The 122360-nt window shown below is 42.0% G+C and overlaps 10 protein-coding genes across 28 annotated transcripts; 5 read left to right on the plus strand and 5 right to left on the minus strand.

Annotated features, from left to right (window-relative positions):
• Positions 1-4347: 4347 nt before the first annotated feature.
• tacc2 (transforming, acidic coiled-coil containing protein 2) lies at positions 4348-52873 on the minus strand. Of its 13 annotated transcripts, none has more exons than XM_041050530.1 (25): positions 51915-52873; positions 49922-50029; positions 49046-49114; positions 44800-45044; positions 43966-44067; positions 35656-42105; positions 34166-34765; positions 29587-29877; positions 17904-18022; positions 15976-17395; positions 14440-14497; positions 14126-14333; positions 13666-13715; positions 13388-13497; positions 12927-13080; positions 12395-12541; positions 11970-12062; positions 11038-11097; positions 8907-9047; positions 8737-8813; positions 7603-7646; positions 6060-6220; positions 5829-5935; positions 5391-5515; positions 4348-5286 (listed from the first exon to the last, which is right to left on the minus strand). In XM_041050530.1, the coding sequence occupies exons 2-25, from the start codon at positions 49952-49954 to the stop codon at positions 5252-5254; spliced, it is 10899 nt and encodes a 3632-aa protein (XP_040906464.1). In that variant the 5' UTR covers positions 49955-50029; positions 51915-52873; the 3' UTR covers positions 4348-5251. The 13 variants fall into 13 exon arrangements, with proteins under 13 accessions (XP_040906464.1, XP_040906463.1, XP_040906462.1 ...); XM_041050529.1 differs by having other exon boundaries at positions 5388-5515; XM_041050528.1 differs by having other exon boundaries at positions 5395-5515; positions 15976-17392; positions 17916-18022; positions 51915-52871.
• A 968-nt stretch (positions 52874-53841) lies between these two features.
• nsmce4a (NSE4 homolog A, SMC5-SMC6 complex component) lies at positions 53842-58394 on the minus strand. 3 transcript variants are annotated; one of them, XM_041049918.1, is made up of 11 exons: positions 58311-58394; positions 57247-57473; positions 57069-57149; positions 56568-56698; positions 55737-55882; positions 55354-55453; positions 55125-55215; positions 54944-55038; positions 54805-54853; positions 54622-54707; positions 53842-54498 (listed from the first exon to the last, which is right to left on the minus strand). In XM_041049918.1, exons 2-11 carry the CDS (start codon positions 57455-57457, stop codon positions 54433-54435), a joined length of 1056 nt encoding a protein of 351 aa, XP_040905852.1. In that variant the 5' UTR covers positions 57458-57473; positions 58311-58394; the 3' UTR covers positions 53842-54432. The 3 variants fall into 3 exon arrangements, with proteins under 3 accessions (XP_040905852.1, XP_040905853.1, XP_040905850.1); XM_041049919.1 differs by lacking the exon at positions 58311-58394 and adding an exon at positions 58037-58216; XM_041049916.1 differs by lacking the exon at positions 58311-58394 and adding an exon at positions 57836-58030.
• A 1626-nt stretch (positions 58395-60020) lies between these two features.
• LOC121189958 (coiled-coil domain-containing protein 177) lies at positions 60021-61733 on the plus strand. The gene has a single exon (XM_041050447.1). It carries the CDS (start codon positions 60021-60023, stop codon positions 61731-61733), a length of 1713 nt encoding a protein of 570 aa, XP_040906381.1.
• Positions 61734-63215: 1482 nt separating this feature from the next.
• Positions 63216-66499, minus strand: LOC121189585 (zinc transporter ZIP9). Its single transcript, XM_041049877.1, has 7 exons — positions 66196-66499; positions 65746-65851; positions 65298-65462; positions 65118-65186; positions 64655-64740; positions 64426-64560; positions 63216-64334 (listed from the first exon to the last, which is right to left on the minus strand). Exons 1-7 carry the CDS (start codon positions 66289-66291, stop codon positions 64071-64073), a joined length of 921 nt encoding a protein of 306 aa, XP_040905811.1. The 5' UTR covers positions 66292-66499; the 3' UTR covers positions 63216-64070.
• A 439-nt stretch (positions 66500-66938) lies between these two features.
• On the minus strand, positions 66939-85460 carry tmem63ba (transmembrane protein 63Ba). Of its 2 annotated transcripts, XM_041050136.1 has the most exons (24): positions 85161-85460; positions 79702-79920; positions 79357-79436; positions 77817-77858; positions 76561-76651; positions 76412-76449; positions 76146-76288; positions 75973-76024; positions 75723-75831; positions 75560-75630; positions 74854-74934; positions 74580-74703; positions 73413-73546; positions 73147-73284; positions 72799-72952; positions 72478-72584; positions 72253-72339; positions 72059-72124; positions 71758-71920; positions 71307-71412; positions 70945-71112; positions 70698-70813; positions 70505-70576; positions 66939-69987 (listed from the first exon to the last, which is right to left on the minus strand). In XM_041050136.1, the coding sequence occupies exons 2-24, from the start codon at positions 79894-79896 to the stop codon at positions 69808-69810; spliced, it is 2517 nt and encodes an 838-aa protein (XP_040906070.1). In that variant the 5' UTR covers positions 79897-79920; positions 85161-85460; the 3' UTR covers positions 66939-69807. The 2 variants fall into 2 exon arrangements, with proteins under 2 accessions (XP_040906070.1, XP_040906071.1); XM_041050137.1 differs by lacking the exon at positions 77817-77858.
• A 173-nt stretch (positions 85461-85633) lies between these two features.
• On the plus strand, positions 85634-87047 carry mrpl14 (mitochondrial ribosomal protein L14). 2 transcript variants are annotated; one of them, XM_041050141.1, is made up of 3 exons: positions 85634-85769; positions 86110-86212; positions 86548-87047. In XM_041050141.1, exons 2-3 carry the CDS (start codon positions 86133-86135, stop codon positions 86912-86914), a joined length of 447 nt encoding a protein of 148 aa, XP_040906075.1. In that variant the 5' UTR covers positions 85634-85769; positions 86110-86132; the 3' UTR covers positions 86915-87047. The 2 variants fall into 2 exon arrangements, with proteins under 2 accessions (XP_040906075.1, XP_040906076.1); XM_041050142.1 differs by having other exon boundaries at positions 85755-85893.
• A 205-nt stretch (positions 87048-87252) lies between these two features.
• On the minus strand, positions 87253-98152 carry capn1a (calpain 1, (mu/I) large subunit a). 3 transcript variants are annotated; one of them, XM_041050140.1, is made up of 23 exons: positions 98031-98150; positions 96749-96766; positions 95614-95860; positions 94963-95032; positions 94727-94845; positions 94499-94632; positions 94203-94371; positions 93978-94061; positions 93799-93884; positions 93586-93660; positions 92855-93015; positions 92512-92681; positions 92388-92399; positions 91937-92148; positions 91809-91848; positions 89643-89708; positions 89354-89411; positions 89095-89159; positions 88892-88960; positions 88716-88794; positions 88514-88627; positions 88329-88387; positions 87253-88247 (listed from the first exon to the last, which is right to left on the minus strand). In XM_041050140.1, exons 3-23 carry the CDS (start codon positions 95857-95859, stop codon positions 88221-88223), a joined length of 2115 nt encoding a protein of 704 aa, XP_040906074.1. In that variant the 5' UTR covers position 95860; positions 96749-96766; positions 98031-98150; the 3' UTR covers positions 87253-88220. The 3 variants fall into 3 exon arrangements, with proteins under 3 accessions (XP_040906074.1, XP_040906072.1, XP_040906073.1); XM_041050138.1 differs by having other exon boundaries at positions 93978-94371; XM_041050139.1 differs by lacking the exon at positions 96749-96766 and having other exon boundaries at positions 93978-94371; positions 98031-98152.
• Positions 98153-100978: 2826 nt separating this feature from the next.
• Positions 100979-107510, plus strand: LOC121189258 (calpain-2 catalytic subunit-like). The gene is made up of 21 exons (XM_041049201.1): positions 100979-101319; positions 102028-102097; positions 102302-102420; positions 102810-102943; positions 103050-103218; positions 103328-103411; positions 103495-103580; positions 103679-103753; positions 103931-104091; positions 104189-104358; positions 104465-104476; positions 104645-104856; positions 105072-105108; positions 105340-105405; positions 105496-105553; positions 105645-105709; positions 105873-105941; positions 106040-106118; positions 106764-106880; positions 106994-107052; positions 107138-107510. The coding sequence occupies exons 1-21, from the start codon at positions 101083-101085 to the stop codon at positions 107159-107161; spliced, it is 2103 nt and encodes a 700-aa protein (XP_040905135.1). The 5' UTR covers positions 100979-101082; the 3' UTR covers positions 107162-107510.
• A 403-nt stretch (positions 107511-107913) lies between these two features.
• On the plus strand, positions 107914-114684 carry LOC121189259 (calpain-2 catalytic subunit-like). Its single transcript, XM_041049202.1, has 21 exons — positions 107914-108198; positions 108882-108951; positions 109489-109607; positions 109714-109847; positions 109927-110095; positions 110196-110279; positions 110501-110586; positions 111437-111511; positions 111907-112067; positions 112172-112341; positions 112438-112449; positions 112654-112865; positions 112973-113009; positions 113103-113168; positions 113250-113307; positions 113413-113477; positions 113686-113754; positions 113840-113918; positions 114091-114207; positions 114297-114355; positions 114445-114684. The coding sequence occupies exons 1-21, from the start codon at positions 107962-107964 to the stop codon at positions 114466-114468; spliced, it is 2103 nt and encodes a 700-aa protein (XP_040905136.1). The 5' UTR covers positions 107914-107961; the 3' UTR covers positions 114469-114684.
• Positions 114685-118220: 3536 nt separating this feature from the next.
• On the plus strand, positions 118221-121103 carry cfl1l (cofilin 1 (non-muscle), like). Its single transcript, XM_041050601.1, is given in 5 exon segments — positions 118221-118251; positions 118254-118321; positions 119527-119822; positions 120011-120087; positions 120307-121103. Coding segments are annotated over 5 exon segments (591 nt in total). The 3' UTR covers positions 120426-121103.
• The last annotated feature ends 1257 nt before the right edge of the window (positions 121104-122360 follow it).

Below are 122360 nucleotides of genomic sequence, written 5' to 3' on the forward strand. Positions count from 1 at the left end.
TCATCACCTTCCAAACAATCTCACACAGCTCGTCAGATGCGTGATCGACAGGCCGACAGCTGATGATGCAATCACACACCAGCTGATTGAACTCTTGGTGCCATATTTAGCCACAGTAACATCTCCTGCAACACGTGCTGTGCTGAAACACTTTGGCATCCAGGTGTGTAGGCAAAGAAGACAATAGATTCAGTAAAATGTAACTTGAAAGGTCGATTGAAAGGTAGCAAAAACTCAGAGTGATGCGTCTTGATCCTATTGGTCTGTAATTGCACACTGTTTGCTGAGTATCAAACTAAACTGAACTCAAACAGCATCTCTTCTTCCTCTTTAATGTTGAAAGCACATGATAAATTGTCTCTGCCTGTTATTTCAGCACTTCCCTCAGGATCCTCTACTTATTGGCTTAGTGAAATCCACTGAAAGTCGCATCTACTTGAGTACTGCTTAATGGATTCAATCCAACATGGTGCATATAATCCATACAGTCACACCTAGCACCTCAAGCTCTTCTGTGTACAGTAACTCCTTGATGTTTGATAAACAAGGTGAAGCGGAATGGTAGAAACTAGGACAGCGTGTAGTGTTAAATTAGGCAGAGGGTTTTTTTTGGCATTTGAGTTGCGGGTGAATACTTATTGGCCATGATGAATTCGAGCCATACATCTACTTGAAAAAGCAGTGCAACAACAGAGGCAGAAACAGCAGCAGATAGTTGAGTCCTGGCAGTTTGGAGGCAAAGCTTGTCACATTGCAGTCATCACTGTAGCAGCAGTGAACTCTGACACCTGGTGCTCTGTAGCCCTGGCTGTTGGCCTGACTGCAGAAAGACTTGTAGGAGCAGGACTTCATCACCCCACCTGACAAACAGAAAAATAGAATCAGTTACAGCAGCTGTCTCACACAGTGCAGCCAATATAGACTTAATTAAACTTGTTCCAATAATAAAACTGCCCGGGCTGACTGATTCAGTCAGGCTGCAGAGCTTTTGTCTTGTTTTAATTTTTTGCCTTTGTCGCTTTGCCTGGATTTAATCTGGGGAAACTGCTGCATCTACAATGAGTCGTTTGCAGACAGGACGACAGTTTCTCCTGTTGTCTCACTTTTTGATTAAGGTATATTATGTGTAAAACTCCTTCCTTGTGCGGGTTTAAATGAAGAAAATGAATTAACTTAATTTGGTGTGGAGGAATTGTCTTGGTGCCATGAACACATGGTGCCCTAATTAAGGATATTGATCGAGTAGGAGTAGCAAAGCTCTTCATTCCCTTAAAAGCCTCAGACCCCCTGCTGACGAAGATGTGTCTCCAGACAGCAGCCTGTGCTCCATTAAACACACACGAACACACCCACACACGCTGATACAGATAGAGCCTTATATATTTTTATTTGGTAGAAAAAAAGAAAGTAAGACAGTAAAAAAAAAAAAAAAAAAGGCTACTACACTGTCACTGTTGGACTCACTGTCATGGCCCACAACCACAGCGCAGGCATCAGAGTAGCTGGGACAGGATTTGGAGCCTTGCCGGTTGCAGTCGTCATTATTGGAGCCCATGCAGGTATAACATCGCAGAGCCTCACCTGATGGAAACAGAAAAGAAGTGCTGCTACAATGCACGCTATACACTGACAAAAGAAGCACAATCTAACGTCATGGCATGTTGAAAGAAAACAGTTTCATGATCTCTAAAGCACAGTTTTATCTTGGTGGAATAGAGCTATGTGCCGTTAAAGATGAAAGGTTTTTTTTTTATCTCAAACATTCTATTAAAAAAATACAGGCATGATGAAATTCTTAAATATCAGGGGTATATAAACAGCTTTTTGAATGAATGAACGTGATGTGAAACCATACAAATTCTTATGCTGCTCTTATACTGAACTAATGTTATTGCTTCAGTTGATGGGAACTGAAGCAATAACCTATATTCCTACATTAGGATGCTAATGTAGGAATATTACATTTTTCACCAAATATCTCGGTGACATTAAGAAAAAATGTCCTGTGTCAAGTGTCCTGAGTTCGTCTTTCAGCTAATTCTGTTAAAATCACTGCGGCTATGTTTGTCCTTTAAAAACTCACATTTAGCCTCTGGTACAAGAGATTCTTGAGACAGCCAGCTGCAGCTGCTCGGGCAAGGTAAAGACTGCGTTACTGTTGTGGCATACTCAAGCTAATTCACTCCCATTTATCATAAATTCAGGGCCACAACCCTGGTTATTTTTGTCTTTTGTTAACACAGGATCTGTGGGTTTGATGAGTATGTGCACACAGGTATGGTTAATTCACACCTGGCTGGCTCTGATGTGTGACGTTGCTCCACAAGAATAATGAGAGTAAAGTGAAGAGAGAACGATAATTATTCGCTTTCTTCATACAAATCTCTCCAAGTAAAGCAAAGAATTAAAGGGGTCCCCTTACATATAAAAAGCACATGTTTCTAACCTTCAGCTAAAATTGGAGGAGTCCACTTCAGCACATAAAACACTTAAATGTCTTTCTAAAGCTCTCCAGAGGAAGGAGTGGTTATTTGAAAACCATCTGACCTTTGAAATATCACTTTAACGCTTCCTTTTGAAAATCTCTATCCGGTTCCTAAATTCTAAAATGGCCCTTCAGAAACTGCCTTTAATGTTGCTTCCTGAGAGGATCAAACATTCTTTACAGCAGCACATCTCTTGTTTTGGCCATCAAAATAACCTCCTTTGACCCTGAATGTGTCTTTTATCATTCAGGTATGATGGCAGGAGGACCAAGAAGTTGCACAGACACACAAAGTGTTGTTTCCATACAGTTATAGACCAGAGAGTTGACATTTTCAAATCTAACCAGCAAATCAAGAAAGAAATTTGCTGAAATGTCAGATTTTCAGCCCTATTACTGATAAACTCACAACTTTGACAGTAAAACGATGACAACAACAGCAAACCATAATTTCTTGTATGAGTAATTTCTTGTAATTTGAGTAGTCGGTCTGTTTTCTTTGCTGCTTGTGTGCTCTTCTGTGTGTTGACATGGCATGTTAGTGTCCCCTGCTCTTTGTAGTTGACCCCAATCTATCCCTACAGCACAGCCGCTCTACACACATGCTTTAAGTATTAGCCTCCAGGCCTATTAAGAGATTAACTGCTGGGATTGCATGCTAGTTTCAGAACAGGATGACAGTCAGAAAGGAGGCAAAACGCAGGAGAATTACCAGAGAAATTAAAAGCAATTAGTAAACTTGACATAAATAAAGAGTCATCATAAGGTCATTGGAGTTATAAAATGTGCAGGCCATTCTCTGAGAAATAAAGAACTATAGAATTGTTATGCCAAACATTTCCTGTCCTGGTGTCTGAGAGCAGAAGCCATTTTGGACAGTTACTGACTAAAGAAGTTCAGGCCTCTCAAGCAAAGGCTAAAATACAGAAAAGCAATAAGTGCTAACCGTACTGGGAAATTCAAGAGTAGCAAGGGAGAAGTACACCTGAAGGGAGACACCAGCCAAGTTCAAAAGGAGGAAAGGATAAAGAGAAGATGAAAAAAGAAGGGGCACATAAAAATAACATGTCCTTACTGTTGGTTGGTAGCAGGACCAGGGAAAGCAGGAGCAGCGGACAGTACTGGACAGCTCTCATGGCGCCGTTGGTCCTTGGTCGTCCTGATCACACAACTAAAAGCACGTTGTTTGCTCCTAAAGCCCCCTGAGCTTAATCTGAGCTATCAAATGAGCTAATATTCCCTCCTGCACTGACCAGGAGATTACCAGCCCCTCCACTGGGGCCCACAGCTCTGCGTTGAGTATCAGTGGTTGCTTCTTCAGCCTGCATGGGCATAAGGCACGTACTAGGACTCATCCCGCACCTTTCACCTTACCACTGTGTTCTAGCCACACCCATTCTGAGTCTGGCTCATCCTTTTCTTGTGCCTGTCCCCCACCCGGTCCAGCCCTGGTAAATCACCCTGCTGCACCAGGACTGACCACTACGAAACTCATCTCTGAACTTACTAACTGGCATTGTGGCCCTAGAGGTTTTCATTTAGTTTCTTCAGGGACAGGGTAATTTGCCACAGGATGATTGTCCTGTGATGTACATTTGCCCATGTGAGATCAATATGAACTGTATTCAGCAACATTTTGTTGCTGCTTATGTCGATATGGCATTATTCCAAATGGATGTACTTGACATAGTTGGAAGTTTAGAAAGATTTCTATAGCTACAAATCAAAGATTGTGGAATACAGCTCCAAGAATTGTAGTGAATTATTTCAGGTTGTCTATCATCTGTCCAAAATACAGAAATGCCATCAAAAATTACTGGGAAAATATGTTATGTAGGAAAAGAAGCAGAGTAAGCCCAGTATGCTGTATTGCCATCTTTTATTGCACTTTGTAAGCAGATGCTGTACAGTAGCTGTGCAGAGAAGTTATTCCTCAGTGTGACACAACGACCATAGCAGGACTAGGACATATCCATCCAAAATTAAATTACTCCTGGTCACCACTGAATACAGTCACGATTAGTTTGCTTTATATCAAAATAAAATCCAAAAAATAAAGTCCCACGATTTCATCGAGAAAGCTATGACAAGTATGACAAATATCTACAAGGTTACATGAGGGAAGCGGACAAGAGGATGACAGGAAAAAAAAAATCAAAAATGCAGATACTTAGAACTTCCTACAGTATATACAAACTTTAACATTACAAGTTTTTCTTTCTGTCTCACATGCAGTAAGCCATTGTGATAGTTTGTGTTCTCTTAGTGGTGTATTAACATTTTGTGAATGAATCTAACTCTCTGGTACTCTTTTCTACCTTTCTCTTATACAAAGAGGAGACAACAACAGGAGTGGGTAAACAGTCTTCTCCCTCAATGGCTGTCATGGCAACATCTTAATAGATAATTTAACCCACAAACAATACTCTCACTTTCTCATTATCATACGCACGCCCACACACACAGACACACTCATTAGTGATATGGTAAATTTTCTAAAACTTTAAACCAGACCCCTGATACAGTACGATACACTGACACATCAAAAATGTACAGAGTGACTAAGAGGAAACCATTCCTGTGGATCCTGTATACACAAAGTCAGTAGGAAATAAAATCCAGAGACCATTTTGGCCTTAGATGTCCATCAGTCCTTGGAAGAGTGATAAATATGACTGATCTGCCTCATTTTCCAAGTAGGTACTTTGTGATTTGGCCTGGGTGTGGCGTGGCCGCTAACTCTTCCCCATCTTGGCAATCAGCTCATCACAGATCTTTGTCAGCTCTTCGATCTCCTTGTTCTGAAAAATAACAGTTAAAATGACAATTCCTATATTTGTTTGCATTGATTTTTTTTCTGATTTAATTTTTTATGTATATATCTATATATATACCAACACACCACTGACTTTTTGTTCCAAGGTACGCTCCAAAGAGTCCACTTTCATCTGCTCCTTCCTCAGACTGGCCTGGTAGGCAGCCTGCTCCTGCTTGGCCTTGGTTCTCACCTGAGCTATCTCCGCATTGGCTCTGGAAACACACAAGTAATACAATGAGAATCAAGTCACCCCTCCATAACCCCCATGAGCCTGGGAGCTCTTATGAAATCACAGCCTCACATTTGCAAAGCCCATACAGGATTAATCTTTAGAAAATTTAAATAGATGGAATATATTATATATAATCTATAGAAACCGCTAATTACATTGGCTTATGTCCAAACATTTCAACATAACATTGAGCTATTGTGTAGTTAGTGTATTGTGGTGATTTCCCTTCAGGGAAAAACTGCACACTCATAGTAGAAAAAAACATGAGATAATAAGAATATGCATAGACTCACTTGTCTAGTTTCTCCTCTGCATGAATTTTCAGGGCTTGATAGCGTTGTTCCTCCTTACGGACTCTAGACAGATACTCCTGAGCGCACTTCTTCAGAACCTCTTCATTCTGAATGTAATGAGAAATAATTTAATCGCTTGCCGTGAGGCTCTCAAGCAACATTTTAGATGACTTACAAGGCCGGTCATGGTGAAAACACTCATTAGTTGTGAATAATTTGTGTGTTAGTCACCTTGCGGAAGCCCTCCAGCACATCTTTCATCTTCTCATAGCGTCGGAAGAGATCGGCTAGAGATTTTTCCACGGAGTTGAGGTCGGCCAAGGCCTGGTCCTTCTCCATTATCAGCTGCTGGATGGTGTGGTGGGAGAGAGACTTCTCTTTTTGGTCATCCTCTGGTGGACACACACACAAACACACTGTAGATCAGCATATCAATCCATGTACTGAAGAAGCTGCTGTAGTGGGCATACATACGGTTTAAGGACACATACCAACACACATACACACAAGCAAACACTTTTTTTTTTTTGACGATATATCAAAATGGATTTGTGAATTGGTATGACTTAAGCGCATTTTATACTACACTATATGAGTATTTCTGGTAAACCGATGTCGCATGCAAACAAAAACACTGAACAATGGGAAAATTAAAGAGACCTGCAAACCATAGAGACAGAGCTGGCAGCTGGTTTGCTTTGAGCGTCTTCTAGAACCTTTCAGCATTACATATATAAGCTGCCACAGTATTTCAGCCCCCTCCAGGCTTTCCCTTTCCTTTCCTATCACAAGCTTAGATGACCAGCCTGCTTAACACACTAATTCTACATGAATGACGCAAACCTCTTTACTACAGAAACAAAGTGCAGATGTGCGCTTCCAGTAGGAATATGTTCATCTGAGGTTTTGATTAAATTTTTATAATGTTGTACTGAGCTATCACATAAAGGGCAGCTGAACAGAAAATGCCAAAACATTTTGTCCTTTTTACCCATTGAAAAATACAACATACAGGATGAAACGCAACAGAATGGACAAACAAATGTCACTGGATGAGATGAAGAAAGTGAGCACATCTGCTCCCTTCTTTGACGGATGGATGGAGAGATGTGAGCTGACACAAAGAAAGGGAAGGACAAGTCCTCGTTACTCACCTGGCATGCCTGTCAGGGTTATCAAATAGTAAGGGGCAAAGATGGGAGCAGAACAGAAAAGAAGGGACTGTGTTAAGTCAAGCTGGGAGGGCAAGACACGTGAGAGAGCCGAGTGTTAGACACAAGCAGAGACAGATTGTTCCTTTTTGTGACAGTGCTGAGAGTAGGAAATGAAATTAGAGAGCAGCAAAAATCAAATCTTCAAGAATGTCCAGAGGTGGAGAAAGAAGATGTAGGTGAGAGCAGGAATAATGCAGAGAGCCAGCCTGTGGTGGAATTTAATGAGTCCAGAGAAGCTGGACGCGTGTGGGCAAAGGTGAACACTTCCCCCTCCGGTGACATCAGGATTCAGCTCACATCAATCGAACATGAAAGCAGGCAAAGCTAGCTTGTGTCAGAAGATTAAAAAAAAACAACTTTGTTCTCTGAGATCAGTGGCAACACATCAGGACACACAAAGAGTTCATATATTTTGCTCTGTTTGCAAATAAACAAGTGCAGCAAAAAGTAGTGGCTGAGGTTAGGGACCAAAAGTAATTGATTTGAAACAAAATTCATGTGCGTTGAAAAGACTTGGGTCTTGAAAGCAACTGAAAACATGGATTTGAAACTGAACTCACCTATCATCTGTGCAATTGTCTTCTCATACTCAGCAACAATTCTCCTATGGATGAGAAATTGTAGATGATCAGTATATGGATGGGTTCACATTAGAGTAAACATATACATAAAATAATCTTATTTTATCCACCAATCAATACAGAGATTTATTTGTGTACCTGTCTGTTCATTAGCAAGATGTCTAAGTAAAAATAGGCTGTAATTGGGTGGATATTAGCAGTGGATGTGGCACCACAGCCAGACAATTTGTGCTTTTGGTCACAATTTTGATGTTGTGCTCAAGCTGCTGGCAACGTCTGACATTACAAAGTCCAAGTTAAGTGAAAAAGTGCCTTAAACTATCCTAAAAAGTTTTTTTTAATCTGCATTGTGCATCCAGTTTCCATCTTGCTGTTGGAAGTTCCCCTACCCTCCAAGCCAAGGACCAGTATGGCTCAATGGGAGGCCTTGTTTTGGGAAAAGCAGGTTGCCAGAGGTAAGAGGATTGATTAGCAATGCCTCCCCCTTAGCCTCTTAGCCCCTCCTTATCCTGAGCCCAATCAGTCAAATGAAGTAAGCTCTGCCTTATCCACACAAACTGAGCTGTGGCCAGCTGGACCTGCACCCACCACCTGCTGACAGAGAACATGGTTTCAGTACTGCATTTCTCTATCTCCTTGAACCCCCATTAACAGCCAATTGTCAGACACAGACTGATCATCTGTAGATGTAAATGTGAGTCTAGTCGATCCCTATTTTGAGCTGTTGTCAGGCAGTTGGTGGTGTATTGACCAAATGACAGCAACTTAAAGCCCCCTAGTACATTTTCTCATGAATATCTAAATTTTTGGCTCTAAAACTTATGAGGATATCAGCTGCATCTCTTTCTCTGTTCCCCATCACTAATGCTAATGCTTCTAATAAGATGGGTTTCTTTGACTGGCTCTCCACTCTGTAGTTAACAATTGGTGAGTGTCAGTTTAAGCATGATAAACCAATTGACAGGTTAAATGGTGACAATGGATAAAGACACTGACCATCATGACACAGTACCGTTCAACGGAAACACAGGGAGGAGTTAAATCCATGCTGTTGTGTGCAGGTGGGACGTCGCTGTGAGGTAAGTGATGACAACCCAATGTGTTACTCCTTACCTCATCTCCACCACTTCCTGTCGGCTGTCTTCATACTTCCTCTGCCACTCCAGCACTTCTTTCTCCTTCGACACAATCTGAGGAAGATGACAAAACTGTCATTATCAACATGTCCAGCTGAAGTATAGACAGTATTTATGACACGGAATAAAAAGAAATTTTAGGGGCACCTCTTCTCGTGCAATTCCTAGAGAATGGTCAAGATCCCTGGGCAGGTGGGGACTCTCCCCTTCGATGTAGCTGGTGGTGGTCCTCGAGTACAGGGAGTTCTTGGACACAGCACTCTCTACTGGAGATGACACGTCTCTGTGCTGCTTCCAGGTACCAAAGGAGAGGAGGGAGAGGAAGGGCAACATAACCAGTTACAAGCGAGACTGAAGCTACAGATGGGACACCCTCACCCTCGGGCCCCCACGCACATTCTCAACAGGATTCCTAAAACCAAATCGCAAGGCAGCATCAAACTATATCAAAATGTACCACGCAGCAAAATCAATATGTAAATGAGGCAGGGTAGTGATGTTCCTGAAGACTTGGTCAGCCGCCACATGATTGGATGAAACAGTCTTCATAGCCACAGTATTAGCCAAGTGATTGGCTGATGATGCCCCCAGCTGAGCACTCATGATCACCTGTTCATCGCAGTAGCTTGAATGTGATTGGGTCCAGGCAAGGCAGAGGGGAAGGAGGGCAGCAGCTGATACAGCAAGGACTGCATCATATACAGAGGGAGGATAGGGTGGCAAACTGGGCAGCATGGGAAACAGATGTTAGTCTCATGTTAAAGCACACAGTCCCATACTAGACCGGTCTTACCTGTTGCTGCTAGAACCACTGCCCTATTCTTTTACAAATACAAACACTATGGTGTGAGGTGAACCAGAAAATTTACAGGATATATCATTAGAAAGAGTTTGACTTTGGATATAGCGTTGAAATATACTGAGAGACACTAAAAACCTCTATCAACGGCAACTCCTCACATAGAACTATCATGCCAAAATGTAAAAACAATCCTCATTCTAGTGCCATTTCTGGTCCCCTAAAACTCTGCTCTGAAAGGGATTTAGTCATCCTTGGGAGAGCCGGATTACAGGAGGATTTGATGAAATGGTGGGGGCTCACAGGGGACAAGGAGACTGAGATCTTCTAATATGCGGAAAAGAGAGTGAAGTATTTGGTTTGGCTTGAGCAGTAATTCCATTATACCACTGAAGATAAAGACTGGTCAAGTTCAGGTAACCATGGACCTCTTTTGCTTTTAGTCAGGCACTGACTGGGCTTACCCTCCCAGTTTCTGTGAGGTTTAAACAGAAGCTTTAAGCAAATAGCAATTTATTTAAAGCTCTGTCTTGCAGAAACACTCCCAAAGAAGTATCTAGAGGCAAAAATTTTGTTTAATTGCACTTTGGTGGTGCATATTACCAAACAGATTTGTGATAAACAAAATTACCACAAAATAACCTGAGGGTCTCTGGCCCCTGGGGCAGTTGTCTGCTCAGCCGAGACTGGTGATTCAGCCTTCTACAAAAAGCACCCTTTCCATATCATTTTCCAGATCACGACTAGAAAACTGCAAACACTTTAGCATCTCTTTCAGGAGTACTATAGACAAAAGTCAGGCAGGAATGAGGAATTGCCACTTAATATGTACAAAGCATGTGCGAATTAAAGAAGTTTGCAAAGTTGAAACAACAATACAAACGCTACATCAAACACAAAAACAACTCAGTAGCGGATGTATAAAGACTACAATCAGTATATTAAGTATAACTTAAAAACACAACCCATACAAATTTGCTCACAGGGACAGGGTTAGGGTACAGCTATGGTTGGCAGCAAATGTAGGGAGACCCTTAAAAAAAGATCTCAGACTCTCTGTATCTTGGACTTAAGGGGTCTAAAGGAGCTACAATCTGCAGTGAAGTCTGTAGGTATTTGGACATGGTTCTTTTGACTCTGTACTCCAGGACTAGAAGGGTGAAGTGCTGAATTTCAGCTTTAATTTTAGGACATCTGTGTAAAATTGGGTCAACAGTGTAGGAATTGTAGCTTTATCATCTGCTACACTGTAGTATGTATTATTACCATGCTGTGATTCCTGCACTCTTAACCAATATAGATGTGAACTACTTCAATCGCCTTTAAAGCTGAAAGTCAGCACTTTAACCGCATAGTTATTTCAAATCCAGCACACTTGTGCATTGAACCATAAACAATGAAAAAGGTGTTTATGACCAAATACTTGGACTGCGCTGTAGTCAGATCAAAATGTGGACAGGGGTATAATGTTACTCTTACTTTGAATAAGGGTGAACCGTTGATATTCCACCGCCGAGTACTGGGTTTCTTGAGTCGAGACTGCAAAATGTGTGGGGAACAACAGCATAAGACATAGAGGGAAAGAGGACTGGGAAGTGCCTGTGTTGCTCCAACTCTTATGAGGGTTTTTGCTCTGACCATAAACTGACCATTACGCCATCATTACGCGAAAACTATTCCTACATCTAGGCATGTGCTGTTTCAACACAAACCTTCCAACCAGCATGGTTCTATCTCAAACTCCAGCTAAACTGAACACAGACATCTACCTGATGTAGTTATTTGTTAGTGAGTTAGTCAGGGAAAAGGGACCAAATCACAAAACAGGAATGTGACTGGGATTTGGAGTGATGATAGCAAAGCATCAACAAATACATCTGGGTGAGTTATATCCGTATAACTCCTCAGCTGCTGATATTAAATCTAGTGCAAGACATTCCCAGTCACATTCATGCTCATGTAAGCCTGAACAGACAACATGGATGTTGCCCAACATGCACAGTAAAGGCATGGGACTAACAAGGCACAGCACTCTGTTCCTGATGAGTCAACCTGGAAGAGCTCACTGCTAGTCGGGGATGGGGGCTGGACACATTAAGCCATGTTAGAGATTTCACATGTGGGGACTGAAGACGTGGCAGGATTGCGGATGTAGTGGTGCAGCCACCATGTTGACAAGGCCATGGGTTCACAGTCACACTCAGTATGGTGTGCTTAGGGAGAGGGATAGGCAGGCTGAGACACACTCATGCACACACACTACAGTCACACACATTCGCCTTTACACACACCTGCAATTATGTAATCACTCATTCAAGATGCATCTTTGCTCTTGCACAGACACGCTCACACATCCACACAAACTCGCACACACACACATACAGCAGGTGCAGGCTGATTCAGCGCAGTACCTGGGGGGTTACAGTAGAGAGGGAGGGGCACTGAGAGATGTTTTTGGCTACCTGCAGAGCCTCTATCCTCAGGGCAGCAAGTACCAGCTCCTCCTGGGCCGCACACATGGGGTCGGGGTGGGGGAGGTGATGGATTTCGGGGGTAAGGGGGTGGGGGGAAGGTTGCGGCCCAAGGGTGAGAGAGCAAAGGGAAAACATATAGAAAGTTGAGCACACACACTTGCTGCTGTCTATTTCACACAGTAAGCTTTAAAACTTGGAGGAGGAAAACAAATGGGAAAATGAATAAGCGGGATGTAATTAAGATGACACAACGGGAATAATGTTCACATAAAAACACACACCATCACACATCACAAATGGGCCACCAAAGGCATGACCTACATGTTTTATCAAGAGAGGTTGTGTGTGGTCTGTCAACACACCTGTAGTTTTTGGGCGAATGCGGTGGGGTTGGTCTCAGCCAGGTCAGGCTCCAGGTACTGCAGGGGATCGTCACACTCAGACAGCCTGTCTAACATGGGCATGGCCAGGGCAGGAGCGGGGGCCTCCATGGGGCCCTGGCTAGGGGACTACAAGGGCACCAGGAGGAGTAGGCAGAGGGCAGGGAGGAGGGCAGGGGTCAGCATGGCAAAGCAAGCGCTGAGTGTTCGTTTGAGTGGCAGCACTGGGAGCTGAATCACTGAGTTCAGGTTGGAAAGTTAGTGTGGCGAACTGACTATTTGTCAATGGTGACATGGCTTTAATGAGACTCATCATGACTGATGGTGTGCATGTTGAAGGGCCAAGTCATGGCCTATAAAAGCATGTGTAGTGTGGAACTTTGTCTCCCCCTTGTGACTAAACAATGACATGGTGTAAATGTTATAAAATCAAAATGGACAGACTCCCTTCACATGATGGTGACAAGACGCAGAAATGACAATATGTGAATCAATATAAAGGCATTTGGCTCACCTGCTCGTCCCTCTCCATGCTCTGTGTTCGGCTGAGTGACTCGCTTTCTCTCTTTCTGCCCTTGTCCCCAGCAGAGCCTTCAGGACCAGGCCGAGAGCTCAGCACTGGCGTCTTCATCCCTGCTGTTATCTGGGCCTCCATCTCCTCAAAACTCCTGCACAGAATGAGAGAAAAAAAGGGGAGGGAGAGGAGGAGAAAGAGACACATAGCATGTAGTGTACTGTGTTTGATGGATGAGAACGTTAATGAAAAACTTTGCTGAGCTACTGAGCTGCATGCGTTACATAATCAAAATTATTGTGGTTTACACTTAGCAAACTAGATATACTACTAAAGTACTGAAAATTTCATATGTTGTGTGGTCACTGTATAGTGACCGTATATGAAATACTCCAGAGTAACTACAGATATTTACAAAAAAAAAAAAACATAGTGTAGAGTAGTAGTAGAGTGTGTTGTACCCTGTGCAGGGGGAGCTGGGCTCAGATCCATGTGCACACGTATTATTGGTTAAGTTGTCAGATACTGAATCCAGCTTCAGGTACAAAGATGGCTTCTTCACTGACGGTGGCTGTGAAACACACCCAAGAGTAAAACATGAATGAATTCTAATTTCACTTTATCTTAAATGGCTGAAATCACATATAAAACATACTGCCATAAATGAAAAATAAAATCAAAGCAATACAAATTAGACAACCAAACTAAATCTCTGAATTATATCAAACAGGCTACTCACTGGTGAAGAGGAGCCAATCTTCTCCATGTACTCAATTTCATAGTCTTGTACTGGCACAGAGAGACAAAACAAAAGTTTTAGATGCAGAGTAATAAATGAAGAGACATTCCAGCCAGTGTTGAGCTCTGGACTGACGGGACCAGATCCTGGGGCAGGGCTGTTTCATCTCTGACCCAGATGGGTTGAGCCAGACAGCCTCTGGGAAGAGGTGGCTCTTCTGGAGGTCAGAGGGCAGTAGAGAACTGGGCCAGCAGGGTTTTTTTCACTGCTACAAGAAAATCAATATCGTTGCCAGATGAATAAAGAGTGAAGTGGCTGATTGCTGTACATGAGAGTTTATCCAAACATAAGCTTTGAATTTCCTTTCAGCACTGCCTGTCTGTGGTATGCTTTGATCTCTGTTAGCATTTGCTTGAAGGGACAAAGAGGGATCCAAGACAGCCAGACAGCAATGCCTCACCTAGAGTCTCAGGAGGAAGATTGTTCTCGTTGACAAAGGACGTGAGATCACATGGCTGAGGGAAGTCTTGTTGGTCAGAGTTCAAATCTGCGTCCACGTCATGCAGGGCTGCCCACTTATGACTGGTGGAGGAGGCCAGCTTCTCCTCGTCTGTGGCATGATCGTCTTGCGAGTGGAGAGAAGCAGGTTCATCTGCAGGCGTAAGATCCTGTAACAAAAAAAGAGGCGGCAGTGACAAAGTCAGAGGGAAGGAGAAACACAGGCAGAAAAAAACTTATAGAGTCAAGTGAGAAAGTACAAATGTGCATACACACCTGGGATGGGTCAGACAACGGTGATTTCTTTGGCGACCTCTTCACTCTGAAAGTATTACTGAGAAAAAGAGACAAATCATCAGTCATTAAGATCCAGAGTCACTGTATCTTCAGAGCACAACATTCACTGTCTAACTCCAGGTATATTGTATTTGCAGCATATGACAAACCTGTCAGTAATGCTAAAATGTGATACTGGTTGGGTGCATCTATAAATAACATTAATGCCTTTGCATAAAATGGCTTATTAATTTGCTTAGAGCACAATACCATACAGTATATGTAACAGTACTACTTACTGTAGTCTATATATGGCTGAAATGACAGAACAGTGAAATGATTGTGAAGAGAGTTTAATCTGTTTAGAAACTGAACAGTAAAAAGTGGTGATAAATGAATATTATGTCGTGAATAGTTAACTTTTCACACATACTGACAAATAACTCAGCTCCCAGACAGGAATGCGTTTAGAACTGTTAGTGGCAGGTATTTATTTTGTTACCTCAGTTTTCAGTTCATAGTTTCCATAACTTAAGGATTCTCGATAACTGTTTAGGTTGAGAAGACCATGGATAGCAATTCACAACAACTTTAGGGATGAATCACCCTTTAATTATGCTGTGAATTTGATTTAAGACACATTGGATGTATCTGAGCTTGTGCTTACTTTGGTCTGTAAATTTTTGAACCTTGTCACAAATAAACATTTCAAGCAGTGTTTCATGGTTGTAATATTGAATTCAAGTCAAGTTTTTGTTCTGTCAACAATAAACAACAATGGACACACGAGGAAGTACAAGCACCTCCTTTGTTACACACTGGCATGTCAGTAAAACACTTATCACAAATGAACATTGATAGGAAACTGTCAGAATCTGTTTAATATGTTTTAGAGACCAAAGACTAAAGGCAAAAAGTAGAATTTCCAACCCATTTTAAAATCATGTTTAAATGCTCTTTGTACATTTTACACTTATTTTAGAGATAAGGCACCTGGCTATTATATATCTATTACAATGATAATGATTTGCAGGTGACATATTCATAGTTGGGACTGTATCATACACCATACAGAATTTAAAACAAAACTGAAAACATTTGCCCTCCAGTTAAAATGGGAAAAATTAAATAAAGTTTAAATGGGATTGTTTGATAGTGGGTACAGGAGATTGCGATGTTTCTGTTAATAGAAAGAGGGACAACAGGGCAACATGCTGACTGGAAAGGAGCCACATGGAATTAAGGGTCAAAAAGGGTGGATGGTCGTGTTGCCCCTGTACTTACAACAGACAACATAGAGAGGACACACCCCTGGACTTCCTGTGACATATGAGAATACACAGACACAGGTGACAGAGAGACAGACAGAGGACACTGGCATAGTAGACAAGTGGACCTCAAACACACAGACTAACCTAAAAAAAAAATCACACTGACATAGATTCAGACATTCCTAAACACAAATACAATGTCCTGTGAGTGAGTGTGGCCTCTACCATAAATTTATGGCGCTGTGGTAATACTATGCAAACTTACGATTTGATAGGAGTTTTCTTCTTCTTGGCAGGTTTGTTCTGATTCTGGTCCTCCAGTTCCCCGATGTTGTCGTTGTCATTTTCATTGTCATAGTCATTGGATGACAGTTCAAAGGAGGCAGAGGCCTTTGGAGGTGAGTTGGCCATCTTATTGGAGGATTTGAAAGGGTCTATGGAGTCATCAAAGTTATTGGGATCAAAGCTATAAGATGGCCTGGACAGTTTAGGGGAGTTGGCAACTGATTTCTTAGATTTAAATGGATTGAAATTTGGATCATCCCACTTGTCAGCTTCAAAGTTGTAGGATACTTGAGGAACAGGGATTTCATTTTCGTTGCCATTGTGTGTTGCTGGAGGTTCGTTGTCCAGCTGCTCTGTCTGCGGTGGGGGGGCCTTCTTCAGCCCCAGCTTTGGTTTCCTCAGAGGCATCTTGGCACCGGGTTTCTTGCCCACTTTCTTGGGTGGGGTAGAGGCCTGGTGTGATGCCTCACTGCTCTCCTCAGAATAGTCAAACTCCAGCCTTACTGACTGACGCTTGGGGATGATGGGTTGCTCCTCAGGGTTGGTGACTGGCTCATCAAGAGGAGCTGGGGGACTGGGTTGACGTGGTTCCACAGCAGGGACAGGAGGACTCTCTGTGGGGGTGACAACAGAGGCGCACACAGGACCTTTACGATTCAGAACAGGGGAGTTGGCAATTTTACTACCTCCAGTCTTGAAAGGGTCGATATTCTCAAAATTATCTGGATCCCATTTGTAGGAGGCACTCTGGGGAATGGGGGATTCGTCTTTGCCCTGTGGACTGCCAGGGAGAGGTGTCTCCTCGTGGCACAAGGGTAAGGCAGGGATGACAAGGCTCTCCTCTTGGCTGGTATGACTGGTCTCCTCCGGGAGGGGAGGTGGAGTTTCGACACGGTTCTTCCTGGTCTTTCGGAGGGTTCCTCCAGGGCTCGGGGTTGCAGATCCTCCTGCTTCCTCCTGAGCCTGGAGAGGGCTGGCAGTTCGAGGCTTTGCCCGCTTCTTGGTCTCTGGGGTGCTGCTGGATGAGGCTGGCCTTGGACTCTCTGGATTGGAGTTCTGTCTGAGAAGAGGCTTCTTCTTCACAGACCCAGAACGAACCTTTCTGGGTCTGTGGAGTGTGCCTGGGGCACTCTCAGTGCCTACACTGAAGGATTCAGAATGTGATCGGAAACCTCCTGTTGTGGATCCATCCAACAGACCAGAATTGTCTAGTTCTCCTCCCTGGAGACTGAGGGAACGAGTCAGTGTGTGACTGGTTGAATCTGCAGCAAAAATGTCAATGTTATATGTGCCGCTGGCTGCAATGGGCTTGTTTTCATCAAAAGCAATGAACGGAGAACTGCAGGCTGGATCAGTTGAAGAGAAGTCAGAGGCAGGACCACTGACTGAGATGTCTGCTACTGCAAAAGACGGAGAGACATGTAACATGTAAAGAGGTTTTATCCAGCTTTTAAAAAGCCAAAATCAAAGCAAAATATATTACCTGAAATGAAATCAAATGAAAAGAATGAAGAAAATTAAATTAAATTAAATTAAATTAAATTAGCTGCTGTATTGGTGGGTTTGGGTGTGAACAAGAAAGCCTGCATGGAGATAAAAGCTGCAGCTGGCTTTGGACAGATCCAATTATAGAGATGAATATGCTATAAATAATTCAGTGAATCTCTCAGTAGGATAGAAAGACATGAAAAATAACCACATGAGAGAGCGAGACTGAACTGATTGGTCAGCCTTTCCTAGATATCCCAAAAGCCCCTGTTTTGTCTCAGCAAACAAAGCCAGATGTGAAATACTGTTTCATTCCACTAGATGGTGCAACAAGACTTTGTTTTACCTGCCTTACTGCTCAGATTACAATAGTGTAATAGGGAATTATACTGAGCTAAGCACACATCACAGAATACCTACTTCTTACTGTACCTTTGTCATCAGACGTCAGTTGCTTGGCCTGGGGATCTGCAGGAGAAACAGCCTTCACTGGAGTTGTGGATTCAGGGGTCTCAAAGGCTCCATCAGAGTCTGAGCTCCTGTAACAAAAGATAAGGACACACTAAGTCAAGGCTGCTGTGAGTCACACTGACATCACTTGAGCTGTAATGACTCTAGCCACCAAATCGGGATCATTGACACTAAGCTAAACTTTTCTCCACATCATATCACAAATGTTTCCTCAGGAAGCAGGTCAGACATCATTCACTGGGGCAATTTATTATGTTGTTATCATACAGATTCATTGTATGATAACATACAATGAATCTGTATGATAACATATTAACATACAGATTCATTGTTGTGTTGGGCATATACAATAAATCAAGTAGGAATCGCGGAAAAATCTATTTCTTGTAGTGTGTGTGCGTTTCTGTTTTCATTTCTAGTGGACTTTAATGGCTCCGCAGTGAGGTGACAGATAACAGTACGTCTGAGACACAGAATCCCCACCCCCTGCCACCTCCACTCACTCATCCAATACCCATACACACACAGGACCACCTTCAGATCCAAAGATGTCACAGCTATGAAATAGACAGGGGTCAACTGAGGAAAATATTAAGCCACAAATGGAGAAACGACTGATTTTTGCATGACAACAGGCTGCAAATAAAAATCACAATGTTATCATCCTAAGCAAGACAGTATTGATTAGTCTTCCTCAGCACCATACACACACACACATATATATACACATACATGCATGGTAACAAAGCTCAACACACACCCTGACTACCAAGCTCCATGCTCCATTGATTGGTATATTATCTGATGGTATTGGCCCCAGCCTCCCGTCCTGTCTCACCTCTGTCTGACTGGCTCTCCAGCAGCCTTGATCATGCTTTCATGACGTGAGCCCCAGGAGAGACGCCGGAGGAGCCCCAAAGCCGGATCCGAGCCTGGGCTGTCCCCATCTCCTGCCCCTCCCAGCAGTGTGTCCCAGCCCCAGCGAGCCCACTGCAGTGGAGACAGAGCCTGCCACGCACTCACTGCCATGGCTGCCGGAGGGCTATATCTATCTGTACCAGAATGTTACTGCCTGACACACAGGTAGACGCCCAGCCCCTCTCCCTCTGATGATGACTATGACCACCAGATCCAACCTCTCCTCTGCCTTTCTCTATAGTCTAATAACCAGCTCTCTTTGTTTCCAATCTACAGTCCTTTCCCGTTGTTCTATGTCATCTGTATCCATATCAGCACGTCTCCACTCCTCCCCGGTTGGAAACGATGTCTCCCACTCTAAATGAGACTGGCTGCAGAAGCCCACCGCCTGCATGCTGTATATTCTGGCACTCTCTCTGCCTCACTCTCTCTCTCTCTCTCTCTCTCTCTCTCTCTCTCTCTCTCAGCCTTACTCTCTCTACTTTACTCCCTCCCTGTATCTCTGCCTTGCTTGCTTGAACCACTGTATCTTACTTATTGCCCACCAACCAAACCTGTTCTGATAAAGCTTGCTCATTAAATTTACCACCGCTGCATCTGATAAACATTTCCTGTCTCTTCATCTCCATCATTGTGTCCTTTTTTATGCATAAATTACTCAAGAAAATTGATGCACTTCTTGGTCGACGCAAAAACACAGATTTTGCTCCACAACTCCGGGTCTTTTTCACAGACACACTGAAACCCAAAGAACATGTCTGCTATTACCTGAAAAGATATTATTGTGTGCAGGTTCAGGAGATTTCTTCTCCAACACATCCATGGACATTAACATGAAATTAGTCTTTTACAATGAACATTAAAAAGATTAATGAAAAACGCAATGCCTTGAGGAAACACTGCCATTACTGTGGACCACCACAGTTCAATGACAACTCCATGGCTATACACTATATTGATCTAGTTAATCTATAGGGGCCATAGAGGATCTTGTGGGGCTCCTTTGTCACAGACACACACAAAATATGGTTCAAATAAACACATGTGCTATAAGAGACATGGGGACCTAAAACAGTATCTAGCCATTAATACAGCCAATATGTCCAATGCAACAAAAATATCTGAGCTAAGACGTTAGTGTTCATAGAGAAGGATGGTTCTAAATATTTCTTTGCTATCATGGTCAATATGTCCACTCTCCCTGGGGTCATATCTCAGCAGAGATGGAGGTTCTTCTAAGCCAACAACATGGTAGGAGTAACAGGGTCTACTTTCATGGCAATGTGCTCTACTCATAAATCTAAACACCCACTTATGACGTTTTTATATAAGTCTGATACTTCCTCAGATCAAAAGCCTTAAAAGAATTCTTATTACTTTCAGGGTGCTGTGATGCAAGATGAGACAGCACATGGCTAAGAAGACAGCCAGAGCTGTAATCTCTCTGAGGGCCCAGTGTGTCCCAGCAGGATAAGACTGGTCTGCCTGGAGATCCATCTGGATCAGTCACTGGGAACCAGGATCAAATTGTCAGATGGTAAGACAGGCAGTGACACAGACTACTCCAAGGACAGCCCCGACATGCAAAGTGTAATAAGCAAAGACCATAAACATCCACCACACCAAATTAAGTATAAAGAAAGAAAAGTATTTAACAAATTCATGTATGAAAAAAGATTTAGCTGTCTGTAAATAATTATGCTGTCATAGGCTGTCATAAGGCAATTAAGGCTCATTTCAGTGCTCCATTTATGTCCTTGCAGAGGAAATTTTTCATGCAACTGCAAACACTGTGTTGCTAGGGTAACCGTCGGCTGTCCCCACCATATGTTCCACTACGATGCATGAAAAAAAAGGGGAAAAAAAAGAAAAACAGTCTGGCTGGATGATGCACACAGTCCAATAAACACACACACAACTGAGGATTGCCTCACCACAAGGATCTGTGAAGTGTATGATTTAATATAGAAGACAAATAAAGGCGCACTGCAAATTTATGAAGCAAGGAGCTGCTGCGTCAGCATCCTTCTGTCATTCTGCTAACATCTCCAGAACTGGTTTAAATAAGATTTTTTTGTTTATCCCACACTTCTTATCCTCCATAATCAATCAGCTTTATTCAGTTATGCCACATGCCAGTCATTTAGAAAAGCAGCTTTCAAAAGGTTAACAGACATGAAATCACACACTAAATGGATTATTGTAATTGAAAGAAGACATGGAACAAATGAATAAGTTGAACAAAAATCAGTCTGCCTTGTGTGTTAATACAGTTGCATCTTCAGAAGCTCTTCTGTTACCCAGTAGCAGACAAAACATAGAGAGAGGAAAAAGCAGCGTGTGGGTGAGCAGTCAGGGTATGGGGGCGAACAGAAACAAAGAGAGCAGGAGTTAATAGCAGGCTGAGATGACTGCCTGGAGACAGAAACTCTGTCTGACGTGTCTCTGCTTCCAAAGCCAAACCCAACTCAGCCTGTCTAAACAGCTTTCACAGTGCTGGAGGGAGAGCCATCATGGCCAGCCCCAGGGAAAGGAGGAAACTGGGCTACACTGAAACGTAAACCCAACACCACCTAAGATGTTGGCAAGATCTGTTCTTTACAAAATAAAAATGCTAAATGTGATGTCACCACCACAGACTGATAAGGAGGCATCTGTGATTAGATGAGAGCTGACGGATAAAAAGATGAAGAAGGGATGGATAAATGGCGCCTTGGCAGCTGGTCTCCAAGCAGCTGTGTGATTAGCCTCAATGGATTAGCTGCCGCACTCTCCCTCCATCGTCTCTTGGCTGTCGAAACCCCTTTAAACACCCTTCTCTGTCTGGACACAGATTGTCATCCATCGCTTTCCAGTCCACTCCTCCTTTACCTTTAAATCCCTCACTGTCCCTCACCTCCTGTTCTACCTCTACAATTCATCTTCAATTTTTTCATCTTCTCCTCGTGCAGTAATCCCTTCGCTGTCAGCTGCTTTGGAGCTTTCAATATCAGGTTCATTTGTGATCTGCTGTTAGCAATTTTGGGCATTAAAGAATCTCCTGCCTGTCAGACAAAAAGGGAAAGAGCAGCTTGGTCTGGGATAGGCTTTCATCAGCATAGAGTGGGCTGTGTAACATGCTTTGCATTCATTAATGTCTGCTCACGAGGGTAAATGTCTGTTTTGTTCAGTATTGTGGAAAGAAAGGAGAGACTTATACTGTTTATCATTTCTTCATTACACTGTAGACAGTCGATGGTTTCCTAGAAGGCAGAGATGAAGAGACCAATAGAGGGAGCTATTGTGCTTTTGTATACATACCACTGATGAATGAGTGTCTGGATATAAAGTATTACACCATAGCCACTCTACACCCTGTGCAGCACCACAACAACCTATTTTCATTTTACAAGGGTTGCTCAAGTTTCTACAGAGATGTAATGCAGTGAGCAGGGAGCAGCTCGTAGAGGTTCTGTAATGGGACAAGCGCACAAAGCAGCTCTGTCCTCTGCAAATGATTCTTCAGTCTCAGGAAATGAAATCATATGGAGAATCACTCTGCACTTTCTGCAGGTCACGAAAAAAAAGTTGTTGTTTTTTTCATCTCCATCTTGAACTGATGTCACCTCCAATCAGCAAGAAACCTCCCCTCTGGGGTCTGGTATCCCTTTGTCCGAGAAATCCACTCAGTCCAGCTCCAAAACAAAGAAGCCACTGACACAGACAAAAGAGTGTCAGACTAAGATAATCTCTACGTGTAATTCCTTATCTAGCCTAATCTGAGACTTTGACTGCAAGCAGATGGCACGTTAAACAACAAACAACAGGCCAGGTCTGTGACTCGAAGCACCAGCAGAGTTAAGACATCTCCCCATTTTGATGATGAGATCAGATTCTATAGGAAAGACATAGGAGTCTACAGACCCACTGTGATTACAGACAACAAAACAAACTGGCCACATTTTAGGTTTCATAATAAAAGGAGAATAGAAAGAATAAAAAATGTCTCTTGAGCGTAAACAGAATTTTGGTCCATTATCCCACACGGAGATCAACAGCGCTTTGATGTGTGAATGCTTTATACACTGTAAGTGCTTTTGACAGTATTACACAACTGAATGTGTGTGGACTAACTAAAAGCCTTATTAGTAATGGTTGAGATGGTGGGCACGTTGCCTCTGTTCTGCACACCTGTAGGAAAACAGCTACAAACTCAGCCTCCCTGCAATGAGAGCTTGTGCTTTGCTGGCATTTTCACAGGCATTCAGTCCTCTGAGGTTTGAATTTAGTAAAGCTTTGAGATGAAAAATGACTGTATTATGCTATCAATCATTTATTTCTGCATTACACACGGCACATACACACGCTGTCATTCCATTTCCCTTTTCACTGCTTCTCCCCAGGTCCCTCTTCCCCCTGTGCAGTAGTGAGTGAGATATAAATAAAACGTGAAGCAAAAAAGTGGAGCATTCTCGCTCCATCTCTTTCCCTCTCAGACTCTAACTCTCCCTCCCTGTTATCTGCTGATATTCCAAAGTTATCGCCTTCCACCCCCCACACAGCGTGTTCTATTTCAGCACCGTCACCAGCTCCCAGCGCGCCAGTCGCGTCCTCCTTCACACAGAGCAAAACATCACCCCACCAGTCTCCCAGCGGCACCTACTGTACTCATTGCCTAATTCTGGTTCACACAAGCTGCCCCTGAAAGCACTATTATGTTTCATCCATACGCATAGTACTGTGGTCGCACATGTGCCTGTGCACGTGCTCCAGTTCCCTCATCCATATTTACATCACAAAAGCAAACAACAATGATGACGCGCTCATTTGGTCGCGTTGGATTTTGTGGACGGAAGGATGGAAGAAGAGAAAGCACAAAGGCATCGAAAACTGAGGGAGGTAACACAACACAGTGTCTCACAGAGATGTTGGTAAGGCTTAATTTGGCAACAGTAACTGACATACCCATAATATCCCTCACAGGTGACTACATTTTGCATAATAAATCACCCTGATCTGATAAGAAACATTTATGTTGCATGGGAGGCCAATTTAGAGCCATGAATAAATAAAACACAACATACAACAGCAAAGCAGAAGCAAACTGGAGCTGCTCTCCAGACCTTCAGCTTGATTTGCTTGATCAGACCTCTGAACATTTCCAGACGGACCACTGAGCAGGAATGCAGGTTAAGTCAAACTCACATGTGTTCTTGAGAGGGACAGGGGGTCTGTCCTTGCTCCATGGACTCGTTGGCTCCCATCCTCAGCTAGCTCTGCCCCTCCTGCCCCCCCTGCCTGCTCCTGCTCTCCAGCCACCCTGCACATCCACCTGCTCCCCCCCCACACAAAAGCTCCTTCTCGTTCTGATCCTTGCAGAGGAGGCAGCCTGTGTCAGAGGAGGTGAGCACCGGCTGAGCTCGCTGTGCTGCAGTGCAGAGGATGAGCGAGCCCTGCTTGCATCAGGAGCAAAGCAGTGTATGATTAAGGGCTCCTCACTTTCTGCACAGCATCCCCGATCCTCTGGTCCTCTACAGACTGTGAATATTCCTGCATCTGGGGGTAAAATGAAGCAACAGCACGGGGAATAAAATCTCCAAGAGCAAAATGTCAAGAAGAATGGGGTGAAGTAATAATCCTGCTTTCTGGTTGTCTTGCATGAGTGTCTGAGGTGCCTCCTCTCTGTTTGGTTGCTGATATCGCTGAGCTGTGTTGCTGCTTTCACTGCCTCCTCCCCCCTCTCTCCTCCACTCTCTCCCCTGACATCAGCCTCCTGTGCCTTTAAAAAGACAAGCAGCTTTTCCTCATCTTCTACCGCGACTATGCAGGGGAGCCAAACAATAGCAGACCCCCCAAACCAAAACTGATTAACAGGCGTTTTCCCTCAGCTCCTTCTTCCTCCCGTCCACAGTAAGCGTACCTCTCGGCTTTGCCTTTGTCCTGCCAGGATCCCCCTCTCTTACTCTGTATATTGCACAGTGAAAATGTCATTTCTATGCCTCCTTTCCCCACAATGGAAGCTTCCAGCACTCAGTGTGGCCAACCAGAGTGTTGCCTGAGGTAAACAATAGACTCTGAAGAAACTAGTGTGTATGTATATGATTCAGCTCTGACCCTATTATATTCACTTTCATTCAAGCCATTCAAACCGTAACTCTGTACCAGTCCACACTAACAAAACAGTCGTTACTACAAAAAAAAAAAATTGTAAATACTATATTATATGCTGTAAGATTTTTTTTTCCAGCAACAAGGTAAAAAAACAACCCATTATCAGACTCAGAGATGGGAACACATTCTTCTTACAGGCACTCTCACCAAAACATGAATTGCATCAAAGACCGGAAGAGCAATAATGATATTCTGTCATGCTGTGTCTTCCAATCCCTGTATCACCCCCTCCCCCATTTTTTTTTTTTTTTTTTTTTGTAAATCTGCCATTGACATATGCAGAGAATGTGTCCTGCGGGATGGAAATAAGAGCAGGAACGGGTTTTACAAATTTCCCATTGATTGTCAAGGAGCAATGGGAAAGAGACTCACAAGAAATATGAGAAGAATAAATATATTGTACACTCATGGGAAAGTGAGGAAATGAGGGCTCACTACAATAGACACTCCAGCCTGCAGCAATTGTAGTCGCCCAAAGTTGGTGTGTGGAGGGTTCAGGTGTCGCACCTCTCACTAAAAGGACTAAAAAGACAGAATGAAATGTAGTTCCACTGCACAGCGTAAAACACAAAAGCCAGTGTTCAAGTGCAACCCAACACCACATTTCGAAAGGGGGAGTGTTTGCATGTACACATGAAGTCCATTAACTGATGTTCACAAAGAATATCGATGTGATTTTAGTCTCGGATGGGCCTAGTGGTCGATGTTTCTCTGCCTGAGGGGACAAGTAAAAATATTGCCCACTCAAACTCCCAACACAGACCCCTGCTAAAGCAGACTGTATTGATTGCTATTGCCATCCAGACCCCCACACCAGTTCAAAGATGTATCTAGGGCAGCAAAGCATGTTCAGTATGTGTGAAGCACAAGTTCCTATTCTACTGAATGACCAACATAAACATCCTCTCTTTGTTGCTGCTTTAAGAGTCTGGCCTTGCTCTGCTGTTTCAACTCTAGACTGAAGAAAATGAAGAAATAAAAAATTCAGTGAACTCAAGCACTGGAAGATGTGGCCTTGACAGTTTTTTCTGAAAGATTCATAACAGCACTCAAGAGGAATCAGGGTCGCTACGACGCACATACATGTAGCCTGCAAGACTCTAATTATTTAAGAACACAGCAGTAGAAAACATATAACTTTATTGTGCCTGTGAAATGGGTTTTAGTTGTGCTAAACAAACCTAAAATGTACAGATAAGTCAGAGTTAAATATGACTTCACTCGTGCGGTTAGTCACAGATTTCTCAAAGCTGTTTTAGCTTTACTTTCAAAAGCAAAATATGGGTTTAAATGTGCACCTTGATCACACGTACAGTCTCAAATATGGCCACAGGCTCAAAGAAGTTAAAAACAAGGAAAACAAACATACAAACAAACCTCAGGAAGGACCACAACAAAAGAGACCCCCACCCCCCTCCTTCAGCAAATTATAGTTGCTGATTTAGTGGGTGATAACCAAATAGCTATCATAATGATTCATGACAAATACAGTATAAAGATAGAGATTTCCTGATAAGCACAACAGCTGATAACAGCAACAAATTGCTATAAATAGAAAAAGATTTTTCTGTAAAACATGAAATTGCTGTTATCACATCACTGATTAATATACAACAAAGTGGGCCACCAAGTCTAAATTTGTAAGACATATCGTTGTTGCTGTGTGTAAAAAGGCTCAAATACACGACAGGGAGGAAATACCCAATAAGCAGAATAAAGAACACACAACAAAGCAGCTCTACAAGTGACAAGCAGTTCAAAGACATGTTTTGGAGAACCCTGGGTTTAGATATAGCTGATCTGTCCCTATGATCGTCCTGCTGAACAGCTGCTGATCAGGCAGGGTAAGAGCCTGGAGCTTTGTTTTCCATTTGCCAAGAAAAAGCTGCATTGCTCCTATAAACAATCACTCATGGGACTAATTTCCTGGGGCAGTGTCTGCAAAACATCTACTCTCAGACTTACTCTGAGTTTATGATATATCTTCTTTTATAACATATTTTGAGATTCAGGGGCATTGCTTCCCTTTGTATCATCAAAGAAAATGATAAAAGAAATAAGAGCAAAAATCAGGGTGCTTCACTGGAAAACATCAAATATAAAGATCCAGTGAAACACAAGCTTAGATAGGCATCAATCCATTATCTCAGCTGCAGACGTGTGTTGTGGTCACATAAGATAATGCGGAGAACACATTTGGCACAAATACAGGTAAATGAGGAGGCTCAGCTGTTAAAATATCGTACCTTGTAGTGCTTTATATCTGGCTCCCCCTACAGTCTCAAATAGAAGAAAGAGAGAGCTCTGAGCATAATTACAAATTAAGGAGACATGGGAGGAGCTGATATGGTTTGAGGGTTTTCACTCTTCACTGTTTAGCTGTCAGGGAGTGTCTTAAAGACAGAAATCATGTGTAAAAAAAATGTGTGGGAGACACTGATGGATTCATTTTAAATGATTTATTTAAAAATAGCAGCTTTGTTTTTTTCTGTCATGGAAGGATTTAATTATTACTCACGCAACTCTCAATGAATCATTCAGGAAAAAGCACATAAAACATGTTTGTTAATGGTTGACTAACTGGGGGCCAGTTTTCAGGTGGATGAGCTAGTGATGTCAAGCATTTGCCCACCTGGAGTGCCTTTGAGCAAGATAATGAATATCTAACAGCTTCAAGGCAGTTGCTTAATCCGAGCAGGGACTGATTTATCATCACTTTATTATCAGTAAAGATTAGTATTTTCTGCAATGCATATGACCTTCATGCTCAAACTAATGTACTGTATTTAAAAAACGTAGTTTTTACCCACACGTATTTTGGTATAGTTGTGTCTGTCTCTCCAGGCAAACAAGACAATCTGTGACATCCAATCAGAATATTCAGTCCACGTTACTATGTTGGTCCTCCTCTCCTCTCCACTGCTGTCTAACAGTCCTCTCAGATATCATAAATAATATAACAACACTGTGCTGGCCAAGCCCTCTCAAAATTCTGGGCTTCCCTGAGTAAAGGAGGCAAAAAAGCAAAATAGAATCTTAAATAAATATGTATAATTTTACATAAAAAACAATACAGTACAACACATAGTATTTTCCAATTCAACACTGATGTATAGTGAGTTACATTAGAGCTGGTGTATAGTGAGTTACATTAGAGCTGGTGTTCATTCATGGATGCACCAGGTGACTGCAGCATTCAGACAGCAGAGTGCAGACACAGGCTGGCAGTAAAACACCAACACTGGACCCTGCAAAGGGAAAACACCCTCTGCTGGTTGCACATAACACTGCACTGTGAAAGTGGCTGAGTCATTCCCTCCTATATAACAAAGTCTGTGAAATAAATTGCAAAGCCAAAAAGCACTGCAGAGGAATGTTTAGTATCATAAGTGGGTTGACTGCGCTGATAGCAAAATAATGAGGAGCATTTAAATGTAATCAGCATCACTGTTCTGAATGATAATCATTGTGTTTGGGATTGAAACAGTAGCTGTGTGCCACCACTGGAGTGCTTTAATGTGTCAGGTGGTTATGATAGAGCAGACTGAAACTCTTGAAAAAGCGTGGTGTGTAAGTGCTCTACTCACTCCCGTAAAAGATCCACATAAACATTTGACCCCTATGCTTTTGCTATATCCACCATTAACAAGCCACAATTACACAGTTTGCATTCGAGTTTCCATGACCACTAAGTTCATGCATTAGCAAATCCTGTTTCCTTTGACTTCATGTGGTAGACATACATAGCAATGCTAATCTGTAATTTTGTGAGTGGGCTAACAGGAAGGGTTGCTGAGGCGGTTGCTCTGGATTTCACTGTGGCAATAATTCTGCATGTGATATACTGTGAGAATTATATTTCACAATCCCTTATTAGGAATAATTTGAGATTCAAAGAAAGATTTTTATTCATCTTCTTGTGGAGAGTGCACCCTCCATATTTCATGTCAAATATGAAGGGTGCAGGGTGAAGAGAAGCAGGTATACAGATTTTATTACCTTTAGACAGAGCCATTCTTGCTGATTCCCCCTATTTCCAGTGTTTATGCTAAGCTAAACTAACCACCTGTCTGACCCAGCTACATATTTACCATCTACACAAGAGTGGTATCAATCTTCTCATGTAATTCTAAACAGGAAACAGAATGAGCACATCTGCCAAAATGTCAAACTACTCTTTGAAAAGTTAGAACAAGGAAACAGCGCAGATGTCTACATAGGTTCTCCGTCTGTTCAGGAGCTCTGGGAATCAACGTGTACAAGGTAATTCAGTGTGCCAGATGTCCATTTAATTCTGTAATTTGACTTGAACTGGGGTTGAAAGGATAAGAACATGGCTACTTTTCATCAAGGAGGCTAAAAGGACTAATGTCAGCCCTGGACAAATCTACTGTAAGGTTTTACAAATGAAGCAGAGCAGAGGCATGCAAGAAAACACACGCACACACACTCGCACCACATTTTTTTTTAACATAAAAATGGTGAAAACTTCATTCTGCAATGGGAAATGAACTAACAAACAGGTTCAGGAACAGCGACAGTCAGGCAGAGTTTATGTTCATACCTTAAGAGGGGGTGGCAGGGAGCAGAAGTCAGGCAGGGGTCCTCACACTGGTAAGCAGAAGGTGCAGGAGGGGAGGCAGGGGCTGGAGGAGGAGGAAGGTGGGGGGATGGAGGTGGGGTTGGTAGAACTTCAGGTGTGTGCCTCTCTGGGGGTGTGGGAGGAGGAGTGGGGAACTCTGTACTGTCGTGGAGGTCAGGAGGGGGGCCAGGCAGGAAGTGATGTACGGTAGCAGGAGGCAAGGGAGAGGCAGGGGGACGGTCACCTCTCTCTGCTTGCTCAGCAAGGGAGGGCCTGCAAGGGAGGGAATGCAAAACATCAACATACAGACCGAAACAGGGCAGCCAAGTATGGCGATTTGGAAAGCCCTCTGAGGACACACTCCATTTCCCTCAATACAAATGAACCGTGAAGGAAACTTACCTCAAATCAGAGAAAGATGGAGCTCTCTGCTCTGCGCCTAAACCTAGTAGTGACTTGAAAAATAAAATGCTCACTTCAACCATCCTAAGAACGCTTTGCCGTTTAAATTACATGAAACTGAAAATGTAACTCCACTCATCAATGCCCTTACATGACAGTCCATGTTTCCCTTGCGTGCTCTATTTGCCCTCTGCAGTGAAGTAGACTGTCTAAGGGTGTCTGGCACTGTCATCATTGGCCACCTGGTGGAGTGGATTTGGCCCCAATCCAGGCCAGTCTTATCAGGAGCCGTAGGCTCTCTAATCTGACAGGCAATGCGATGGACGCCCATGCAGCTGTTCCCCACTTGGGGCATGCCTCCTGTTTAGCTCTAAAAATACCCCAGCAGCCTCTTCTGCAGAATGGAGCTTCAACAATACCTCCATCAACTAAAGCACATTCACAGTACTCAAGAATCAAGTCAACTGTCTGCTGAGCTGCACTTTCCAAACGACTCTTCCAGCTCATTTCAGACTGAAACTGAGCTCTGTTATTCTCCACTTCTCTCTCCAGAAACGTCAGAACTTAATAACATTTAATGAGGGCGTGTGCTTGTCTTGAGGGCGTTACAAGTTACAGTTTACATCTAACACAGGTCTGGTTCCTATCATTCCATTATAAAAACACAGAATTTATAATTGATGCAGGATGGTTGCATGAAGAGGAAACATTGTACAATACCATATGTGAATTTTTATTTGGTCCCATTCCTCTCATTACAAATCCTCAATGAGGGAGTTAAACCAGCAGGCCAAAGCTATACATATGTCAGCATCTGTGGCCAACTTGGCACATGCAGCCTGGAAATAGAAACAACCAAGTCACAGCACAGTCTGAGCAAACTGTCATACGACTCACTGCTGCCTCCAAAGATGGACAAAAACATTAAGAGAGAGAAGAGACAATTGGTAGAAAATAAGATTACACTGGACACTGAGGAAGTGTAGAGTATTAACTGGTTCAGTGGCTTTTAAGTGGAGATAACGTCAGCTGACCCACTCAGGTTAAAAGCTGGAGCTTTCAAACTTGCTTCCAGATATGATGTGTATGAACCAGCAGGGATTTTATTATTACCATAACAGGATGTATGCAACAAGCCAGAGTGAGCACATGTGCTCTTTTTCAGCAACACACCTCTTCACATAGTTTTACTGTTGGAATTAACACCTGGAGGCTGTCCAGTGCCATTTTTTTTTACTGTTGGTAATTCAGCAGTGTGCAGGGCATTACTGGAGGGCACCTCACGAACAAGGAGCAAAGCCAGATTTTAAGACCAGTCCAGAGATACACAATATAAACTCTTCAAGATAACAAACCTGATTCCCAAACCTCCACTTTCATGACTGAGGATTAAACAAACAAAAGTGACTTCGCCTGAACTCTATACAGGCCATACACATGTCCACTTAGTGTAATCTCCAGGAAACAGCTGGACGCAAAAGACAGAAAGTTCAGGCACAGTGTTAGATGTTCAGCAGAGTTGTAAATAAAACCAACTGAAGGTAAGTGATGTGACAGAAAAGTTTTTTTTTTTTATAAATGCTGTAATGATGGGAGGACCATTTCTGTCTTGCAGCCAGCCACTCGCTCATACTGTCCTGACACACTCGCCCTCACACACACACACACACACACACACACACACACACACACACACACACACACACACACACACACACACACACACACACACACACACACACTGTAAATGTGCCACACATTCAGGAACACACTGTATATATTACAAACACAGACATCATAAATAATCCCTTTAATTTGTTTCTGCCACTACTGAGATCAAATTATTATTTAAAGGCAGTCTTGTGTGGTTGAATAAATGACAGACATGAGATTATCCACTTTACACGTGCCAGTAAACGGCACATGAAACTACAATTACTATGGCAACCAGTCTATTTACAGTACAATGTGGGCTATAGCACGACCTACTTCATTTTTACTCTGAAAACATGGATGTGAGATATCCTACATACCAAGCTGAAGAGCCACAGTCAGTCCCATACGGCTTTATAAGTAAAAATGGCAAATGTTTTTTTTTTTTTTTATTAAAACTAGCTGTATAACATTTTCAAAGAAATATTTTTCATGGCACATTTATGCCATATGTCACACAGCAAGTTAGTAAGTGGTACTTTACAATTCCTGCTAGGCCCAAAAACATTTATTAATTTACATCTTCATTTTAAAAGTCAACTATGCCAACAAGCTTTAGGAAAAACTCAAGGACAGAAGTTAAACATTAGTTTTACAGCTACTGAGGAAAGTTCTCGTTAACTGTCAATCAGACTGGGGCAGGGAGAACAACATGCTCTAACCTGTGACATTGTTGGGTTTTTTTTTACAGTACACTGTTAATTTCGCAACTTTGCTCCTTCTTTTCCGCCTTCTGTCCCCTCGTCTTTCCATTCGTCCCTCCCCTCCTCCCATCTGGTGAGGTCAGCGCAGGCAGAGTGTAATTAGCACTAGTTACCTACAGACCATCTGCTGCATCCACCTGGAGGGACTTAGATGCAAACACCTACTGTAGACACACACAGGAAAAAATAGGGCAGCTAGTTTTTGCCAACTCACCCAGATTTCAGCCACAGAGGAATCCATCTCACAACTTCAGAGGTAACTACAATCAGTGATGGAAATGACTTCTGCTACACTCCAGAACACCAGACTGTGCGTCCCAGTCCTTCTCTCCTCTGTCTGTGACTCTGACTGACTCTGTCAAACACACACTCACGCCGCAGCACATGCTCAAGTCTTTCTCTGAACCCTGGCTTTTGTTCCACTCTGTCTGGTCTGTGCAAATGACTTCAGTGGGGCTGAGTGCCTGCCCAAATTCCTCCCACTACAGGCTTCAGTTCACAAAGCCGCACAGACTGAGCAGGACTGACAGCTAGGACAGCCTCAGGGGGCGGGGGGAAATCCACATGTACACACACACACACACACTAACACACACACATCATTGACCATGCAGTCACATTTCTGTCTCTGCCACACATATGCAAGTGTAACTTTATCTATTGATGAAACCTATAGTCCAAATAGCACTGTCACTCCTCCTCTCTCCTACTCTGAACAAACCTTTATGTCCACAACAGCAGTGATGGGTCAAGTGTTGTGACTGACAGGCAGCAAGTGCTACTGTGGCATGTGAGATGGCTCCTGGGCACGCAGCAAACGGCAGCAGAGAGTCAGGAGAGACTTACAGTACAACACATCCTTAGATGCACAATAAAAACTCTAGTGACACATGAAGGTGTATTCAGTAAAAGAATGACATTCATGGAAAGCTAGTCTTGCTAGAGCTGTTAAAATGCTTAAATAAATACCGAGTGCCCACATGGGGGTCGAACTGAATGACACACTGGTTTGCTATGTGTATTTAACTTTGTCAGGAGTTTTCACAACACAAAGGGTTCACTGCCATTACATCGACGGTTACAAATCTGTGAGACTCCCTCTCATTTGTCCAATCAGGCACCGTTAAGCCACTGCAGACAGCAACAACCTACCAGACGCCCTCGAGGTGTCTGAAAGTCAAACAAAGCCACTAAGGGGACTCCCTAAGCGCACGGAAATCCATTTGAAACATGCGTCAGGCGGTGCAGTGCTGGGCTGTAAAGCACATGCCCCCCCCCCAAGATACCCCCTTTTACAAATAAGTTAGCTGCAATAAAAAACCTCTGATGGATCACTGTAATGGAAATGTTATGATAGGTTTAAGGAAACTATCAGGTCTCAAAGGTCATATACAAATCATTCTGATGTCTGGTTTCCTGTTGGAAAACCGGTCTACCACAAAATTACCAGTTTCCCTGTAAACCTGTTGTTCTTAATGGTAAAAGGGTATAATCCTTGTACTTTAGTTGATTGAGGATTAAAAGGGCACGATATTTTTTTAATCCGGACCCTGACTGAGCTCTGAGGGACAACAGACCCTTGACAGTTGACTTGAAGTTGGTGTTGTTTGCTGTTGTGATTATTTCCCAGATCATAATCATGGAAAAGGAAAAATTTGGATGTAAAGATCAACCAATTTTACTGTCAAAACACTCATTGTGACTGATTATGTATAAATCTTATGTTAAACAAAGACACTCACCTGCTGTCCTGTAGGTCCTCAGCAGAATCCTGAACTGTTTCAGTCACTGCAGTTTCTTCAGCTGGCTCTTTAAATGGCTCCTCAGGTGGGATCTCTACAGGTTTTTCCACCAGGTCCTCTGGCACCTCACTGATCAGCTTCTTCTCTGGCTCTGGGGGCTCTGTTGTCACCTTTGTAGGTTCTTCATTTTTCGTTGGCTCTGGGAGCTCTTCTGTGCTTTTTTCTGGTTCTAGGAACTCAGCTGGCTCCTGTACGGTTTCTGGAGAAGTTACTGGCTCCCCTTTGGGTTCTGGAAGTTCTTCTGGAGGCTCCTCTTCTTTCTTGGTTGGTTCTGACAGCTCTGTTTTTGTGCTCTGTGTTGGATCAGAAAGCTCTATTGTCTGCTGTGTTGGTTCTGAGAGCTCTTCTGACTTCTTTAAAGGTTCAGGAAGATCCACTGGCCTTGTGCCAAGATTTGGAGGTGGGGTCTCTGTTGTCTTCTCTGCTGTCTTCTCTGCTGCCTGCTGCGGTGGTGGGATCTCCTCCTGTCTCAGAGAAGCAGCTAACTCCTCAGTCGGAGTAAGAAACTCTAGCTGAGGAGACTCCAGAGATGGGAGGACTCTGGAAAAACAATACAAGAGAAGAGGGGGTTGTTGTTGCTTTTACAGCATATGCACAAGGAATGACTGACAAAAGACAAATGTGTGAGTTTGTGTGGCTGTGGGATCTTGTGTTCCTACAAAAATGTGTGTGTGTGTGTGTTTAAGTACTGTAGGTATGCGTGTGTGTTTGTATTGCTGTTGTTGCACTGTGTTGAGCAGTGTGTTTTGTGTGAGAAAAGGCTCATTCTTGCCCTGGAGAGCAGGGACGATGTCACAGCTGATGTCATCCTTTGAATATAAAGGGCTGCATTACTTCCATTAGACTTCAACAGGCACAGTCATCTGACCCGAGCTCCAGTCAATACAAAGTGCAGCTCTGTGTTTACATCCTCATTTATATTCATTGTCTCGCTGCTTTCTGTAATATCACTCCAAACAAGTCGTGAACATGGTGTTACTGGAATGCTAAGTTGAAAAAAAGAAAAAAAAAAACCCTGCAGAAAACCACGAATACTAAATGACTCTAAATAGTCTGAACATCACAGATTTACAACCCATGGAAAAATATAAATGAAAATTAAAATATTCATCTACCAAATTCAATTTTTCCTTAGTTGTGTTTCTGACTGTTGTGGTTGGTGACACAAACCCGACACAGGCTACACAAGTGCCTTCATCTGTGTGATGTACTTGAGCAGATGACATGTGAAAGCACTAACATGCTACTTTGTGAAACACTCTAAGGAGAGGGGGAGGGAGCCCATGATGGCCTCCACTGACATACTTCCAACACATAGATGCAAGGCATTTATCTGCCATTAACATAGTTTTACCACAGAGAAGTCACATGTGTTACTATTAAAGTATTTTGCTAATATAAGAACTTTAAACACATGCTCTTGTGTTTACCTTGAGGTCTCCACTGTGTTCACTTGTTCGCTCTGAGAAAGGGACGCAGCTTCTTTTAGAGCTTTTATCCAGTTTGTGTCTGGTTCTTGTTCTGTCTGGTTCTTGTTCTCTGACACATCAGCAGTCTCTATGTTCACAGAGAGTTGTTCAGCACGAGAGACGCCGGCAGGAGCTTCATCAAGTGGTTTCCCTTCACACTGAGAAGCAGCAACAATGGGGTTTACCGCAATAACATCTAGGGGCTTTGACAACAACACCTCATCATGTGGCTGTTCTAGCTGGGTAGGGGTTGTGAGATAGAGCGATGCAAAATCTTCCGGGCACTTTGACAAAACCGCTGATGGGACTGTGATAACATCAGGAGCTGTTTTATCTGGTGTATCACTGTCATTTTCTGTTGCCTTAAAGAGAACAATGCTTTCCTCAGATTGACAAACAGTAGTCTCGGTGCTGCTGTGTGACGCCCAACTTTCACAGAGGTCTGAAGCATTAACTGACCCTGAGCCGTTGTCTTTATAACTCAGAGTTTGATTTACGACCCCCTGTCTTTCAGTTGCCTCACTGTGTGTCACCTTTATCTCACTTTGTCCCTTCCCCTGGCTGCTTGCCTTCTCTTCGTCCAAAGCTGCTTTTGCTTCCCTTGTGATCGCTTCTACATCAGGGCCTTTTATGGGCGTTTGTACTACTGGGCTGCTTTGTGTGGCTGAGGTTTTATTGGAGCTCTGTAGCTGAAGAGGCTTGCACACTGTATCCTGAATTTCACACTCCTCAGTCTCGCTGCTGTTGCTTTTCGCAGCCATGGCAGCACTAAAATCCTTTTCCACAGTTTCTGGTTGCCCAACAGGATCTGGCAGGGCACTGGATATTTTTGTATGAATTTCTTCAGCCTGGTTTGCGCTTGGAATAACTTCTGTATGAATGTCTTGGCTATCTGTGCTGACCTTTGATTTAGAAATTTGGAAAGGTGAAGTCTCATGTTCCTGTGATGGAGACTCAACAGAGATCGCAGTGTTTGTTGAGGTCTCAGGTTTTACAGGTTGGTCTTGGCATGCAGCCGATAGATTTACTTTTTGTTGACCTTTACCCCCCGTATCACTCACACGGCCAGAGCCTGGCATTAAATCTGCATCTACCCCTAACCCAGGGCTTTTATTCTCATCCATCGCCTGTCTTGTCTCACCTACATGTGAGCAAGTTGTAACTACCACTGTGTCAGCTGAGGCATTTCGCTCAGCAGCCTTTCCACTCTCATTTAAATCACTGCCAAAGTGAGATGACACACAAACCCTGTCAACCCCTTTTACAGCCTGTGCTCCCTCTCCTTCTCCTTTCTCTAGATCTATCACTCGTTCATTGCCACTGCTGTCATCGCGTGTCAACTCATCCCTGCTTCCTGACTGACACAAACCCCCAACAGAGCCGTCTCCTTCTTCTTCTACCCCTTTTACCCCTGGACCCGGTGCTTGGGCCTGCGTGACTTGACTGTTAGTCTTTTCTACCCCCTCTAGACAGCCACCTGACAATTCCTCTGTGGGACGTCTGGATCCCAGACCGTGCTGCTGTTGCTGAGCAAAACAGTTTGGATCTGATGCGGACAGTGATGGGCCAAGAGCTGCACTAGAATCTGGTGCCGCGTCCCTGTCAGAGCTGCGTTCCAGTGTTGCTGTCGGAGTTTGGCGCAAACTCTGATCATAAACAGTCTGAGGTTCACTACCAGACTCTACCTCAGTGCTCAGCATGTCCTCAGAAGACCCTGCAGCTCTGTCAGGGGAAAAGGGAGAAGTCTCCGTCTCACTTTTAGATGCAGTCCCACTCTTCCTTTCTCCTTCCTCCTTTATATCCCTTATTGGTGATTCACTCTTTTGTACTTCACATTTATGTTGTGGCTGCATGTCTCCAATTTCCCCTACAGCCTCTTTATCTGGCTCATTACTCTGTTGTGGTATTGGGCTTATCTTTCCTGTCTGCAGCTCGCTGCTGATTGCTGTTTCCTTTTGATTATCCACTATTGCTTCTTCAACTTGTTTCTTGTCCTCTTCAAACATCATGGAGGTCTGGGCTCCCATTTTGTTTTTCTCTTTCATATTGTCTTCTTTAATTTCATCATGAGCCTCGTTGGTAGGCAGGTCAGAGCTGAGTGGGCAGCTAACATTTACGAGGCCATCCCTAATGGATGCTTCACAAATAACAGGTTTAACGGCAATAGAGTCTGGCTCAATTTGAGACAGAGAAATTACATTATCAGATTCATCCTTTGCCAGTGCACCGACTGCACCAGGAGGCTGAACTGGAGGAGACAGATTTTCCTCTTGTGAAAACATTATATTATTAATCGCAGAATCCTCAAGCTCAACGTCAGACTCCGTAGCATAATTTCTATCCTCCAGTTCTGGATGAATCTCATTTGCTTTGACAGCGTCGGCAACGTGCTCTAGATCATGTGCTAAGGACTTTTGTGTCATTTCCCTGCTCTTGTTGCCTTCCACCTCTCCGGAGACATTGGTACTGTCACCATCAGCACTGCGCTTATCTGTATGCTCAGGAAGAGAAATATCACAGTCAGTAATGAACTCCAGATGACTCAACATTGGGCCAGGAGGCCGTAGTACAAAAGTAGGATTACTGGCATGTTGCTCGATAACAGGAATTGACTGGTCAGAGGCTGTCACTGATTCATCCTTTGTCAGATCAGCAGAGTGAATTGTGGACTCGGGCCCTTCACCAGTTTTCATGGAATCCATGATAACTGATCCACAAGGAGGTGTTTGATCTAATTGGGTGGAAAGCTGATCACTGGGCTCAATAGGCTTTGTCTGAAGAGAGGTTGTCAAGGTAACAGCTTCAGGTTTTGGACTGGGGTCAAGGTCAGTAGAGAGCTGCCCAACAGGAAACTCAGAAGAGACATCACTTGAAGGCTTGCAGGTAATGTCATCAGTCGGAAGCACAGAAGGTGAAGAGGGAGGATCTTGTTTCTCTTCTTTATCTTCAAGAATGACAGTAACATCACTTATTAAAGGTGACTCCTGTGGTTGGTCAGTCTTGACTGAGCCTGTAGACTCAGCATGCAACTTATTTACCTCTTTCTTCTCTGACAAACACAGATTTACAGGAGCCTTCATTGTTTCTTCCTCTTCTTGCTTTATCACCTTTGCTGACGTCTGTTCAACTGTCACATGATCAGCCTTAGAGGTGGCACTTCTGGATATTTGTAAAAGGTCAAAACATTCCTCATTACCAGTCTGATTCTTCTCTGTAGGACATGGAAGCTGTTTTGTGGAGGCCTCAGTCACCGATTGTAAATCTGCAGTTTTTGGAACCAAGTTGTTGTTACCTGACTGATCTATGACAATGTTCTTGGTATCTTTAGTCTCCAAATCTCCTTTATCCAACTGGACATCCTCCTGTGGCTTTGGAAAGTCAGCTGAGCTCTGTCTTGCTGGTTCATCCTTGGTAGGAGCTGCATTTGTGAAGATTTCTGGCTTCTTCAAGCTGAGGAAGTCTGGGAAGATGTAGCTGGCCTCAACAACAGGATGATGCAAACTCTCATGTATGGTCAGCGGAGGCAAAGAGGCGCAGTCCAACGCCGGCACCGACATGTTCCTGAGATCCACTGAGGAACCGTCCTCTTGTTTCACAGTGTCTGCAAAGTGAACTCTATTGTTGCCTCCACTGCTGCCACATACATACACACCCACTCCAGCCATAGCAGGGCTACCACTATTGCTCTGGACCTGGGTTTGGACTTGGGACTCAGCTGCACTTTCGGTTGTCTTGGCTTCTGTTGTGCTACTTTCAGGTTGGACCTGTTGATTGTTGCTCTCTTGTCGCTCGACTGGGATTTGTTGTGAAGTAGCCACAGGCTGAGGTTTGATTAACGGCAGCAAGACTTGGCTGTAGTTTCTCTCTGACTCTGTGACGGATGGCTCCTCACAAGTGTGTCCCAGAGACAGGGCTTCCTCTGAAATCAAATTCTGTTTGAGATCAGCCCTTACCCCTCCATCTGTATTGCTTGAGCTCTGCTCAGGGTGAGTGGGGAGAGTAGAAATTGCTGCGCCATGCTGCTCCTGGCAGGGGTGAGAGAGACGGTCCCGTTCAGTGCAGATGCTCTCAGTGGTGGTAGCAATCGCTTCACTCCGGCTCTGTGACTTCAGCTGTGACTCGGCAACATCGGTGGGCGGACACGTCTCGGTCTCAGCTGATGACACCCCACTAGCAGTGCCTTCTGGCTGGCTGAATGAACTGTGCTCTCTAGCCAGCCTGCCTTTCTCTCCCACCTCCTCTCCTCCTCCTCCTCCTCCTCCTCCTCCTTCTCCTGCTCCCTCCAATCCCACAGCACTGTGAGCCTGACAATCAGGACCAGAGAGTAGCCCAAGGGGAGAAGTATTGATATAAGCTTCTAACCGGAGTGGCTCCTTTTCTCTGTCTCCCTCCTCAGCTGGTGAGATCTCTGCGTCTGCACTGTGAACGGTTGTCTCTCTCGGTCCCTTCATTTCAGCCTCAGCCGAGTTGTGTGGCATTTTGCTGCTGCAGCTTTTCTCAGATGCAGCCTGTCCCTCTTTGGCTGAGAATGCAAGTGAGCATTTTTCCTGTGAACAGATTAATGAGAGCTGAGGAAGGCTGTCCAGGAGTCCCTCTCTCTCTCCGTCTGCAGAGCTGAGGCACTTTTCTATCCCTCCCAAATCCTTTTCTCCCACTGCTTCCTCACTCTCTGCAATTGCTACAGTAGCTACTCTCTCCAGTGAATCACGCCTCACGCTTTCTCCCTCTCCGTTGCTTTCTATCACTTCTGGCATCGTGGGTGTTGTCAGTGGCAACGCAGCAACTACCACTAAAGCCTCTTCAAGGGCACTCTCCACGCAACTCTCTCCCACACAAGTTTGGCTGTTGGTGAGTGGGCTCCGATTCTCCTGTGTGAGTATCGCTGCTGCTGTGGTAACTATAGCCTCCTGTGTTTGTGCATCTGATCTCTTATCAGCAGAAGCAAATGGATTGATAACTGCAGTTTGGACACATGTCAAGGGTGTATTCTGGTCGTCCATGACGCCTCCGGTTGCATGTTGCTTCTGCTGCGGGCTCTTGTCTGAGCTCTGATTCATGCCACATGGGGCATCCATATGGTTGTGGTTATCTGACTGATGAGGCCTCTGTGTGGGACCCTGGTTGGTTGCAGGTGAACAGGCAGAGTCAGTAAGATGATCCTGTCTGCCATGAGAGGATGATAGTGGGGGGCTGGAGCTGGCCTTTCCCGCGGGACACAGCTGTTGTTTGTAATCAAACCCATTATCAGGCTGTTCCCCACAAATCACAGTCTGAGTGTCTGCCTGTGACACTGATTGCACATTTGCCTCTGAATCTGCGTGAATGCCTGCATCTACGAGTGACTCAGCCTGTAAATCATTTTCAGATTGTACTACTGTTCTCGCTTTCTGTTCAGTCTTCTCTGCCTTTTTCTTTTTCCTTTGTTTCTTTTTTTCTTTCTTCTTTGTCTCTTTGTCCTGCTCAGTCTGTCTGTCACTAGCTGAATTGGTCTGTTTGTCTGTTTTTGACTCCTCGCTGTGCTTGCCAGTTCCTGTCTGTGCTTCTGACTGCGGCTCTGATAATGCAGCTTTATCCTTTAAATGAAGGTTACTGCACCCCGATATTTCATTAACTGAATCATCTTTCTTTTCTGTTTCAGCTGTACAAACATTAATACTGCACCCATCACAATAATTTTCTTTCTTTATGTCTGCAGTCTCTGTTATTGCCTCTGTGTTTTCATCCCTAATCACTGTATTACAATCTCGACTGCCATTTTCCTCACTGGCTGCATTAGAATCAACATGGTTGTCTCTTTGATTGTCTTTCTGCTCCATAAACACAACATCTTTTGGGGTTTCTTTAAATGAATCTGTTTTCGCTGCCGTTTGTAATTGTGTATGTGGCGGTGTTTCCTTCTGCTCATCTATCTCTGTTTCTTTTCCCGGCTTAATCTCGGGACATTTCTCTGGGCTCTGCGTTGTTTTCATTTCACTCTCTGTCTCTGCTGCTCCTGCACTGTTCTCTGTACCCAGTATGTAATTCCTGAAACTAAACACAAGTGTCTCCTTCTGACTGTTTGCTGCCTCACTGTTTCCGTGTGTACTCTTGTTTCCATGGCCCCCGTTGCTATGTCCTGGCTGGACTGCGATTGGAGGTAGTGATGATGACTCACTGGACTTATTAACCATCACGTTTCCAGTTTTCTTCCCTACATCATGAACCATTTCATCTGTGGTGCTGAGATTCTCTGTGGGAGTAAGTATGCCCAGTGAGGCCATTTGCTCTTCACATTCCTGGAAGGCCTCTTGGAGCTCCAAGTCTAGGAGCACAGATGGGGAAGGGGTCGGGAGGGGGACACCCGGGTAAGGTGTGGCAGTGGGCCGAGGTGAAGCCTGGGCATCTGTGAGAACTGGGTCGATGTCATGAAGCCTGAGACGAGGGCAGGGTGACAGAATTAGGGAGTTAAGGACTGGCAGGCAGACAGCTGGTCATTCCACGATGCCACCGAGCACTGCTATTGCCAGAGCACAGGCCCATGCTCGTACACTGCACTCTATGATATGCACACACAATTGTTCTGATGATGCCTATTCTGAGATGTGCATTCCCCTACAGGAAATAACACCAGCCTTGTCTAAGCTTATGGTTGTTAATGAACATGCAGTTCTATTCAAACACACCCAAACGCATTAGGCATTACACTAAGTCGAACATATACAGCTTTTCAGTGCATTGCAACACGCTTTCAAATATAATTTCCCTATTTTGATGTGAATGCCTGAATTTCTAATTGTACCAAAAGTTCAACAATAAAAAGTAGTTTGTTTGATCAATAATGTGTTGGAACTATGCCTTGTATTTTTAAAGCTGACGTTTAACGTATGAACATATTGCTACCTCCATAAAGAGTCTTTATTCCTGTCAGTAGTGTCAATACTGTCAGCTTCATCCTGATCACAGTAGTGAATACTCATTTGGTTTTTAATTCTAAACTTTGTGTAAGGGATAGTGCTTGTTAGACTGTAAAAGTGAATGAATCCTGTTATGTAAATAATTACACGTTTATTGTTATATCCTTTAGAGAAAAGGGGGGAAACCATTACATATGCTCATATACAAATACAGCCTCATAAATCACATACTGAAGCAGTGACAATGCCCTGCAAAACAGTCCCTTAAGTACAAAGTTAGCATCATGATGTTAGAGTGCTGGGAATAAATGCCTTTAATAGTCAGGCTTGCTTTTTCCCTTTCAGTTGCTGAGTCACAGCTGAGCTATTAGCTTGCAGTACAGGAAAATGGTGTGTCATCTTAAGCCTTAAGTCCCATTATGTATATAGATCCATCATGAGATAAGTTACATTCCTATTAAAGTCAACAGCTGTTATCTGAAAATCTCCCCCGCACATCTCCTTATCTATTTTTCTAATACAGCTATGGCAACAGCCGTTATCAATGTCCAGATGCAAATAAATAAAGTGGAAAAATAACATCACTTTATATATGAGTCACTGCATGTGATTGGTTTATACAAACCTTACGTGATTGCTCCATAAATGCTCTGTCATTTCCTTCTAAGCACAATCTCTGCCTGCAACATCACCTCACTGAACTTCCACTCAGGCCTGTATCTAATTCACCTGGCACTCCTTACTTAAAGGGTGGAGCAACGAAATAGATTAAACTGTGTGCAGCTGACAAGTTTTGCTGTGATACTACCTGTTTCCTGTCAAATCTACCTGAGGTGTAGAAGAACAGGTGCTTCTCACAGTAATGGACTGTGTATGTCCTCTTACTTTGTGGTTTGTGGTTTAAAAATCAGGATTTTTATCTTTTTTCTTTTCTGCAAGTTAAGAATTTTAATCTTTCCAGTGAAAGTTTTCACAATACTTATTTCAAATTCACAGTTTTACAGAACGAGCAATAATAATCATACTTCTGCAAAGACTCAGATCACATTCAAGCCTCAAAAGAATTAGTGCACTTTAATTCAGCACTCAGACAAAAGCAGAATGTCAGGCAACGTTTGATGCCAAACATAGAGTCACCCTGTAGATAATTTAACCAAGCATGAAACAAAACAAATGACTACGCCTCAAGCCAAGCTGCTTAAACAGACAACACCCAAACTGTGATATCCATCACACTCAAGTATAAGTTAGAAACACGCTCATCCTGTCATGTTTTCGTTCCACTCCATGCTTCCTGCTTTCAAACTTTATAAAGCAGTCTACTGCTGACCACACTCCCACAGCAGATGCCGCGCCGTCCCCCATCATCACGTGATACCTTGTATCTAGAATCACCAGTGGTCGACTGACTTCCATGTGATGCTGCAGGCCCGCCAGCAGAGGGTTCACCTGCTCACATTTCCTTTCACCTGAGCTAGTTCTGCACACATTCACACATGGAACAAATCAATGTCAGATAACTTTCACCTTAACTGAGCAATTGGTACAACTCTGTTCCCTTACAGTCATAAATCAAGCAAAATAAACATACAATATATCATTACACAGCAATGCAATAATGCTATGATATTTTTTTCTTTATAACGGACTTTTTTTTCCTTTACTTTGTAGAACATAACTTATTTTTTATTAAGAGATACAACTGTCATCACGTCTTTATCCAAATGTTGCTAAGCTCTGACTGGTGCACAGAAACATGTCATGTCCCCTTTTTCATACTGAACCCCACCCACTGTAAAACAGTCAGAAAACCAAGGACAAAAGCTCAGATATCTTTCATGAGGCTGCGGCAGAAAACTGTTGGACCTTATTGCTCATAATAAGAAGCTGACTGAGAAAATTTCAAGGCCTCCAAAACTCGTTATGATACACAGTGACACCAAATCTATTGTGTATCTAACATAGAGATCCAAGAAAACGCACTGGTTTCACTCTCCCGCTGTATTTCTTTTTTCAGGAAGTAGACAAGGAATGCAAACAACGGTAGTTATTTACATGATTCACAGTTCCTAAGAACTGTAACAGCCACCAAAAGCCAAGAAGAAACTTGTCTTTCTTCTTTCTGTGGTTCAAATTATGGTTTTATGGTGACATTATGAAAGAAATGGTGTATTCATGTGTGTGTGTGTGTGTGTATAACCCCTCAACTTACCCTAGGGAGGACTCCCAGATATTGAGCTCACTGCTGAAGTCTAGACTGGGCAGCAGGTCATGGGGAAACTCAAGCTCCTCCTTGTCCCTCTGGTCTTCAGCTGCACCTCTGCTCTCCTCCACTCCGGTGATGACTGGGACGTCTGGGAGCACTGGTTGGGACAGCAGGTTCTGCTGGCTGGTGGAGGCTTCGGTTAGCAGCGTTCTGTCATCCGTCTGGGTCAAACCCTCAGACTGAGCTTCAGCCTGTGGGACAGTGAAACATAACTGTAGTGAGCTACATGCCGGATTCTCTGCAGTTCTACGCATGATAGAGTGTGTGTTTAAACAAGTGTGAGCATGTTCTGGGCAAACATGGGAACACCGACAGATTTAATGCTCAAAGCCAAACATCATGAACAAATAACTCCACCCACGTGTTAAACTATTAAGGTGTTAAAAGTGTTGTTTGTGTAATAGCCTAATGCATAGGTCACATAGACTGGAGTATGCCTCTTCCATTCAAACACCTTATCTTTGTCTCTCTACTTGTTTTTCCTTTGCTGTTACTGAAATTAAAGGATTATTTCCAGCATTGTGCCAGGCTCACTGCATGGGCCTAATCTCTGCAGCTTTGTTTACACTCTACTCTTGATCATCTGAAAAAAAAAAGAAGCAGGTAATTTATTAGACTGTTTGCTGTTTTCCGCCTTAGAAACACCTCACAAGAAAGTCTGCTATAATATTTCTTCGCCAGGTGTCAAAGCATTTTTACGCAGGGAGTAAAAATAATCATTAAAGACAAACCGGTCCTGTTGGACTGTGACAAGCATGATAAGACATGTGGTGTAATAATTGTCTAAAGTAGATAAGACATTTTGCAGTCTTTAATTCTTTCCATTATGAGTAAATGGTTAAGATGTCCCTTGATTTCACAACATTCAACTGTGGACCCACTGTGTGATGGAATTTCTCCTGCACAGCCTGCCTCAGTTTACAGAGGTGGAAATGTTTTTCCCCTATTTCACCCACTCACATGTAAAGGTGTGAGGTGCACAGGTGACAGATCTGCACTTGCACAGACACATGCAAACGTGCAGATATATCGTGGCCCTTCCAGTATGGAATGTGTGTGTGAGCTGTTTCTTTCTGAGAGAGCCTGTTTTTAGTGAATTAGGGTGTGAGTTCATTTGACAGCTTGAGTCCAGAAGGATATAACATGGCTGTGGTGATGCTGTCCATTGTGGATCGAGCTGAGATTCAGAAATGAATCTGTTCATTCATTATTTATGAACCAGTAGTAGACAGCATGGCTGCACACAGGCAGAGGTGACTATCATGACAAGAGGAAGTTAAGATGAAATTAATTCTTTAAAACACTTTTTTTTTTTTTTTGTTGAGCCAAAAAACAATTAAATGTTGCACTCCTCCTTCAACCTGGACAACAAAATGTCACCTCTTGCTCTAGTTTCACCTCACTGGTGTACTTACTGGATGCTGTTACTGGAGACAGATTAAATAGTAAAGCTGTGTGAGTAGTGGGGAGGCTCTGAGTCACCGGCCTCACCTGTGTCACCACTACAAAGAGCTTTCTTTGTGTGACACATGCAGCTCAGGAGGAGGATCTGTTTGCTCCCTCATAAACACAAATGGTGCTAACACAAACACAAGAATAACAAATAGTTCAAATCTTTACGACTGATTTTACGAAAATGTTGGTCAATTATGTGAAGCCTCTCTCTTCACATCTGTGTATGCAAAGCTCAAATCATATTAGGTTATTTTTACAAGTACTATTTTAGACTACTCCTGCTATGCTTCTTTTCAAAAGAAACCTGGCTCCACATTTTTAGAAAAAAAAAAACATAAAACATTAAAGAATCTCAGAAAGAAAGAAACTGAGGCCAAAAAAAGTGCTTCTGCAGGTAAGAGTGTCACTCTGAACGCCTGTGATCTACCTATTGATGTTATTTTCTCTATTAATGTTACATAATCAGATTTAAAAAAAACAATCCTTCCACACCTTAACAGTCACGCATGCAGAGACAAACGCAGTTTTATCATGAGATAGCTTTATGTTGACGTGTCTTGGGTTTCCTGTTTCCTGCCTGAGCTCTCTCACCTTGTCAGAGTGGAAACTGTAAATGTATGGTGCACACAACAGACTAACCTCCACACTGAAATCAGCTCAAAAAAGTTCAGACAGAACGATGAGGAACAGCAACAGTAAGCGAAGCGTGCCCAAGTTTACAGCCAACAGCCATTCCCTATATAATTGGCCCTTTAAAAGGCCATTAGTAGGGTCATTGTAGAGACATGTGAGGTGGAAAAGCACAGGCCTTGTTTCAGTTAGTCTGACCCCCACACAGAAAGCACTGTCTGTTATTAATTAACCCGCAGGAACAAAACAGAAAGCAAGCTGATGTTGCCTGGAAACTGCTACTTGTCCAACAGTCGGTCAGTAAGTCATACTGCTAATTGAACGGGTCAGTGTCCATGTGCTAACAAAACTTTAATGCTTTACACATGACTGTAGTAAACAGAGAGAAGACAGCAGTGCTAAGCAGGAACAGACCCTCACATGACGAGAAACATTACACAGATTCCGCTTGTCCTGTGTGAAACAATGCATATATCTCCCCTGATTACACACCATTTAAGCTTCATCCCATCATCTCTGTGTTGCACTTACCCAGCAGTGTGCTCCACTGTGCTGAAGGTGACTCTACAGTGCAGTGCAGCTCCTCTGCTACCCTTCTACCTTGCTCAGTGTACAGGCAGCCTCTGTAGGGCTCTGTGTTTTGAAGGGGGCCGACGACGACACAAACATGCTGCAACACATGCTGCTGACGCTCCCTCCCCTCTCCTGTACTGACTCAGCTAACTTCCTCCTCCTCCTCCTTTCCACAGTCTTGTCCTGTCCTCTGCTGCTGCCGCTCCCCTGTTAAATTTCCATGAGCCTCCTCTGTTTTTTGCAGTGTGTGTGTGTAGAGTCTGGAAACACTACACTACCACGCACTGACAAACACAGTGCTTGCTGCTGAGACTGAGACTGACTTGACTGGGCTGGCCACAGGGAAGTGCTGACAATTCTCCTCCCCCTCTCCTGTAAACTCTTTCCACTCAGCTCCCTCTCTATCCCCTCCTCCTCCTCCTATCTCCCTTCCCTCTTTTTGTTATTCAGTCCTTCCCCATCCACCTCTGCTCCTGCCTCCTCCCACCCCCGCCTTCCCCTTGCTGCTGTGTCTTCTGGCTGGCTGCACTGACTGACTGACTGACAGTGCCTCTGCAGGTGAATGCTGGGAATTAGGCCAAGGGTCAGACCTGCAGTGACCCCCGCAGAGAGGATCGGGTTACACTCCATAAAGCTTTGGTTACATGCACACATGGCTACGTGCACACAGAGACACACAACATCCTCCTGCATCATGAAAGCTCCTTTCTCACCCAACTTTGACCTCCCTGTGTTACAAAGGTGTGACATCCTCTTCATCGGTACACATGGACGTGAAAGTTCCCACTCACCATTTAAACAGCCAGTTTGACTCTCAAGAAACATTTAATATTTTCACCTTTATGGTGAAGTGTCTCCTGTGGCTGATTATCCGCAGGATATTAAGCTGTTCAGAATATAAGCACTATCTTCTGTGGATTTATTTTATCTGCTTTCTTATTATTATTTCCTCAAAAAAAAAAAAAATATATATATATATATATACATAGTACAAATATGCAAAATACACAACCAGGTCATAAAACCAGATAAGGGTAGTGAAGAGTGTTGCAGTCACAAGGAATCACAAGCCTCGAGGATGCATTTTCCGATGTCATTCACATTATTAACTATGATGTCAAAGGGAATAAAAATAAACCACATCTAACTGGCTCATTGCAGCACACCTCGCCTGAAGGGATGATCATAAATGAGGAAGGTATGAGAGGTTTAGAAATCTGCTTATTTTCACTGTATAACCCTTTTCCCCCCTGGCTGCACTATGTCTGTGTGAGTTTAAAGACACATTTTCTGATTTTGAGCTTCAAAATAACTAAGAGCAGGCAGGGAGGAAATTTTAACTGCGCTGTTGAGCACCATAACAAAATCAGTTTACTGATTCTTCTCTCTGCTTACTGTGAAAAGATGTATTAAATATGTCACCAACCAGTAAACACAAGCTAATACTCTCTGAAGCACACACACACACACACACACACACACACACACACACACACACACACACACACACACACACAATGCATGTGCAATGTACCTGTGAGGAATCATTTTGATTTTCCTGTGGTGGAAATAGAACAACATTCTCTGGAGCGCCCTCTTCTGGCTGTAATGGGGAATGAAAGAGATCTTTAGGGGTAAAAACCTATTGTACAGTATATAGCCATGGCGGTATGCACTAATGCACAGAAAACAAATCACCATTGTTTTTTGAGACAAGACTAACAGTGTTAAAGTCTACAGTCACATCCAGTGAACTCCACTGTACAAGGTTTGTGGAGTCTATAGCTCATGAGACAAATGTTTATGTTAATCCTATTAGGTTAATCCTGAATTCCACGGCTGAAGTCCTCCAGTCACATGTGGAAATGACTGTTTTTTTTCTATAGCTGTCTTTTTTGTGATTGCTGTTACCAAAACAAAAAAGACAAGTTAACTGCAACAACCTTTCTTGTCCACATGCAAACTGGAGGCATATAATGGATAACAGCTTTCCAACCATCATAGGAGAGATGAATTTTTATAAGCTGAAAGAAAGAAAGCAAGCAGCAAGCCTTGAAGTTTCAGAGTGTGTAGCGGTAAACATAGGTCATGGCACAGCTTGGAAGTCATAGCGTAAACATCTAACGTTGAACTCACAGGTTAATTATAAAACAGAACAAGACGTGTTATCTAAATGCTTATTAGACAAGCCTCAATTAAGCACAGGAATGCATACTAAGTCTACAGCTCCACGGACATCCCATGTGTTCGACTGACAGTTTGTAACAGTTCGTAATCATGCGAGTAAGTGTTAGTTGTGTTAGTTGTCCGTGCATGAAAGAGTTTAAGGTATGTACGGTATAGCCGAAGCACAGGTGGGGGGCAGCAAGTAGCAATCCCAGCCCTCCAGTGCCAGCAAGCTTGGCCTTACCAACGCCTCAGTTGTGCTGCTCTCGTTCCCCATGGCTCAGCCAGCTGCAGGGCCACAACTGCCCAAACCAACGGGCACCCCCCCCTCACATCAGCTGGCTGAAAGACACTAGCAGAAGAAGGACCATCAGAAGTCAGCCATCCCCAGGTTGAGCAAAGAGAGACTGAGAGAGATGGACAGAGTGAATAGGGGAACTGTGGTCCCCTCAGTGGTCACAGACTCATGCTCCACAGGATTAGAGCTCTTTGGTATGAGGTTGAACCAGCAGGGAGAGAGAAGGGTAAGTGCGTGTGTTGTTTTAGAGATTAGGGACCTGTGATGCAAAACCTCCCCCCAGGACCAAAGTGCAGGCTTTACCTCTGCTGATGTGGGCTTAAAAAGCAGGAAAAACAGCATCTTCACATAAGAGCTATCCTGCAATTCTAAAAGTGGACTCTACAGATTATTTGAAGGGTACATTAGACAAATTCAGCTCCTGCTGCAATTAATTACCACAACCAGCAGGTGCCCTCTGGTCCAAATCAGCAATAAGAACATCTACACATGCAGTCGGTCACTTTGTGTTTGTACATGTGATGTGACTGAGTGACTGTAGCATATTGACACAGTGACTGAGGCTGGGTAATCCCCTAAGGTAATCCTCGTGGGGTAAATGACAGATTGTGCCATCTCTTGGCTTTGAGCAGTGTTCAGTCTGTTATTGAACACGAGGTGGGATTGAGACAATTAAAATAATCCAGGAGCTTCTTTAATCCAATTTGCAGTCTCCATATAAACATTACAGTTTAGAAAGACATTGTGAAGACATTTAAATTATCTGAAGAAAAGCGCAGCAGCTTCTAAACAGGGACTGACTTTATATCAAATACGGGTAGAGCCACTTTCATTACCCTCTCTATCTCTGACAGTCGTCTTTCTTTCTCTCATATGAACATTTACTGAACGCATTGTAGCAGAGCAGTAAGCACACAGTGCCATAGAGTGGCTGTTTGTGCATTCCTGATATGACTGTAGGGACTGTGTTTAGTCAGAAAGCACTGACCTGAATATGTAAGACTTTATAAATAGAGATCGACCCTGTCCACTGCTGTTAGACTTTATTCCAGTCTTGTGCACAATTTGTCATTCACACTTCATTTACAATCAAGAGTAGAGGTTGCTTTTTTTCCAGTTATGAACCATTAATTTGTTTTTTGACTCTTGAATTATTATCTTTAGATTGTGAGGATTTTCACTGATAATGCTGTGAGAAAATGATTATCTGCTTTTCTCCTAATATTCTGTAGTGTGGCAGCTCATCTCCTGTGCCTGCCTGCTTGCTATTTGTGTGAATGGGGTGTAATTTCAGCCTGCTCCCTGCAGACGTGTGTGTACTTTAATTGGCAGCAGTGTTTTGGAGCTTTCTGGCAGCACCCAAAGCACTGGGGGACAAATCATACCATTAGACTGTTGCCAGGCCTCTTCTCACCTCATCATCGGCCTGTCCATCACTCAACATGAGCCATCTTTTAAGCTCTTGGGTTTGGATGAACAGTGTGTATCTTTGCTTAGACACCTACAGTATGAGGTTACTGTTTCCTGCCCCGTGTCTGACCCCTCCACCGGCACAAACACCAAGCAGGAACACAACCTCTAAACTAAACCAAATGCTGTATTTCTAATGTAATTTCTTATAGCATAGAATATTGTATGTGTCAGATAAATAATGTAATTAAGCCAGGTAAGAGAGCAAGGAGTGGGCGTACTGTGCAGTAGATGAAGTCGTGGTTTAAACCATGTTCATCCACCTGGCCTGGGCAGTTATAGTAAATAGATTGAAATCATCACAATACATCAAACAAAATGTTAATAGAAGCAAAACACGCTCACACAAATTTCAATACAAGCTCTAACAGTTTAACCTTCTATTTTCATATACTAACTCTCCTCCACCTGACCAACCAAATCAATTACCCCAAACCTGTACCAATGCTGCAACTCATAAACTACTCACCACTGCAAACAAGAGACTGCTCCACACACAGTGTCTGCTTCAAGCTTTTGACAAACACCTCCAATGTGTTTACTGCCGGACTCAAGGCCAGTGTTTGTTTCTGTCCTCTCCTCTGAGGAGCCCCGGCCTCTCTGTTGCTATTTTTTGCATTGCACGTTGAGTGGGAGGAGAGGACGAAGGGTGGACACAGGACGGGAACAGAAGTGGGCAGAGGACCGAGGGGAGGAGACCGAACAGGAGCTGGGGAGGCCATGTCTGCTTTAGGGTGGGTGGACGGGTGGGTGGGGGCTCACCTGCTCTGACAGGCTCAGGAGGCCTGTCAGTCAGTTGGAAGGGAGACACTAGTTCTAGGGCAACACTGTAAACAAACAGGCATGCTGGACAGACAGGAGGATGAGGTGTCAGGTCTCCTGGCCCCATGACTGATCATGTAAAAGGCTGCAGACGCTGCTCTAACGTTCTTGTAACTTTGCTTTGTATCTCTCCAAACCTTTTACATTCATTCATCACCTCATCTTCAGCTTGGGGAACGCCTCCCTTCTCCCTTCAGCTGTGTCTCTCTAAAGTAGACAGTGATTGAAATGTGAGGACAGCCACTGAAATGCACTCACACAGCCACAAGTCTGCTACAACAAAGAGTACAAAAAGCAACCATGCAAACAGGAACAGAATGTACAGATTCATAAAGTGTTTTGGATCCTCTATTATCTGATATCATCACAAGCCATCTTCAGCTGAGCGCTCAGTCAGTGATTGAGAGCAGGCTTATCGTCCCTATAAATAACACTGATTTGCTCAGCTCTGTTTCCAACAGACATCACAGCACACTCTCAGCATAAACATCTCCCATTCTGCTTTGCCTTCTCCTTTCTCAACTGTCACTCAGGCTTTTATCTGAGTGAATCTAATACATTTTCATCATCTGTTTTCTTTAGGATTCGTCAACCTGCCTCCCATCTTCCTCCACTACAACCAGCATCACCCTCTCACCCTTTTATGCTCAGCTCCTCCCTTCCTCACCCTCTGCCCTCCGTCTCCACAGCTCCTTATCCCTGCTGACGTCGCCCCTCCTCCAATACCGGAGTACACCTTCTAACTCTCTGCCGTTGCCTGAAAAAAAGACTCAGCTCTTGACCGGTGAAATCTATTCTGCTTCCTCCTGCACACTGTCCCTGTTCAATCAGACAGGCACTGATGCTACGCCGCACACAGCCTCTGTCCAGCACACTCCCTCTCCACTGTTTACCTGGCTGTTTGAGATTCCAATGCAGCTCCCCATCTTGTATTCCATGTCCTCCTCTGGTGAAGTGACTCTGGCATTACACGGCTGGCAGAGCACCTTTCTGCAGAACTGCATCGTTATCAGTCAGACTCAGCATTGCCAAAGCAGGCAGATCTCTGCTGAAGCTACAGAGAGAGTGTGTGTGCGCACGCCTCTGTGTCTGCACGAGTGTGTGCCTCAGTGACTAATAAATGCTCTGCACTGCATTGCCCGTGGTGCGCCTGTGACATATATTTTCAAGCCATTGTTATATAAAAAAATCTATATTACATAAGGAATCCAACCTTATCAAATGTGAGTGTGAGAAAGGGAGCTACTCTCTCCAGCCTCATATGCAGCTTAGCCTCAGACCACTGCACGGGCGAGCAGACTGAAGCACCGCTTTGGAGGGAAAAAATGCTCCGAGAAGGAGAGAGGAAGAGATGGGAGGCAGCATTAAAGGGTGCCTGTGCCTTTAAAAGACCCAGGAGATGGCAAGGATGGGTGATACATCATCATGATGATGATACCAGTGTGTTCACTCACACCAAAACAACAAAAACAGAAGGAATAATTTCATGTTTTGTGAGAGCTGAAATATCAATCCTTGCAATATCTTATATTGTTATACATACAAAACTACACAATTAAGACTTCAAGAATAAAGGCTTTTTCTTTCTTTCTTTCTTTGAATTTCCAAATTCCCTATTTGTCATCACCATTCAATAGCATAAAAAAAAATCAAAACTGCTTTAAAATTTTCTGCGCAGTAGTATCGCATGACATGTTGCAGTGTTTACAGTAACTAGGGTAAAGATACACAGACACGTTTCAAGAGAAGTTTTGCTCAAGAAGGTCGACACAAATAATCATAACCACACGCGATCATAACCAGGCCTCGGCTATTTTATCGTTTAAAATCAACCTTATGTTTGAAGTTGTGCCTCACTGTTACAGTGGCTCCAAATATTTAAAGCTCAAATGCTAGAAATATATAGAGTATATTATGTTGACAACAGTGTTCAACGCCTGCTATTAACATGCTTAAATTAAACAGTACCAGTTTTATCTTCTTTCTCTTTAATTATTGAAACATCTAAAAACAGTAAAAAAAAAAAAAAAAAAAAAATTAAAACAAAATGTATAATCTACATTGAAATTTGGTCTTTGCAAATTCTGTCAGTATGTAGACATAAAAGAAAAGCAACACACTTAAAAACAATTTATGTTTTAGCTAACACAAAGTGGCAGGGTCCCTCACTCATTCTGCGTGTTTGAAGGCTGAATCATTGTGTCTCTGATGTCGAAGGCATCTATGAGCTCCTGGGAAAGGACAAATGGTTATATAATAAAATCCCGACCAAAGACATAAAAGAAGAATATTTATAGTCAGCCTTGTGTTGATGCACGACTAGGTGTTTTGTGTTGAGGCTAAAACTTGCTAACCTTCCACATCTTTGGGCTGATAGAGATGATGCACTGTTTACGGCTGCATGATCCTCCTGCTTCCACCTCTCCCTCCTCTACAGGAGCTATCAGTGACACAAAAACACACAACAATTTACATAAAGATGCTTTCTTTGTTTTTCCATGGCCAGAATAATACAACTACATGTTACATCGTCTCACCTATACATGGCAGTTTGGCATTATCCAGATACATCCGTGCCAAACCGTCCTGCAACACAGACAATGCTGTCATACCTTCTAACAATCACCAGAGGGCAGACAAACTCAGTTTAAACAAACTTCAGCACAGGCAGCTCACCCTGATTAGAAAAGACGTGTGGAAAATGTTCTCTACTGTCCGGGAAAAGGAGTTGGGGTCAATGACAAACTCGTAATACGATATCGGTGACGTTGCTGAAATAGAAACAGAGACACGTGAGCAAATAATAAATTACACAATGATGAAATGTTAATGTCCACCAGGTCAACTTTAAACTCACGATCATCTTGGTAGTAACTCTTCAGGTATCCTAGGATCCTTTCCACCTCTTTCTCTGTTGCTTCTTGATGGGACTCATCCATTTTCTTCAGCTGACAGACAACAAGAACGTAATGCAGAAAGTAGTAAGGGTATCTTGCGTTAGACATTGCTCATACTCGTAACTATTTGCTAAGTCATAGTGACATGCATGTAGATAACTGGGGCCATGGGAGTTTAAGCTTAGATACCTGAGTGGGCATTATCCTTTTGGCTTCCTTGCTGGGTGCTTTCCTTTGCCTTTCTATCCTTTGCTTTGGAGGAGGCGGCTCTGCATGGAACGAGCCCATCCTGATCAAAAGAATCGCAGGGAAAAAAAGGCTTGAGACAAAAAATACTGCTGTGGGAAAGTAATAAAACGGGAAGTGCAAAAATTAAGCTAAAAAATAATAATTGCAGTAATAATATGCCTGTTACAAATTAATAGTTTTAATCTTTAGGCTCGATGTGCACTTGCTCTTGTGAAGAATTTAATCAAGAACAAAATGCTGATTTTTTTTGGGAGATATCATGACACCGTGACTGCGTCTATCCCCATCATAAGTGGCTGTGTATCACATGCTGAGGCACTCACATGTAATGGAAGGAGGGTGCTGTCTTGAAACAGCACTCTGCCCTCCTGGCCACTCTGTGCCAGGCATCCTGGGGCAGGTAGCCATCAGATGCACCATTCTGTTCGTCCTCCCCGTCCTCTAGCCGGTTGAGACCCATGAAGGACAACTGTGAGAGAAGCAGAGACACCTCTACATGATCACTGCAGCCTACGATGCATTGGTGTTTGCACTGCAAGCAATCAGATTTTATTTACATGGTATAATATTATATTTTCACATTGTCATTATCATGTTTCTACTTTCTTTGTCTTGAACAGCATGAGAAGGAGCTCTGTCATGTCTTGGAGCAGACATTTTAATCTCAACAATTCAAATCTGGATGAATAAACAGCCAATAAAAGGAGACATTACAGAATACAGAATAAAGGAGGTATCTTAAAATGACACAGTGCCAATGTTGTATTTTTGCTTTCTGTGTTTTTAGTTATTTTCACACAGCTGAAATGTTTTTTTGAGTACTTTTTACATTAATGTGGTACATTTATAAAGCAGGTATGACTGCTCTTATTCACGCTGATGAACAGAGAATATCTCTGCCTGTCATACTGTATGTACATTGAAGGTCCTTGGCACTGAACCGACTGGCTTAGATAAAGTACAGGATAAGAGTAGCAACGGAAACAACCGAAGCACTATAATAATATCACTGAGAAGGTATTATGTTGGTTTGGATTTTATACTCATTCCAGTTAAAGGACACTTGCCCCAGGCACGGGTGTGCATGTTTGTCTACAAATGTGAAACATTTCATATACATTAACATAATGTATTTACAAAATAAATATACCCACAAGATGCTCAGCAAAAGCAGTGGGATCGAAAGCAGTGCCCTCAGCAAACAGTTGGCTGGCTTTCTCCTTTCCCAGGTCCGTGGCCACAACAAGGAGCTGGGCATCCAGAGCTGCTTCCCTCGCCTGCCGAACTGCCGAGGCACACAGTGAAATCAAACTAATCAATCTACAGTGCTCGGTGATGATAATGACATGTGATTCACGTAGGAATTATTATTCTGGAACTACAAATACAAAATGACACAACGTATAAATGTGCAATTTAGAGTAGCCAATTAAACTAACTTGCATGTCTTTGGACAGTGGGAGGAAAACCAGGGCACCCAGGGCAAACACAATCAGAATCACAATCAGAATCACAATCAAAGCACAGCACTATGAGACAGCTCATAGTTTCAGTTTACTGATTGCACAACCGTGTTGTTTGTGCATGCCTCTCTACATGCAGAGTCACAGGCCTGCAGCCCAAATACAAGATGTCTGTGGTTGCATCGCACATACCATCTTTAAAAAGCCTGTTGGCCTGTTCTAAGACTTCTGTGAGTCTGTTGTTGGAGGGACTCAGCATATCCTCTCTATTCTCTGAAAAACAAACCCACAAGAAGCACACACATCAGAGAACTGTCAACACATAAAGAACAACAACAACAACCTCGCCCTGCCTGTCTGTCTTACTCACGTTGCACAGAGTTGATGAGGTCTCTGTACTTGCTCCTAATTTCTCTCCTGAGGCCAGGGTCGTTGTCGTCGTCCTGCAGGTCAGTGGGGCCGAAGGTAGAGTCACCTTCATCCCCATCACTTTGCTGCTGGTCTCCTCTCCTGCGTCCACCAGAGCCATTCTGCCGGGGACCCTCCTCATCACCACTGCCTCTGGCTCTCTTCATCTTCATTCAGTGAGTGGATGAGCTGTGTGTTGTGAAACGCAGAGTCCAAATAGATTAAATATAAACAAAGTGTGTTTCTGTTTGTGAATGTTACAGCCGATAAACTATCCACTGACAAGAAATCCCACAAGAAAAGACATAGAGACGGTCTTATTCTGGATGTTATTGTCAGGTTGTTTAACGTTATTCTGGGATATGTAGCATTGACGCTCGATTTTCCTTAAAGTTCCTTAAAGTTCCTTAAAGTCAAAGACGTTAGAAAAGACAAGACAAAAATCCACCACTCGCTCATTTACATCGTAGGTCATGCGCAAAACGTTTGAAGTGTCAGTTTAAGTAAAAGCCTAGTAACACTGTGTGATACATGGAACGCATTAGACTTACCGGCGTCGCGCTGCATACGTGCTAACTTAGAACTAACCACAACTAACGTCGGCTACTGCAAAGCGATGCTACTTAACTAGTATCAACCGATCACCTAGCGTTACATTAAATTTCGACGAAAAATAGCATTGACGTTGCTGCAAACAGACCAATGCGCGGTTTACAAACATTCCAGTGTAAATAAAATATAACAAAACAAACCCTATCGACTACTGGCCAAACAAGAAGCAAACTTCTGCTCGACCGGCGGCTAACACAAAAAAAAAACGGAAGTACGGAACAGTTCACCATCCTGTTTCTGTCGCCTGCATCTTTGGTCCAAGCTAACGTTAGCTGATGTTTGCTACCAAAATCAGTTGTGTTGCGCTAAGGCGCTCATGTCCTAGCAAAGGCCACGCTAAAAGTAATCTCATAGTGTGCTCTGGCTGTTGTTGTACTCGCCTTACCAATTTTTAATCAGATAACTTCAACGTACCTGATCGGCACAGAGATACAGGGCGCGCGAGGAACATGCCGTTGATGTTGAAGACAAAGATCGTTTTGCATGGGCACGTGCTTATGTAAGAGGAAGGAAACTGAAAGTGAAAATTAAACAATAATAATAATAATAATAAGAGTAATAATAATAATAATAATAATAATAATGCACCATTAATAATAAAAAAACAAGTCACTTGTCCCCAATATACAGCAAAGATTTAACTTATATATGACTATATTGTGACTATATATGACTTATATATGACTATATTGTCATATTGCAAGACAATAAGATAAACATTTAGTATTTACTGTATCAGTCAGCAAACTGGGAACCCCACCACTGGATGGAAATGTGTTTACAAACACATTTCCACACATTGTTTTACTTTAAATATGCTTTCATGATAAAATCTGTGATAATGTCATCAAACCCCTAACCACTAAACATATGAACTCACTGTTGATGTTTGCAAATGATATGGATATTAGATATTGATGTAAGGTGTTCTGAACCTCAGGAGTTTCTATCTTCTGACTTATTTCTGGAAAAGAATTCCCAGAATTAATAGAGAATACATGTCAGGTGTCCTCGTCAGTGATTTAAGATAATATATATATATATATGAAAGGTCTGGAACAGATATGCCAAATACAGCAAACCGGTCTTGACTGGCTGGCTGCCATACAAAACTGCCTTACATTCTTAAAATCAAATTTGCAGCATCATTATTCAAAAGTAAATGTTCAGCTCAAAAGTGTAATATTGATTTTTGCACATACAAGATCCAAAATCATCACATGAATTTTAATAGACGTATTTATGTATGGCAAGCTTCAAATCAAAATTCCTCCTTTAGAATTCAGTTACAAACGAGCCTTTAACGAAGGTGGAACTAACTTCAGTGATAGTTGACAGCGTCAGCCTATAGGGGAGCCGTCACCACACGTGACGGTCATCCCAGCGTTACGTACCGGTAGGTGGCGCGCTAACGGCTGCCTGACACCAGAGGAGCCCGCTTTATCTTAATTTCGTTGTTTTGTTGTCATGGTAACCAGAAGCGTCTCCTCTGTCACTTCTGTCCGCTGCGGGCATAGCAGGACTGGTTTTTGTAGTTTGTTTACAACGGCACAAGCTTAAAATGGTTAGTGTTGTTTAGTTTTTGTTTAGTTTTTTTTGTCGTTGTTGTTGTTGTACTGGTTTTTGTTTTTGACATCTTATTATCTTTTTTTTTACTCAAGGAAGTTAAAACGTATTTTCGTAAAAGAATAACAATTCTTTCACATTTGTATTTTTTTAGGGTTTCTTATCCTACGTTTTTATTATTTTACTCATTGTAATACGCTACATGTACAGTTGCTCTAGCAGCAAAGTGAAATTGATAACTTATAACGTTAAATTATATTTCATATTTGGCTATAAGCAAAAAATAAATCAACTAGTTTGCTGAATTCTACTATACCATCCTTTCTTTAAGGCTTTCTCTAAAAACATTTAAAAAAAAAAAAGATTTTAAATATTTAGAGGAAACGTTTCAAGTCTCGAGTCTCTTGTGTGTCGTGTGTTACAGCCGAGGTAGAGACGCAGCTATAATCCCTTCGTGACCTGTCCGTGCAGGAAAGCCGGGGGAACATGGTCACCGGAGAGGGAGAAATTTTGAGCACCTGAACTTTGCACTCAGCTGATTGAACTGGGTGTTTTATCATGGGGGAACGCAGGGCCACCTCTCCTGTGCCTCATTTGGACCTGAACAACTTTGACTCGGCCGAAGCTGAGAGGAGTCGGTATATTTTAACCAGCCCACGTTCACTGGAGTCCTGCGCACGGCTCGGTATCAAACCTGTTGAACTTCTGATCAAATCACTAAACGAGTTGATTGCTGAAAAGAATGACGCGCCCTTTGAGGCGGTGAGAGTTATGCACGAATCATACGAAAAGGAGAGAATGAAGCTTTTACAAATGTGCCGAGAGGAGAGGAAGAGGATTATCCAGGCGGCTGGGGACAGGTGGCCGGGCAGTAACAAAGTCTCAGGCCCGGAGGTGGTGCCTGTCACCAAACTGAAGGATCACTCAGTGCTGAGCCAGAAAGCGACGTCCATCCCGTATGCAGATCTGTGCTGTAAAGGGAAACCTGTTCGCAGGTCCCCCTGTTCTGCTGCTGATAACAGAGACCCAGACAGGAGCACAGTCTGCAGCTTCAGTCTGGGAGACCTCAGACACTCCCCGGCCACTGAGATGAAACTGGACAGGCTCACAGAGGACATCAAACAGAAGATGTGTGTCACAGTGTCAGAGAGAGACCGTAAGATAGCAGCTCTCATGCTGGTGAAGCATCAGGAGGAGCAGGAACGCCTGAAGCTCTATCAGCAGCAGGAAGAGGAGCGAGAGGAGGCCCGTAAGCAGGAGGAGGCCCAGTGGGCTCAGGAGGAGAAAAAGAGGAGGAAGAAACTCAAGCAGAGTATGCAACGCTGGCATGAGGAGCTGGAGGCCCGCAGGAGGCTGAGGGAGCATCAAGAGAAAGAAAAAGCGGTACAACTGGAGCAGGAGGTACTGCTGCAAGAAGACCGCTGGAGGAGGCTGAAAGAGGAGGTGGAGGCACAACGCAGAGAAAAGATAGAGGCTGCACAGAAAGAAGCAGAGGGGCGCAAACGCTACCAGGAGAAGCTGCTGCGAGAGAAACAGGAGGCGGAGAAAAGGGAGCAAGAGAAGGAGAGACAGGTAGCAGTGAAGAGGGAGCAGAAGGCCAGGAGGAGTAAAATGCTGCAGGAGAAGAAGGAAAGGAAGAGGCTCCAGGAGGAAAATCACAAGGAGCTGCTACGACACATACTGCTAAAGCAGCAGGTAGAGCAGCAGTTGGAGGAAGAGGAGGCACAGAAGAGGAGCACCACTGAGAAGAAGCTGCAGCACTCCTGTGAGAAACGTGCCCAGGTTGTAGAGGCACAGCTGAGGGAGCTGCACGAGCGGGCAGCCCGGGAGGAGGAGCAGATTCAGAGAGCACAGCTGAGAGCCAAGCTGCAGAGCGTCCAGGAGCTCACACACAAGCAGATCCTGGTCCAACTGAGCCAGCGTCGCATGGAGAGAGCTGCCCTCCACGCCTCGGCCCAGCGCAGGACCAGGGCTCAGCAGACACATCAACGCAACAAACACAGGCAGCTCTGCCACCAGAGGCTCAGAGAGAGGATGCAGAGAGAGGAGGAGGCAACGAGGATGGTCAAAGAGAGCCACATCTCCATGAAGGAATGGAGGAGGGAGAGGCTGCGGAGACAGCGAGAGCAGATACAGGAGGAGGCGCAGGCGCTGGCTCGGGCCTCCTTTCACTTGAGGGAGAGAGTGAGACAGCAGACACACAGTCGAACCTTTGATCAGATGGCTCGGGAGGCTCAGCTGACTGCCTCCATGAGCCACATGAAACTATGAAAGAAATGATTCACTCCATCCTGACTTCAGAACGACTCTCCACATCTCTCACAGGCTCGAGTACAGTTCAGGCACTAAGTGAAACACTCTTCCAGAGCTGCTTGTTAGAAGGAGCTGCTCTAAAATAAGTGAGTTCAGAGAGTTCTAAAAGCAATGTAGACAAAAACACTGCCCTCATATCAGTAAACTAAAAATGGCAGGACGTGCCATGTGAATGTTTTTGTTATAACGGCTGCCTCCCCCTCCAGCAGCAGAGGGGGGAACTCTGAATAAGTGTTGGGGCTGCACAGGGGAGCCTGCAACATGCCATGGATCATTATCATGTCAGGGCTGTTTTCACAGGGCTCAACATTTCTAGCAGAGTATCAACAGTGATTTTAGGGGTTAAATGACTCACAAAACCCCAGTACAATTTGTTATGAATCCACAGTCTAAGTCCAAAGTCCATGAGACAGTGCCATATATTTCCTCTTTTTTTAAGTTCACAATGATATTTAAATGTATGAAAGTTTAGAATGAAACCACAGTTATGTCTGACCTTGCGGTGACCTCCCGTCAGGATAATAAACACTGTGCAGTGTGGTTTGTACTGAATAAGCCAACATGACAGTATTACGGCCCTGTCTTTCTGGTGAGATAAAGGTAGTCAGGAGCAAATCCTGTGGAAGGTTGAGAAGTGTTGGTGAAATGCAGCAGACCAGAGAGCGAAGGGTTAAATTGTGGTGTGTAGCCATTGGGGCGCTCAAAGTCTGACATCAGTGTTTTGAATTCGACATAAACGGCCATTAGCAGCCAGCGGAGTGCAGATAAGAGAGGAGGGGTTATGGGAGAATTTCAGGAGGTTGAATATGAGCCAAGTTGCAGCGCTCTGGATGAGCTCTGAGGGCGTAAGAGGCCAGACTACTGGTTAATGTTTAGCTCACCATTGTGTTTTTTTTCCCCTGGTCCTCTGATTTGTGTCAGTGTCTGATCATATTACCATGTCTCTCTAGAAGCTTTATTTTTTATTTGTATTAGGCAGGGAAGATTAAGCTAAGCTTTTAATTAAATGACAGGAATAAAACAGAACTGATACTGAGTAGAATGAAACTTAAATGCAGAACATAAACAAGCTGATTTCATACGTATCACTTCTGTTCTGGACCATGAGAAATTAATTTAAACAGTGGTGTGATCATGTGCAGCGTAGATGGTGGTTTTTTTATGTTTCATAATTTCTTATACCTTTATAGTATTTGGATGATGTTTTATTATATCTTAATAAATCATACTTTAAAGTGCAAAATGTCTTAATACTGATATTTTTCCACGCGATTCCACATGGTTCTTCTATGTGAAACTCTCAAGGGTGGTTGATAAAAGGCAGATGCAACGTGACACTTTGACTATTAAATATAAGTTTACCTCTGCATCAAAAAATGTGTCTTGTGGGGGAAAACAGAAAACAGCAAGACACGAGGAAGTCAAACAAAGCCACAATAACACAAGCAGACATGTCTTTATTTCATAAAAACTTCTGCCTTCGTAATCATAAAAAATTCAATAACCCTAGTTCCTGAAGTGACATAGGTATAAATTCAGTGAGACATGGAAGTGCCCACTGCATAACCCGAGTTGTGCAGAGTACCTACTGTCAGCCACCTGTTTCTGCCTGACTCACATATCATCTAACAGATGTAAAGAGCTGCTAGACTTGGCTACATATTCTTACAGATGTTCCACCACATATCCAAGAGGCTTTGTCATTTGTGCTGATAAAAACTATCACCTTCAAAGCTATAAAACAAATTATGCAACCACACAAAAAAAAAAACTTCACATCCTTTGTCTTGGTAAAATTGTACTATTGCACATTAATAAACTGAAAGTCTGGACCTGTTTTCAAGCTTCTGACTATACAAATAAACTGAGAAGTAATAAAAATGCATGACCTATATCTCTTATTGTTTGGGTGTCAGACAGTATCAAATTATTTGGTTGTTCCTGTAAATCTATCCATTCACCACTGATCATGCCATGTCCTCAGAGAGCCTTGGCAACAAATGTTACCCTGTTTGTCTTCTTGGAATGGAAGCCGAGTCCACTGTGGACAATATATTTGCTATCAGATTCTTTGTACCAACGAACAGCTCTTTTGATACACAAACAATAGTTGGACTCAAAGGGGAGTTTCACTGAGATCAGAACACACCAAGGTAAACTCTCTTCCAAGGCAGATTTAGTGTACTCCATTAATGTGCCGTACAGGTAGTTTGAGAAAGGTGCTCACAGTTTTCCTTTGAGGCGTGGTGGCACCGTGTTCTTTGCACTAAACTTAACTTCCCTGACATTCCCTTCTCAGTCGTCACGCAGCCCAAGAGCCAGCACCATCGGGAGTCCGACTCCGAGTATGAGAGTGAGGCTTTCCAGGAGCCCCAGGTAGCGATGCTGGTGGGTCTCAGCTCCCGTGTGCTGCTGCTGGAAGTCAGGGGAGGGTTGGCCTGTTCTGCTGCTGCTTATCTCTGGAAGAACATGCACTGTGGCCACATACAGGAAAGTCCCAGCTGAGAAGAGCATTCCCACACCTGTCGCACTAAGCTGGTTCTGAGATGAACTGCCAGACTGCAGACACAAACACATCGAGTCAAATAATACCAAACTACTGACTGAAACGGTATAATACTGAGATATTATCTTTTGGCTGCTTTCTTACTGCATGTAATATGAAGTAAGAGGTGATGGCAACAATAGGCGATGCAGCTGAAAAGGCCAGTAAATGTCCCTGAATGTACTTCCTTTCAAGTCCGGAGTGCATCAGAAAGGAGACCAAACCAAAAGCTGCAGGCGCCTAGGCGATAAGAAGGATGGTCAGGTCTATTATGTCTTGTTTGTGATCAGTACAACTGTATATTTCAATGAAATGTTCTTTCTGGGAACCTCACCTTGTGTAGAATCACAGCAAAAAACACTATGACCTGCACTGTCACTTGACCTGTGGCCACAGCAGCACCCAGAGCAAATCCATCAGCTATATTCAAACAAAATTCTTGTTAATGGTCTGAACAATCTACTTCCTCACTGGATGTTTGTGCATTTTTTTCTCTACAACATTACATCAAACTGGTGAATGAGTCTGTTTTTGCCTTGCTGTAAGCCAAGTTCGATCTGAACTGAGCTAAAGCCTCCAGGCTCTGCTTCAAACCCAGAGACACAAAGTCATTTGAAAGATAAAAGGCTGAAACAGTGAAGGAATCACATGCTGAGTCACATGAGGACTTTAACAACTCCAGTGCTTTGTTGGGAATTTGCTTTGCTTGCAGCCTGGAATTTCTCAAAACATCTTGTGAACCTTGGGCAAATATAAGCCAATTAAAAACTGAGGTAAATATTCAGCTGTATACGTACCTGCAGCATGAATAACTAGCCCCAAAGTGGCTGTGATGCCGACGTTGTTAGACAAACGAGTCCTTTGGTCTGAAATGAGACATTGCACATTGCATATATTGTGGTGACATATTAAAAAGACACATGTGGAGTTGACATTCTGCACAGTGAAGCTGGTAGTGAAGAGCTCTGCCAACTTGCCATGCATGGAAATGTAATTTCCAATCTGATCCACCACGAACATGAAGGTGAACCCGAAGGTTAAAGCCACGCCGATGAAGAAGCGAGATGGAAGGCCTCCCTCTGTGGAAGTTGGGTTTTTCTCACTGCCGTTCAGACCGGCTGGCACATCAGAGGTGGAGGATGCTGCAGAGAGATGATGGAGGACAAGAAGAGTCTCTGATCACAACCACACAAAAGAATTAAATTTGAATTAATGAGCCACTTTTATCCCTACGTGTTTCATCACTCCTTTCAAAGGGTTACAATCAAACACAGGTGTAAATTTTGTGGGTGAGGGTGGCGTAGATTATGTCTGATCGGTTGGCAAGACAACAAAGAAAATGTTATCCAGATAAATAATAAATGTGACGAGGTCCTCATTTTCATGTTTGTATTTGGGCTGGTGGCTGATAAACACCCCGCTCACCTCTCCATGACTCCTCCAGTAAACCCACTCCCTCTGGGATGGTGATGGCCAGTGCTGTCCCACACAGGAGTCCTGCCCCCAGGATGGAGACAAACTGCAGGCTTTTCTGGGAACAGACACATGATTTCAGCTGATGTGTGTTATGCTGTCCCTCAGTTTATCTTGGCAAAACAAAACAGATGAAGCGATTTCTCAGATTTTTTCCGTGACAAGGGGCTAATAATTCTGCGGTCAGTCTCATTCATAAGAACCCATAAAACAACTTTACCTACGGGTGTGCATCACTGTAAAGCAGCCAAGTGTATGGGGGCACAAATAAAGGTAAAGGCTGCAGATTAAAATAAAGTCGTGATTTACGGTCACTGAGGCATCGTGATTGGATAATGTAAGGACTGTTACTTCAGGGGGGGGGGGTTAAAAAATAATAATAAAATAAAAAGTAAGACTTACCTCTGAAAGTCTGAACAGCAGTGGGATGAATCCAAGTAAAAAACAACCTACAAACATCGCAACCGATATGAAAGTAATAGCCAACCCCTCGTCCATGGCGACGACTTCTTCTTTTCTTTATTTTCCTAACACAAGTGGTGATTCAATTTGACGATGTGCTGCATTTTAGTGTTATGTCCTCCTGAAATCTGACAGTCTGCTCTCATGGCGTCTGTGGATTTCATATGTCCGCTTACAAGACACATTAAGTGCCATTCTGCCTTTCCACGTCGCACCTCGGTCTCCCTGCTCTTATGCACCACAGTGCACTTCCCTCCCAAGCAGCACCCAGTGTCGGACGGTGAGAACTGCACCCCCCGCCCCCACCAACCTCTGGCCCTCCAATCAACCACCTCCATTCCTCTTTAAAAAAAAAAACAAAAAACTGAACAGCTGTGACTGTGGCCACAATCACAGTGTAACAGTAAGTACTAAACATTAAACATCAAACTGATACAACATAGTGTAAGAGAAGCACAAGCAGAGAAGAGCTATAAAGTTAGCAAACTAAATAATGTCCCTTAAACTGCACCATCTATCAAGGATTGCTAACATTAGCCACCATAAGCTAATGATCACAGTAGACCTGCAGCAGGAAAACATCAGAGTGTACTGAATGAGAGGGAAAAACGTGTTGTTTCTACTTTCAAAAGTTTCATTTAGTCACTGTTCAACAGAAAATGCTACTGTTGACAAACTTGATTAAATACAGATTTATTGTTCAAAGAGCTGGGGGAGGGGAGTAGATATATATATAGTATATATCTGTTGTACAGATGGCCCTTTGGAAAGAATGATGAAATGAGACAGTCAAAGGCTGAGATCTGCTATTGTTACTCTTCCTATCTAGAAAAATGTAAAACTAAAAAAGGCAGAGCGCACAAGAACACATTCTACATTGTGCAGTTTCAAAATGCAGCCATTTTACCGCCCATTCATTACACATGGTAGAAACAAGCTGAGAAATCCTATTAGAGAGTGTTTGACTTGATGTTGTTGTTGACAAAGACAACGCATTTATTTCCAGTGAGTCCCTCTGCCTGCACAGATCTTATGAGGATAATTTAAAATAAAATAATTCATCATGATGATCCTAGACTTGGAATTAGCAAAAGACTACAGGAAATAACTGCAACCATCAGACTGACAAATGATCTGTAATCAAAAGAAATGCTGTAACATGGGACTGGGCACCAGTAAGTAACCAGCTGTGGTATAAAACTTGGAAATTTCTGGTTAGCTAGTGAACCATCTTTCTAAAGCTGTTTAAATACAGCGATCACACTAGTACTTGAGCCACTTTCAGCTTACCAAAAGTTGTGGAATTAACCTACATTCAGTGTTTAAAAACTTAAGTTGTTAGACGAGATGAGATTTTTAAGTATCTCCATCAGAGCTGGACAGTAGTTGTTATTTTGACATGACACATTCAGTGATGTCAAGACATCTCAGAGGTATAAAAATGAAGAGGTATAAAAAATAAAATCACCTTATCATGACTAGAAGAGCATCAGACTCAATGGTGTCAAACAATTCTCTTGTTATTACATAATAATAAAAAACCCCATATGTGGTGCTAATATACCCATGGACAAATTATGGAAAACAGTTTAAATTCACCATTTTCGTCGTAACACCTACGTGGGTCGTGCCCTTCTCTGTCAATCATATAAGTGAAAGTAAGATTAGCGCACATTTCCCACAATGGTTCTCTGAGCAGCTAGATAACGAATTTTTTTAATATTATGGTCCAATAGTAATAATTGATCCATAGTTACAGACTGTTGTGGTACTTTGCCTGCAGCACTTTGCCCTGCTTTAACAACAATCTTGTTTATGTTTAATGGGGTAGCTCGTCGTGCACAGAAAAAAAGAGGCTTCTTAAATCCTGAGTAAGGTCAGACCTGCATGGGCATTTCATTTCACATGCACAGTTTGTTACTTGGTGTTTGTTTGTAGTACAATTCTACTGCTCTGCCAGAGGACAAAGCTGGTAACTGGATCTGCAAATGGAATGTACAATTGTGGAGAGATTAATTATTTCATAACACGTTTTTTCATTTTAGTTATCAGAGGGTGGTTGGGTATGATGATAAGTAAAACTAGACCTCATTCACTGGTGTAACTGCTAAACTCTCTTGTGTGGCCTAGCCTAAGATCTGATGAGCTATGACCAAAAACTGAGCCATCTGGGTTATACAATCGAAAACTCAGCACTAAGTACTGGGAAATGGGAAACTGTAACAATGCTCAGAGACAACTGGAACTTACAATGTACTACCTACATGATGAAGTGTCTACAGAAAACACTGAGGAGAACCTGACAGACAGCCGAGTGGTAAGATGTGGATAATCTAATTCGTAAAACCCTCAGTAGCCACCTAATCTGAATGCTAATTTGAAAATCTCTACATACATACGTAAACATATGAGAAAAAAAAACAACATTGAAAACAACAGATAACGAGAACTAGTCACAATGAGTATTATCTGAAACTGACCCAGAAAAACCCCAAAAGGCCTTTCTCTCCATCCTCTGAGATACGCAAAAGGATCAGCAGGCTCTTGGCCTCCAGTCCTCCTGCAGCAGCCGTGTGAGGATTGTCCCCTACTGGGGGCAGCATCAGTAGCAGCAGTCCAACAGAAGTACCAACAAAGGCTCAGGGACTGAACAAAAAAAAAATTATCATCAGTGTAGTGTGCCAAGATATGAATTATCTTCTTCAACAGTTTAGAGATGTATCAAGCTTAACAGCATTTAAAATTCCATGCCTACAAATAAATACCATGTCAAAAAAGGTTATTACACAAATCTAGAGTTTTGTAGCTGTACAGTGTCAAAGCGTCCGGGAGTGTTAGTCGCAATGTTTTTTTTTTTTCTTCTATCTTGTTATTCTGAAAGGCTTTTATGGAATTGGAAGAACCGTTTTGGGACCAACACATCAGCACAAGACCAAGCTATCTGCTGGTGTGGAAAACTCTTCTCTTGCTCTCCACTCTCATAAGCTGCTTATTCAAGGGAAAGCATCTAGTGCGGACAATTAGAGATACTAGCAAAGGATTATGGGAAAATCCCTCCACCCTTTGAAATTGAAGGCATGCTGTACTACAGTACCTCAGTGAAACTTGAGCTTATAGGACAGGTCCTCTCTTTGAAGTGCAATAGTGTTAAGGAAAAACATACAGAATATCACTCCCCTTACAAGACAAGGCAAAAGATTCTTCATTTGTGCATTAGTGTCTTTCTTTCATGGGCCCATGTGCAGTGTTTTAGGGCGTGCCTCAGCTACATGGGGGCAGAAAGATGTTGCTCCCCTTGCACTGTCAGCGTACATTCCCTCTGCAGGAACACAGATGCTGTGGTTTGGTGAGACCCAGTGAAGGAAATGCAAGAATCCTTGAGAGACAGTCCATTTAATCCTTAGTACACAGTGTGCTTATGTTAGTGTGAAGTCCCTCAATGGAGGTTGAGATACTTTGGAGAACTGTTGGTTCAGTTCCTGGTTTAATTCACATGTTCAGTGCACTCCTCAAGTTAACATGGGGGATTTTTTTTTTCTTTTCCAGGCAGCGTCACTGCCGCACTTCATTATCGATGAGGCTGTCCTCACCAGACTGGAAGTCCTCATTCAGGCCATTTTCGACATTGATTATTTCCTCGTCCTGCGAGGACCCCTGGCCGTCGTCCTCGCCACTGCCTGAACCAGCCTCCTCTGAATTTGGGTCTTGAAGTACCTGAGCAATGTACATTTGCTGTAGTGGAGAAAATGAAACAGAATGTTAAAGTCTGAATGCTAGTTCGCATTTCAGAATAAGTTCTCCTTTTCAACAGTCAGAGAAAACAGAATCTGTTTGGTGTTCTTGTGCATTGGGTTGTGCATCATCATTAAAAACATCATTTGTATTTGTTAGAACCATAAAGGTATCAGATATTTTAAACTACACAGCTGTTACTTTGTGCAGAGGTGGTGGTGTCTTGTGAAGGACTCTCAAATCTTCCATATATAATCTGTTAAGCAGCATCTGACTGACTTTGTTGTTCATGCCTTAACAAAACGCAAGTCGGAACTTTGGATAAATTAAGTCATTTCTGCAAATAAACTATAAGAGTGTAACCCTTTTCCCCCTGTTTCTTTTTGACTATGTTCAAAACAGACCCTATGGTCAGCACCTACAGGCTTTGGCAGTATATCATGCGTCTTTCCACTTTTGTTTGAAGCTGAAGTACATATAGATTATATAGGTTAAATAAAAATGACTGAATACAGACCGCTGCCTTGTTGGCTGCAGAAGTGCACACTGGACGTCCATTCTCCAATCCATCAACCTCCTGGGTGTCAATCTGGTACAGAAAACACACATTTAACATAAGCAGCTGAATATAAAACAGGTCTAAAATATGGGCATGGTGAATTAAGACAACATCAGTAACATGCCAAAAAAAAAAGAGACTATTTTTTTACCTTGTAGTTGTGAGCACTGAGATATTTAAAATGTCCAAAGCAGACGTGAGAGAGGCAGATAATGATTGTGATGATCAAAACTATAAATGTGAACATGGATGTTGCAGCTGAAAACCCTGGGGGAAAGAAAGTGGAGGGACACTTGTTTAAAAGGTGCTTGTACTTGTACAAGGTGGCAGATATACTGTAAATACATCTGGCCATGTGTTAGGACATTAGTGGCCTGTAGATGGAGTCCTCCTCTTACCCGAGCGAACAGTTGAGAAGAACAGAAGCCAAAAGAGACAGAGAATAGGAGCAGCCACCACTTGGTTGACAGCTCCAGAATGGATCTTCTTGTCCAGTTTGGATGGCAGGTAGGCGTAGTACATGTTGTACCTGTCTGCTAGGTGTTTTAGCAGCATGTACATCAACCCTGCACAGGGAAGGGAGACAAGGCATTCAGTGGAAGTAATCCAATTAGTCCTGCTGATAAGCTTCTGTATTAAGAACAGAACCACTGTATGCTGCCTGCCCTCTGTATGTTCCTCCTGCAGTAATTTAATCAGCACACTATCATGATGTGAAACAGGAGTAACCCGGCAGAGACACTGAAGGGTTAGCACTCACCAAAAGGGACGATGATTGGGCAGGTGATGCTGTAGGTCATAACCACAGTGAAGACGCACATCATCCAGGCATACGCTGCCCCAAACTGGAACTCATAGGCTTGGTGCTATGGAGACACAATGGCAGGATATTAACGACTAAATTCAAAACCTAAACATCCCAGTTTCAATATCTACATCAAATGAAGCTGATTAACAGAATAAAAAACATTTCCATCCTAATGTTAAAACAGATTCTCATATATTATGGATTATATGACATTAATGGCTCAGCTTTCTGAGTTTTAGTTGCTCTATTGCCTTGTTCATGCACATTACAATGAAAATGACTTCCCCATTTAGTTTCAGCGTAGATTCGTGTTCATGTAAGAGATCACTTACATACAGCTAGCACTAACATTTCACATGGACCCATAAATTATTTCAACTTGTTAACCAGAGCAGAGACTAACCCTTTTAACAGTCCTCCGCTCGGCCGCAGAGCGAGCCAGGCAGAGGCGGATCATGTACATAAGTAGACCGGGGATCCGCAGCAAATCCATGGCATTTCCGATGAACGCAGACGCAATGACATAGTTCACAAAGAAGGCTCCATTGTCAGGAAGGAACACACACCTTAAGAGCAAAGAAAAAGGTCAGTATAACCACAGACTGAAAACAAAAAAAAAAACAGGCTCGTACTGAAGTATGAAAATGCATTGTTGCAAGTGCTACACAGTAGTATTCAGATATCCATAAAAATAGGCTACTTACTCAAATCTCACTTTAGCATCTGCCAAGAACCTTTTGTCAAAAAGCCAACGGAAGAAAACATCCAAACTGGAAAGAAAGAAAGGAAAAGAACCAACTAAAATATTTAAACGGACAAAAAAAAAATACTGAAGTATAACTTCACATTTACTTGTATCGCAGGGATTAAAAAAAAAAACAAAAAAAACATGCTATACCTGCTGAGTCCAAGGGAGGGCAGCAACAGGACCATGAAGATCAAGAAAGTGTAGCATTTATGCATTGTGGTCCTGTTCTCTCCAGAGCTATAAGGCCAAATGAAACATTTACACATATTAAAAACAGAGGACACATTCAAACAACCTAAACCAGATGGGAATGAAAACAATATGAATCTGAATATGCCAAATTATGTAAACCACTGCAGGAGGTGTGAATCCTACCGGGTCCAGTGAGCTTCGAAAAAGGCAGAGTAGTAGACAATGGTAGGAAGTAAGGCGGAGAAGGACCACAGAAGGAGGGTGGGGAAAAACTGGGTGATGATTGGATTCTGGAGAGCAGATCAGAGAGACATGGAAATTTTGTGTCAAGAAACAGAGTGGTGAATTCCTGCGCCTCTGCAACGGCATGCAGACTTGTGATGGCTCTGACTTGAACACTGTTAATGGTTATTTTTTCTTCAACTTCAACATCTCTTGCAATGATTCCTCTGTGTCAGTATGGTAATGAGAAGGACGGTCTTAACTGAACTTGGAAACACTCACATTTAGGTACTCCACTGGTTTGGTGACATTGAACTTGTCCATGGTTGAGATGATGATGGCTGGGGTGGTGAGGAAGAACAGGAGGAGGAAGAGGACACAGTTGATGATCAAGCAGCGGATCCACCAGGAGAATCCTCCCACTGACAGATGCTCCCTGTGGGATAAAGGTCATGTAGCGGTTAGACTGACACTGGGTGATGACCCGCAGTTATGGACACAGCTGGCCAGTAAACTGATACTACAGATACTGGTGTGAGAAAATCTCCTTGAAGTGGACTGAAGTTCGATCATATCTCAGCGTGATGTTAAGGACATAGTAGAGAATATGTGACTTGATTGTGTTCTTACCAGTAGACATTTTGTGGATCAGGGGCGTAGCTGACAGTCCAGTTGTGTGTGTGCAGCTTGGAGCTAAACTGAGAGCTCTTGGGCTCCCGACGACAGTGGCAGCCCTGACACTTGCAAGCATTAAAATCCTTCAAAATTCTGAGAACAAACATCCATGCAAAGAAAGAACAGACATTGCGTGGGTCAAGAGTTATGTTATATGTCAATTTAAAGAACAATCATACAGATACACGTTCACTTATTTTGCCTTGTGTAAATGTACTTACATGGCAGTTATGGACTCATTCTGAAAGGTAATAAAGGCCATTCCTAAAGGTTTCCTGTTGACCTTCTCTCTCTCCTTCCTGTAGTCGTCTTTTAGTTGTCCCTCCAGCTTGGTGTAGTAACTCACTGCCTCTTCCTGTGAAGGACATAAAATGTAGTCAGAGTCTATGATGTTTGTATTTATTGTACTTTAATCCTAATAACCAGTACCTCACATTACAGTATGGGTGAATATCAGCTAATAGACAGGGTTAACTGCATGATTAGCTATAAATATAATGATGTAAATATTAAACTATAACTGACATTTGACACTATACTTACTAAATATGGAAAACAATAACTATCTTCACTATATTTTACATCTGTAATACTAAGCAGCTTCTGAAATTACTTATTACATTTATATGAGTATCAATTTCATCAGTTTGGTACACAATACCAAGCTATCCTGAAAGGAGTTAGGCTCTTAAAAAAAAAAAGCAATACACATGAACAACTGTAACCTCAGAAAATATATATACAGCTACTGTTGTGGGCTACTTCACCAATAAGATGGTTATAAGTCTTCTGTTTATGTAGAAGACAAAGAATTCTTTATTGTCTATGTATGTCTTTTTTGACCTCTGCGCTTGAACCCATCTGTAGGAGCAGTTGGTGTTAGATGTGGATACTGATAGAGGAGAAAGCAGTCCAGGGATTCAAACCGGTGATCTTTTGGTCCCAAACCTGTTTATCTGACCTCTCCACTGTGGCTGCCTCACACAGTCATCATATTTACACTAATCCACTTTCCTCATTCAACCACTTACTGTACCATGTCACATGTCTTACATCTAATCATATACAGCTGGCTGACGTACTTCTAATATGTCAGTGATACAAAAATAAAGCCATATATGTAACAGCCCGCACAAGGAGCATCGTGACTAAAACCAAAGTGCAGACTACAAAATGTAAAATTGTGTTTAGATGTGCTGCTAGATCTGTACCAGCAAGTACCAGCATCTTACACTGCTTATGTTTTTCCTGCTTAGCCATGCTTCTCCACAAATCAAAAATCAGACAGTCTTCCTTCTCTTCCCCTCAAAAATGCTGTTCTTATCAGCCAGTAAACAAGTTTTAGGAGTACGTTACTTAGAGCTAAAGTTACGATACGTTAGTCTGACCTCCTCACAGCCCTTGATGATGCAACAGCAAAGGTGTCCACAGGGCTTTGGGTTGATCATGGTGGTGATATGCTCCTTGGCCTGCAGGTCAAGGAAGAATTTCTTGTTGCGCTCTGCCTTCTTCCTGCATACAAAACATCAGCTGTGTCAGACTAAAGAAAGACTGTTTGAGTGAATCATGCTCAGATCCTGGAGCCAATAAAACATTAACCAAATATGCCCCAAAAAGCTACAAAATGGCAGACACACACACTTGCAGTTAAAACACTGTTACCTTTCAGAGTTAAGATGCATCAGCCTGGCCACATCGTAACAGATTCGAGCTTCCAGTACAGCACAGTTTTCATACGCAAGCCTATGAATGAAGGGCAGGGAGGGAGAAAATGAAAGAGTGGATGTATTTACAGAAGCAGAAATGTACACACAGTGCATGACTTACACATTCTTGACAACAACAGCAATGTACTGACAGCAGATGACATCTCTCTATCATATTACTGGCAAGTCAAAAAAGGCAAGAATGCAACGTCCACAAATTGTAAAATGCTTGCACCATTTTTCTTTTTCATTGGAAGTTTTGGGGGTGGGTCGGGTTGTAGTTAACTGTGGAGGGCTTTTTGCAGCGCACGAGCAAAGATAAGATTTTGTTTAATACTATTTGGCTGAGTAGGAGTTGAGCCAAGCACCCCCTCCTCAGTCTTGACACATGACTTGCATAATCCTGCTCATCTGGCTTCTATTATGGACAATTACACACATAGGCCCATCATTGTCTGATCCAGCCATAAGGACAAGGACAAAACAGCTGCTAACAGAAAAAGGCATGGCTCTCATACAGCTTAATACAGTTAGTGCACAGCTTAAACCCATGACGGAAGTGTGGTGTAAACTTTTTAAAAGCAGACAGATTTAAGCATTGAGAGATATTACTGAGAGATGGAGTCTGGACACAGCTGAGAAAGATCTTAACGAGTGCTTACTCAAAGTGGTGCTTTATCTCATTCTCCTCTGCATATTTGGAGATTCCATTGACAAATAAAGTGCGTTTTACCTGCATGGAAAAATAAAGACAACGGTATAATTACCAACAACATTCAGACCCATGTGTCCAAAAGGAGGATTTCCCGAAAGAATGCCACTCACCAGATCATCCTCCTTGTAGTGCATCTTGGAGGTGTGCCGTCTCATGCTGTACACCGTCAGTAACAGGTAGAGAAATGCAAAGATAGTGTGCAGCCACAGTAGTGCATTACTGGAGAAATAAAGGGTAAAAAAAGATTTAGTAACAGACTTAGAAAGTATAACAGTGCAACTGAGCACTTTAATAGTGCAACATACAGCTTCAAAGTAGAGTATGTGCTAAATTAAGGTGATGTTATAAAGAACTACTCACTCAGCATCCAAATTTGCTATAGTGGTTCGCCCAAAACTATAGGCGTTGTTTTCTGTAGAAAAAATATCATTTATATTACTGCATTATATTGTATTGCACTGCAAGTAGTACAGCAAAAAAAATATTCTCAAAATTTACAAGGATCCTCTGGTGGTAAACTCCAATCAACTCACCAAGTAGGTTTCCAGAGAAGTTAACAGGCAAGATGATGCCCACTGAGAGCACGCCCACCACCACCAGCAGGCCAATGATGTGGCGCTGAAAGGACAAGTAATGCACTGCATCCTCACCACACTTCTCCCTTATCTCTTCATCCCTACAGAGAGAACCCACCAACAAAGTCAACTACTTCAGAGCAATTCAAAGCAGACAAAACTTTTATATTCACTGTAATCAGCGTTACACCAATTTCCAACATGCTGTAAGTATCCTGACTCACTTGATGCGGAAAATAGCAGTTAGCCAGGAGCAGAAACCCTAAGAAAGAAGACAACAGAGAACTGTGAGGGTGTTGTACCATCACTCACATTCCACATCCTACATGAAAGAACATCATGTACTATTTCATACGAACAATAGCATACTTACTGTGTCTCTTTGATCAATGTCCACAGAGCTAGAAACTGAGGTGAGGCGTTCATAGCGCTCAGGTGTCTCTGATGTCATGGCAGAGGCCACACTGTTTGCAGAAGACACAACACACATTTGCATGATGTTATACAACTACCAAACATCAGCATGTACCGCAAGGGTATGTTAGTTCTTTGCACCTCGGGACAGTGGGACTACCATCAGTATGACAACACAAAACAAACACACACACAAACACATGCCTGAAATGGACTGAAGAGATTCACCCCTGTTTGCCCTGTGTGGGCTGCACATGGAATTTGGGTTGGTAAACCAGCCAACCACAGGAACAATCTCTGCAGCCACATTTCATGCAGCGTTAAGAGTAAAGAGCCTACTTTACCCAGGTTGAGTAAACCATCAGTGTCAGAGGAATGGTTGTGCTAAAAAAAGATAGAAGGCAAAGCTCTACACAAAAGAGTATTCACCGAGGAAACAACGCGAACCCAGTGATCATCAAGAGGGCAGATTTATGGAGTTTGTCCAGCAGAGCCACAGGTATGTTACTGTACTTACTGTATACAAATTTGATTGCACTCCTCAGGGAGGTCATGCCAGTTCTGTATAAACAACTAAAAAATATGAAGAGGAAACAGGCCCTGCTGGAGTTCCAACACTGGTTCAGTGCTGAATGCTACATGGAAGAATAACGTCACCCAGGGCTCTAAGAGATCTCTAATGGAACGAGGAGAGAGCCTGCGGCTCTAATTCACCGTCAGTCCTCCTCTCCCACATTCCTGTAAGAAGTAGGAAGGGCTCGTCTCAGCTCTAGCAGACAGGATATACTGTGGGTGCACCATGTTAGGGCCTGTACACGAACAACCACAGATCAGGGAAGCATTACCTCTCCCTGTAAGCATCCTGTCTGTGCGGCTCATGCAGTGCGCTCACATAGAAGAAGTCCAGGCTTCTTAAAGAGGTCAATACACAGATTAGCACACACAGATCTGATTAGGATGGTGAAAGAGGACAGGGACACCCAACAGCAGAAGTACAAGAGTGACAAGGAGAGGGAGTATAATTAGGAGCCTGGCACTGGGAAACGCCTGGAGAAGGAAGAAAAAAAAACTAAACCATCAAGAGTGAAAGAAACAGACTGAAACCCACAGCGGCCTGGGCAGAATGGACAAGAGTTATGAGTTAGGTTAACTACAGAGAGAGGAAAGGGAGAGAATAAAAAGGCAGTGAGCCTACAATATGGAGAAATAACATACTATTCCCGATCATCCAGGCGACTGTACTGCTGATCCATTCGTCTGGTAAAAACAGAAGCAAAACAAATCCATTCAGCCATTTAAGAGGAAATGGCTCTGTCGGCCAGTAAGAGTGCTGGTTCAAAGAAAATCTGGGGGAGCATATTACACCACAGGCATACCAATGACGGTTTCTGTTCATTCTGGTATATATTATCCAGCCGTATAAATGCATTTATGGCCGATTGTTTGATAAAACCCTTACGTTCATTTTAGTTGAGTCACTGCTGATGTTGCTGGAACAACAGACAGATCAAATTGCTAACATGCTTCCTAGAAAGGTAACAATAACATCTCAGAATTTACAAGAATTTAAAAGACAGACAATAGTGTCAAGTAAACACAAGGTCATGAGACAACAAACTACACTTCCTGTCTGTTACAAAAGTGTCCCATGCTGCCACCCCCCTCTCATCCTCCCACCATGCTGCAGCCCCATTCTCTGCTCACATGCAGCTGCAAAAATAGTGTAGCTGCAACATCACACAAACACAGCAGGGGGATGTAGGTGATGGAGCACTGTGTCATGGACTTTCCAGGGTTCACAGTCAAATAGGTCTGTAGAGATGTCTCACATCCCCCTCTCCCAGTTTTGATTGGTCCTTTAGTTTCACCTCACAGTATGGAATTTAAAAGGAGCAGTGTCGGTCCGTGTTGTTAAGTGTCTCTTTGGCTGCTTACGTTACTTTTCTCTTTGTTTGATCAGTGTGTAGACATCAATTTCAAATTATCCTAATATATCTGGCAGCTTATCATCACATAATCGTGGGGAACTACAGTCCATGGGCCTTAGATACAGACAGTGGTTTTAAAGTGGTCTGGGAAATGGATCTAAAGGGGCTTTTAAACTGATAACAGTCACTATTCATCTGTATCTTCCACAATTTCAGGCTTGTTCCAGCTCCCATTTGGCCTTTCTATCTCATAATGAACAAATGATTTAACAGGTGACAAAGCATGAAAATGTCAGTGTCCTTTATTGCCATTTTAAGGGAAAGTGCTGACACTGACTTCCTGTCTGGAGTACTGTCTGTGTGATGTCACGGAAAAACTACGCAACACCACGTTCAGAACCACAACATAGGATTTTTAAGTGTTAACTATGAATGAACAGCCACCACAGTGATAAAATGGGTCTTTGGTAGATAAATGAAAAAAAGGGTCAACACAATCACTGGTACCTCCTGAGACAAGGCTGCCATAGCCACTCTTTGGTATTAAGCTTTAGTCACATTTTACCCATTGACCTCAATACACTTAATGACTATAGACAAATTACATCAATGTCTGACAATAGCTTTGTATCAAGCAGGCTCCAGACTTGCCGCCTCCTACACTCACTCTACAGAAAGTGCTGTCTACATCCTAGCAAATATTTTCATGCTTTTTTTCCTCCTCCGACTTTGTGTTGGCCATAATGTTGTTTTTCATGACTCATAAACAGTCAGTCAAAAAGCCTTGGTACTGGACCTTCTAGTCTGAGACAATGTATTCTAATTACCTGTCAGCATCGGTCACCAAAGCGAGGCGCCCGTAGTCCCATGCTACTTTTCTCAAGATGGAGAACACAAACAGGAGCCCCTATAAGTACAAAATAAACAGTGGCTGTTAACGCCTCTTGTCTATTTACATTACAGAAATCTACTGAACAAAAGTCACATAACTGTTTGAAGGTGTTTGTCATTTAAAAACACATTCCTGGAAGTATTTCACCTCAATTCTGAGAGTAATGAAGACAACCCATAAACTGAAGAGCTAGCACGATTCGAATATTTTGATGACCGGTGCAAAAATATATACATCAGCTGAAGTAACTGGGCACTCCATCTGAAGGACTGAGACTCACCAAGAAGCACATAAAATCAAGGGCGAGGACAGTTGGTACCCCCCCGAAAGGCAAGCCCTGGAGTACTGTACTGCGAATTCGAGCCGAGTAACAGTAGTCCCTGGTGGAATTGGACGGGGTTGTCTGGCAGCTCTCTGGATTGGAGCATCCTTCCGCCCCCCACATGGCGATTATTAATATCAACACTCGGAGCATCGCTCACTGCAGCATGTTGTCAACCTGTAAAGAAGAGGCAAAATTGTTAGAACACTAAGTATTCTGATTATTACAATTCCCTTCAAGCCATATTGGCCAAACTGTATGGGTCTAGCATTTATTTTTATACTTATTTACTCCCCTTTTCCTACCTGCTTGTTGAGCAACTGTAACAAACAATTCCCCTGCAGGGATCAATAAAGGCTTTCTGATTCTAATTCTCCACAGACAGAAATGCAGAGACGATGGAAGTAACTGGAAATTTGTTGTCCCTTCCCACTGAGGCTGACTTTTCTGTCTTGTCATTAGTCACGTTCTGCTGTTGCTTTTCACCACACGCACGACAACTGAAATCAGCTTGTTTCAAATCACCGTGCACTTTCTGTTCCTTGTTCATGGCCAATATATGTTCCACTGACATACAGTTAACTTTGCCCTGAATTTAAGGACAATAACTGTAGTAAAACGAAAGCAAAAATATATATTCTGGACACCAAGGGGTCACTGCACTGAGGCTGTCACATTAGCAATCAGCAATTCCTGTCCCTATTTAGTAGACAGAGAGTAACATCGGTATCTCATTGGAGACATGATTCTAGCCAAATAACAAATTTCAAAGTCCAACATTCACTCTCCTTTAGTCTGTATTTGGGTCAGAGGACCAACACAGTGAGCTAAAAACCCTGACAAGTCAGACTCAACAGATGTGGCCTACTGGGATAAGTCGCATATTATCTTTATATTAGCCTCTCCCTTTTAGTATCTGGTGCATTTCATTTAGGAAACAACAACCAGCTGGCCTGACCAGTGACCTAAAGGTCAATAATGGAAAACACAAGACAAAACATGAATAGTTTATGACGGATAATGAGTCATATGAGAAATGTATCTTTGTAACATCCTGAGCAAGCCCAGACAGTCCTTCCTCCTGCTCTGGCACACAGCACAAATGAAGTCTGACATCTTGGTGAGTCTTCCTAACACCAAGGTCCACATTCACTGTCACAAAGGGGGAAGCTGTTGGTCAGGAAACAGATTTGGATGACCATTTAAACTCTGCAGCAAATATGAGGGGCAGAAGTAAAGTATTGCTTGGATAAAACAAAACACTATCCATCCAATCTGTATGTGTAGTAGTGCCTGATGACATATCAAAATAAGCATACACAGCATCCTATACAGCAGCCCTCGAGGTGTAAAATATGAGAGAAATTCTACTGACTTAAGCGTGAACAGAAATGAGCCAAAAAAATATTGGTTTGAGATGTTGAGACAAAAAAAAACAAACATGAAAACTAAAGGTTATCACACATTGAAGGTGTCATATTTCACACAGACTGAACAAACAGCACGGAGAAGGCGCGTAGGTGCTCTAGATAGTGCTGGAGTGTGTTTGCACAGTCGCACTGCTTTACTTGTGCCCTTCGACCCACTATTACCAGCAGCATTCATGATGCTGCTCATCTGCACTAACACTAACTCATTTATCCGCTCCCTGGAATGCTGTGACATCAGTGGAGAGGGACGCAGCCAGAGCTGAACAATAAGCTGATAGAGACCACAGGGTTCAAATGGACCGGTCTCAACCCAAGGAGGACACAACATACCCCCCTATGCTTTCAGCGACACTGCTGCACATCCTGGACCCATCGCCACAGTTCCAGCTGTTTAAGATTCAATGCCAACGTAAAAAAGGACTTAAGCACATCTCATAAGCAACTTAAGAGAACACTATAACTTAATACAAATGTTACTTATGGTGCAGTGAGTTCAACCCTCGGCTGTTATACCAAAACAGGTCAAGTACTGTATTTGTTCTTGGGTGACATGGTTACGTTTAAAATGTATATAGCATATATTGACACATTTGCCACTGTTAAGTCATTTGTATTTGTTTTTAATCTGCAGCAGCTGAACACAACAACACAAACAACACCTGAAAATACAATGCAACAGCAAATAAAATCCTCCTATCTTTTTGAGGCTTATAATTGATCGGAAGAGTAGAGCTGAGTCAACTGCTCTTTGACTCAAAAATTGAGCATTATATATTTTTTAAGGTGGTATTCATGACAGGATTTCATGACAATGACTGGTCCTGATATTTTGCTCACAATGAGGCAAGACATAGCCTTGAATTTGTTTTCCTGGCCATTTGTCTCTGTTTAAGGTGCCCTCTGGGGTTTTCTTTTAAACAAACAAAAGTTATGTTCACCAAAACACATCATGTGTATCATTAAGGTCTCGTAAATGTCTTGAGTGCATTTCCATCTTCACAGAACATCTGCAAAGTCGATTTTTAAAAATATCTTCTAAATCCTCATTTGCCTTTGTTGGTGCATTTGTATGTTAATGTGCAGATACTGGGAGGCCCAAACATGTCTTAAGTGTAACAGCCAATGTTTCAGACAAAAGTCTTATACTAAAACTAATTTGGATTTTATTGTCATTTCAATGCATTTTCAATGAATAGCTTTTAACTGCAGCGTGTGATTGCAGCATGACTCAGCGGCACAGAAATACTGTGCCACCTTTCCACCTGATGCTAGTTGCTATGGTACCATCAGTCTGGCACATTTTCTCAAAATACAAATAAACATAAAGGGATGAAGGCAGTGAGGGAGAAAATCTCATGCTTGTCCATAAGAAACTCAATCTAGAGTGAGTCTCTTGCTCCGCACCTTCAGCAGGCAAAACACTGTGGTTTGTTCGATTGTCAGGGACAATGTGTTTTTTTTTTTTTTTCTTTAGTTAGACAAACAACATCAGAGCAAAACATCTACCAGGACAAATTAAATGAAAAAAGTCATACACTACAGTGCATCATTAAGTTTCATGAGGGCAGCTGCATGTTTATTATATGCTAATAAAACAGATGCTGATCTTTTTACTTCTAGGTAAAATCTTAATGCATAGAGAAATTGAAATTGAAACTGCACAACACTCATGCCTTCCATCTACAAATAACAACGGGACGCAGGCTGATGACCTTGTCCATTTAAAACTACAGTTTTCCATTGGCATATGAGTCATTATTCCTGTAATCTTCATAAGTTAAATATTTAAACAGGCTTTGTCCAATACTAATAGTGAGTTGTGAATTAGGTTTGCAGTAGTCAAGCACCACCAGTGTGAGATGCTCCACCTTACTTGCCCTGTTAAATAAAACCAAATTTAACAAAGGAGGGACACACATCAGGTGCCAACAGTAAATTTAATTGGTTTCATTCAAACTCTTTCACACTTTCACATAATCCAGATAATGACCGGAAACCTTCGATGTATTATGCTATTTATGATTATCTGGTTGGATAAGTAAAGACAGCCACTCCCTTGAAGTAGAAAACTATTGTGTGCTCTCTGCAGGAAGGACAGAAGCAATCTATAAAAGTTCCCCTTCCACTAATATTTCTCCTTGGATGCTTACTCATACCTCCAGCAACAACAGAAACAACTCTGTGACAAATATTCACAAGTGCTGTTGCAAAACGATCACCTGGTAAAGACTCTGATGCTTTTCACAACACACATCAAAAGTACATCTATTGTATAACATGAAATGCTATCATATATTATTCTTTAATATATTATTTTAACATATATGCATTCTTCTACATGAGAATATTAAACTTGGCATAAATTCTCCAATAATGCTGAGAGCTGATAATATTTATTCAACATATTAGCCTTGTTGTTATTTGCCTATAAATTATTGATCACTGCCCAGTTTTGATTTTCATAGATGATGATGTCAGAGTGCAGTTTCATACTCAGCCACAGCATGCACGTAACTTTAAGGTTAGACACAATGCAAAAAAAGCAAATGAGGAAAAAAAATGTTAAATGTTGGAGCTCAAATAAAATATATTTCCCTGATAACATAGATTAATGTGTACATAATCAGTATTTGTTCATCAAAAATAGAGGAGAGATCATGTAAACATTAAGATCAGACGGAACAATAAATTAAAGCTGATGTTAAGTGATAAAAGACTGTTTTACTGAACAGAACAAAAGTGAACATATCTTGTCATCTAAAATCATCAGCACAGCATGGGGTCTTACTATTGTACAAATCCAATGAATTACATTATCTCTGTAAGGATAATTTTGCTACAGTAATTGAATACTACCATCAAAAGACTGACAGACGTGTTTCGACACATCATTTAATTGTCAAAGGAAGAAAGTTGCAGCTATTCAGTCAATTGTTTTAGTGATTTATATAGTATTAATACGATGTATATGTATATTTTCAAGGTATATATCATGTATATACCATGTACATCTGTGGTTACTGTCACACTGGTGAGGGTCTTGGTTTTTGTTTTTATCTGGTATGAATTCTGTATGAGCAGTGGTATGTTAGACTAATACTTCTTGAAAGGCTTTCCATCACTATTCATCAATCCCACTGGGTCGCAGTGTGGCTGATGAACCAATTATTATGGCAGCTAGCAGCCAGCTCATGTTTATCCCTTTATAGGCTATGAGCAAGGAAACACTTAGGGCATTAACTGTCACAGCCAAGCTGTGACTAGTCCATGTCAGTGAATCCAGCACAGTTAACCTGTTATTGTCAATGGATTCTCTGAATACAGCATCACTCAACCGCTAGCGTTAACTAGATAGCTGAGATATGTTAGGAATTTCTGATCTTCCGCTGGTTATCGGAAGGTGTGTCAAAATACTTCAACAAAGAAAAACAAACAAAAAAGCAAACCAAAAAAAACCAGTCTCCCAACAGCGCAAAGCCACGCACTATATAAAACAATTTTCTGAATTATCTGAATAATATCCTAACTTATCGCCTTAATCTATCTACCTTATTATGAAGAGAAGAATAGGATCACAAACAACAAACCAAACCTGAGGAGAAGCAGGCGAACTTAATCTGGGGCTTGTGGCTCGAGGGAGGCAGATAATAAAATAATCATGAGTGTTACAGTCACCTATTTTAAAACAAAACCAGAATGCTTGTAATTAACCTATTTTCATTTATTGAGTCTTACTTGCATCAGTAATAAAAACTCACATTGCTTTTGCTCTTACTGGAACTCGTTAGCGTTCGCTCAGTTAGCCTAACGCTAATGGTAACGGGATGTGTTTACTCGTTTATTGTTCTGACAGTAACCATTAAGTTCCCCAGCGAAGTAGCGCACGGTTATTGGCGCTGAGCTGCCACAACTGTAGAGAACAACCAAGCACTTCTTCACTGAAATACCAATAAAAAACAGAGTTAATACAAAAGAAAACCAACTTACCTTGCGATGATACGCAGCATAAACTGCCACAATTAGCTAATGTGCGCTACCAGTTGTAACGTTGACGTTAGCTAACTTGGCCCCTCGATGTAGCAAATAACAGGTGGAGGCTGTCTAACGACTGGCGGCTAATTCACGCATCAAATTAGATTTCGTTGAACCTCCCTTGCAACAACACTAACATTAACCAGATGGAGCTAATCAGTCAAGCGGCTAAAGTGTTAGTAATGACAGACAAGTCTCCGCTGGTTCGACTGTATCTTTCAGCCGGTTGGACAACTCTCGCTAACCAGACCAGTCCAACAGCAGGCGAAGTCACTCTGGTTTACAGCGTGACGTACATAGAAGAACACCACATAGAAAGAGGACGCCTCTTTCTACGCCATGAAAGCGAAATCTTCACATAGTCTTCGTTGTGTAGCTTCTATGCCGCAGTGTTTCTATGTTCCCACCAGCGCGTTTGAATGACGTTTGAATTGAAAGTAACAAACAAGCTAACTGGGCTCGCTAGCCGCTTTTGTGGTTTCGTTAGGTGCTCTTGTTTGTACGGGGACAAATGCTTGACATACAACCACATTTATCACAGCAAAGTGGATCTTCCTATTTTCTGTGAGGAATACTTATTTCTTATATGCTAATAAATATTGTGTTTATCGGCTAGCTCGGCTGAAGACGTTGCGTCGCGTGTTGCTGTCGTCATACCTTTGACATTGGCATGGAGCATGAGAGAAGGGTAACGCTAACAAGATAGACATTTTTAATTTAAACTTTGACGCTTTATAATACACTTTTTCCCCCTTGTATTTGTGTTATTATTTGGAGCGAAGATTTCAAACCAAAAACGATTCGGCTCTGTTGTTAAGCCTTTTTATTTTAGGTGGCGTTAGCGATATAATTAGCAAACCATTTAGCTTATTAGCAGCTAACCATGTATATTTTCTCTCTCTAGCTAACACCGTACTCGCTGTAGTTATGGCTTTCCATCAGCTATCAAGATCCCTTACCGGGATCCTCGTAGACACATCGTCCATAATTCATCAGAGGACTTTTAGGTAAGAGCTTTTCCAATTGTATAAGACTTTACTGCTAGCACGTTACCTTAACCGTGGTCCACTATACAACATACACATAAACTTTTGTAAATTTCAAAAAAAAATCCTGGAGTTGACCATCTTAGATTGTGTTCACAGAAATCTGGTGCCAAAGGGAAAATTTGTTGAATAACAGAATTTACTTTGCAATTTGAATTACTGAGGAAAGCATGTTTCAAATGGATTTTGTCACCAGGATGAAAATTTAGTTCTTGCATGACTGCTGATTGAGGGAGGTCTCTGAAACGGAAATTAATAGCATTATCTTTTTGTCTGTTTACTTTTTGTCTTCCCAGTGTGTCCGTTGTTGCAGCAGCCATTCAGAAAATGACAAGGGTCCGTGTAGTGGACAACAGCCCTCTTGGAAATACACCATATCACCGTTCGCCAAGAGTGATCCATGTCTATACCAAGAATGGCGTAGGGAAAGTCGGTGATAAAGTGCTGCTTGCCATCAAAGGGCAGAAGAAGAAAGCGCTAATCGTTGGACACAAAATGCCTGGAGAGCGCATGAGTCCACGCTTTGATTCGAACAATGTCGTTCTGATTGAGGATAATGGGAACCCCACAGGTACAAGGATTAAGGTTCCTATACCCACACATCTACGGAAACTGGAGGGAGACTACTCCAAAGTGTTAGCAATTGCTAGTTCGTTTGTTTGATATTTGCATCATTCATCTGTGATTTTGGAAATATATATATACTGTATATTTCACATCTGTTGTTGGGATGTATGAATATTTTATGCTTTTCTTTCTTCAGTAAACATTAAAAGGTGCATATCCCCAGTCACAATTATTGTCTATACAGTATTCCATTCTTGCTTAATGTATGTAGTAGACTCAAGTCTTTGTCAGCATGTTTGACTGAGGCCTCTCTATGCTTACAATAAATATAACCTTTACCACGAATGCATCAGTTTCTGGTGCTGTCTTAGCAGCCAAACATGGGGCAAGTTCATGTTGTCATGAACACAACGAATAAACTGAGAAGGCATAGACCATGAGGGAAATATTTACTGAAGGCACAACATACATTCACAACACAAAACACATGACTGGCACATTTTAAATAGCGTTTTATAACATCATGGTGTCATGTATAAGGCATTCAGTATTGTGTGATCCCTGCATATGTCACTTTAGTGAACTGATACAGTATTTCTCACTAATGTGAGGTAAATTCAGCAACAGCTTCCTTAAACTAAAATCCTAGTGCAAAATGAAAAACAATCAAGATCAGCCGTGTGACGAAGAAGAAGAAAAAGACTGGTGTAATATATACACAGGTTAAACTTCGGTATCGAATGCCAAAAAAAAAAAAACTTCACAGACACCAGATTAAGTCTGTACTGCCACCCATAGGTGCAAAAATGAAACAACACTGAGGTGATGATTTCCTGTTTAAAAACATATTTCAGTGTTAAAATCAGAGATAAATGGAAATGTGAGTGCAGAATGATGAAGAGAAACTATAAGACACTGCCTTTTATAGCAGTACAGTAACAGACCTAACACCTCAAAAATTCTATTTTTATCCTCCTTTTGTGAGATGCCAGTAGAAGGTAAAAAGAAGAGTTAGTAAATCAGTGTATATTTATACGGACAACAAAACTAAAATGTGGAAATATAAAATCACCTGTTACAATGCACATTACAGCTAATGATTTTTTGTCATGCACAGATGCTCATGCTGTTTATACAGAGATGACAGATTAATGTGGCCATTAATGTGGCACAGTGACTGCTTCATACTTTAGGTTTGCATAGTTTCTAAAATTAATCTTGGTTGGACTTTGGTTTAGTGTTTTTTTGTTTTTTTTGCTATACAGCTCTTTTGCTAATTTAGGGGCTGAGGTGGGGTGTTTTAAAGGATCAGCAGGTCACTAAGGCTCAGGGGTCTTCATGGCTCCTGGTTCGTGGCAGTCTGTACCTTTACTTTTTACCCTCCTCCAGTAAAGACTCCTCTTCAACCGCACATTGTCATGTAAAGCCACTAACAATGTGAGAAATAAAGTTAGACCAACTGGAAAGTGTGACACATTGTATTGAGGTTTTCTTTTTAAACAAAGCTCACCTCTGTGAGATTCAGCTCAGCCTCTCCTGATCCCTCCTTGTCGAACTGCTGGAAAGACCCTGTTAAAAAATTTGGAGTTTTAATAATATGTCAATTATGCTATAATTCCCACTATATCAGTACTTAATATGGTGCAAATATCCGGTGTTTACATTTCTAATAACATCTACAGCGATATTACTCACTGAACATGGCTTCAAGCTTGACCAAGCAGCAGATGAAGTTGTCAAAGTCAATCATCTCATTCTCTGCATATCGGGCTACCAGAATCTGGTGCAGTCTGTTATTCAGTTTAAAACCTACAAAGAAAAGTAAAAGAAAGGGCTGCTCAACTGTGAGAGCGTGTACTGCATCTGAACATGGAAACAATACTCAAGAACATTATACCTGCCGCCTCCACAGCAAGACGCATCTCATACGAGCTCATGGCCCCTGACTTGTCAAGGTCAAACTGTCTAAAAATGACCTGGAAGACGGTGAAAGAAATGTAAATAGAAATGAGAGAGAGAGTCGAAATGTGTATAACGTTCCTTTGGTACTGTAAGTATTTAACTCATTCTTACCAGCCACTTCCGGATCTTGTTCCAGAGGATCTGAAACTCCACCAGCCCTAAACGGGCACTGCCATCTTTCTGGTAAACATGTTGTCAAGGGGTAAAACTACATGGAGACAATCTCTAGCGTGCATGTTTTTTTTGTTGTTTCTATTAAATCAGTTTAATACAAATGTTTTGATCAATTCAGGGCTGATAACTAAAGAGGATACATCCATCAGGTTAACCATGGTCCTACATGATTCCATACTGAAGCCATCAGTCTTCAGGTCTTTGTCTGAAATAGTGAAAACAGTCACCTGAAACAGTCTGATCTACACTGACTCAGGTACACAGAGGCCTGTAAGAAAGCCAGTCAGGGAGATTAACGATGTGCACTCCACAGTGGAATCTAATAGAGTAACGGCAGATGTATTACTAATATGTAAACTTTCCATCATCTACGAATTGTTAACTAAAAATAAAACTCACGCCGGGAGACGACTCTGTTTAGAATGGTCCTGAGCTCGCGAATGGAAATCTCCATATCCTGGAAAGCACAGTGGACAAGAAAGGAGAATTTGCAGCTTTATCAGCTGTATTTTGTTCCATAGCGATGGTGATATGGTTTTGAATCTTTTACACTTAAGATATTATCTAAAACACCAAAAAAAAACACAATATTACCACTATTATCACTACCATATTACTATACAAAAATTACTTAAGAAGTAACAAATGAAAAGATTCAAAATAGTAATAGTTGTTTTTCAGAACCTACCTCTCCTGCTAATTGGGCAAACATGGACTTAAAGGAGTCATCAATATCATCTTCAGTTATTTCTTCCTGTAGGAAACCAAAAAAGCACTGATTTATAATCAGGATCCTAGTTATTTTATGATATTCACTTGCTACAGGAAGGACACAAATGGAACTACCACCAGGAACACCCCCGAACCAGACAACCTCAACAGTTTTTATGCCAGATTTGATTTGCACAATAAAGACATCCCCTTCAAGGTCCCCCCCAACCCAGAGGAGACTCCACTCCAGGTGTCACACACACAGGTTCTCAGGGCTCTGAGGCAGGTGAACCCCCGCAAGGCGGTAGGACCGGACTGTGTGGCGCCAAGGGTACTGAAGGAATGTGCAGTACAGCTGGCAGAGGTATACACGGACATCTTCAACACCTCTCTCTCACAGCAAACAGTCCCTCGCATATTCAAATCCTCCATCATAGTCCCAGTCCCCAAAAAAGCACACACAACCACAATGAACGACTTCAGACCTGTGGCTCTCACTTCTGTTGCCATGAAGTGTTTAGAGAAGCTGGTCCTGAAGCACGTCAACTCTGCCGTTCCAGTGTCTGTAGACCCCTTCCAGTTTGCCTACTGCCCGAATAGATCAGCAGACGACGCAGTGGCCCTCACGCTGCACTACATCCTCCAACACCTGGATGGTCCCAACACCTACGCCCGGCTCCTGTTCCTGGACTACAGCTCAGCCTTCAACACCATCAGGCCGATGAAGCTCACTGAAAAGCTGGCTGACCTCGGAATACCAACACCCACCCGCAACTGGATTCTGGACTTTCTCACAGACAGACCACAGGTTGTGAGGATGGGGAGGAAGGTCTCTGCTGAGCTTACAGTGAGCACAGGAACCCCACAGGGCTGCTGCCTCAGTCCTAAGCTCTTCACACTGTACACACATGACTGCACAACCACACAGAACAACACAGCCGTTATAAAATATGCTGACGACACGACCGTCCTCGGCCTCATCAGAGGGGGAGATGAGTCAGCATACAGGGACCTGGTGCACAAGATCACGGTCTACGGTGAGGATAATGATCTTGTGCTCAACCTCGAAAAAACAAAAGAACTCATTCTGGACTTTAGGAGACGGGCGTCCCCTCTGCAGCCACTCACCATCAAAGGGACTATGGTGGAGCGAACCGACAGCCACAAGTTCCTTGGCCTGCTCATCTCTGAGAATCTCAGCTGGGCCAAAAACTCCACATTGGTAGTGAGAAAAGCCCAGCAGAGACTGCACTTCATCAGAGTGCTGAGGAAGGCGGGACTTGGACGCCAGCCGCTCATCCAAGCCTACAGAGGACTCGTTGAAAGCATCCTCACCAGTGCCATCACAGTATGGTACGGTAACACCACGCTGGCTGAGAGGAAGTCGCTTCAACGAGTCATAAAAGCTGCAGAAAGGGTCACTGGATGCAGCCTTCCAACCATGGACTCCATCTACACCGAGCGCTGCAGACGCAAAGCACAGAGCATCTTGAAAGACAAACACCATCCAGCTCGTGCTTTGTTTCAATGGGTGGACTCAGGCTACAACCTGAGGCATCGCAGGCCGGTGAGCATCAGTGCCCACAGAGCCCGCCTCCACAACAGCTTCTTCCCAGCCACTGTCAGAACAGTGGCACAGGACATTAAGGAGGGAAGAAGCTACTACATAGCATAACCCTGACAACGTGCAAAAAACCATGTCAAAAAACAATCTGGTATTACTATGTGCAATATGTCTTTATATTCACCATGTGAAACAATTCAAAAATATTCTAAAAAAATTGCAATATCACCATGTGCAATATGCCTGTTAAGATCACCATGTGAAACATCACATACAGGAAGTGACAGTGTGCCTATATTAGGCACCTAATATTCTTAATTTTCTTAAGAATCTTCCAGTATTCTAAGTGCACTATCTTGCTCCTCTTTTGTATTATTTATTTCTTGGTTGTTTTATTTTATTTCTTATTTTACTGTATTATTTAAACCTTAAGCTTGACTCTGGGGAGGGATGCACAAGAATTCCTATGCACATGTACTGCAGTGTATCTGTGCAAATGGCAAATAAAACTCTATTCTATTCTATTCTATTGTAGATTCTTATTTCCTTCGGTGTTAGTCATGTGTCACTTATACGTACATCATCTCCTAAATCAGCAGAGATTTCATCATCCAGCTCTCTGCAATGGATAAAAAAAAATAGTATGATTTCATTTCATATTACAAATACATAGAGTGACATTAACATCACATGGAAACGACACATACTCTGTTTCTGATTGCTTCTCAGTGAAGACTCTGAGGACAAAGTCAGCCTCTTTACCGGGCTCAAAGGTGGAGGGGACAATGAGGTATTCTCCAGGGGGCAGACGCAGCCGTGTGCTCACCTCTCTCAGGTTAATGAAGGTCTCTGAGCGTGCGCACGATGAGTGGCTCAAAAAGAAATTTTTCTTTAAGTGCACGTTCTGGCAGCCTCTGTACTAAGGGGAAATAATACATCGGTTGAGATGCGTATGCAAGCTTCTTCTTATAAGTAATATACTGTTATATTACCGAGTTTATTTTCAAGCATAATATATGATCAGCAATATTGTAAAATACACAATTTGTAGTAAAAGGGTAAAGACATGCTAAATCACCAGTACGCTGGTATAAGTCAAGATTATAATAAATATTCTTTGTTAAATGAACAGTGGTAGTATTTAATGCCTCGGCCTACCTCTTCTGGGATCTGCAAAAAAAAAAAAAAGATAAAGGAAAGAATTATATGCTGAGGCAAAATTCTAAATAGTAGTGTAGAAAACAGGTGAATAAACCATGAGAAGGGTCACGGCTGTTCTCACCTCATAGAGAGCAAAGCCAATGGTGTGCATGTCCTGACCATGGTGCCGATATCTGCGGCGGTCCTTCTGCATGAGAGCTACTAAAAAACTGCACGCCACCTCATCGTCCTCTGGGTCATCATCCTCCTCCAGCAACGTGATCTTATACTGAGGGTTGATCCAGAACGTGTCTGCACAGAAGTAGCATTTGTGTTAGCCTGATTCATGGTCATAGTAACCTGTTTGTTTTACTGTTTGCAAGAAATGTCATCACTTCAAAACATTATCTGTATTATTATCTATGTCTGTGTGTACACTTATGCACAAAAGGCATTCATCCTGTGAGCATACTGTTGGGACTCACTGGGATGGTTCCTGCAGCCTCCAGCTGTGCTGCCTCTCCTCCATGTGCCATAGAACTTTATGGTGTTCCAGTGGCTCAGATTCTCCTCACTCAGAACATCAGGAGTCAAGTTACAGATCTCTAGCCGAGAAAACTGCCTCGTGAAATCACTGAAGGACATCCTGGAAGATTAAAATTAGTTATGAGTGAAAAAAAAAGTGTGCTGCTTTAGGTAAATGTTTCAACACTGCGTTCATTCGATTCTGATTAAAAGTCAGATGAGGAGACTGGGAGTTTAGCACAAAGGCTGGAAATAGGGGACAGAGCCAGCAACACATTATATCTTGTTTGCTTAATTCATACAAAAACAATGGGTAAAAACAACAAGCTGTGGTTTTAAAGTAATGACAAAACACAGGGAAGTCCTGGCTTCTGGCTAAGAAATAGTCGAACACATAACCCCACATACATGTTACGTTTTCCATGTGTTTGTACAGATTAAACAAACAAGATAACATGTTTAGTTAGTGAGTTTTGGATGTGCTGATGGCTGGATTTTGTTACCTTTGGACAGAGCCAGGCCACCTGTTTCACCCTGTTTCTAATCCTTGACCTAAGCTCAAGTAACTCCCAGAGTTGTATCAATCTTCTCATCTGACTCTTGTGAAAGAAGCAAATAAGCAATCTAACTATTCCTTAAAAACACAGACAGTGAATTAAATTAGTCCATTTCACATACTGGGACATCTTACCAAAACTCCCCATCTTCCATCTTAAGATGTAAGTCCTCTCGTTCAGATGGATCTATCTCATCCCATTCAGGGGAACTACACACATCAAAACAAAGACACAGGAATAAATACAGAGGATGAGATATAAAAATCATAAAGGAAGACATTAAGAAAAAGAAACTAGGAATGAAAAGTTTTAGTACACTGTGGACATGTATACTTTGGGGAACTCACTTGTCACTCCAGGCACCAGTCCACTCCACCTGGCCCCAAGGGTTACGTACTCGAATAAGGCGTTCCATCCTGCCGCGGAAATCAACCTACATAACACCCGAGCGATGGGAAACTTAGAACCATAAGTGTTATTCATAACGGTAACCTATTAAAGACAACAGATTTATACACAGACAGACCTCCTTCAGCCCAGTGACTGAGTAGGCGTGGCCCTTCACAAGCTTCTTGAATGTAACGGCCTCCATGTCGAAGGCACTGGTGATCTGTATTAATATAAAAACAGTATAACCGCACGAATTGTTCAGCACAAAAATAAATAGAAGTGCTTTTAATGTAATTGGGTTTCTCAAGATGGTGCATTGATCTGCATGTCTTGGTGGTTTGCCAGTGTGTCTAGCACTTACGTCGATAGAGCAGCCCAGCAGGGAGCCTCTCTCCAGGGCTTTGCCAATTATCCTGTACAGATCTCTGGGAGCCTTGCGGAGCTCGTACATCTCAGACACACCACCTGTGAAGTCCTCAAACCCTTCAGTGGTGCTTCCTCCGGACAGAGCCTCATAAGAGCCATTGAGTCTGACACCACATTGAAGAATACATATTTCATTTTGATTGTCATCAACAGCAACATGATTTACAGCTTCCTATTAGATATACTCATACTGAATAATTTAGCAACTGGGCGGGCTCTTTCAACTCTTACTTAGCGTAAGCCTTCTCCAGGAGTGCACTCCAGAATTCATTGCCCTCAGCTGAATGGACAAACATGAGCTCTCCATCTTTGACGGGCAGTCTGTCATCAATCACAACGTCCACCCATTCACCAAACTGCCAGAACTGCAACACAGAGCAATAATCAAGAGCTCCATCCATGTAAACCGCTTGCCTTGCTCTTGAAACAGAGAAGGGCAAAGACTAGAGGATGAAGTACCTGGAAGTGGAAGATTCCAGCATAGTCGTCTTGAAAGGACTGCCCATGTGGGACAACCCGGTGAAGAAGCTTCTCATTCAGTGTGAGAGAGGCGATGGCTGCCAAAAGCCAGCAGTCACCTGTGAGTAAGAACACAAATTTAGAATATATATAATATATATCCAATATATATATTTTTCCTACTCTTTTATTTCATGACATTTTTAACATTAATGACTTAACCAACAAAGACGCACCCAGCGCTCCCTGACAGATGTCTGTTCTGGTGGCACCACCGACAATGAACTGAGGGTCATCTGTCAGTTCCTATTGAGAAATTAAACGTCTGGATGAAGATCATTAAATCAATCAAATAACCTCAGTCCAGTCAAAACATTGTACTATCTACTTTAAGGCGACACATCTTTCAAACCACTGCTATTCTCACATCTATGCGTCAGCTTCCTGTGTTTTAATGAGGCACTGTAAACAAATGTCACAGCAGGGAGTGGTCAGGGAATGCCATGAAATGCCAACAGCTGCAGACAGTGGTCTGAGAAGTTCCTGTCCCCACTTGTCCAATTCTGTCTGAGTTTGCAGACAGGCAATAAGATAGTGTCATTGATATGTTTGTTTGCATGTGATGCTCCATAAAGTCATCAACAGCAACAAATTGCTGTTATGAAATATGACCAGAAGCATTCCACAGATTAATGAGTGAGGTATTTCCAGGTATTCCAAGTTTCAGGTCTGAAGTCTGTGTCTTAAAAACACAAATCTATCTGTAAATGTGTGTATAAAAAATATAATTGTTATTTTGTGTCCAGCCTAAGATATTAAATAAATTAAACAGTTTGATAGATTAGTGGTAGGTCTCAGGACAAATCTCTCCTGCTCAGTTTTCTCACCGTGGGTCTCATCCATACCACATCTCTAGTTTTGGAGGAATAGGGGGCGAGCTCCTTGAAGCCCAGGGAAGGAGGCTCAGCTGGGAAACAGGGGTCTTCAAACAGGCAGCCCGACTCCACACACTCTTGTTTCAGAGCCTCATAGTCCTGGTTGGCAAAGAACACAGCCTGCTCCTTGGAGCCCATGCCTTCTGCCCGGAGCCTGTTAGCGTATATCGTTGCAGATATCCCTCCAGCTGGATACATACTGGTGGAAGATAAAAATAATGGGGCTGGTGGGTGGGTATGCACAGTGCTATCTATAAATAGCAGAAAGCTAATCAGTGGCACACTCTTGTCTAAGAGTTACAGTAAGCCAATCATGTGTAGAAAAATAATGTTACACTAGTGATTAAGGTGGATTTTTTGTTCTCTTGATTGAATTAAGTCTGCCTTCAACTAATTAGTCTGGATTCTACAGTATGCTAGTAACCTGAAAGTACAAGGCAAATTATAACAAAAAGCCAAGGCCGGAGCCACTGAAGAAACTGACGTCAGGTCCTTTATATTCTATTTATTCATTTACTGAATGTGTAAGTTCAGCAGCCTGAGGGGATTTTACATTCTGCAATTAAAAACTTACACATTATTGGTATATTATAAGGTGAATCATTAATTTCTGACTCCATATGTTTAAATCTCACCACTTTTAGGCCAAAATAATAAAGGCCTAAAAGTGTGGCCTCCACAGTGTGGAAAAGACCTTCATGATGGATATAAAATGTAAAAAGTCCAATTGACTAATAAGATTTGGGGATATTATCTAGTGAGGGTTCATTGGTGGGACTCATGACCTCAGTATTCCCAAAGTCCTGGCCTTGGCCCTGCAAAAGGCAAATCCTGAAAACATCAATGATTCAGGCCTCTTCCTACCAATAATGGTGAGTGGTGGCATGTAAAAATCTAAGTAAAGGTGCAGGTATGGAAACTTTAGTTAGAAAACTGGCAAAGCGCCACAAAGAAATAATACAGAAAGCATGTACAGAAGAGAAGTGATTACTGAGAAATGTGAGACAAGAGCAGCACGCACCCCCCACCCCCCAACTTAAACACAGCAAACCCAGAAATAACAAAAAACAAGTTAGAAATATGATACCTTGGCTGTATAGGTAGGCTGAGAGGGAGAATGAGAGAAAAAAAGAGAGAAAGGTCATTCATTGATGTTTTGGAACTGGTAAAGATAAAGTGGTTTCTTTCAAATAATCTGGACTGCCCCAAGTCGATGGAGCTTGTGAAGGCATGTCAGGAAAAGAAGGCCCTAATGGACATTGGTGTTTACAACTCAGTGGTGTCTTTTTCTTTTCCCTGAATGCACTTGCTTTTCTATGCAAGAGAGGTTCACAACCATCAAGCCAAGTCTCCAGAGAGGACATAATAGCTCAGAGAGGAGATCAGGACTTAAAAAGAACCAAATATGTCAAGAAGCTGGCTGTTAGATTTGAAGTTGCCACTTGGCTATCCTTGTCCGAATCAGTGCTGGAAAAACTGGGGCATGGGATGATCTTTTATGTCGCTCTGCTCCACTCGAAAGGAATCCTAATGAGCTGAATTCAGTAAACAGTCCAGGCATTCACAGCAAAAAGGGAAAAAACTTGGATGAAGCTACTGTGCTGTGGGACCGAGAGATACATGACGACAAATGACAGAGTTAGAAAAAAATATATATATATATGAAATATGTTGCTGTCCAAAACAAGCTGTGCTTTAGAGAAACAATTCAGCAAGGACAGTGTTTATAGCCCCCCCTCCCGAGGCCCCACATGCCTGTAGGTTCTACAGAGAGAGACTATAGCTGGCTAAAGACCAAAAGAATATCTCTTTTTTCCCCCTCCCAATGAGCAGAGAAAAGCTGATCCCTGCAGTCCTGTGATGATATGTCATCCATAGGACTTCAACCTAAACAATACCCTAAACCAACCAACTAGTTTGACCCTCTCAGTCAAACTACTGCACAGGGTCCCCCCTAAAAAGACAGAATAATGGTGCGCGCACGTTGGCTGAATTCACAGGCCTGTTACTATCAAAAAGTCGCACTATGTATGTCAGCCACGTAATACAGGCTCAGACTGTTTACAGCACCTGTTCAGAAGTAAAGAAGTAGGCCTGTGTTTTTTATGAGCACTGGCCTGCTCCAAAGATCTCTGACAACAATACAACACTCAGTCAGCACTGGATGTCTGTGTATATATGTATAAAATCTGTTTAACCGCAATATGACAGCTGTAACTGTGTTAACTATAATTAGCGCTGCAGCATGCAGTGTATTAAAATCAAAGACAGCGCACTGGAGGCCTACACTACAATAAAACCACGAGGCACCGTTAACCTTAAGCCGGTTTGATTGAATTAAAATAAATAAATAAGACGACTGCACTCACCACCGCTTTAAAAGCAACTTTCAAGTCCTTCAAAATGAGTCGGATGGTGATAATCGAGTAAATCAAGAGCGGTGGGCAGTGGTTTGGTAGCCAGGAGCGCAGGTCCAGCCCTCTCTGCTGCACACACACACACACACACACACACACACACACACACACACACACTCACTCACACACTGCAGACAACGCCAGCCCCTAATGGAGGAGGGGCCTCTGCTCACGCCCAGCACCACACACTGCCGCTAGAGGTACTGGGGATAATGGGGATAATAAAATACAATGAAATACATTCTATTTAGACCAAAACGAGAAATCACGAGAAATAAAAATAAAAATAAACAAATAAGCTTAAAAACTGAAAAGCTTATCTAGCTATATATTGTTGTAACTACATCTTTTATGTTATGTCATGCTTTTTATACAATACATATACTGGATATACTGGACAGCATATCATTTACAGCCGATTTATACTAAATATGTTTTGGTCAAAGAAAGAAAGAAAGAAAGAAAGAAAGAAAGAAAGAAAGAAAGAAAGAAAGAAAAAGAAAGATTCAATTAGAAAAGGTCCAATTAAATTCAAAGAAGTGACAGAAAGCTTCCTAATAATGTTTTATATAGAGTGGAGTGTAGAGTGAGACTTTAGCTAATAGAGTAGAGCTTGTGTGAAACAGGTTTACCAAAAATTGAATACCTGGAAAATTAAAACAAATCATTTTAGCTCTATGTGCATGTTAAGTAAAAATGCATCTAATAAACACACCTTCACTGAAAGAGAAACAACTGCAAACAGCAAAATAATGAATATATACAAACTACTTTTGTGTTCAGTGCACATTAGTTGGTTAGAAACCACAAAGTTTACAGATCAATATGTAACACAATCACTATCAAAGTTAATATTTGCTCATGTGTAAGTGCTCATGTTACCTGGGGGAAATTCGGCTCTCATCTGTGTCAATCTTCTTGATAAACCCTGCAAACTGAAACAGTTGTGAGTCACCTGAGAGATAAAGTGCAGTAAATCTATAAAACTGCAAAGGTTAAAGGTCTTCAGCCACCACATCTATCAGGCTGAAAGCCAAGAGACCGAGCTAGCAACAGATGATATTGTCTTATATTAGGTTATAATGCAGCCAAGGCTCTGTGTATCCATGAATGTATGTATATTTGTCAGTGACAGAAAATTAAATTCATGGATTATTATAAGACCAGGAGATTTGTTAGACTAACGTGGCATGTTCTTAACATATGATGTGATGTCTATTAGATGTTTGGTAAAAACAACAGTACATGTATAATTAATCATGCATCGTGCAACCACGCAAGTCCAACAATAATGTATTCCATCAGTACTGACATTACATTATAGCCTCAGTGAAGCAGTTGCTGCTATAAGAAGAGACATAATTCATGATAGCACTGTTAAAAGCCCTTGTGATGGCTTATATGATATTACAACCCATCATACAATATGTTTTCATCAAAGTATTACTGGTGTTTTTAATGCTGATCTGTTGCTGATAAGTGATTGTAGCTCTTGTCCAATATGTCAACAAACTACTTCATGAAGATCAACAACCAAGAAAATCAACTTGAAGAGGAGTTTTCTTTCTAGGTGATCTACGTTATAGACAAAAGTTAGTTGTGCTTGTTTTTAAATTAAACAATTTGTGTCCTTTTTGTGTCTTATGCACACATACATCATCACTTACAGAGGTTACTACCACGTTAACCTAGCGCCACACAGAGAGGTCTGTGATCACAGTTCACAGAAGTGTGCTTACTGTGAAAACCCCAGTGTTCCGAGTAAACCTGAAAAGCACAAACAATACTGTGCACACACATCAGTCAGTGGTGTATGACCTGCCCTTCTTCCTATGAGCTTCCCTCAGCGAGCTTTGGATGCACTGTGGATAACCTCACTTAGGTTTTATCTGACATGACCTTGTGTCCACTGGGTGTGGAAGGCTGGCAATGAAAGATATACTTCAGAAGAAAGTCAGCTCTTTAAAGAAGAAAAGTTTCTGACAATCTACTGTCAGCTAGAGATTTCTTTATGATGGTTATGATGACTGCTTCTTTACTTTCAGTGCAAACACGTGTACTATACCTATGAGTATATATATGTGACAGCTATAGTAACTGTCTTTTTTGTTTTTAGTGTGTAACTCCATTCTGAGGTAACTTAAACAAGGGTGGATTCAGTACCATGCACTACCTTTTATGCGTATCCTTATTTACATATGCAGTGTATGAGGTACGCGTAGCTTCTGAGTTTACCATCTGATCAAAGCGAATTTGAGAAGTGTTTAACTAAGGATTAGGTTTTTGCTTTACTTAGCATTGAGGAGCATTGGAGCATAATGTATATTCTCCAAAGCTGATTTGCATCCTCCTGGCTGAGTGTTGCAATGTCAGATACCACTCTTAGTCTTGCTCAGTTTAACAGTTGCTTCATTACATGGATTTAAGCTTCCCTTTCTCAACTCTCAGCAGCATGTACTGAATGTAATCCCTTCTAATAACGTGGAGAAAAAACAGCTTTACTCTTTTCTTGTACTCTTGTTAGGACATTTTTGTAATAGATTGTTAGAGGATGCCTAATGCTTAAATTTCATATAAACATAAATGAAGAAAATAGTTTGTTTCCTTTGCTTGTAAAGTGGAAGACAATAAATGCAGTGCATTGCCCACCACTAATACGCACACCCAAAATGAAAATGAGGCAATGACAGTGGTACTTCATATTGCCTTTAGGTGTGTCCCTGATTGTATTTAAGCTGTGGCCACAGCCATCTCATTGCTGATTTGCTTAGGGTTGCTGCTGTCTGCTCTGTTTGTCTCACCTGTCCACTCGAGGCCCCTCCCTGTCTGTGATCCCACCCAGTCTTCCCATCACCTATAGCAGCTATAAAAGAAGTTGGTATAAAGACACGTCTGGATTGTGTACAGCTGGAGGAAGATCAGCTCACAAATCAACTCAGCTCAGCTCAAAAAAATCAGTCCCACCATCAAGGGAGTCTATCTACTATACGACTAAGAGGTGAGGATGACATCCACGGCAGATCGACTGGCCCATCAGCAGGAGAGGGAACAGGGTATTGGCACCAACGAGCAGGCAGTGAAGTTCTCTCAGCAGGATTATGAAACATTGCGGCAGCAGTGTCTGGAGAGTGGACGTCTGTTCGAAGACAACTGCTTTCCAGCTGACAGAAAATCCCTGGGCTACAATGAACTGGGACCATACTCATCCAAGACCAGGGGGGTGGTTTGGAAGAGGCCAACGGTAGGAAGCCACTAAAAATACACATACAGCAATGAAAACAAATAAGGAACACAGTTTGTACTGTAATATTATACTGTGGTTGGTGAACTTGACAGTGACTTGTCAAGGAGTATTAAGTGTGTTTTTACTCAGCCGCAGTTGTTTAATCTTGTCAAAGCAAGAATTGTGGAAGAGGAAGTGAAGCATTTAAAAAGAGTAGCTGTAACTGGTGAGGTTGAACTTCTTCCCCAAATATTGTGCTATCAGGTAAAAGTGCTAAATACTCCATTCAACACTGGAACAATAAAACTGATTATAGAAGCAAACTAGTTTTTTCTTCTGAGCTCATTTGCATGATCTGTGTGGGCCACAGCTGTGTGTGGATGATCCAAAGCTGATTTGGATATCAACACTCAAACACAGATGCAGAGTTTTGTCTGTTGAAAACAAAAGGATTATTTGGGGTTTCCTGATTTCTTGTTTTGGGAGAGAGATGACCCACGTGTGTTGGATCATAGCGATATTTTATTTGTAAGATTTGTTCGAGGGTGAATTTTTATTTTAGTCACCAAATCAAAATCATTTGATCACCTCCTCCCATTTCAGTGGTGTCATACTAGACAATCCATTTGCAATGATTTATCCAATCTACACCTACAGTATTTCATCCAAGAGTCTAATTACATTACCCATTATTAAAGTTTTGTCATTGTTTGGTTCTCCTTATAGGAGCTGTGTTCCAACCCAAAGTTCATAGATAATGGAGCCACAAGGACGGACATTTGCCAAGGAGCTCTGGGTAAGTGAGGGGGAAGATAATGGATGAATGATGGGGTATTGTGGTTTTTAGAAGACAACCACAAACATCCGTGGAATGAACCCTCCACCCATTAAGCTTGCAAAAGGTTTTGGTTTGTTGGTACATGCTGTTTACAGCACTGTTGCTCTGTGGTGGACAACACGTTGCCCAATCTTAGAGCATGTATCTACTCTTACTGTGCAGGTGACTGCTGGCTTCTGGCTGCAATAGCCTCTCTGACTCTAGACCACCAGATCCTGGCTCGTGTGGTTCCTCCTGGACAGAATTTCACTGAAGATTATGCTGGGATATTTCACTTCCAGGTCATACAAAGTCTTTTTTTCATCTTATCACCAACTCCGAGCTTCTAGAGGACTTTTTTCTTTCTTTTTGCATTTCTTTCATTGTCTTTTTGCCAAGTCAGACCATAGAATGATGACTTACCTTAATGAAAACATGCCCACTGGTGATCCGGAACTGCAATTGTTGAACTGTTTCATGACAAAAGCTTTGTGACAGAAGATAAAAAAAACAAAAACAGTACACACTGTTTACACACTGTTTATGTGTTTAAATCAAATTATTTTAAATCACTTACCCCATATCACTTGTGGTGTGATCACACAACTGCCTTAATGTAGGACTGTTGAACGAACTTGAAAGTTTGAGTTATTTGAGGTTAACTTTACTGCTGGGAATATTTTCTTCTCAGTTCTGGCAGTTTGGTGAATGGGTGGACGTAGTGGTCGATGACTGTTTGCCCACCAAGGATGGCAAACTGCTGTTTGTTCACTCAGCAGAGGGTTCTGAGTTTTGGAGTGCACTGCTGGAGAAGGCCTACGCTAAGTATGGATTGTTTCTGTTATATCCTTTGCTTCATCAAAACATTAATGCAGTTGGAATATACAATATACAGTTGGTGAATGTATTCACATGTCTCTGTGTCTGACAGGGTGAATGGCTGCTATGAGGCCCTGGCAGGTGGGAACACTATAGAGGGTTTTGAGGATTTCACAGGTGGAATCGCAGAAATATACACCTTAGATAAGGCTCCACCAGAGCTCTTCCAAATTATAAAGAAGGCCCTGAGCCTGGGTTCACTGATGGGCTGCTCTATTGATGTGAGTCTTATTTTCCTACTAATTTGCATCCCAATCTTCAATCAAACACGCCCATAATAATCTAGTACTGATGGCATCAGAATGAAATGTCTGTTCTTGGTACTTTCAGATAACCAGTGCCTATGAGACAGAGGCAGTTACGGCTCTCAAACTTGTTAAAGGACACGCATACTCAGTCACTGGTGCAGAGGAGGTACAATAACCGTTTTGTTTTTTGTTTTTCTTTTCATTACACTGCATGCAAATTACATTGCCAACTCATGCTTTCTCCTTCAGGTTCATTACCGAGGCCAACTGGTTCAGCTGGTCCGCATCAGGAACCCCTGGGGTCAGGTGGAGTGGACGGGGCCTTGGAGTGATGGGTTAAGTAATTGTTTTTTATATGCATAAATCATCAGCTACTTAATTCCAGGATTTTCCTTAATACATGTTTTTTGTTTCTTTTTTAATCAAAATTTAGGTCCAGGGAGTGGAACTACATCAGTGAAGATGAGAAATCAAACTTGAATCATGTGGCTGAAGATGGAGAGTTCTGGTAAATCTACTGTTTTTAACCTAATATTTTAGATATTTTGTTGATACTAGAATATGGATCAATAATCATAATCTCACCACAGTAACTATTAAGGCTCAGACTCAGGTCAGTGATATGAAGTTAAAATGTGACAAATAAAACTATTTTCTTTGATGAGAAACATGTTCCTGTTCTCAGGATGTCCTACTCAGACTTCATAAAACAGTTCTCCAAGCTGGAGATCTGCAACTTGACCCCAGACACACTCATGGGTAATAACGTGGGCCATTGGAACCACTACCAGTTTGAAGGGATGTGGAGGATCGGCTCCACTGCTGGCGGCTGCCGCAATAACCCAGGTAAGCGAGAAATTTGTATTATGTATGTGTGAGCAAGAAATTCTGTTACGCTTCCTCATATAAAGGATGAGACTTTTTTTTAAAAAATGTGTTCCAGCCACATTTACATCCAACCCTCAGTTTGTGGTGTGTCTGGATGATGTGGATGATGATCCTCTGGACGGGGAGGATGGATGCACATTTCTGGTGGGGCTGATGCAAAAGGACGGCCGACAGCAGAGGAGGCTTGATCGTGATCTTGAGACCATTGGCTTTGCCATCTATAAGGTGTCTCAGAACATTCTGATATTTCATATGAAATCAGTCCTCTCTATTTCACCTTCTTAATAACTGACTGATGTTTTATAAAATTTTGTCTGTTTCCTTTTAACAGGTCCCAGATGAGGTATGTGTTTGTACTGGTATACGCCAGTAATGATCCCTTTCTTAAAATTCTGATTTTAAATGCAAAACAGACATCCCAATTATCAAGAGGATCACTTGATTGTATTGTGAATTTCTGAGTTGGTGCCTGACATGCCATTAATAAAACTCTTCCCCTGTTAATCTTCAGTACAAAGGCAGCAGCAATATTCATCTAGGTCCAGATGTCCTGCTGCGACAGAGAGCTGTGGCCATGAGCAGCAGCTTCATCAACACACGTGAAGTGTGCAACCGCTTCAAACTTCCTCCAGGGGAATACGCCATAGTCCCCTCAACCTTCTACCCTCACAAGAATGGCAGCTTCATTCTCAGGGTGTTCTCAGAGAAACAGGCCGCAACCAGGTATCTGTGCTACAGTAATATGCAGACTGACTGGGTAATGTCTTCAGGGAAATGTTGACCTCAGAGCTTCAACATTAACTGCCATCTAGTGGACAAGACTCAGTGGCCAGATCCTTCTGTAGTCACACAGTAGTCTTAGACTGACAGTCATAACTACTTGTTGTTTCCTTGCACGCCAACAGAGAGTGCTCAAACTGTGCATTTCTATTTTTTAGTCGCCTGGAGGAAGAGATTGATGCTAAAATAGAGGAGGTAAGAAAATCCACAGAATGACAGGCTGCTCTTCCACATATGAAACATTTGACTGTTTGTTTTTTAGAAATGCTTTTTTCTTTCCACCATAGTACTGAATCTGAAGAAAATGGGTCATATTAAATTTAAATTAAACAGGCACAGATGTTTCTGAATGCCTAAAGTCTGAAAAGCCAGTAATTATATTCATCAATAGTGACTTAGAGACTTATAGGTGTCTTTCTCTCGCAGGAGGAGATTTCTGAGAGCGATGTGGATCCTCATTTCAAGCGTCTCTTCAAGCAGATTGCTGGCAGTGTAAGTAGAGGGACATGAGAACAGACAGTAAACAAAATGCATAAACAGCTCTAAACCTGGCTTTCAAATTAAAATTCATTTTTCAAACAGGACATGGAGGTATCTGTCTTTGAACTGGTTGAAATACTGAACAATGTTGTCTCCCACCGTAAGTACTGTCAAATGTTTGATTAAGTATAGACACTTTATTTCATTGACTTAAGACTTGAGTCTCACAATGTTTTGTTACTTTCTTGCAGGGTCTGATATCAAGACAGACGGATTCAGCCTTGAGACAGGTCGACTGATTGTCAGTCTGATGGATGTATCCTCTTTAAAAATGCGTAAAATTAAAGATACACCAACTTTTTTACAGTGCAAAATATCGCCTTGACTGGAGTCTTCAAGTTAAAATACATAAATGACTAATACATGAATATTCAAAGCTTTTATGTAGCGAGCTTTTTACAAACCTTAACATCCTCCAGACAGATGAAAGTGCCAGGTTGGGACTGATGGAATTCCATAAGCTGTGGAGCAAAATCGAGAAATACCTGGTAAGTTGTGATTCATGTGGTCTTAAATAAATGACGGTCATGTTGGAAAACCTGGATGTATCTGTTAACGCAACTCACTGGGTGCCTGGGTCATATAGGAGATCTTCAAGACTCATGACACAGACAACTCTGGCACCATGAGCTCCCACGAGATGAGAGGCGCTGCCACTAAAGCAGGTAACAAAATGAGAAATCTCATACACTAAAATCCAACAAATGGCTGTAAATAGTGTCCCACTGGTCATTTACACAGTTTAAAAGACAAATTATTTTTTATTATTACCTTACAGCTTCTGATATAGATCACAGCAAAACTATCATCCTCTCCTGCATTTGACCTTTCACAAAATGTAACAGTTGTATGGCTTGAGATTCGGGGATAGTATTTACTTCAGACCCTACTTATCTTTGAACAGACAAAACTAGTTGGCCTACCTGTTCACCACGTTCCGAGACACACACAGCATAAAGAACAGACATGCCTAAGACTTGCTTATGCAATACCTGACCACTAAGCAGGAACTAATAACAACATATTGGCATAGCTGATGGTGTGTTTGCATGTGTAACATGTGAAGCCAGTTACTGACAGACTAGATGAGCCAGTTCGAGGACTCCCTCCCTGCACATGGATGTCTTTCATGTACACTTTGCCACAGGAACAAAACAAGCACGGGCGAGGCTGTGTAACATAACTCCTCCATTGTCACCCTGCTAATATCTGACCCCTTTCCCCAGGATCAGAAATGATCCACATCAACAAAACTGATCCTACAAACTAACAGGAAACGATGATAACTGACAGATGTTTTTCTTCCACAGGTTTCCACATCAACAGCGCTGTGCTACAGGCCATCGTCAGTCGCTACGCTGATGCTCAGTATGCCATAGACTTTGACAGTTTTGTGAGCTGCCTCATTAAACTGGAAATGCTCTTCAGTAAGTGTCAGCAAACACCACATTACCACTTCAGTAAACTGTATCTCATACTGATCTGCACCAGAGAGTTGTGGCATGTTTTTCAGTATTTTTTTTCTCTATCCCTCAACCAGAAATGTTCAAGGCTCTGGAAAGAGATGACTCAGGGAAGATCGAGCTGAACCTGCAACAGGTGTGTGAGAGGATAACAAAAGCTGCTGGTTTGTCTGCACTCCTAGGTTAGACCGCTTATTGTATATTTTGGTTCTCTTTTACAGTGGCTGTGCCTGGCGATCTACTAGCTCTGGAGACAATACAAGCAAGGATCCCTTTGTGATATCAGCTGGATGAAATTCAATCAGTTAACAGTTTCATTACAGCTCACATTTAGTTTTAGAAAATAAGTAAACCAAATGAGAGAGGCATTTCTCATACACTCTATAAGTACCAAATGCTTAAAATGGCTGAACTTTGTGAGCAAACTTAAATGATATTTGCTGAACTTGTTTTTGGAGAAAGGCTGTGTTGTATAACTCATATGTATTATCTCATTTTTTAAATCTACTTTTTTCTGTCACTTTTTTTTTTTTTCTTTTCCTTGGGGGGTTTGCTTTTTTAGCTGTCGCAAAACTTGTGTCAAATGATAGAAAATAAAAAAACTAACAAACTATCGCCTCTGAATTATTCCTATTTAAAAACATCAGAGATCCCACAAATTGATTAAATGTGAAAGTGACAAAGTGATAATAATGTGAAATGAGATAATCACATAGTGTATGCCTCACTTTTTTCAGTTTGTAATTATCAATGTAATAGTAAGGGTGGTGCTTAGCAAGGCCAAATGAGGCAGAAATACTGCTGAGATTTTAATCCACTGATCACATTTTTTATGGACCAGCACAAGTTTCAGCTGCAGACAATGTGAGCCAATCATGGGCCATAATTCAAAGCCAGATGAACAAGGGGCTGGATCAAACAGGTGAGCCAAAAGCCACAAGGTGAGGGTGTGGAGACGGTTGAGCTACACATATGACACAGAGCCCGTCTAACCGCACAGACATACCAAGAGACAGACAGTCGGGACGTCTTACAAGCCTCTAACATGTCGGGCATTGCAGCGAAGCTTCAGCACAACCGAGAGCGATCCCATGGAATTGGATCCAACTCAAACGCGGTGAAATACCTGAACCAGGACTTCGAGTCGCTGAGGAGAAGCTGTCTGGAGAGAGGTCAGCTGTTTGAGGATGACTGCTTTGAGGCTCTGCCCTCATCCTTAGGCTTCAATGAACTGGGACCGAATTCCTACAAAACTCGGGGGATCACCTGGAAGAGACCCATGGTTAGACCCCAGTTATTTTGCATGCTGAAAAAAAATACGACCCTTGGGCTGTATCAGAGTTAGTTTTATGCAGGGTCTACATCTTTACGTTGTTGGAAGTTCTTTTTGAAAGCTTGAAATCAAGGATTATTATTATTGTTCTTTCGTATGTGCAGTGTAAACAGAATAATGCATATCTGAGTATATATTATTTCTAATGGGGTTTTGTATAAGTACTTTGTGCACTGCTTTATTGTCCTCTTTTCTATATGTAAAGTCACTCAATAAGCCACACGCTGGTTTTACAATCAGTAATTATTGCTGTTGCTCAGGGACTTAGGCCAGTTCCTGTTTGTCAACATACCGAATAGTTTTTTGTAGTTTTATCCTGATCTTATCAGGGAATATCTGTTTCTTGCTATGTTAAAGTGACACATATCCGTTTTAGCTTTTAAAGATTAAAACACCAGCCTTGTTTAGTTGTTTATTGCATTACAGCCTAAATATGGGTGTGATTTGGTTCAATTATATTGTTTTTCTGCAGTGTGTCAGCACCCAAAATAGACTACACTTCACACCAAAATTATATGAGTAAAAATAATGCACAATTACAATATCCATAAAAACACCATGAGGTTGGATAACAAATTATAAACCAAATAAAGTGTTTAATTCATGTTTTTTTCCCCTCTCTTTTTCCTCAGGAGCTATGTTCCAATCCAAAATTCATTGTCGAAAACGCGACCAGGACTGATATTTGTCAAGGAGCGCTTGGTGAGACACACAGGCACGAATGCATGTTGATGGAATATCTATTTCCATGTGTTTCTATCCTCACCAGTTCCAAAATATTTGAATGGGCTTTGCATGCATATCTTAGACTGTCGCAGCAAGCAGACAGTGAGTGAAGGAACAGCTCTGTTCATGTTGGCTGCCTTCTGTCCTTCGCTGTCACCTTGTCTATCTGGAACCTTTTGCTTGTATTTTTTGTGACTTTACATTGAAATGACATCCAAACGTCAGAACCCTCAGTAAATTCTTGTGCACTGACATCAGCTGTCACTGTGTACAAAGCATCTCAAAACACCTCCGTCAGTCTTTTCTGTCTACACCCAGTCTGGCAGAATGGATGCATATGTGTGAGAAAACCCTAACTTTGTACATCCAAGGTGTGCGTGCAAACAAACTGCATGCCCACTATGTTTTGATGTGTCATAATGACAAAGTGATTACAACACGTTAAAACATGTTTGTTACATGAGATTATACATAGGAGTTCCCTTTATTCTAACCCTGTTAACTTGTGCTCAGGTGACTGCTGGCTCCTGGCAGCCATCGCCTCCTTGACTCTCAACAAACAGGTTTTGTCTCGGGTTGTCCCCCATGACCAAAGCTTTGAGGAGAACTATGCTGGCATCTTTCACTTTGAGGTACAGTATTTTGACACAAGCCACAGCTGTACTGTTTTAGAGCTAAATCGGCACAAACAGATGGTTTGATCTTACATGTTGTGTGTTTACTTGTTGTGGTTCTCAGTTCTGGCAGTTTGGTGAATGGGTGGACGTAGTGGTCGATGACCGTTTGCCCACCAGAGATGGAAAGCTGCTGTTTGTTCACTCAGCAGAGGGCTCTGAGTTTTGGAGCGCACTGCTGGAGAAGGCCTATGCCAAGTATGGAGGAATAGAACATCTGTCTGTTTCAGTGCCTCTCTTTCTGGTCTAGTCCTTCATGAATACTTTTTCCTTTTAGGCTGAATGGATGCTACGAGGCTCTTTCTGGAGGCAGCACCACTGAGGGTTTTGAGGACTTCACCGGAGGCATTGCTGAGCGGCACGACCTGAGCACGGCAGATCCCCATCTTTTCAAAATCATTAAGAAGGCCCTGGACAGAGGCTCCCTTCTGGGATGCTCCATTGATGTATGTTGGACCTTCTTGTTTTACTCTCCATGTGGACATGGTTGATGTCCTCATGGAGTCTGGTAGTTTTTACCTCACAAGTTTTTCCTCTCTATCCCAGATCACCAGCGCGTCTGACTCAGAAGCTGTCACGTATCGTAAGCTTGTGAAGGGCCACGCCTATTCAGTGACAGGAGCAGAGCAGGTGAACAAATGTGTCTGTCTATTTATTATATACACACACCTGCAGCTGCAGTGGCAAATAATAACGATGTATATTATACTAGATTTTACCATTTTTTTAGCTAAGGTTTGATTTACTTGCTATCTGTACCCCCTTTATTATATATATATTTTTTATTGTTATCATTTCCTTTTTGTATCTTTTTTCATATTGAGGGTAATTGACACCTTATTCTGTATCAGGTGGAGTACAGAGGAGACATGGTGCAGCTGATCAGGATTAGAAACCCATGGGGTCAGGTGGAGTGGAATGGAGACTGGAGTGACAAGTGAGTGCAGTGCACTTGTGGGCAGTTTTAAGGGCAGGAAATACAGTAAACACACTCATATTAACTCTAAGTAAGCAGCTGTACTCTTTATCATTGGCAACCACTCCGGAGACTTTTTAGGCACATTAACAGCATGTGGCTGTAGGGACGCTAGTGTGGGTCTGTCAGTGAGTCCGCTACTTTGGTCCAGGCTGAAAAATCTCTACAACTATTGGATGGATTGCTGCAAAATTTGGTACAGATATCCATCCTTTAGCACCATCAATAGATTGACATCTGTGGTTTTGAGTGAAATGTCCCAACATCTGTTGGATGGATTGCCATATTGTCGTACTGAAAAGCCATTATATCTGTCCAAAACTCCTCACCAGACTGAGCTATGGAATTGTGACAAGAGTATAAATTAACTTTAAATTTGAATTGTACTGCTTACAGTTGTTTCTTATAAATTGCCTTTCTTAGCTATGCCATTACACCTCTTACATTGTTCATACATGTAAGAGGACCCAGCCTAATTGAAACAGCTGTATCCTATGTTTGGACATGGGTATTAAATGTGTGTATTTCTGTCATGCATGTAGCACAGACATACGAACACACCCAATGGAATGGCTGGTAAATCCTGTTGTAAAAAAAAAAAAAGGTTGTTACACAGACTCTGGCTTTAAAGCTTAATTTTGTGCTCAAGGTGTGGCTGAGTTCTGCCTGTCCATCCTGCCAACTGAGAACAAACTATTCATGTCTGAGTTTAGCTCCAAGAGTAGCATGTTTACATAAAACATTAAACAAATTACAATTAAGACTTAGAGCAGTCTTGTGGTTTATAGTTTCCATGTTTCTTTTCTCCTAGTTCTTCCGAATGGAGATATGTGAGTGACGATGATCGGGAGAGGCTGACTAACCGTTCTGAGGATGGGGAGTTCTGGTAAATCTCACTGAAACCACTCCATACACCAAACATCGGTTTACAACCCAGTTTAGTCTAATAAATACTCCTGATATGAATACTACCGCTACAGATAAACCCCAGTGCATTTTCCAGAGCTTTCAAAGAGCAGTCAAAATGTAAATGGGAAATAACGTCAGTGGATGTGTTATTTAAAATTACGTTAGGAAGATCAAACTCACCACTATTGTGGAAGACGTTCAAGTGACATGAAATTTTTTGTAAATTTCCATTTTACATTAGAGTAAGGAGGGTTAAGGTCAAAGGTCACAATGTCCAAAAAACAAAGTGACTCCAAGAAGAAGAAAAGCACATTTTTAAAGGAAATGATGTCAATCATGTTGTCCATTTTCCTCATACTGCTTTTTCCACAGGATGTCATTTCCTGACTTCCTGCGCCATTATTCTCGCCTTGAGATCTGTAACCTCACCCCTGATGCTCTCACAGGCGACGAGTACAAGAAATGGGCAGAGACAGAGTTTGAAGACACATGGAGAAGGGGCGTGTCAGCTGGTGGCTGCAGAAACTATCCAAGTACAACCAGTTTCATCATCTTCCCTCCAAATTTGAATCCATCGCTGGTTTAAATATGTATAAAACAATATACAAACCCCACTAACCCTTTCATCGCTTCCTAGATTCCTTCTGGATGAATCCTCAGTTTGTCATTAAGCTGGATGAGGTGGATGACGACCCCGATGATGGCGAGGAGGGCTGCACCTTCATTGTGGGCTTGATGCAGAAGAACAAGCGCCGTATGAGGAAAATGGGGGAGGACATGGAGACCATCGGCTTTGCCATCTATGAGGTAAGACGACAATGTCAGTTGTACTTGTGTCAGTAGGGACTATGCTTGTAACATTTCCACCTATTCTCATATTTGATTTGTTTTTACCTTTTTTAGCTGCCTGAGGAGGTACGTATGCAAGGATGAAGACTCTTGATGAACTTGTTGCTGGGAGCCCTCATTTTGCATGAGGAATGAGTATTCAAAGCAGCTGTTGCATTATCGTTCAGTTTTTCATGCAGATATCTAGACAATATAAAAAAAGAGTAAGAAGTCAGATGGATGGTATACAGCGCCCTCATGTGACCATACTGCATGTGTTTCATTTTCCAGTACTCTGGCCAAAGGCAAGTGCACCTGAAGAAAAACTTCTTCCTGCGCAGCTGTTCAGCAGCACGCTCTGAGACCTTCATCAACCTGCGGGAAGTGTGCAGCCGCCTCTGTCTTCCCCCTGGAGAATACCTCATCGTCCCCTCCACCTTTGAACCCAACAAGAATGGAGACTTTTATGTGCGGGTGCTCTCAGAGAAACAGGCTGATTTCCAGTACGTTCATTTCACAAATAATGAGGGAATTCCATTATGACAGAGAGTATAATATTAGTAATCATATCATACAAAATGACCATATAACTATGACCATTTGTTTTCAGAGAGATTGATGATCCTGTGGACTGCAATGTAGAGGAGGTAAAGTCTTATCCTTTGATGTATTCTTTTGAAGATGAATATTGAAGTTGATAAAACAAAAATGAAAAAAAATTATAACTTTGTCATCTCCAGATTGATATTGATGAAGATGACATCAGCAGCAGATTCAGGAGACTGTTTGGACAGCTTGCCGGAGATGTGAGTAAGCTTGAGGTCATCTCACAGTCTCCAATCATTGATCATTGTTCTTATAATTTACACAGCATCTGTATTAATTAGGATGTGGAGATTTCTGTATTCGAGCTGCAGAGAATCCTCAACAGAGTGGTGACGAAGCGTAAGAGAAATAGTTTCCTTCTCCTCTTTCAGACACGTTCAGTATGTGCATTAATGTGCACCTGATACTCACATCAATGTATCCCTGTGTTTCATTCATTTTCAGGAGATGACATCAAAACCAATGGGTTTAGCCTCGAGACTTGCCGCAGCATGGTCAATCTGCTGGATGTATCCTTCCTTCCTGTCCTTAGAAAGAAATTTGTCAGAAAGAAATTCACAAAATCTTTATATATATATATATATGTATATGTATATGCATATGTATAGTTTACTGACGGACCCACTAGCAAAGACATGTCTGGTAGATGACCAGCAGCTGCCATACATGACTCTGTGTGGAGGCATGTTGCAAATTTCCTTAACATTTTCCTCAAAGAAAGATGGAAGCGGCAAGCTGGGACTGGTAGAATTTAAGATCCTGTGGACAAAGATTGAGAAGTTCCTGGTGTGTTCCTAATTTATTTGCACTGACATTAATGACATACCATCTTTAGCATAAAGTAATATTAACATGTTGGGCTCTCCACTAGGATCTATACAAAGACAGAGACACGGACCAAAGTGGTTGTATGAGCGCCTCTGAGATGCGGTCAGCTGTTGAGGCTGCTGGTGAGAAGTCTGTTTCATAAATTATATTTTGTGTTCTCAACACTGTACACTTGTTCCTCTAACACTTAAGAGAGTAGAGCATACCTGTGAGATTTGCATGAAACAATCAGGTGTGTGAATTTCTTTGCCTTTGTGTTTTTACCTCTCACTTCATCTTATTGCATTTCAACAGGTTTCACCCTCAACAACCCTCTGCATCAGATAATTGTGGCCCGCTACAGCGAATCAGACCTCACCATTGACTTTGACAACTTTGTGGGCAGCCTGGTCCGTTTAGAGTCACTCTTCAGTGAGTTTTTGTCCTTGTCACCACATGTATATCCTCCTGTCCATGCAGACATCACATAGAGTTACGATGTTTACTTTTGTTTACAACAGAAACCTTCAAGGCCCTGGACAAGGATGGGTCTGGTGAGATAGAGCTGGGTTTCATGGAGGTAAGAGCCTATTTGTGATAATGAAACAAAAATATGAAACTTTGGTTTATGGACCACAAAGGGACTTGTGTTTGTGTTTTCATCTGCAGTGGCTGAATCTGGTGATGGTGTAGAGGAGCTCTGAGTGTTTGCAGTTGAAGAATCCTTCTTGTGTTGAACAGTCATGGTATCTACATATTTACATGTTTTCCAGTGAATGTCAGTTTGTGTCTCGTATACAACTTAATCAATGGATACTAATTTTGAGAGAAAATGATAAGTGAGGGTTTGATTATCCACAAACATAATTAATCCACAATCTCCTACAAATAATAATGTGTTTATTTGGTACTCAATAAAAAAAGAGATGTTTATACAGTTTGTATGCCCTCTGTTCTTTCAAGCGTAATGCATACGTAAGAATTTTACCCCCCCGACTGCATTTTAGAAAGTCTGTCATATGTCACAGCTCTGTGTAGCATCTCTTCCATTTGCTAGTAGGTTCTTTGCAAACACTTACAAAAATAACCACAAATTTGCCTCTGTACTGAAAGAGGCTACTTCACAATAAATGAGCACATCAACATATCACTGATAAGTTTTTTTTTCTAGAATGCCGTAGGCAATTGTAGTAAACTTAGCAAACCAAACAATGTCTGTTACTTGAAACTGGCCTATTGTTTTTGGGGTTAGTATATTTGAGTGGCAGAATCATAATAGTCACACAATAAGTCCACAATAAGCCAAGGGACTTGAAACTTGAACCAAGGTGAGAAAAACAATGACTTTTCTCCATGGAATATTTAGTATAGAGTTACTAGACCAACACAACTCTAGGGGAAGTGTGACACGTACGAGTGAAAGCAGGTTCCTCATCTGTCTAAAACATGATCTTAAGAACAATCTGACTTATGAGCATACAGTCTATGCTTAAGAGTCAAAAACAAAACTATAAAGTAAAAAAGTAGGACTCATAAGCCTCATATAAAGATGCTAAAAGCAACTTCAGCAAAGTTTAGATGTGATTCTTAAATCACAACTGTGGTGACTCGGCCAATAGCAGGCCTCCAAAGGCAATTCAGCTTCAGAAACACTTTGACATGATTAAAACTACTCTTCTTTGACTGTATCTAAGTTATGTATGTAAAAACCATCTGCGAAGGTATTCCAAAATGTTTAAGTGCTAATTAGATAAGCCTTTGACTGATGCTGTCCATATGAAAAACCAATGCTTTCCTTAAAAAGTTTCGTTTTCTTCAGTTTAATTAGTCATATGTTTTTTCTCTCTTTAAGAATTTTGGTAGAAATTGATCTCTTTGTACACAGAGGCCGCTGGTCTTTGTTGGCAGATGATGTCACTCTCCACAGAGTACAACAGATCTGGACGTCACATTTAACATAGCAATTTCAGCGCTTTAGTATTTCAGTAATTTACCAGTAGATGTCAGAGTTCTCACAGAGTTGAGTTTGCTGCTTTGACGTCACTGACCGGGTTGTGGCCAGACTTGCAATGTGCTTGCAGCAGCATGAAGATTTCAACTCTCAGAGAGCTGTGCAGCAGCCATTTCCTGTCCTGTGTGGTTCAGGGTTGTGTTTCCCCTTTTACTACTCTGAAAATTTGCTGCTGGCTGCCATTAGCTCTGGTAGCCAGCCCTTACCACAGTCATAATAGTAAACCTTTAAAACAACTCTTAACCCTCCAAATGAGAGCATTCTGTGGGTAATTCTGCAGAATAGGCTGTCAACCATTTGACATATACTAATGATTTTTCTGCTTTTCTTCACAAGTCACAAACTCCAGTGCTTGCAATGCAAGTGTTGGCCGGTAAACTGCCATGTGCTGACATTTGGGCACCCTGCTCTTTGAAACAGGATGTGGGACAGGCCTCTGACTCTAAAATAGTCACATTGAGGAGGGGTTTATTGTGCACTACATAATAACCCATAACGACCTAAACTAAGTGCATCATCTGAAAAAGCTGAATATTATTCTCTTGTTAGCCAATAAGCAAGTTTAGCAGTTCTCACAGGAAATGACTATTTCTGTCATTGGCAATTTTAGCATTTTTCATTTTATGGTACAGCAGAGCTGCGAATGTTGGACTACACATTTGGCCTAAAAGGAAAGCTGAGGAAATCATTTGAGTCTTCCCTAAATATTAAAAAAAATTTACTCACAAGTAATCACATCTGACTGGCATGATGTGACGTAGCTATTTTAAGCTATGCAGAGCAAATATTTAGGCATAACACAGAGAAAATGGGCTCCATCAGGGTGCCACCAGCCAAAATAAGTATCCCATGGATTAATAAATATATTGAGTGAACACTCACAAATTTCCTCTTACATGTATCTTTTGTGTAATTATACAAAAGGTCATGCAGAAAAAAAACCCACTGAAAATAAACAGAAATAAAATCAAATTTGTCATGGTTGTACTTGTGAAATTCTCCTCCACTTACAGACTCTAAGTTTTTTTTTCCAAATTGCATGACTGTAATTTGAATCGTCAGAACTTCTACTTCTGTAAAAGTAGAAATATCGCAGTGTAGAAATACTGTTACAAGCATTCCAATTTTTTACTTGAGTAAAAGTGGAAAAGTAGAAGCATCAGCATTTACTTATACTACCAAAAGTAAGTTTCTCTCATGCAAAATGACCATTTTGAGAATAATGTACAATATGCTGTTGGATTATAACTATTGATTTAGTAATATGTACATCACTTTAATATTGCAGCTGGTAAATGTGGGGCTAATTTAACTTATGAAGGCATCTTAAAGCAGTACATCATAATGTATTTGTTGTTTGTATTTTGTATTATTAATCTGAGCATTCAAAGTAACTAGTAACTTTCCACTACTGGAAAAAGCCTGGTGTGGGACCAGAGGAAAGTGGCAGGGGCCCAGCCCTGTTTCCTAGCTATACTCCTGGGCTTTACAGAGAAGTTCCAGATGAAAGAAAGAGACGTTAAAGAAATACAAAATGGTCCAGTTTAAATGCACTCCCATTTTTGTCTTGTTTTCTTATTTGACCTGTTGAAGATCTGACTGGGGTTGAACCGTTGCCTTTTTACTTGTCTATGCAGCCTTTGAACCGATGCAGTTTTCCAACAGCAAGGTGCCTGCGTGTCACATATGAATAATTTTCTTTCTCTTTATATGTAACTTTGGGCCTCTGAAACAGAGAGAGGAACAGGCCTGGGGTCAGCTGGGGCTTACACTCTGATTTTGAGTCACTTTTTGTCAGTCAAAGAAACTGCAGTGACTGTGAGGACGAAACTGAGTCAATCTGTGAAACTGAATGGACAAATGAAAATTTATTCTTGAAGTTTATATCATTCAGACAGAAACTCTTAGGTGCTAGATATGTGTAAAGTTTGCTGCGTCCACTAAACAACTGAAACCTGTCATGTTTTTATACATCTGACTACTAACTACTGGAATCTGATCTGAACAGCTCTCTTTCCACGGGTACATAGATAAATCCTTTTGGCACATCTGTGCACTCATCCTACCTTTTACCTTATAAGGCCATTGAGCTGCATCTCTGTGGCAGATGACTTAAAAATGTGGACAGGTTTGTTCTCCATATAAGGGTGTAATGTGCCGCTCCCACCCATGACTGGCTCAGGCTCACCTGGGGGGTTCTTCTTCAAAAAGGTAGATGTCGAACTCTACCAAACTACAGCAGGTGGACACGGTGACAAAATGCTTTGTAATGCGCCAAATAATGAAGCACATAAATTCATTGAGACTTAGGCTTCAAATATAATGTGATTAAATGCATATGCTAAGGTTGCAGCTGAAACTGTCACACCTGGGAAGAGGGTGGGGGGTGGGCCCACTTTTGGTAGGTGTGCTCATTTACAGCAGCTCCTCCTCCATGAGTCAACCTGCTCTCCTTCCTTATGACCCTTCAGCAGTTTGACTGCTGCTGCCATTTTTTCTCTGCTGCCAGCTCCTTCACACATCAGAAGCAAAATGGTGAGTAGCTTTCACAAAGATTTTGGCTGGATTGACTTGCGCTGTGTCAGTTAACAACTTTGTGATTTGTGTGCACCACTGGACGTGTAATCTGGATATGCTGACACTTTGAAGTGCCATATCCTCAATTTAACAGTATTTGTAAGAAAAAAAATAAATGTCTAAGCTCAGAGAAGCGTGTCTGTTAATATGTCTAGAGAGTAAGGTTTTTATTTGATGGGTTTTTTTTTTTTGAGAAACAAGTGCTTGCTGGGAAAGAGAAAAGAGAGCTTGTTGTTTGACAGGGCTTGTTGAAGGTGTGGTTTTGCCTCCAAAATGGAGGGAGCTTTGTTCGTGTTTCAAACTTGTTCTGAGAGAATCCCTTGGGGCGGTCTTTCTTGTGCTAACTTGTTCCACAATGACTGGAATGTGACAGAGCCAAGGCCTTGAAAATTCTTAGGGAAGCTGCACTCATGGCACGTTGCTGCTAAAAAGCTGGAACAATATTTGCACACACTGATGTGCCTAAATAGTGTTAACACTTCTCTCCAGAGTCTAGTTTTGAAGAACTTCCTGTTTTCTTCGTCTTTCAGTTCTGCTTTCCGTCTAAAAACTAAAGTACAAGTGAACATGATCTGCTCAAGTAAGAGCCAAGGCCCAAAGCATCCCATTTTCTCATCTGGCAAGAATTTACGCACTTGACTAGCAAATTAGACTTGGTGCTGAACTTATCAAGTTCATGATTAAAATGATAAGGAAGCAGTCTTCAGTGAAATACATTGCTTTGTCACCTTTTTTTTTTTTTTTTAAATGAATGAAATTCAACCATTTGCCTGTTATCGTTAGATGCACCTTTCTTATCGTCATTCAAATGACAAAATCACAGTTGCAACAGTAGAATTTAAGTAAATGTAAGTAGCAAAAGCAGAAATATAATTACATTATAGCTGCAATTTTTAAAATATCTGTGTATTTGTGTCTTTTTTTGTCTTTGTCTCTTGTGGTCTGTCTTAAAGGATTAGTACCTGGAACATCAGATACACTTTAAATTTCTTTAGCTCATCAACGTATTACAGGACCTGTGGGGTTCATACTCTACAAAGAGGACATTTAATAAAACATTGTGTCAACAAAACAAGTCCAGTGCTGCTGACAACTGCTTTGATTGTTTTTCTGTCTTTTCTACTAAACACTGACAGGTACTGTTTTGTGTTTTCTTGAAACAGACGTCTGGAGTAAAAGTCGCTGACCAAGTGAAGGACATCTACAATGAAATGAAAGTAGTGAAAAGCGATGCTGATCAGGCCGAACGTATAAGATTGGTGGTATTTGAAATCAAAAATGGTTACATCGACGTGGAGGAGGGGAAGATTTTCCGGGAAAAGGACCTGGAAAACGTGGATGATATATTCAGCTTCTTCCTCTCTCAGCTGGATCCCAGAAAGTGCCGCTACATGCTGTATGACTGCCACTTTGAAACCAAGGAATCAAGTAAAAAGGAGGAACTGGTCTTTGTGATGTGGTAGGTCCAACCGACTGCAGACTGTAGAGAGTCAACAAGCAATACAATCTTGACAAAATTCTTCCACATCTTATCTATCTTAGAGCCAGTCTTATCTTGAAGACACATTTTTTTGTGTGTAATTATGTGAATGATTATGTTTCAGTATTTAATGACATAACACTCATAACGATTTCTCTTCATATCAGGGCTCCTGAATCAGGAACCATCAAAGAGAAAATGAACTACGCAAGCTCAAAAGAATCCATTAGGAAGGTCCTGACAGGTAAATGTTTTTCCACTTTGGTGAATTTTATCACATCTTATTTATTTTTTAAAAATACGCTGATAGATAGAAGCTCCACAATTCAGGATGTTACAATCACGTTTATTTCCCTGCTGATTACTGTCTAATTACTATAGTAATTAGACCAGACATCTACAGCATTAGAGTCCAAGTTGAATAGTGTTCCCTCTTTTTAACTAACTGTTATGTCTTCAACAGGTATCAAACATGAGCTGCAGATGAACGACCTTTCAGATTACGGAGACAGGGATAATTTTGCGGAGAGAATGGGGAAAGGTGTAATCAAAATCGAGGGCCACAATGTGAGACATGCATGAAGTGGGCCTAAGCATTAAACAAACCACCTCTCCCTTGTTTTATGACAAGGTCAGTTTAAAGATTTCAGATAACACCAATAATTCCAAAATGACTGTTTTATTTTTGGGGTTTTTTTTTTTTTTGATTTGTTCAACAAAGCTCAAAGGGAAGGGTTTGGCTCTGAATGGGATTAGATACCTGTAACTCAAACTTCTGATGTCTGTGCCCTTCTAAACTGTTTGTCACAACAGTTGGTTGTGAAATCAGTTTTGTTCAGATGTAATTTTATTCATTATTTGACATATCCATACATTGATACTATGGTCTGTCACTTGACTCTTGGTACATTTGTATTTCTCAAATCAGTAATTTGCTGTTTTTATGTACATACATAATGTTTGAATCCCTGTTTATTCCAGTATACACCATTCATCTTCCTTTGCGGACTGTTTAATAAAAGTTTCTGCGTACAACTATATCAGTTCCTGTAAAATACCCCAGACACCCCTCTAGAGTTTACAAGTTCAAAATGGCAGGACCTGTAAGTTTGACAGAAATCTGTTTTTTCTAGACTGTTACACTTTGATGAACACATATAAAGAATAGCACGACTTTTACAAAGAAAAAAAAATGTTTTGGTGAAAATGCAGCAGTCAGTTTGCTGCCAGAGTATTGTCAAATAAATTCAATGCAATCAATTTTGTGTGTGTGCGTGGCTTTTTTTTCCTTTTTCTTCTCTCAGTGCAATCAAACAGGTTTTGGTTTAGGTAGGAGACATTACCAACTTTGACTCTCTAGTCAATGGTCAGTTCTCTATTTAAAAAAAAAAAAAAAAAAAAAAAAAAAAAAAAATTCATGATCGACAAAAGGCCTTTATCAGCGCTATGAGATTGTTTTTGCAAGTTAGTTATTTACATTACAACCCATATTTACTGCTTGTTTCCAGTTATTAAGAGTAAGTATGTATGAATGGAGGCTATGATAAACATATAGCTGGGGGCTGGTCTCAGAACTTGGATGCACAAGGATTCAGCCTCCATTCAGAAAACCTTGGGCCTGTCAGTGTTAGATTTAAAGGCCAGATTTACTTTGTTATCCAAATGACTCTGGGCTTAACCCCAGTTTGAAGGTTGCTATTTAAAACTGTTTTTAAAATAGCAATATCAAGTAGGTTTTTCCTTGTAATTGCATAAAGATTCTATGCTATTCATTCATTTTCATTTTCCATCACTGCAGCCATAAAGATCACAAGGTGACTTTAAGAAAATGCTTATCGTCTCGATCATATATCAATACCTCAAATAAAACTGCAAGACAGGCAGTAATCTGCCTTTAATGGTCACGCCGTTGCACAGATTTTATACTTGTGCCTCATTCTACACCTGCAATTCAGCATCATCATTTAAAGCAGTGCTTTTCTCTAAATGTTTTCTGTTCCCTAATGTCTGTCTGCAGCCATCAGCTGGTTAGCTTAGCTTAGCATAAAAACTCACAAAACCAGCACCAGGAAGTTTTTGGTTCCAGCCAAGAAACAAGACATATATAACACCTATACATATATACATACATACATACATGCATACATACATACATAAATGAGATATAGTGTGCTAATTAGTTGTGCTAGTACGTTTAGAAATGCTGGTGATGCTTTTCCTGTTTCCAGTTTTTATGCTAAGCTAAAAGTCTGCTGGCTCCAGCTTCATCACGGATAGAGATCATCCCCGAAACAAAACCATACATGGCTTTTGAAAAAGCCCACAGACAAGCTCCACCTTGTACGATACTTCCTGGTGTCTGTAACCTTTGATGCAACCTGAGAATTACTGTGCGCAAAGCTTTGAGTAATGCAATGCAACATACGTACACACACCTTAGAAACGACCAGACGTGCTTTTACAGGAAAACAAAGACACCGGAGCAACTAGTGGGTGTGCTATGAGAATTCATAACCC

Source organism: Toxotes jaculatrix, chromosome 11, assembly GCF_017976425.1.
Source record: "Toxotes jaculatrix isolate fToxJac2 chromosome 11, fToxJac2.pri, whole genome shotgun sequence".
Lineage (NCBI taxonomy): Eukaryota > Metazoa > Chordata > Actinopteri > Toxotidae > Toxotes > Toxotes jaculatrix.

Coding starts and splice junctions, on each gene's coding strand:
- LOC121189259 (XM_041049202.1), top strand. CDS start 107,962: ATGTCGGGCATTGCAGCGAAGCTTCAGCACAACCGAGAGCGATCCCAT. Junction 108,199..108,881: donor TCACCTGGAAGAGACCCATG/GTTAGACCCCAG, acceptor CTTTTTCCTCAG/GAGCTATGTTCCAATCCAAA. Junction 110,280..110,500: donor CAGTGACAGGAGCAGAGCAG/GTGAACAAATGT, acceptor ATTCTGTATCAG/GTGGAGTACAGAGGAGACAT.
- LOC121189585 (XM_041049877.1), bottom strand. CDS start 66,291: ATGGACGAGGGGTTGGCTATTACTTTCATATCGGTTGCGATGTTTGTA. Junction 64,741..65,117: donor GCTAGTTATTCATGCTGCAG/GTACGTATACAG, acceptor GTTTGAATATAG/CTGATGGATTTGCTCTGGGT. Junction 64,335..64,425: donor CTTACTTCATATTACATGCA/GTAAGAAAGCAG, acceptor TTGTGTCTGCAG/TCTGGCAGTTCATCTCAGAA.
- mrpl14 (XM_041050141.1), top strand. CDS start 86,133: ATGGCTTTCCATCAGCTATCAAGATCCCTTACCGGGATCCTCGTAGAC. Junction 86,213..86,547: donor ATTCATCAGAGGACTTTTAG/GTAAGAGCTTTT, acceptor TTGTCTTCCCAG/TGTGTCCGTTGTTGCAGCAG.
- tmem63ba (XM_041050136.1), bottom strand. CDS start 79,896: ATGCTCCGAGTGTTGATATTAATAATCGCCATGTGGGGGGCGGAAGGA. Junction 72,340..72,477: donor TTCGAAGCTCACTGGACCCG/GTAGGATTCACA, acceptor TTGGCCTTATAG/CTCTGGAGAGAACAGGACCA. Junction 70,814..70,944: donor CTTCTCAACTGTTCGCTCGG/GTAAGAGGAGGA, acceptor TCTTTCCCCCAG/GGTTTTCAGCTGCAACATCC.
- capn1a (XM_041050139.1), bottom strand. CDS start 95,859: ATGTATCCAGCTGGAGGGATATCTGCAACGATATACGCTAACAGGCTC. Junction 93,661..93,798: donor ACTGGTGCCTGGAGTGACAA/GTGAGTTCCCCA, acceptor TGATGTGTGTAG/TTCCCCTGAATGGGATGAGA. Junction 91,849..91,936: donor GAGAAGCAATCAGAAACAGA/GTATGTGTCGTT, acceptor TATCCATTGCAG/AGAGCTGGATGATGAAATCT.
- LOC121189258 (XM_041049201.1), top strand. CDS start 101,083: ATGACATCCACGGCAGATCGACTGGCCCATCAGCAGGAGAGGGAACAG. Junction 104,857..105,071: donor GAGAAACAGGCCGCAACCAG/GTATCTGTGCTA, acceptor TCTATTTTTTAG/TCGCCTGGAGGAAGAGATTG. Junction 106,119..106,763: donor AGGCGCTGCCACTAAAGCAG/GTAACAAAATGA, acceptor TTTCTTCCACAG/GTTTCCACATCAACAGCGCT.
- LOC121189958 (XM_041050447.1), top strand. CDS start 60,021: ATGGGGGAACGCAGGGCCACCTCTCCTGTGCCTCATTTGGACCTGAAC.
- tacc2 (XM_041050526.1), bottom strand. CDS start 49,954: ATGGGGAACGAGAGCAGCACAACTGAGGCGTTG. Junction 14,498..15,975: donor AAGAAAACTCCTATCAAATC/GTAAGTTTGCAT, acceptor TCTTTTTCTCAG/TAATACTTTCAGAGTGAAGA. Junction 7,647..8,736: donor CAGGAAGTGGTGGAGATGAG/GTAAGGAGTAAC, acceptor TCTCATCCATAG/GAGAATTGTTGCTGAGTATG.
- nsmce4a (XM_041049918.1), bottom strand. CDS start 57,457: ATGAAGATGAAGAGAGCCAGAGGCAGTGGTGATGAGGAGGGTCCCCGG. Junction 55,216..55,353: donor AAAGGATAATGCCCACTCAG/GTATCTAAGCTT, acceptor GTTGTCTGTCAG/CTGAAGAAAATGGATGAGTC. Junction 55,039..55,124: donor GAGTTACTACCAAGATGATC/GTGAGTTTAAAG, acceptor TTTCTATTTCAG/CAACGTCACCGATATCGTAT.